General features: G+C 43.8%; 2 protein-coding genes and 1 pseudogene across 5 annotated transcripts in view; all 3 read left to right on the top strand.

Moving 5' to 3' along the window:
- TMEM222 (transmembrane protein 222) overlaps positions 1-546 on the top strand; it is a 23,265-nt gene extending 22,719 nt beyond the window's left edge. For both annotated transcript variants that reach the window (XM_068269252.1, XM_068269253.1), the window contains one exon: positions 11-546. In XM_068269252.1, the coding sequence (XP_068125353.1) occupies positions 11-98 (88 nt within the window). In that variant the 3' untranslated portion in view covers positions 99-546. The remainder of the gene's footprint in view (positions 1-10) is intronic.
- A 26,046-nt stretch (positions 547-26,592) lies between these two features.
- SYTL1 (synaptotagmin like 1) lies at positions 26,593-137,441 on the top strand. 3 transcript variants are annotated; one of them, XM_068269249.1, is made up of 15 exons: positions 26,593-26,751; positions 55,813-56,026; positions 98,006-98,154; positions 98,231-98,330; positions 104,636-104,687; positions 106,234-106,276; positions 107,923-108,011; positions 109,743-109,847; positions 112,081-112,247; positions 114,192-114,294; positions 120,601-120,762; positions 122,501-122,579; positions 122,675-122,774; positions 126,755-126,960; positions 137,198-137,441. In XM_068269249.1, exons 2-15 carry the CDS (start codon positions 55,902-55,904, stop codon positions 137,332-137,334), a joined length of 1,617 nt encoding a protein of 538 aa, XP_068125350.1. In that variant the 5' UTR covers positions 26,593-26,751; positions 55,813-55,901; the 3' UTR covers positions 137,335-137,441. The 3 variants fall into 3 exon arrangements, with proteins under 3 accessions (XP_068125350.1, XP_068125351.1, XP_068125349.1); XM_068269250.1 differs by having other exon boundaries at positions 26,606-26,670; XM_068269248.1 differs by lacking the exons at positions 26,593-26,751; positions 55,813-56,026 and adding an exon at positions 80,785-81,706.
- On the top strand, positions 50,456-50,584 carry LOC137554739 (5.8S ribosomal RNA; annotated as a pseudogene).
- Positions 137,442-144,179: the final 6,738 nt, after the last annotated feature.

The raw sequence follows: 144,179 nt of genomic DNA, 5'->3' as shown, positions 1-144,179 counted from the left end.
TTACTTTTAGTGTTGGAGCTTTCCTAAAGACTTGGGTTCCTTTCCTGTTGTTGGTTGGGGCAATTGTCACAATTGTTCTTACTTTACATCTGCGGTGAAATTTTCTGTGGACTCATCAGTAATAGTTTGCCAGCCTGACTCTATGCCTCCATGGAGTTCTGAGTGAGATTGATCAGAGGACAGTAACCATGTTTCAGGAATTCTGTACAGTAACTTTCCTATAGGCTTGCATGTCTCCTGTGCCATGTTTTCTTGGAAAAAGAACAAGCGCCTCAAGAAATGTTCATGTAAACCTTTGAGGTATGGCTCGGACCAGCAGCCATCCCACTAAACTTCTTATTGGCTCAGACTTTCATATATTGTCGCCAGGCAAACCTAGTGGGAAGAAACCATTCACATGCACATTACCAGGTACATAGTACAGTTGTAAATATTGTGTGGAATAAAATTCCATGTCATGGCTTTTTTATTGATATCTTTAATTGATAATATTGTTGTTGGTGTTTAGAACCATCTATATTAATAAAACTATGTGTTATGGTTCTGCTTTGGGGTCAAATCATTACGTCTAGATTTTATGGTTTGTACATGGCTTTACATCTGATAGTTATACAGACTGGGCCAGACTTACCATGGAGAAGAGCAAAGGAAGCTAGAACAAAGGTAAAACAGGTAGCACATAGCAACCAATCTAAACCTCAGTTCATTTTAATAGTTAAAACCAGTCTTTAAAGGACAAAAGTAATGAGGGATATGGAGGCTGCCATATTTATTTCCTTTTAAACAATACCAGTTCCCTGGCTATCCTGCTGATCCTCAGCCTCTGAGACTTTTAGCCATAGACCCTGAACAAGCATGCAACAGATCAGGTGTTTCTAGCATTGACAGATCTGACAAGATTAGCTGTATTTATTTTTATTTATTTAAGTATTTATATAGCGCCGACATCATACGCATCGCTGTACAGAGTATATAGTGTCTTGTCACTAACTGTCCCTCAGAGGGGCTCACAATCTAATCCCTACCATAGTCATATGTCTATGTATTTATCGGGTAGTGCATGTATCATAGACTAGGGCCAGTTAAGAGAGAAGCCAATTAACTTATCTGGATGTGGGAGGAAACTGCAAAGTGCCCGGAGGAAACCCACGCAGACACAGGGAGAACATACAAACTCCTTGCAGTTGTTGACCTGGCTGGGATTCGAACCGGGGACCCAGCACTGCAAGGCGAGAGCACTAACCAACTATTACGCCAATGTGCCACCCAACAAGATGTATGCTTATTAATGCTGTTATTCAGACACTACTGCAGCTAAATAGACCACCGGTGCTGCCAGGCATCTGGATTTGTTTAAAAGGAAATGCATATGGCCACCTCCATATTCTGCTCACCACAGTTGTCCTTTAAGGCATCTGCTACTTTGAACCAGTCTTTTTTGTAAATTAGCCCATCTGTTTCACTACATTGTTTTGAATATGGAGACCCAATAGCATGGTGAGTAATTTTCAACCAAATCCCAGTAGGCATCAGTAAAAAGGGGTGGCACAGTTAGCAAGGGGTAGAGTTTGAACAGTCTACTCATAGTCTGCAAAGGAAAGCTGTCCTATCATGGGGAAACCACACTGTTCAAAGTGGCAGTCATGTGATCCTAGTGTTTCTGAGAGATCAGTGGTTGTGTGATAAGGGTCTTTCCACACTGTATCATCACAACAGACAATATTGTACGTTCACATCATTGGTGCGGTGCAGCACTTTCCATCAGAATAACGCCAGGCATGTTGTGCATTTACCAGACGTCGTGTGTTTTCAGTTGCAGTGAAGCACGCGTTGTGACTTTTCATCTATGTTGCGATGCGATAGCAACATGCATATTTTGATAGACCCTTACAATTGCACAGAGCGTCCACACACACAGCAAATAAAAATGGTGCCAAGAATCCATTCACATACACATTTCCATATCAGCAACCTGGGCTTTGTTGCATTTTGGTCCAGAGGAGAGCGGCAGTCTTTTTCTGCATAATATCAGACACCTGTTATAAAACCAGTTCAGGTTTGCTGGGTCACTTGTATCTCCACTGAGGATGCTTGGAGACCCTGCACTGACTGTTGCGTGCAGCAAGGTGAAAAGTTCTTACGTGGCCAGCATTTTTCTGAAATTTGTATTCTAGTATATCTGCTATTGGAGTGAACCTCACTAGTTGACTTTCGTTTCCCAATGTGCATCAATGGGTCTTGGGTGCCCTTGAACCTGTCATTTGTTTTCCCTGGATTACTTTTGGTAGGTACCAACCATTACACACCAGAACACTCCACAAGACCTGTCATTTTGGAAAAGCTGGAGTCACCTAGCCATGATAGTTTGTTGTTTGTCACAGACTCTTCCAGATTTTTTTCTACTTCTAGTACATTACCTTTAGGGCCAGTTTCCACATGATAAATTTCATTGCCTAGTGTGCCTGAGTAGATTTAGATCAGCAAAAACAGATAAGATGAAGTCTTTTTTTTATTATTGAATTTCTGTAATGTATTCAATACAAAACAATATTGTAAATTTAACAAACAAAATAAAATGTCTGCTACGTTGCATTTGTTTTTAGAGCATTGTATTCCCTGTTTTTATAGAAAGGGTACAAAGTTGTAAAAAAAAAAAAATCAATTGTATGTGCATATACAACAGATAAGTTAACACACTAGTATTCTGAAAAAGAGAACTCCCTGAGAAAACCAAAGCATACAAATTGTAGAACATTGATTGTATAGTACATTGAATTTCCAGCCATATTTATAATATAAATATTAGAATTATGCTGCAATGCAACTGAGCACTGTGAAGTAACCCTAACAGAGTTGCCTTCATAAAACTGGTGGAGTTGGGAGACCAATAGGCAGGGCAGTTTCTAGGCTAAACTGCTCTCAGGGCGAGGAGGTCTTGTGCTCTTCCCCCCCCAACCCCCCCCCCCCCCCCCCCCCCCCCAAGATCACTCTACTTCAACAAATTTTAATACCTACAAAGACTGTTTTTGGCCACAAAAGATGGAAAAATTGTTTTAAGAGGCCTAACACCTGGACTGTGGCATGCCGCAGGGCGATCCATGCCAAAAGTACTACCAAAAGTTGATGCAAAGTTGTGTGTTCATCGCTAAAGGGCAGAAATCAGAGTACATTTCTAAATTGCTGGAATAAAGTGCTAACATCCGACGTGTGTACATGTCGGTCAGGTAGTGTAAGTTTTATTCCCGCTTGACACCAACAGACCAAACTCACAGTTTAACGCACCGCAAACAACCACAAAAAGTTGTCAATAGTTGATATTCTCAGGACATACATTTTTAGTCCTCTCAGTGGCAATCTTTGTGTAGTGGTCGCCGTGCTCATGCGCACGTTCGCAAGAGTGCAGGTGATGGCTGTTTTCCAGCCCCTATGGTCAGTCTGAGGTAGTTCGATGACAGTAAAGTGAAACACTGATTCTGCCATGTAGGCCCAGTGTTGGCTTAGTAGGCTTTATTGATCACCTCAGATGACCATAAAAAAATTGTTTTTGCCATAACTTATGCAGCCGATCAAATTTGATATTGCATCATTGTGATATGCAAGCCCCTTCACCACGACAAGGTAAAGATCAGAAAGGGGAATTGACACCTGTATATGCCTGTTTGTTTGTTTTTTTTTGTTTTTTTACCTGGAGAAAATGTCACAAAAACGTGGCGTGGAGAGAGTAAAAACAGCAGTGTGGTGTAGTCCGGATACGAAGTTCCAATTCTTCTGGCAGGCAGTAACCTTCCGGCATCCATGCCTCATTCTTCTTAATAAAGGTCAGGTAGTCCAACACTTTTGTGACCTAGGCGACTTCTCTTTGTCAGTGACAATCCTTCCTGCTGCGCTGAAGGTTCTTTCTGACAGGACGCTTGAGGCAGGGCAAGCCAGAAGTTCGACGACAAATTGTGACAACTCTGGCCACAGGTCAAGCCTGCGCATCCAGTAGTCCAGAGGTTCATCGCTCCTCAGAGTGTTGATATCTGCACTGAGGCCAGGTAGTCTACTACCTGGCGGTCGAGGCAGTCTCTGAGGGTAGATTCTGAAGGGTTGTGACGATGCGCCGGACTAAAGAAACTGTGCGTGTTTGACATCACCATCAGAAGGAGGAGAATTACTGACACCTCTTTCTCGTCGGGCTGTGACAGCACTCTTCAACGCAGTGTAAAGCATAATTGCCATCTTGTCGTGCAACTGCTGCATCCTTTCTGCCTTGTGGTAATTTGGTAACATTTCCTCTACTTTGTGCTTATACCAAGAGTCTAGCAGCATTGCCACCCAGTACAGGTCGTGGTCCTTAAGCCTTTTTATATGGGGGTCCCTCAACAGGCAGGACAGCATGAAAGACCCCATTTGCACAAGGATGGATGCCGAGCTTACCATCTCCCTTTCCTCGTCCTCACTGCCTTAAATGACGGTCTGTTGCTCGGGTCACTTCGCAGAGGTCTGTGATATATACCACAATCAAAATGCAAAAAGGAAAATAGCACTTATGATCTTGAGGTGTATTCTGTACACAGAGTCTCGAGGAGTGTGCGCCCATCTGGCCTGACTGTGGTACGCACCTCCAAAATACACAAGACAATGACTGGATGCAGAGGTCTGCAATATATCACAATCAAAATGTAAAAAGCAGAATAGCATTTATAATCTTGGGGTGTACTCTGTACACAGACTCAGTGACTAGGAGTGTGTGATGTGCAGCTCTATAGACACTGCACACTGGATGCAGTGGGTGCTCAGTAAGGAGGACACTGTACAAACACAACCTAGGCCCCTTGAAGCTCAGGAGTCAGAGGTCTGTATAAATACAACCTATAGCAGCCCTGAGAAGGATCCTTTAATGCTCACTCAGGAGGACCATATACAAACACAACCAGTACCAGTCCTGAAAAGAACTTTTTTTTTTTTTTTAATACCCTGCTCATGACACTATAAACAGCTAGCAAGGCAGTGGTGACACATAATAGATTCCTAGCGAACGCTTTCCCTATGTGCAGCACTGCAGCTCAGTCTCTCCCTGCTCTCACTATCACTTCAGCAAGAGAATGGAGTCAACATTGCCGCTGCAACTGCATTATTAAAGGGGGGGGGGAGGTCCAGGAGGGGGTGCTAGCTGATTGGCTGCCATGTGTCTGCTGACTCTGATGTAAGGGGTCAAAGTTTAGCCCAATGATGATGTATAGGGGGCAGATTGAATCCCCCAGGTATTCGCCTGAGCAGGCAAATGCAAATACCCCATCTTCGCTGCGAAGTATTTGCCTGGCAAATACTCCGCATCTTCGCTGCGAAGTATTTGCCTGGCAAATACTCTGGCCCATCTCTAATCAGGAAGTATAGCGCATGAATCTGTGAGGTTTCAGTGTAACCTGCGCCTGCCACTGTTGAGGCTCTGCAATGAAGGGGGTAGCACAGAAGAAGAGGCCTGAGGAGAAGTAGGGAGGAGGTGGGCCTCACTGCCCACAGTTGTTAGTGTGCCCACTGTTCCTTGCTTCTACACTGCACCCGGGCGGACACTTGCCTTGTCCACCCTTAGAAATGGGGCTCCCCATAGGTACTTTATACTTGATAAGAATTTTTTAAAACTGTAATGAATTTATTATACAAAGCAGGGCTGGAATCTGCCCATGATATAAAGGAGTTTTCATCCCTATAATTATGCAACCACATGTGTATACATGATAGTTGTGCTAGTAAAAAACGAAAAAGTGAAGCATTGTTGTCACCTCCCATCTAAATCGGGCTTTCTCAACCAGGGTTCCTTGAGTACTCTGTAGGGGTTCCTTGGCTTTTTCCCCCATCGTGGGGGAAATATAGAGCACATTATAATAGGGGGTACTGGAAAAATAAACACTAGATTGGCGGTTAGAATAATAATGAGCACATTAACAAAAAGCAATACAATAAGGAAACTGTACAATTAGGGGCAGTGTAATAGGAGGTAGTTAAAAAAAAAACACTTGCATACTTTTAAAGACCATGCCTCCTGCAAAATAAATGCAGGGGTTCCTTCCAGATCAAAAAAATTGTTTGGAGGGGTTCCTTGGAATCCAAAAGTTATTTGCAGGGTTCCTCCAGGGTAAATAGGTTGACAAAAGCTGATCTAAATGAAGCTGAGGCGGGATTTGATTGATCCAATTTCGACTTGCATGAACTCAATTCTTTGCAGCCAATTGTCCTTCTCTACATGTTACTAATAAAGGTGTAGAATATCAGCTAGATAGTCATTTTAAAGCAGTAGGATCAGCCATACTATGCCAGGGAAAAAAACACATATATAAGTAGATAAATACTTGATCTACTTATATAACACATGTATTATACTGTCCACGTTTTGATTTCAGTGAATGTTATATAGTAAATTACGAGAAGTCTGTTCCTGGTGGGGGCCATGTCTTTTGCCCACAGTTAAGGCTAACTCATGATGTCATTTCTGCCCTTTACTTTTTTTCTTGTCTCCTCCAATCGCTGAGTCGCCTCAGCCTTGCTTGTAAACACAAGTGAGTAGGGGATTAGGTTTCAGATAAGCAGCTGGCAGGGAAATAAAGGGAAGAGGAGGAATAGATTATAGATAAGAACCCCCAGCATGCAATTATTTGGCACGACTACTAAAGGGCCAGTGTTCCTTAAGTATGTGATAACTCCAAATCATAACAGCAGAAAAAGTTTTGAATGCAGGATTAGCATCTTTATCACTTAATACACTCAGACCAGTTGCTGTTGAAATTTGATTTTTTATGGTGACTATACCGCTTTAAAGGTGTTTTCCTTCAAGACCTTATTTTTGGAAGTTGTGGGAAAAAATTGTTTCAGGGGCAACTGGAAGAGTTCTCAATTCTGTCTCTCATTTTTCTGCATTGTGAGGTTTCCTCTGGCATCCAATTTTTAGTATCCTTTTGTGTATTAGGGAGCTTTTATCGTAGGAGAGTAAATCCAGAATTAGAGATGTTAACACACTGTTTGCAGTTCTGCAGCATTAGTCAATCAGAGGCTGGAGCATGTGCTTGTGAATACACGTTGCAGAGTCCACCTGGAAGAATTTTGCCTTGGGACAATATTAAACACATGGGTGGGGATTTCTCTGAGAGAAGCCACGTTTAGATTTATCTCTACCCTACAATATAAATCCTAGTTATCTTTGTTTGTTTTCAGGGTAATCTGCAAGAAGAGATATATAAAGGCAGCTCATTATCTATGAAAATACATTTACTGTCTCTGTTATCTAGGAAGTTCTCAAATGTGTCAACATAAGTGCAAGAAAGAAGAACTCGATAAAGCATTGTTGGTATTTGATCAAAGTATTATGCGCCACATACAATTCACGAATAAGCACTTGAGGTAATATCAGGGGTTGCCATACAAATGGCTCCAAAATTCCTCAGCGCTAGCAAGCAAGGTACTCCTCTTTAGTAGAGGCTATGTGAAGCCAGTAAAGGTGCGTACACACGCACTACAGACACAAACGACAGGTCCGTCTGACCCTCCCGCTGGGCGGACTTTCAGCAGACTGGGCGGATGGTTCAGGAACAGCCTTATCAGTCCCCCGACAGTGCGTACACACGCACTACAGTCTGCTGAAAATCCGCCCAGCGGGAGTTGCCGACCGACCCATCGTTGGCTGCTGTAGTGCGTGTGTAACGAAAAATCCGCAACGCCGGATGGATTGCGGAAATACGGTCGCATCTGTTCCGGGAGACGGACTTTCCAACGCGGGATGCGGAAATTTGTCCGCATCCGTTGCGCAAAACCTTCCGAGCGCACAGTGCCAAACTCACCAGCGTGCTGCTCACCAGGGCTCTGTTATTGTGCCTCTAGGGGGTGCGCGCGCACGCTGGACACACCTTTTATGCTCCCAGAAAGCGGGTCAGCTGACTTTTTTAGCCTGCTCTGATTGGTTGCTGCTTGGGGTGGAGACTCCTTTCCCAGGCAGTATATAAGGAAGTGCTTTTCAGTAGCACTTCGTCTGTGTTTGCGATACCCTGTGTCAGCACTGAGACCTAGTCAGTTCCCGTGTGATAATCCGGCAGGACCCCGGCTCTTGTCACACCTAGTCAGCCTTGTATTTGATATTGTGTTATATATTGGTTTATCGCCAATATATACACATATTATACTGTCTTCATTTATCGTGTATGATTCTGTGCCTGTCTTGACTATTCTTCTGTTTCCTGATTCTGTACTTCGCCAGCCCGTACCGTTATCGACTATTGGCTTGGTTTCCGACTATTCTCTTATCTCACGTTTCTGTACTGTTGCCGCCTGATCTGTTGCCGAACCTCATTTTGTCTGACCTTTCTCCCTTCATTGGAACGTCTCCCACTGTAGGGTTCTGTCAGAGGCTTGCCTCTTTGAGACGACCTCCACTAGCAAACCATTTCTGCTAGAGGCCGAGTCCTCCACTGCGTCCTTTGGAGGATCTCACACACGGGGTTCCCATTCAGAGGTAACCACACCTCTGAGGAATTACTGTGTGGTGGACTTTTCCACAGACTTGTGAATTTACACTGTATATCATTGTTGTCTGCTGTTCCAGCTTGCTGGAGGTTGTATTTCTGTGCCCTATAGAGATACTCTATTGCACCAAGCACCTTCCTGCATCCGATTGTTCTGTGTCTCGCTATACTTGCATTATTGGTGATTCTGCAGATCACCATATAATCAGGTATAGCATCTGTATTATTGGCAATATTGCAGATCACCAATAATCAGAAAATCCGTGCTTGCTGACACCAATCGTTACAGCGTGTGTACGCACCTTAACATTTCTGCAGACACTAGTACTCAGAGATTGAGGTAATATTCACCAAATATGATTAAAGCACTTTAGTGGCTAGGGGTATAGGCAAAAATTGTCTTTAAAGTGAACCTAAACTGAGTAAAATTATTTAAAATAACCACATGATGTACTTGCAAATAAATATTGCACACTTACCTTCCTCTCAGAAGCTCACTATTTCCTTATTTCTTTTTCTAACAAGTATTCCTTACAGTTCTGACAAGTTTTCGTCAGGACTACAATATATCAGTTGCTGTCATTTCCAAGGATTGGACAAAATAATGGAAACACCTTGAAAATCAACAAAATATATTTTAATATGGTGTAGGTCCACCTTTTGCGGCAATTACTGCCTCAATTCTCCGAGGTATTGATTCATACAAATTGTGAATTGTTTCCAAAGGAATTTTAGCCCATTCTTCAGTTAAAACACCCTCCAGTTCTTTTAGAGACGATGGCGGCGGAAATCGACTTCTTACTTGAATCTCTAATAATGACCATAAATGCTCAATAATGTTGAGGTCTGGGGATTGTGGTGGCCTGATGAGATGCTCAACTTCATTAGAATGTTCCTCGTGCCATTCTTTAACAATTCTAGCTGTATGGATTGGGGCATTATCATCTTGAAAGATGGCATTCCCCTCCGGAAACAGTTCTTGAACCATAGGATGAACTTGGTCACCCAAAATTCTTAAATAGTCTCCGCTGTTAATTCTTCCGTGAAGGGAAATAATTGGCCAGGCGGATTTCCAAGAAATAGCACCCCAGATCACAGCACCCCTGCCATGGTTTACAGTTGGGAGAAGGCAGTCTGGATGAAATGCTTCTTTCGGCTGTCTCCAAACATACACCCGGCCGGAGGTCGGAAATAAGGTAAACGATTTGTCAGAGAAAATCTCATTTCTCCACTGCTCTAGGGACCAATTCTGGTGGTTTCTACACCACTCTAAACGCTTTGAAACATTTGTCTTTGAGAGCAGAGGTTTGCTAATTGCAGTTCTTCCGTGGAATCCAGATTTGTGCAGCTCCCAACAAACAGTTTTTGTAGAAACTGGGTTCTGTAGGTGTTAATTCAGCTCTGCAATGATTTTAGGAGCCGTGGTCTTGTGAGCTTTTCTTAAAATTCGATTTAGGATCCGACGGTCTCTCTCAGACAACTTCGACTTTCGGCCACAACTGTGGTTTGCTGAGGACGTTTTTCCTTCTCTTTCAAAGGCAGTCATTACTTTTGAGACAGTACCTCTTGAAATGCGAAGCATTCGGGCAGTTTCTGTTACAGTAGTGCCTGCCATACGAGCACCAACAATTTGGAAGTCTGAGAGATCTGCCATTTTTATAAATTATAAATAACTTTTGTTTAAATATCTGTAAAAAACAATTGTTTTAATTAAACATATCAAAATAACAAAGATAATAAACAAAAAAAAGTCAAATTTTGATTTCTTAAAACATGTTCAAAGATTATGATGCCAAAATGTTAGGTGTTTCCATTATTTTGCATTATATAAATGCTTTCTGTTATAACTGAAAGGGCAACTGATGAACAAGGTAATGTCCATGTTTCCCTATGGCATAAGTGGGAGATATTACAGTTGACCAGTTTGTTGACCCAGATTTTTAACCACTTCCCGACCGCCGTATTGACAAATGGCGGCCGGGAAGTGGACCCCGCAAGGACCGCCGTATAGACAAATGGCGGCGGTCCTTGTAGGGGCATGGGCGGAGCGATCGCGTCATCCGTGACGCGATCCGCCGCTCGACTCCGCTCACCCGCCGCAACATACCGCCGGCCATACGGAAGCGCCGGCGGGATGTTAACCCGACGATCGTCGGATACAAAGTGTATAATACACTTTGTAATGTTTACAAAGTGGATTATACAGGCTGCCTCCTGCCCTGGTGGTCCCAGTGTCCGAGGGACCACCAGGGCAGGCTGCAGCCACCCTAGTCTGCACCAAGCACACTGATTCCCCCCCCCCTGTCCCAGATCGCCCACAGCACCCATCAGACCCCCCCCCCCTCCCACCCCCCAGACCCCTGTTTGCACCCAATCACCCCCCTAATCACCCATCAATCACTCTCTGTCAACGCTATTTTTTTTATGCCGCCCCCCTGCACCCTCCTGATCACCCCCCCACCCCTCAGATTCTCCCCAGAACTCCCCCCCCCCCCCCATGTACTGTATGCATCTATCCCCCCTGATCACCTGTCAATCACCCATCAATCACCCCCTGTCACTGCCACCCATCAATCAGCCCCTAACCTGCCCCTTGCGGGCAATCTGATCACCCACCCACACCAATAGATCGCCCGCAGATCCGACATCAGATCACCACCCAAGCGCAGTGTTTACATCTATTCTCTCCTCTAAACACCCACTAATTACCCATCAATCACCCCCTGTCACTGCTACCTATCAGATTAGACCCCTATCTGCCCCTAGGGCACTCAATCACCCGCCCACACCCTCAGAATGCCCTCAGACCCCAGCCCTGATCACCTCGCCAGTGCATTGCTTGCATCTATTCCCCCCTCTAATCACACCTTGAGACACCCATCAATTCACCTCCTGTCACCCCAATGCCAGGGCAGTATAGGAACCCCACAAATGACCCAATTCTAGAAAGAAGACACCCAAAAGTATTCCGTTAGGAGTATGGTGAGTTCATAGAAGTTTTTATTTTTTTGTCACAAGTTAGCGGAAATTGATTTTAATTGTTTTTTTCACAAAGTGTCATTTTCCGCTAACTTGTGACAAAAAAATAAAAACTTCTATGAACTCACCATACTCCTAACGGAATACTTTTGGGTGTCTTCTTATATTCATTTAGGTGGTAGGTTGTATGAGCGAGCAATAAACCGTGAAAGCTGCAGTGGTCTGAATGGAAAAAAAGTGGCCGGTCCTTAAGCGGTGTAAAGCCCACGGTCCTCAAGTGGTTAAAATGGAGGCTGGAGAATTCCACGGGTCACAGTGAGTGAACAGGATGCAGGAGAGAAGAAAGATATAGATAAGTATACTACGCAGGAGGTAAGCATTATATGTGTATGTTTATTTTAAATTTTAAAATAAACATACACCTATAGTGCTAAAAATATTAGATACGTAAAACTAAAAAAAATGCCCACTCACTAATACCGACTGGTTCTGGTTCACTGCTTACCTTAGCAGTAGTGACCCACACATTTATCTTTGACATTTGGGAAGCCCTTTTGGGGACATTTCTAATGTACAGATATCTCATTTTACTTACAAATCACAATGAAATACCCACCAAAACTCCAAGCACTCCCCTATTTAGATTATACATTTTAATTACAGTTTTCTAGAGATCCGTGCAGTATCTTAACCCTTTTTGCCAACAACCCCAAACTATTCAGTCCCTTGTGGGTCCTTCCACAGTGGGAGTACCTGCAACTACGCTTCTAAATTAAATACATGTATCCCAGTCTCTTAAAGGGATAGTGTTAAGAAAATTTTAAAACTGTTTTTTCTTAGAATCTCCCTACTATTTCAGTTTTGTAAAGATCTGACTGAGGTATGCTCGACCACAAATAGATCAACCGTTTATTTAGATCTCCTACACGGTGGCAGCAGTGTATATGATCTATATTGGAGGTGACACAGAGAGCTTAGTGCTAAAATGTTACATGGATCTCTAGAAATCTGTAAAAAATTAGGAAGCCCTTGGAGTATTATACCTACATCATTACAAGTATTTGTTTTACTGTAATGATTATGAGTATTATGCAATATCTGCATGTGTGATATACATTTAAAAGCAATACAATGCAAATTGAAAGATATAAAAGGAATATGAAAAACAAAATGGTTTACTCTGTTGCGAAAAGATAGCTAAAAAAAGTCTGTTAAAGTGGACATTTGCTGCGAGTGAAATGCACAGCTTGGCAAACTTTTCCGCTGCTGCTTTGGGGTAGGGCCTGCGCAAGAAAAAAGGGTACTTATCCTTTAGCCAGGCGCATCCGGCAGGTGGCGCTGTTGTTGCTAATTCCAATCACAAAACTGTGAATGTAAACGCTGGATGCGCCCGGCCAACTGTGAATGTAAACGCTGTAGGTGGTAACAATATGTATATTAAAGAAGAGAGTTAATTAAATGACAAATAAGCCGTCGGCAATGTAACATATCAAGCCGCCGGCTTGCTTCGTGTCTCGCTCTCCTCCCCCCTTGCCCTCGCTCGTATAGAGCCCTGGGCGGGGGGATCATGCGTGTCCCCCCCAGAGTCGTTCGTCGCGGCAGGGAATCCTGCTTATTTTATTGCGACGAACGACTCTGGGGGGACACGCATGTCCCCCCCCCCCCTCCAGAATACGCTGATACTGAGTGATATCCATGCGTCCCTCAACTTTGACAAGATTCCCAATCCCTGCACTGGTCACACAGCCCCACAGCATGATGGAACCACCACCATATTTTACTGTAGGTAACAGGTGTTTTCCTAGGAATGCTGTGTTGTTTTTCCTCCATGCATAACGCCCTTATTCCAAAATGAAGATGGCTTGTCCAAATGTGCTTTAGCATACCTCAAGCGGATCTGTTTGTGCTGTGGGTGGAGAGAAGGCTTCCTCTGCATTACTCTCACTTACAGCATCTCCTTGTGTAAAGTGTTCCCGAATGGTTGAATGATGCACAGTGACTCCAACTGCAGCAAGATGATGTTGTAGGTCTTTGGTGCTGATCTGTGGGTTCACTTTTACTGTTCTCACCATTCGTCGCTTCTGTTTATCCGAAATGTTTCTTGGTCTGCCGCTTACATTGAACTGAGCATGTGGTCTTCCATTTCCTCAATATGTTCCTAACTGTGGAAACAGACAGCTGAAATCTCTAAGACAGTTTTCTGTATCCTGCCCCTAACCATGATGGTGAACAGTCTTTGTCTTCAGGTCATTGAGCGTTGTTTTGAGCCCCCCATGTTGCTACTCTTCAGAGAAAATTAAAAGAAGAGGGAAACTTACAATTGACCCCCTTAAATAATCTTTCTCATAACTGGATTCACCTGTGTATGTAGGTCAGGGGTCACTGAGCTTACCAAGCTAATTTGAGTTCTAATAATTAAGTTCTAAAGGTTTTGTAATCAATAAAATGACAACACTGCCCAAATGTTTGCACCTGTCTAATTTTATTTAAACAATTATTATGCACTTTCTGTAAATCCAATAAACGTTATTTCACTTCTCAAATATCACTGTGTGTGTGACTCTCTATATATTTAACTGACATTTTTTATCGTCACAACCAACTATTTATACAGGAAAATCATGACGATTAACAAGGTTGCCCAAACTTTCGCATCCCACTGTAGGTGGTATTGAAAACCAAATGAGTTAAGTTACCAAGGTTGTGCATGTAATTGGAAACGAGGAGATGGCTGAGGACAGAGCCTTGAGTTACCTCCACAGATAAAAGATGTGGAGAGGAGGTCTGATCTGAGTAGGAGACGGTGAAAGACGAGCATGGCGAGCATAGTGGGATCTAGAGATTTGTATTTTAAAGAGACACGGAAGCCAGCTTACAAACTAGTTTTTACCCTTTATTTAACTTAATCATGGTCCCTGCTAAAACGCTGCTATTCTGTGGCAAAACAAAGGTTTTTTACCCCCCAAATCCTAGGGCAAAAAATCCATGACTTTTGTGGATTTTGCTGCCCAGGGAGGCAGAGCTTAGGGCTGTAGCTCATCCTCTGTTCTCGTCAATCTGCCTGCGGATCTCCGCCTCTCCCCACCCCTCTCAGTGAAAGAAGACTGAGAGGGGTGTGGAGAGGCGGGGATTGATGCGACGAGAAGCAGAGCTACAGCCCTAAGCTCTGCCTCAATCAGAAAATGCTCCCCGGTATTTCCCCGAGATTTGGGGGGTCGTTCGGCCGTGGGAATGCGGTGGTTTAGCAGGGACCATGATCCTTTAGCCGAATAAAAGGTAAAAACGAATTTTTAAACTGGCTTCAGACTCTTTAAATAGTGGTGTTACAACTACCTTTTTGCGTGAGGAAGGAAATATACCAGTGGAGAGGGCTAGGTTAAACAGGGATGTTAGGACAGGAATGGGGGATTTCATATTTATCCTGCTTATCCCTATTGAATTTTAAAGCTCACTCTGCAATACACAGACTTTGCAATGGTAGAAAAGGCATTATTGAGTGATCTGTCAAAGCAGCTTGTAATAAAAAATGGAAAATGTATTAAAGGACCACTATCGTGAAAAATTGTAAAATTTAAAATCCAAGTGTATGCATGCATATGAAATATTCCTTTGTTCCAAAGTAAAATGCACTATAAATTTCCTTTTTCCTATGTTGCTGTAACTTACAATAGATTGTAAAAAGGATTTCGACTAGCCCATCTTCTCAATGTTTCTTCAGGGATTCTCAAGGTTTTCTTTCTTTTTTTAAATGGCAGTTGCCCAGTATAACTGCCAAAATAGTTTGCATACGAGAAGGGAGACTGGCCAGAATCTTTATATAGATCCTTTCCATGGAGCGCTTTTGTAAAAAATAAAGGAAATGCTGAGAATTCCCAGTGAGGAGATGGACTAGTACCAGGGCCGGTTCTACACTTTTTGCTGCCTGAGGAAAGCTTGTGAGGATGATCCCCCCCCCCCCCCCCCAATTTGGATTATTGCACAGCACCGGAAAATTTTCACTACAGTATAGGTAGGTAGCCAGGTATAGGTGCCCTCAGTATGGCTGCCACAGTATAGGTAGTATAGCTGCCCCAGGCATAGATAGTATAGTTGCTGCAGTGTGGGTAGTATAGTTTCCCACAGTATAGGTAGTATAGTTGCCCCCAATATAAATAGTATAGTTGCTGCCAGTATAGGTAATATAGTTCCCCCAGTATAGTTAACTAGTATAGTTGCCTCCAGTATAGCTAGTATAAATGCCCCCAGTATAGTTAGTATAGTTGCCCCCGTAGCAGCCAGGTAGGGGGGCAGCAGGCACAGCAGTGGTTAGGTGGGTTGGACACCCTCCCTCACCTGTTTCCCCCCCATCTGTGCCCCCCCCCCTCCAGCTATTAGCGCAGCGTGAAAGTAATTGCGGTGGCAGTGTGCGGGGAGTAATCTACTCACCTCTTCCTTGCGTTCCCTGATGTCGTTACGCAACGTGCCATGTCACGTTACCACAAGTATCCTCTTTCTTCAATACCGCCCACGCTGCGCTCCGACGCCTGGAACACAAGAAAGAGATGAGTAGATTACTGCCGCCGCAATTACTTTCACTCTGCGCTAATAGCTGGAGGGGGAGCGCGGGGGGGGGGAGGGGGAGACAGGTGTCCCTGTGCCCACTTCCCCCCTTTCTGGCTGCTTCTCCCTCCGCTCTCCTCACGGTGGGCGGCAGGCAGGCCAGGTACACTTCCTAGTCCTGCCTGTTGCCACCCCCCTGAGGAAGACTCCTCAATTCATCAGTAGGACAGGCCTGACTAGTACAAAATGTATCAGATCTGTCTGATTTTAAATGCTTACTGTAAGCAACAGCAACATAGCAGAAAAGTAATTTGTAGTGCACATTTTTTTTTTTTAAATGTGTGTGCCAGAACTTAGAAGCATGTATACAAAGCTCATCAAATGTTTAAAATGTTATACGGCAAGAAAAGTAAACAGTGATGTAGTCTGCATGCCTGGTGGGGTGGTGAAGATAGTCTCTAGTCAAACTTAAGCTGGCCACTAATGGACCAATTTCTAGCGGAAAAATCGTTCGATCGATCCGAAATTCTAGGTCGGCAGTGATCAAATTGCCACTAAATAATCTCCATTAATGGTTATGATCGATTATGAACGAGTGAAAAAAAAGTCGTCCGACTGAATTTTCGTGGAACGAAATTTTGAATTTTAAAGACTATTGTGATTGATAGATAGCAAAGATTGGTTCGTTGATGGTGTAGTGAACGATTTTTCTTCCGATCAGAATTTCTTATCGCTCGAATGATTTTTCGCTAGAAAATTGGACCATTAGTGGCCACCTTCACATCTGCTGACTGCATAATAGACCAGTAACTTCTGGCACTCATTTCCAGAGAAACCTGCAGGAAATCCACTGTTTATTCTGCAGCTGTTACTGTTGAAATAACTGCCAAGCATACACTTACAGTAGGTAACATAGTCATACACTGTGCACATGTAATAAAGTATTAGATGTTAAATTTAGAAAAAAACATCTAAAGCTATGTCCTTTGAGATCAATGTTTGATCATTTTTCAATGAAGCATTTCTTTAGAAAAGTAATTTTTATCACTGTAGATCCCAGAGGGAGTGGTAGGTCTCTCTGGGATGCATTTGATGACCGCATGGCTTTGTGCAAAAGTAAAATGTAATGCAAACTCCCTACCTGCAAACATTTTCTAGAGAGCAGATGCATTTCCCACTAAAGCTTGTGATGGAAACACATCCAGCCGGACACAAAACACCATTGTCCGTTCCTAACCGGCCATTTGTGATCTGGCATAACGTGAACCAAGCCTTAAAGTGAGTAAACAAGGCAGTGCAGCCTTTTTAAAGGGGAATTAAACACTGACATAACATTCAATAAAAATGTGTTTTCCTTCTTTACTTTACCCATGCAGTTATCAATTTAGCTTTTGTGCACAAGTATTATTGTCCATTTACAAATGACAAGCTCCAAAAGTACAATTTAACAGCTCTAAAAGCTGCCATTGTAATTTACTGCATAGCTATTGTGTTTGTTTATTATAATGTATTCAGTGAGAATGTGTCTTCTGTGTACACCTTCTGCTTGTGGTCAGCGGAAACACTGCTAGGAATGTTTACTAATAGTGGCAGATAAAGAAGCATAAACAAGATAATGTAATTACTTCCTCAACTTTGGATTCGGATCTAAAGGTGCCCATACACTTACACGATTTCCCGCCGATAGACAGCAGATTCGATCACTGTGATCGAATCTGCTGTGAAATTGATGCGCAAACGCTGACCGAACAGATTTCCGTTCAAAATCGATTGATCCCGTCGATCTGTCCCCGCGGAAGATTTCGCTTGATCGCCCGCGGGTCAGGAGTGTGTCAATAGCGGCGTTCAAATGTCCAACGACCGACGCTAGTGGCAATACATCACCTGTTCTGCCGGTGCGTGCCCCTGCTGACCCACTGTCCCTTCTCTGCGCTGGGCTCTAGCTGGCTTCACTTACTTCCTGTTGGAGGAAGTTTAAACAGTAGAGCGCCCTCAGTGTAGGCAGCCAATAGATCCCTCTTTGATCAGATTCGATCACAGAGGGATCTATCTGCTGGTCGATCTGGTGGCAATCGACCAGTGTATGGCAGCCTTAAGCTTCCTAATGAAGAAGAAAGTGCTGTGCTTAAATGTTTGAATGCTGTATGAAATATTTGAATTCGGGTAATAAATGTTATGCTGTAAATAAACTTTTTTATAGAGCAAAGAAAGAATGCTGGGTTTCATACCACTTTAATGTGACAGGCTTAAAAACTAGTAGCCTATTATGATATGCAATTTGTTTTATTGCCTCCTGCAACAGTTATCTAACACTGCTCTATACAAGTTGTGTCTTATAGGCCTCGTTTACATCATTTAGCGCAGATGGCTGTGCGATCGGAACGCAACGCGTCCAATCGCACGCCATCTGCGCTCCTATGCGCTGCGCTGCAGATCCGATTCATTACAATGAATGGGATCTGCGCTGCGATTCACAAAAATGCGTGCAGTACGCGATAGCGCAATCGCGCTTCCACGCAGCGCATATGATGGGAACGGCAGAAGGGCTGTCTATGCCCTTCTACCGTTCTTGCGTGTCGCACACTATACGCGCTGCGAAAATGCGCACGGCAGCGCGTATAGTCTGAACGAGGCCATACTGTATGACCTTAACTACTGTACACCTAGCTTTTAAAAGCAGAAAGATGGAATGCCAATTGCAATCTACCTCTACTTTAATGGAATAAAAAAATCCACAATTATTGCATTGCATTGTAAACATTTATTATTATTATTATTTATTTATAAAGCGCCAACATATCCCGTGGCGCTGTACAAAGTCGGAAAACAAACAAGGGGTTACATAATGATACAGACAATGATATACATCAAATATGGACACTGGTACAAGAAACAGAACTGGTGATTACCATAAAAGATGTAACATGATGAATAAAATATACAACAGAGTGCAAGCTATGAAATCAATACATTCCAAGACACAAAAAGGTGAGAGAGTCCTGCCCTTGCGATCTTACAATCTAAAGGAATTGGGGGGGGGGGGGCAAGAGGTGGGGAAGTATGCGGTATACCACAGGCAGTATGTGGTATGCACAGTGCCTGTTAAGGTTATCTAGTAAGGTTTAAAACTTGAGAGGTTGAAGGGGAATGGCCTAAGTTAGAGCGTATGCTTGTTGGATAAAGTGAGTTTTGAGGGATCGTTTAAAGATTTCAAAGGTGGGAGAGTGATGGGTGTGCTGTGGAAGGGCATTCTAGAGGAGGGGTAAGGCACGTGAGAAGTGTTGTATCTGTGAATGCGATGAGGTAATTCTAGAGGAGGATAAAAGAAGCTCATGTGCAGATCTGAGATTGTGGTTGGGTTGGTATCTGGAAACTAGTGAGTAGAGATGATCAATGAGATACAAATACTTCTGAAATTAAGCAATTTTTTTCATGCAAATATATGCAACTTGAAAAAGGACCAATCAATTTAAACCTGGGTTTAAATTGATTGGTCTATTTTCAAACTGCATACATTTGCATAAAAAATTGCATCAACTCAGAATAATTTGCATATCTTTGATAGTTGTGAGGAGATGTACGGGGGACAGAGATTGTGCAGAGCTTTGTAGGTTAGTGTTAAGAGTTTGAACTGTATCCTCTGGTTAATTGGTATCCAATGAAGAGTTTGACAGAGAGGAGCCTCAGAGGAAGACCAAGAAGAGAGATGAATGAGACAAGCAGCCGAGTTCAGTACAGATTGTAGGGGTGCCAGTCGGTTAGTTGGTAGTTCAGCAAGCAATATATTACAATAGTCCCAGCGAGATATAGTACTGTACTAACATTTTAGTTGTGTCCTGAGTGAGAAAAGGTCGGATGCATGCTATGTTTTTGAGTTGTAGATGACAAGAGCTGGTTAGGGAGTTAATGTGAGGGGGAAAAAAAATCACTAAGATCGCTTGTCTCTTTCCCTTGTACGGTCTTGCCTGCCTGGTAACACAGGCTTACTGGAAGAGAACCAACTTGCATTGCATGTGTCACTACATGGGTTGCAGAAAGACACATAGAATTCTGATATACCTAAAGATGTGCTTGGTCTTAGCTCAGTGGATAAAACACTCGCGTCAAAGGGAAGTGAGGATGTGAAAACTAATGTGTAACTATTTCCTTCACTAAACAGTGGACTGTTACCACAACTGCAAGGTGGTATAATTCAACAAGTCTAGAACATCATAGGCAGGGCCGGCCTTAGGTTTCACAGCGCCAGATGACCAGAAAACCAGATTTTTGTGCCCCCCCGCCCCCCCCCCCCCCTTTTCATCCTCTTCACGCATGCGCACACATGCATGCACACACACACACAGGCCTATATGCAATTGACCTTTTATCCAGAGATATCACCTAGTACAGTGGTTCCCAACCTTTTTGACGTCATGACACATCACACCAAATGCTTAGATCTCCGTGATACATCATATATGTATAATTGAAAAAATACTATTAATAACCATGAATGGATGGAAAGAGTGCATTATCCTGAATATACTTAAAAATGAAGGCTAGAACCTTTCAGGAATATTAATAAAAACAGTGGGACAGTTGCCCCCCCCCCCATTTAGAATACTAATACAGCACCGACAATTTGCACTATGCGTTATAGCCGCAGTGCACCCACCCAAAAAAAATGCCCTCAGACTCTGTATAGGTAGGTAGCCAGGTATAGGTGCCCCCAGTATAGGATCTCATGTGTTAGTGCCCTCAATATAGTTTGCCAAGCATAGGTGCCCTCAGTATAGGAAGTCAGATGAAGGTCTCCTTCACCCCATAGGTAGCCAGGCGTAGGTTCTAGGTTCCTCCAGTATAGGTAGGCAAGTGTTGGTGCCCTCAGTAAAGGTAGCCAGCTATAGGTGCCCCCAGTATAGGAAATCAGGTGTGGGTGCCCTCAGTATAGGTAGCCAGCTATAGGCGCCCCCCTGGAAGCCGGCGCCCTGAGCGACCGCTCTGGTCGCTCAGGTCAAAGGCCGGCTATGATCATAGCCGCCACAGACTGCATTAAAAAGGTATTTAATTTACATTAAATAACATACAGGTTTTTTTTGTAGCAATAATGTATGCAATGTCATTTTTAAATCAAAGTGTAATTACACTTAAAGGGAGCCAGAGACAGGACTTAGAGACAAATATCATAATAGATTTATACATACCTGGCCCCATTCGCATGGATCACTCCCATGCCGTTGCCCCCAGCCTTCTCAATCACCGGTACCGGGTCCCGTCACTTACGCCGGACGCGACCAGTTTTCCGCATGTGCAGGGACTCACTCCGTCTCACCAGCCCCTGCTTTATGTATGCACCTGCACAGTATGGAGGGAGCGCACTGCACCTGCGCAGTACGGAGGAAGCACACTGCGCCTGCATCGACTGGTCCTGACTGGCCGAAGTGACGGGACCCAGTACCTGCGATTGAGAATGCTGAGGACGGCTGCGTGGGAGCGATCCATGCGGATGGGGCTGGAGGAAGCCCCAGGTATGTATAAATCTATTATGATGTTCATCTCTGAGTCTCTTTAATCTAATGTCTGTTTATATAAATCCCTTGTAAAGATGATGGAGCCTAACCTGCCTGTGAATACCCACATAAGTAGATTTACATTGTATCACACGAGACATATGCATACCTCCCAACATTTTGAAATCAGAAAGAGGGACACTTAGGCCAAACCCCTGTCACAACCCTAACCACGCCCCCGATACACCCCTAATCACGCATACCATAAGGATTTTATAGGAAAAATATGTTGTTTTATAATTCAAACCACACTGGTCCTTTTTATCCTGGTTCATTTTCCTTCATATTAACATCTGAAAATAAGAAATATATCAATTTTATGGATATAAATAACATTAAGAGTATATTGAAGAAATTTTTTCAGTAGAAAAATACATATATTTATATAGATCTGTACAGGAGCCCTGAAAGAGGGACACATGAGGAAGAAACAAGGACAGATGGACTGTGTTCCCAAAGAGGGACAGCTGGGAGCTAGGCATATGCAGGTGAGGGAAACAGTAAAATACAAATAAGCGGAGTCATTATAATGTACTGCGCTGTAAACGTATGTATATATAAGAAACACACAAATGTTACAAATTCATTGATTGATCATGATCAGTTTATTACATTGAAGGTAGGTTGTACAGTAGTTTAACCTAACATATGCAATCCTGTGTGAAAAAAATGTGCACATTGGTAAATGCATTGTGTGTTGGAAAAATGCAGCATTCGATTTTAATCTTCTAAGAACTTTTTGAAATTCCTTTATGAAGACAAGAGAAAACTTTAGACATTTCGATTTTTAGTATTTATACTAGTTTAAGAACAGGGACGAGTTAAAATTTATCTTAGGTTCTAATTCATGTTTGTGGTCCATTTGGATGATATTGCCTGTTTTGGTCACTATGACTGGAAGTTAGGAGAATCTTCAGTAATACATATATCAATGATGTTTTAGCTCTTTTCTGACTAATAGCTCCCTTTTTAGGCCTTTTTCACCCAGTGTCCATTTTTGTGTTTTTGTTTTTTTTCCGCAATGCAAAAATGAACAGATAGCCCATGTCAGTCAATGGCTTACTTTACATCTTATGCGGTTTTTCATCTACAGAAATAAAAAAAAACTTTGAGCAGTGCATTTTTTTCTGCACTCCAATCTGCTTTTTAAAATAAAAATGCATTATTAGTGGATGTACACATTATACGTGGTGCAAACATGCATGGTATGTTTTGCTAAATGTATGTGAAAAAATGCATACTTGAACAGCGTGAAGGAGGTCTTTCTGTCTATATACTCAATGGGAAGTTTTCTGCCTTCTGAATGTTTTCTGCCTTCCTGTTACCAGTAAAGGGAATGAAGGAAATGCCTCCTTAGCAAGAACCTAGAAAGAAAATAAAAATGTTTCTTAAATATTTTTCTGTTGTATTCAGTCACCATGGCAAATGATAATGGAAGAGTATGACCTCCTATCTCAGATTTCCGATGCTTGGGTGAAATGACAAAGCCCTAATAATGTAGTCACTGTGGATGACGCAACCCAACTGTGCCTTCCTAGGTCATGTGAATTTAAAGGACCATGATCATGAAAAATGTAAAATAAATGTGTGCATGTACATATGAGAAGTACATTTCTCCCAGAGTAAAATGCACTATGCACTATGCACTATGAATTACTTTTCTCCTATGTTCCCGTCACTCACAGTACTTAGTGAAAATCAGACAGGTTTTGGACTAGTCCATTTCCTCATGGAAGATTCTAAGTATTTCCTTTGTTCTTTACAAAAGCACTCCCTGTAAAATATTAGTACGAAGATGTTCATCATTCTGACTATTCGTTTGCACACTGTTTTGCCAGTTGGACATGGCAACTGCCATGATACAGCGTTTGAAAATAAAGAAAATCCTGATGATCCCCCATGAGATGAACTAGTCCAATTATGTCAGATTATTACTGCCTACTGTTGGGGACAGCAATTTAGGAGAAAACTCATTCATAGTTTTCATTTTGAATTTATCAATTATTTCCCGATTGTGGTTCTTTATGCAGAACTTTCAGCAGAATACATTCCAAACACTGGGTTCCATCCAGGCCCGCCATCAGGAGGGGACAACAAGGAGTCCCGTGATGGGCCCGGGGCCTGCAGGGGGGCCCCGCCTGCCTAAACACCCACCCCCCTGCCTGCATCAGACCTCGATCAGCGGGCGACCACTGTGCGGGCGCCAGGACCTAGCGGATAAAGTACTTATATGCGGAAGTGACATCGCTTCCGCATATATAGAGCGTGGTGCGTCCGTGCACCCGCTCTAACTGGTCGGGTCGCCCGCTGGTCGAGGTCTGATGCTGGGCTGCTGCTAAGAGGTGAGGGGGGAGCCCATCACTCACTATCTAACCTGGGGGGTCCCTGTCACTCACTATATTACCTGGGGGGCGCTTGTCACTCACGATCTAACCTAGGGGCCCCTGTCACTATCTAACCTGGGGGGCGCCTGTCACTCACTATCTAACCTGGGGTGCCCCTGTCCCTCACAATCTAACCTGAGGGTGCCTGTCACTCACATATCAAGCCTGGGGGGGTGCCTGTCACTCACTATCTAACCTGGGGGCTCCTGTCACTCACTATCTAACCGGGGGGGCCCTGTCACTCACTATCTAACCTGGGGGGTGCCTGTCACTCACTATCTAACCTGGGGGGCCCCTGTCACTATCTAACCTGGCAGCCCCTGTCACTCACTATCTAACTTGAAGGGCGCCTGTCACTTACATATCAAACCTGGGGGGGTGCCTGTCACTCACTATCTAACCTAAGGGCGCCTGTCACTCACTATATTACCTGGGGGACGCTTGTCACTCACTATCTAACCTAGGGGCCCCTGTCACTATCTAACCTGGGGGACGCCTGTCACTCACTATCTAACCTGGGGGGCCCCTGTCACTCACTATCTAACCTGGGGGGTGCCTGTCACTCACTATCTAACCTGGGGGGTGCCTGTCACTCACTATCTAACCTGGGGGGCCCCTGTCACTATCTAACCTGGGGGCCCCTGTCACTCACTATCTAACTTGAAGGGCGCCTGTCACTCACATATCAAACCTGGGGGGTGCCTGTCACTCACTATCTAACCTAAGGGCGCCTGTCACTCACTATATTACCTGGGGGGCACTTGTCACTCACTATCTAACCTAGGGGCCCCTGTCACTATCTAACCTGGGGGGCGCCTGTCACTCACTATCTAACCTGGGGGCTCCTGTCACTATCTAACCGGGGGGCCCCTGTCACTCACTATCTAACCTGGGGGCCCCTGTCACTCACTATCTAACCTGGGGGCTCCTGTCACTCACTATCTAACCTGGGGGGTGCCTGTCACTCACTATCTAACCTGGGGGGGCCCTGTCACTATCTAACCTGGGGGCCCCTGTCACTCACTATCTAACTTGAAGGGCGCCTGTCACTCACATATCAAACCTGGGGGGTGCCTGTCACTCACTATCTAACCTAAGGGCGCCTGTCACTCACTATATTACCTGGGGGGCGCTTGTCACTCACTATCTATCCTAGGGGCCCCTGTCACTATCTAACCTGGGGGGCGCCTGTCACTCACTATCTAACCTGGGGGCTCCTGTCACTCACTATCTAACCGGGGGGCCCCTGTCACTCACTATCTAACCTGGGGGGTGCCTGTCACTCACTATCTAACCTGGGGGCTCCTGTCACTCACTATCTAACCGGGGGGCCCCTGTCATTCACTATCTAACCTGGGGGGCCCCTGTCACTCACTATCTAACCTGGGGGCCCCTGTCACTCCCTATCTAACTTGGGGGGCGCCTGTCACTCACATATCAAACCTGGGGGGTGCCTGTCACTCACTATCTAACCTGGGGGCTCCTGTCATTCACTATCTAACCGGGGGGCAACTGTCACTCACTATCTAACCTGGGGGGAGCCTGTCACTCACTATCTAACCTGGGGGGCCCCTGTCACTCACTATCTAACCTGGGGGTCCCTGTCACTCACTATCTAACCTGGGGTTCCCTGTCACTCACTACCTAATCTGGGAGTCCCTGTCACTCACTACCTAACCTGGGGGTCCCTGTCAGAATCCAGGTGAGAGGTGTCTACCATATTAAGCCTATTTATGTGAAAATGCTGTCTATTTATGTGCCTCATGACTGCTGAATTTGTCTTGTTGGGGGCCTAATGATTGCTGAATTTTTACTGGTTGGGGGCCTCATGATTTGTTAGGAGCCTCAAGATTGCTGAATTTGTCTTGTTGGGGGTCACACGATTGCTGACTGTGAGACTATGGGAAAAGCTGAATCATCATCATATGAGACAATAGCATTAAATCTACCTTTTTAGCTTTTTAAAACAGAAAATAAAACTGGGAGGTTCTAAAAAAATGATGGAGCACTTCCTCCTTCCGGCTTGAAGGAGGAAGTGCTCCATAGCGAGGCTTGCAACGCGTCCATTCGGACGCTTGCACCTCGTTGAAACGCTGGACGGAGAGCGGCGTTCTGGGTAATTAATTCCGCCATATCTAGCCGCTCAGCTGCCGCAATTAGAGCTAATTTGAATCACGAGTATCCACCGTGGTTATTCGTGATCAATCTGTGGAGAGCAAACCTACAACTAGCTCTGCCAACATGAAATGGCTACGCACATTTCTCAGTTTGTGGTGGGGGAGGGGGGGCCCAGGACTGATGATTTGTGAGGGGCCCCAAAATTTCTGATGGCGGCCCTCGTTCCATCCATACCATATCAGAGCAATACATTGTGCAGTACAATAACACTGCAAAAGTACAGTTAAATTATAACTGCCATAGCTCATAGAAATGATCATATGCTCAAAATGTATTGCTAAAGTCAGTTTCCTGTATCAGCAACTTCCTAGAACTTTAAGCCTTTTCTTTTTTTTAGTGTCCCTGGGGCTGAGGAATCCTCGAGAAGTCTGCTGGTACATAGAAAGTTAATAGAATTTTATATTTGTAAGAGGTGTGCCTGTCAGTGGGTGGAGTGTTCTGCAATGACTCAGAGCTACGCATTCTGCATGCACACATTCTCATACCTCAGCTCACACACAGACCAGTGACACCTGTACACCTGGCTAGGATTGGTACGGTCTCACGCAGGTAAGGGACAGCAGTGCGTACTGGGGCTTAGAAATGGACCAGCTACAATGAAGACGTACAGAGGAGGAGGAGGAAAAAGAGGTGAACTTAGGAGTAGTTTTGCCATCATCATATGTTGCATTGTGCCACTTATATACCTGACTAGAAGTGGGTGGACATAATTCAATAGTGTAGGCTAATTGTTTTCAGGTAGAATGACATTATTAACCATCTGTCTTTGTAATTGTATTCCTTTGTGTGTCTGAGCATTGTTCCTTCTGAGAGCCTAATGCTGACATACGGAAAGGGAGAGTCAGTGTTACCTGCAGTTTAACTCTCACCTGGCTATGTGTGTACTGTACAGTTTAGGATAACATCTCACTTATGTGTGCTTTGTGGTCTGGCTAAGGGATCTCTTTTCCTGTTTATGTGACACGCTGACAGGTGGAGGGCGTTCCTTTACTGTGCTCAAGAAAATTACAAAATAAGGGGCCTTGTTCTTCTAAAGTTAGTGCTACAGCAACATATTGTAAGTGCTTTAGCTCTGTGTGACATAAGCAACATCTTTTGTGTGACAGAAAAAAATCGTTTTAACCTTCAGTCCATTGTCAACTTATGTAAGGAATCCTTTGAACATTGTCTTTCATGTGTTTCAAGCCTGAGGTTGATATGACCTGGTAATTCTCATGGGCAGCCCAGTAGCAGGGCTATGTAATGGGGTGCAGAAGGCCTTCATAGAGCCTGTTAGTAACTTGGAAACTGGATTCACAAGCCTAACCACTGCCGCAGGCGCCAGTTATGACTTTACATAGTGAATTTCATGCTCCATTGGACCATGTTCAAGTTTTGCAAAATGGAGATGAAAGAGTTAAAACAAATGTAATAGAATAAATAAAAAACTGAGCAGGCTATACATGGGCTGAGAGTGGCCTGATCAGACACTAGACACTTAATACTCAACTGCTGAAATCTCAATAAAGGCATCGCGACTGTTGGACACCTCAGCACCTTCTAATTTTGTCCAAGCTTTGCAAAATTTGATTGAAAATCCCCACTCCACTAGTTTTGTACTATGTCAAGCTCTAATAAACTGTGTGTCCACCATCTGAGGCTGTTTCACTGCCAGTCTTGACCATGCTACCAATCAATAACCTGGCCAAAAGTTTATCAATCAGTAGCATGACACACAAGAGATTTCAGGCAGATTAAACTGATGCTGTAGTGAGAAGGGTATGAAGGCTGTCTTATTTATTTTGTTTTACACATGTAGCTGCCCTGCTGATCTTTGTGGCGTTACTAGTGTCTGGATCGCTCATCTGAAACAAGCATGCAGGTAGTGTGGTCATATTTTAGTCAGAACACCTGATCTGTCTTCTTATTCTGGGTAACTGGCTTAAATATTAGAGTCACATGATCAAGAGGACAGCCAGGTTGGAGAATAGCTACAATTCCATGACTTCCATATTAGCCTCTTACCAGGGCCGGATTTCTGGCAAGGCCACATAGGCCATGGCCTAGGGCACCAGAAGTTTAGGGGCGGCTCAGTGAGTGGCAATATTGCTGTTCTATGCAGCCATCTCTATCTACAAGGACAGCTTTAACCTTTGAACTCTCTGTCCTGTACTTGTGCTGTCCCTGCAAGATATGTAAGCTCTATCCTGCAGGTACACATCAGCCGAACTCTCATGGTGACACATTGGGTCCATCATCAACGAGATGGTAAGCATACCATAAAAGTTCAAAACATAACATAATCTATACGCATATTACTAAAATAGCTATTGTCTGTGACACCAATGATGGAAAGTAAGTTGAATTCTCATTGGGGCACACAGAGCTAACAACCATACAGACGATATAGTTGGCCTTGGGCGGTAAAAAGTACAAATCCGGCCCTGCCTCTTACACCGTAATGAGCAGGGTCAGCTTGTCATTTTGTTCTACATTGTGTGTTAGATGTGACCTTCCATTGTTATGACTGGCTGTTCTCTTGCTGTCTGAACTGCTCTGTTGAATATGTTCCTAATTGCATAAATATCAAATAACATTTCATAATACTGCTAAAATAAGTAGTGTACATCCTCCTCCTCACAAATCCAGTTCTGCTGCCCATCTTCATAGGGACCACTGTGTAACCATTATGGAAGAGTGCTGATAAACGTTGGGCGTAGGCCAAAAATTCTCATGTTTTTAGCAGACATAACATTTTAATTGCTCAAAATAACTGTTCATAATAATTTTCAGTGACAGATAGCTTTAAAAGCATCCCCAGTCCCTTGCAGCTGCTTCTTCTGTAGTTATATGCATTGGCTTTCTTGTTCATTGATTGCTGTTATTCCATGCTGCGGGAGGCCGCTTGCTTTCTATTTAGTACAAAACATGCAACTGTAACCCAAAATAGTAACAAATAATTGTTTTGAACACAAGTTTAATCTCTACACCTAGCGTAGGGTACTTTTTGAGCTACCCATCAACTTTAATAAAATGTGACTAGTCATACAAAAAAAAGACAATTACCGTAACTATTCATAAAATCAGTCAAAGGTGACAATATCAGTCCAGTCAACCACCAAATAGAAAAGTAAACAGAATGACTTTACGGCTTAAAGTGGTATGAAACTCAGTATTTCTTCTTTGCTCTAAAAGATTATTTACAGCATAAAATATACTACTAGCACAAAATAAGTTAGCTGAACAGCATTCAAACAGTTAAACACAGCACCTTCTCCTTCAGCGGAAAGCTTCCTGCTGCATCCGAACAGGTGATACTTTTGTTTACATTCCTTTGTCAGCTACAATTAGTATACAGCCAGTAGGTGCTGAAATTGATCTGCACACATTGTCGAACCTGAAACACCTGAGAATGAGAAGTGCTTACTGAATACAATATAATATATAAATAGAGCTGCTATGCAGTAAAATGCAATGGCAGCTTCCAGAGCAGATAAACTGTACTTTGGGAACATGTAATTTGTAAATGGGCAATAATAGGTGAGCACAAAATCCAAATATGATAACTGTATGGGTAATAAAAAGTAGAAAAACATGTTTTTATTGAACATGATGTCAGAGTTGAATCCCTCTTTAAATGGACAACACCTCTCTGGGCCATATGCAATTCACTTTTTCACCTGAGTTTTCTCCTAGGAGATAATTTTTCATCTTCAATTTAAAATAATTTTCCAGCGCTTTTCAACTAAAAAAGTAGGTGAAAAAGTACTCTCAAAATTATTTAAAATATTTTCTTGTATTCTGGTGGCTTAAAATGCATTTTATTGACAAGTTTAAAATTATCACCTAGGAGAAAACTCAGGAGAAAAAGTTAATTGCATATGGGCCTCTGTCTTATGCAATGTGGTAAATGAACGTAAGGCAGTGCAGTTTGGACAGTGAAAATCGCCAATACCAGAAGTCTTTCACACCCCACCATTTAATGCATTCACTATCTTTAGTTTGACCACAGATTATAATGATAAAGATAACAAGCACTGAGGAGGTAGCTGAAAACATGGAATGGGAACCCCTAATTTGTCAGCTAAGTCCAATAATGTTTGCATTGATAGAAATCATGGGGTTTTCCAGGGGTGCAGAATCAAAGGATTCCTTTAAGGGGTAATAGGACACTACTCCTAGTAAGCAGCAAGCTTTTTTGCTGCATAGCGAACAGATAGAAACCCCAGGGGATACAGGACCAGAAGGGTGCACCCTAAAGTGTGGAGAATAAGGATAACAGGTGTAGCATGGACTGGCATGCTGGAAGGACAGCATAACAGGGCTGACAGGACAGACAGTGTAAATAAGCTGAGGGGCAAGACAGTATGACTGAACTCACTGACAATATAGCATGACTGGACTGACTAATGGGATAGCATGGCTGGACTGACTGACAGGACAGAATAATTAAATTGACTGACAGGATAGCATGACTGGGCTGACAGGAAAGCATGACTGATTGACTGACAGGAAAGCATGACTGGGTTGACTGAAAGGACAGCATGACTGGACTGACAGGACAGCATGAATAGACTGACTGACAGGAAAGCATGACTGGACTTACTGACAGGACACAATGGGCTTGAATCACTAAGCTGTGCTGCTACAGCAGTGCAGCTTAATGACTACAGGGAGTTTTATTATTCCTTGTGCATGCTAAGCAGCCATAGTGTTCACAGTCCAATTACGCTGGGCTCAATTAGTTTAAAAAAGCGGTTCATTATATTTAATGATCACTCCACTGAACCCACCCGGAGCCCGGCAGGTCTTGTCATTTCCAAAAAACGATATAGCTGCACCTTGATTGGCCCAGTAGCCTGACTGTCCCTTGACAGTCAGGCTACTGGGCCAATCAATGCGCAGAAATATCGCAGCTTAGTGAATCAAGCCCCATGACTGGACTGACAGGACAGCATGAATGGACTGACTGACAGAAAAGCATGACTGGGCTGACGGACAGGAAAGCATGACTGGACTGACGGACAGGAAAGCATGACTGGACTGACTGAATGACAGGACAGCATGCCATAACAGGACAGCATGACTGGACTGACAGAAAAGCATGCCATGACTGGATTGACTGACAGGACAGCATGAGTGGACTGCAAAAGCTGTATACATGTACAAACGTTTGCATTTATTAAGTGGCTACTTCTAGACACATATATTACTTACGTCCCTCCCCGCCAGAAAAAAAAAATTCAAATTCCTTACGAGATGTAAGAAAAAAAACATGTTCACAGTTGTGCATGTACAGCATGTCAGTATCTAAATAGTTAACGTGATATATGCTACGGTAACAAAATAACAAAGGGATTTTATGCATTTTATGTACAAACATTATGCCTTAGTAGTTACTGGTAGCAAAGTATATAATGTTTTTAATTGTACCAGTTTATTTTATAATTTATTAAACTGTGGCAATTTTTCTTATTCTTATTTATGCTCTTCAGCAAGAGCGTTGTGTTTTCTTAGAGTACTTCTGTACAGACATTGTACTATGTCAAAGGTTAATTTATTGTTTAAACATTGTCAGTGTGAGGTTTATCAGAATACTTTATATGTATGAGGTGGGGCTTGTTTAAAACCTCAGATATTTCTCGGTCTAAAAATGGCCTAGGAATAATGGTCAGTGCTAAGCTATGTTATGTGAGCAATGTAGGAGTGTAGTGTACTCTTACAAAGAGGTCTGCCAACTTTATTTACATGTAACAGATGATTGAGCTGTCTGTGCGATAAGACTTCTCATGTCCTTGGGAGGTGTGTGAAGGTGGCTACTGGCTAGTGTCAGCGGTGTACTCTTCTATGTCTCAGTTATTATTTTCTTTTTGGGTGGGGTGATCTAAGACTTCAAAGACAGAACAAAGCTGCAGAACAAGCCTTAAAGCCTTAAGACCTTAAAGCACAAATACTATACCGCTCAATGCTGCGATTCACCGATTTTTACAGATTTGTTTCCTTTGGTTAAATCTGACTGCAATCTTTTTGCAGTGGTTAACTAGTTACAACTCCGGCCTTGCAGTGCTAGAATCCTGCATTCAATTCCTGTGCAGAACACTATATTCAGGGAGTCTGTATGTTCTCCCCAGGTTTGTGATGATTTTCACCATGCCCCACAGTTTCCTCCCACATCACAAAAATATAATTCCAAGATCACTGGCTTCCCTCCAAGATTGGTAAGGACATTAGACTGACTAGAGTAGTAATTAGATTGTGAGCACCTCTGAGTAACAGCGACACAAATTGTCCAGAATATACTAAATCAACAGCATAATTTGTAAAACACATGACTCCTGCAGGGGTGAAAGCGCATTAAATGGTTCTGGAATCTGCATGCAATTGAAATCTATGCCCTGTTTGGAGGCTCTTGTCTCTGCCAAGGCATAGATTTCAATAACCTGGTTCTATAAGCTCCTGTTGTGATTGCACTTCCACTGCCGCTACTCTCAGCTGTCCGATGACAGACAATTTTATTGGCTCCTGACCCTGTGATTAGTGTTGGGCGAACACCTGGATGTTCGGGTTCGGGAAAGTTCGCCGAACATGGCCGCAATGTTCGGCATGTTCGGGCCGAACCCCGAACTCCCCGAACATCCCGCTTTTGGGGGCCCTATGGGGTCGCAGGCATAAGGGGGGAGCATGCCCCGATCGCGGGGGGGGGGGGTCGGAAATTCCCCCCACCCCCTCCGCTAGCGCTCCCCCCTCTGCCCGCTTCCCCATACAAAAGTTTCAGGAAGTACCGGTCCGGTGGTAGTGGGTGGCTGGCACTGGGCGGCACTGTGAAGTGAGTGACTGAGGAGGAGGAGTCCGGAGAGTGACGCGTTGAGGGAGGCCGGGCAGCGGGCGGTTCAGCAGTAGTACGGTACTACTGCTGAACCGCCCGCTGCCCGGCCTCCCTCAACGCGTCACTCTCCGGACTCCTCCTCCTCAGTCACTCACTTCACAGTGCCGCCCAGTGCCAGCCACCCACTACCACCGGACCGGTACTTCCTGAAACTTTTGTATGGGGAAGCGGGCAGAGGGGGGAGCGCTAGCGGAGGGGGTGGGGGGAATTTCCGCCCCCCCCCCCCCCCCGCGATCGGGGCATGCTCCCCCCTTATGCCTGCGACCCCATAGGGGGGCAGTATTCGGCTGAACAGGGCCCTGTTCGGCCGAACAGGGGCCCTGTTCGGCCCTGTTCGGCGGCCAATTAGTAGTTCGGGGCGAAAACGAACTTAAAAGGCCGAACACCATCAGGTGTTCGGCCGAACTCGAACATCACCCGAACAGGGTGATGTTCTGCAGAACCCGAACAGTGGCGAACACTGTTCGCCCAACACTACCTGTGATCACTGTGAGCCAATCACATTGATCACTGAGGAAGGATTTTAAAAAAGGCTCTGGTCCTTATGAAGTCAAAGCCAGAAGGTCCATACGCCGTTAAATGGGAACTGAAGTAAGAGGTATACAGAGGCTGCCATATTTATTTTCTTTTAATCAATACCAGTTGCCTGGCAGCCCTGCTGGTCTATTTTTCTGCAGTAGTATCTGAATAACACCAGAAACAAGCATGCAGCTAGTCTTGTCAGATCTGACTTTAAAGTCTGAAACACCTGATCTGCTGCATGCTTGTTCAGGGGCTATGGCTAATAGTATTAGAAGCAGAGGATCAGCAGGGCTGCCAGGCAACTGGTATTGATTAAAAGGAAATAAATATGGCAGCCTCTGTATACCTCTTACTTCAGTTCCCCTTTAAGATCAGAGAGGGATTGATCTGTTTGCCACAACAGGCAAAAATCTATGCATGCATGGCCACCTTAATCCTTTCCCTTAAAATTGTATCCCTATTATCCTAATCCCTATCCTAACCCTAAATTTTAATTCCTGATTAAAAGGAAATAAATATGGCAGCCTCCGTATACCTCTTACTTCAGTTCCCCTTTAACCACATAATAATAATACCTTCTGATCCATAGAAAATATCAGATTTGAATGCTGCTGCCCTGTAAAGCTATGTACAGACTTTGAATCACTCCAGGTATCCTATATTATACTTTGCAAGTGTCCCTGTCTCCTGTCCATGTGTCAGTGCTTTTGCGCTACTGCGCATGTCAAACTGCCACCCATTGGGACAGGACGCAGGACAGGGCCAGGTGGCGGGCCGGCCGGGCGTGTGAGCATGCGCGCTGTGATGCTGCAGCGAGGACTGACCTAGAGCCCGTTTTTAAACGGGCTTAGGTCACCTAGTCAATTATAAAATGACTGCAGTACAGATATTCTGTTGGCTTGTGGCAGAGCACTTTTACTGTTCTGTGGTAAGGGGAAGGGAAAACATATGAGCAGCACTACCCTGGAGGAATGAAAAGAAAATGCGAGACAGCCATCCAACCAGACATATCACTAAGGGCTCATTTCCACTAGAGCAAATCTGTATGCGTTTCCTGCATGCAGATTTGCATAGACAGCACAAATGGATGGGACTGTTTCCACTTGTGCGGGATTCTGTGTGGTTTGTCGTGCAGAAAGAATCTGCACGGCAGACCCATCAGAATTCGCACGCTGCACACCTGCACACGATTCGTCGGTAATGTAACTAAATAGGAAAACCACAAGCATTTTAGTCTTGCGGTTTTCCCGGCGCTTCCACTTAAAAACCCATGTCAATGCTTGCCGGCATTGCATTCCAATGAGTCAGCACCGACCTTGTAAAATAGCTCTTTTATTTGTAAAGGATTAAAAGATCATGATGAGGAAGACAGCGACAGCTCCGCTGTTTCGGGCAATCTGCCCTTTCTCAAGCCGTATAGCATAACATCAATCTCCAACACAAGTAACATCTATCACTTATATAGCAAAAGAGATAATCAGGTGACCAGAGGACTAGCCAATCAGCAGCATGCAGCCCTGACGGACCTGATGGAAAACCATAGGCTTAACATTTAAATTACCTGCTGGATCCACGCCCCTCGAGGCTTTATCATATATCCCACCGCCCATCAAAGCGTAACAACGCCATCAAAATCCGGAAATCACTCACCGCCGCCAGCGCTGCTCCGTATGGGTGGGGAGGTCCTCCGTGCTCATACGGAGCAGCGCTGGCAGCGGTGAGTGATTTCCGCATTTTGATGGCATTGTTACGCTTTGATGGGCGGTGGGATATATGCTAAAGCCTCGAAGGGCGTGGATCCAGCAGGTAATTTAAATGTTAAGCCTATGGTTTTCCATCAGGTCCGTCAGGGCTGCATGCTGCTGATTGGCTAGTCCTCTGGTCACCTGATTATCTCTTTTGCTATATAAGTGATAGATGTTACTTGTGTTGGAGATTGATGTTATGCTATACGGCTTGAGAAAGGGCAGATTGCCCGAAACAGCGGAGCTGTCGCTGTCTTCTTCATCATGATCTTTTAATCCTTTACAAATAAAAGAGCTATTTTACAAGGTCGGTGCTGACTCATTGGAATGCATCTTGGAAGATACCTGTAGTGCACAGGTATATTGGAGTCTGGAGCACGACCGTTCACTATTTTTACTTCCCCCATCGGTGCTTGCCATACACAGCAATGCTTGCCGGCATTGACATGGTTAAAATCGCGTTGCACAAACCGCGAGCGATTCCGCTTGAAAATTCGCATAGAAACAGCAACGAAACCGCAACCGCATGCGGATTCGTTGCTGCGATTTTCCCGTCGAAATCGCGCCGCACAAGTGGAAACGGGCCCTAACAGGGAGGTCAACATTGGAGGACGCATGTACACACTTTTGATTTGCAGCCAAAAGGGTCACCAACAATTGTTTCAGTTGAGGCAAATGTAAAGTATGTGTAGATAGCTCTACTGCTCTGTTTCTCAAGCCTATTCCCAATCATTTCCTTAACTGTAATCAGCATCAAAGGTACTGTAATTATCTGGCTACCTGTATTCCAGGAGCCTGAAAGCTGTTTTCCTCTTTTATCCTTGTTGGAGCAGCAGCGGCGAAGGAACAGCCAGGAGAACTAAGCACATTCTATGCAAAATGTATAACATTTTTGTTTCAAATTATTTACCTCTGTTTCAATAAATTTCTGCAAGGAGGGACATACCCAGTCGCAGCTATTCTTTGTTTATTATTACTATAATTATTATAATATAATAAATATATCTGTGTCAGGAACCGGCCTGCGGCACGCCTGCGTATACGGTTCCCCGACTGCGGGTTTGACCAGATCGAGAAGGGAAGCAGCCTTAGTCGAGCTACCGCAAGGCTGTGACCCCTCAAACACTTCTCACTGCCACCACTAGCTTTTGCTAGACACGTCCATTCGGCTGTCGAGTGCTCAGCGAGCAATCCGCGTTTTCGTATTCGGGTCAGCTTTGCGCTTTAGGCCGAATATGGGAACACCAACCCACAGTACAGTTGTACAGTAACACGGCACAATCAGGCACTGACTTGTAATGCAGGTTACACTGTAGTGCAGCAAAAACACTAACAGTCGTTCCGAACGATACTGTTAGCCACTCTGCTGTCGAGCGTAACAGTGCCCATACACACAATGCAATTACAATCTCATACGGTAGGGTTGCTCAAACGTACAATCAGGCATGGACTTATACACAGTTACATTTCAGTCTCTTCTAGGCTATGAGTGTTAGTTTAGTACAGCAGAGGTCAAACTTATTAAATAACGATTTAATATTCCAGGAAAAAAGTGGAACAATGCAGAAAATAATATATACAAAAGATTTACAAAAGCAAAGTAAAAATTACAATGATAAAAGTTACAAACATACACTCAAGGCTATTTGCTTACCCAAAATAAACAGGGATCAAGATAGAAGAACCTTGGACTTGGTTTTTGTGGACGGACACAGTTCTGGTTGGACCAAGAGCCACTTAGTTTGGACCGGGAGTCCAGCTTCAGTTCCGTCAGGAGTGGACTGATTTTAGGTATCTGCCCCTGCCTTTTATGCTGGAATATTTGCCTTGAGGCTGCAAGCCCGTTTGGACGGGGGAACTAGTTTAATTAAATCTCAGACATAATTCAATTTCCAGTAGGCTGTCATGTAAGTTTCAAACATTCCTGTCCACTTTGAACTTGGCAGACTCACTTAGTCAGATAGTGTTTTGACCCAAAGGCAGCTGTCTACATTAATACAAAAGATCAAGCAATGTACCACATTTGCAGGATGCCAGAAAAAAGGGAACCTAATTACCTGTTTCCTGGCTGTCCAGAGGAACTTTATGCTAATGTCGGTCTATTGACACACACACACACAATCACATTAACAGTCCATGAAGCTAGCTGCCAATACCTTCAAAGCCAGACTGGCTGACGTCCCCATGTGATACAGCCAGAAAAATGAAAAATACGCTTCTGTGCGATACCATACGGTGGTGATATTCTGCATATTACCGTACATATCATCCTCACCCCAATATATCATCACACCTCCCCTTTTGAGAATGGTGCTGGAAGGTGACTCCCATGAATCACCTTGCCAGCGCCTACATTGCCGACCGGGCCTGGGGGGGGCCTAAATGTGTCATTACACATTTAGGTGTTCAATCTTATGCTGACCTAAATGTGTCATTACACATTTAGGTGTTCAATCTTATTACTCACATGGCTGTGAGATTTTGTCTTATCCGTTTATTTTTTATTTTTTGGTTGTGATTCTTGTCAGTTTAATTTATTTTTTCTGGATATTCTGGATGCCGTGACCTGCCCCCCTCTGCCGGGTCTTCCCCTCACGTCTTCGCTATTGCGTGCTGGGTCACATGCCGCACCCCCGGCTGGCGCAGGATGCGTATCCGGGGGCCGCTCTAATGGAGCGCATTTGCGCTCTAGTGACGCACTGCGCACCCGCCCGTCTATGGCTTTGGACGGGCGTGCGCGATGACGTGGTGGGCGGACGCCGTCGACAGGGGGGCGTGCCTTGGGGCATTCAAAAGACGCGCGAATGGCGTCTATAAGGTTTATTCTACGGCTGCCTAGCCTTTGAAAAGGCAGCTAGTGCGGCGAAACATGTCAGGCATCGACTGACAGCCGTCTATCCTTCTGGGCATATCACGAGGGTTTTCACCGGATCCTTCCCACTTCCATATCAAACAGGACTGGTAACTATGCGACCTTTCATTGTTATCCACCATCATCCTTATGCATGGACCTGTGTGGCATAAAGCTATATGAACAGTAACTCTTACCATCTCATATGGACCTGCTTGACATGCTCTGCTGCATTTAACATGGACCTGCTCCACATGCTGTGTAGCATCTAACTTCACCATCATTAAGTGTGGCCGTGCTGGTTACCATTTATTCCCTGCGATTGGGGGACTTTCAGCTTGCTCTGCTTTATACTACAGCATGCACTGCCTCGCTCTGCTTTCATCAGACGGCATTACTACTTACCAGACATAGCACACAGCGCTTGGAAGTATCACATGTGTTTGCAACAAGTTCCATTTTTTCATCTGTGCAGTATGAACTCATGATCACTGATCAGTTAACCCTGTGATGGGGGGAGTTTGTTTCTAATGGATCTATGACCCCAATGTTGCAGGAATTCATCAATGGTCTTATGATTGCCACAGGTCTTTTTGCTACATGCTGCATGTTGGTTTTGCCATCAGGATTATATCAATATTTGTCGCATTATATTGCCATGATGTTATTCACCTTTTGAACTACCTATGAACAGGTTGGAAGTTTTTTGGGGGGCTGCAGCCCCCTAATGATCCGGTGTAACTATTATGCCCAGTTGGGGTAGTTTTTAATTTTAGTGTTGTATGGGGGGATTTGTCGATACATATAACTTCTGGTATTTTTTGTATTTATAGATTCTGCGATATGTAATGATTTTGTAATAAAGCTATATATATATATATTTTCATGCACCCAAGAGCCAATTCTCATCCTTGTTGCTATTTCATGAACTGTTGTTGGCAAGGCGCATGAAGGGATTTTTCATTTGAATGGTTTGATAATCAATATAATTTACAATTTGGTTCACTTGTCCACTGATCTCTTATCCAGAGATATTTATTCATAGTACTCAGAATAGCGAGCTAAACTGCATACTAATGTACTAAACGTTCCCACCACTGCCAGCCAATTATGTCAAGAACCGGCCCGCGGCACGCCTGCGTATATGGTTCCCGACTTCGGGTTTGACCAGATCGAGAGGGGAAGCAGCCTTAGTCGAGCTACCACAAAGCTGTGACCCCTCAAACACTTCTCAATGTCACCACTAGCTTTTGCTAGACATGTCCACTCGGCTGTCGAGTGCTCAGCGCGCAATCCGCGTTTTCGTATTTGGGTCAGCTTTGCGCTTTAGGCCGAATACGGGAACGCCATGCACACCCACCCACAGTACAGTTGTACAGTAACACGGCACAATCAGGCACTGACTTGTAATGCAGGTTACACTGTAGTGCAGCAAAAACACTAACAGTCGTTCCGAACAATACTGTTAGCCACTCTGCTGTCGAGCGCAATAGTGCCCATACACACAATGCAATTACAATCTCATACGGTAGGGTTGCTCAAACATACAATCAGGCATGGACTTATACACAGTTACATTTCAGTCTCTTCTAGGCTATGAGTGTTAGTTTAGTACAGCAGAGGTCAAACTTATTAAATAACGATTTAATATTCCAGGAAAAAAGTGGAACAATGCAGAAAATAATATATACAAAAGATTTACAAAAGCAAAGTAAAAATTACAATGATAAAAGTTACAAAGATACACACAAGGCTATTTGCTTACCCAAAATAAACAGGGATCAAGATAGAAGAACCTTGGACTTGGTTTTTGTGGATTGACACAGTTCTGGTTGGACCAGGAGCCACTTAGCTTGGACCGGGAGTCCAGCTTCAGTTCCGTCAGGAGTGGACTGATTTTAGGTATCTGCCTCTGCCTTTTATGCTGGAATATTTGCCTTGAGGCTGCAAGCCCGTTTGGACGCGGGAACTAGTTTAATTAAATCTCAGACATAATTCAATTTCCAGTAGGCTGTCATGTAAATTTCAAACATTCCTGTCCACTTTGAACTTGGCAGACTCACTTAGTTGGATAGTGTTTTGACCCACAGGCAGCTGTCTACATTAATACAAAAGATCAAGCAATGTACCACATTTGCAGGATGCCAGACAAAAGGGAACCTAATTACCTGTTTCCTGGCTGTCCAGAGGAACTTTATGCTAATGTCGGTCTATTGACACACACACACAATCACATTAACAGTCCATGAAGCTAGCTGCCAATACCTTCAAAGCCAGACTGGCTGACGTCCCCATGTGATACAGCCAGAAAAATGAAAAATACGCTTCTGTGCAATACCATATGGTGGCGATATTCTGCATATTACCGTACATATCATCCTCATCCCAATATATCATCACAATCTGTAGTTTAGAATATGTTTCATGTTGTGTTTTATCCCTTAAAATGGCTCGTTATAATGCCCCTATTAGTTGTAGTTAATATTAAGCTATTTGATATACATGTATCAGAATTTGTAGCAGATCAGGTAACTTTACTAATGGTGTCCATCTGTGGTGTTTTTGGTGGTGTGCACCACTCTGTGAGCATATTAGTATTTTTTCCTGATTGGCTTGCTTGCATTCTTTCCACACCACAACATGGCACCCATGTCAGCAGGGATGAGCTTTGTGGTACACCTCTGTAGCGTTGTAGTGCTGTAGGTACTCATTTTGCCGTTAGCAGGATTTTTTTTTATTTTTTTTCCGAAAACTAGAATATTTTTTGGGGTACATTTAGGCCTCTTTCACAGAGCGACGTTAAAGTCGTACGTTAAAACAACATTTAACGCAGAATAACGCATTGCAATGAAAAATCAATGCCCTTTTCACAGTGCACACGTTGCGTTGGTGTCTAACGCTGCACGTTAAGTGAAAGTACTGCATGCTGTGCGTTATACACGACTGTTTGCACATGCTCAGTAAGGACTTGGAAGCAGTTTTCATTGCCTGTATGCTCTACTGTATGCAACGATAATGGGGCAGTGCGATTTTTTGGGGGGATTGCGTTGTAACTTGCGTTGCGACTTTAACGTTGCATCAAACCGCAACGTCCTACTGTAAAAGAGGCCTTAAAATTAAAATTGTGTTTGACCTCCCTGTATTTTGATTCATAAATGAATTTGAGGATGGGAGCTGTACTGATCTGTCTATTAGAGCTGAATACATTTTACAGAATATTAAAGTGACACTGAAGTAAAATAAAAAAATAAAAAAACTTGTGATGTAATGATTTGTATGTGTAGTACGGATAATTAATAGAACATAAGTAGCAAAGAAAATTGTTTAATATTTGAATTTTTAGATATATAGTTTTTTTTTAGTTTTTTTTTACATTGCATAATTTTGTCATATTTGCAATTACAAGCCACACTCTGTATTTTAACTACCTAAAGACCGCCCCACGCCAATGGGCGTGGACGCGGCGGCAGCCCCAGGACCACCTAACGCCTATTGGCGTCAAGTCCTGGGGCTCTAATCTGCATGAGATCGCGTGCACACTGCGCGCGCATCTCCTGCTCGGGGGGCGGAGCTCTGCCCCCTCTTCAGCCGCTCGGGAAATAAGTATTTATATGAAAAAAATAAACAAATGTGGAGCGATCAGACCCCACCAACAGAGAGCTCTGTTGGTGGGGGAAAAAGGGGGGGGGGATCACTCGTGTGCTGTGTTGTGCGGTCCTGCAGCTTGGCCTATTGCTGCAGTGGCCAATTAGAGAAAAAACAGGCTGGTCTTTAGGGGGGGTTTGCGGTCCTCAAGTGTTTAAACTATAAAACAAGCAGAGCTAACGACCCTTTCAACTTTCCTGCAGTAAAAATCTTATCTAAATCTGTCTCTGACTCAGAAAACAGAGCTCATAGAGGTTCTTTTGCATAGATAACAACTAAAGTTTCTTAACCCTTCCTGTACTGGAAACAATATTACACTCATATCTGTGCTACTAATCTATTTCTTAACTGTACTACATATACAAATCGTTATCTCATAAGTTTATTCCCACTTCATATTCCCTTTAAATCTCTGGAAAAGTGCCATGGAACTGGAAGCAGGTAATTTTGTCAACACGCGGTGGCTGATAATTTGGGTGCTGCCACAGACCACAATGTATACCAGCACCCGGTGTGTCATTTGGGCACTGGCAATATTTGGAGCCCAAATTATGGCAAGAAGGGACAGGTAGTGTTAGGTGTTAGGTTTACTGTAGGGGCTAGATTAGGAAGAAGCTAGGGGTAGAATTGGTGTTGGTAAAGGCTTTAGTAGAATATATCAGTAGTATTGCCAATATCCTGCTAGTGGCTTCACCCAGTGCCCACATTTCCCTTTAAGGTCTCCTTCATAATGGGAAGCAGAACTTCACCCTTGACATTAGTCCAACTTCTATTCTGATGGCCACTGAGCACCTTCCTACTGCAATTAATGTAGCCTTATGGCAACATTTGTAACCCCATGCATGTCAGTGCTTAATACGCGACGCAGGTGCAGACAGCAAAAAAACATTTCCTGTTATGTATGAGTTCAGCTGCACTCATGTGTAACATCATGTGAGGGATGCCTTTCCATTGCCAATATTGAGCGCTATCAAAGTGCCTGACTGGTGCACATGAGCCACTGACAGGCAGTTAATGCACTGCGTTCATCTGCTCATGTAAAAGAGGCCTAGAGCAGCCTTTCTCAACCTTTTTACACTGGAGGATCCCTTCAAATAATGTTTGCATCTAAAGAAACCCCAGCATTAGGGGGAAGTGGGGATTTACAGTATTTGGCTAGATGCATAGTCTTTCAAAGTGGGTGTGGTTATTTATCCTTGCTCCCATATGCTCTCTTTTTGTTGAATTTTGTTGACGCGATATGTTCTTTGTGTGCTATACTAAACGCTAAATGTTACTATTGTTTTTACTTTTCAAGCGTAAATTTCAAAACTGTGTGTTGTCATCATTTGCAAAATGTATTCAATAAAAAGTTTATTGATGGTAAAAAAAAAGTGGGTGTGAATGTTCTTTATAACCGCCCTACTGCTTATCTCCATTCTATGTTTCTTCTTTACATTGCTTACTATTATAGTAGCATGTTAGTGATTCTTGCTATAGAACCCACAGTTGTAGTGCTCCCCCATAGCAGCACTCTTTATTACAGCCCTTGCATACTGTAACACCGATACTGGAAGATATTTTCAATGAGGTAGTTAATGAACGTCCACACAACATTTTGAAATAAGTGCTCAAAGACTATTGTGGTTATTTTTTTCTTTAGTACCTTATCGTTTGCAGATTATTTTTTAAGGATTCAGTACAGTAAAAAACGAACAGTGTAAAACTTTACATACATGTAAAAAGGGCACCGCGGTAATTTGGGCGTCGGGAAAATTACTGATATTCCACTACAGTCAGTGGCTGATTTTGATAGTACTAAGACCTAACTTAACCACTTGCCGACCGCACACTCATACCGTGCGGCGGCAAAGTGGTAGCTGGAGGGTGCCTCCCTAATTAATCAGGAAAGGCCGCTCGCGCGCGGCCGTTTCCTGTCAGATCACGGAGCGGGTCTCCGTGAATAGCCTGCGAGCCGCTGATTGCGGCTCACAGACTAAATGTAAACGTAGGAGACACATGTCTCCTTTGTTTACATTGTACGGCGCTGCTGCGCAGCAGCGCCGTAAGGCAGATCGGCGATGCCCGGCCAATCAGCGGCCGGGGATCGCCGCCATGTGACAGGGGACAGCCTGTCACTGGCTGCACAGGAGGGATAGCGTCCTGTGCAGCCCCGATCACCGGGGGGGAGCAGGTAGGAGAGGGAGAGGGGAATTTCGCCGCGGAGGGGGGCTTTGAGGTGCCCCTCCGCAACACCCAGGCAGGCAGAAGAGATCAGACCCCCCCTGCACATCATCCCCATAGGGGGGAAAAGGGGGGGCAATCTGATCTCTCTGCCTGCTACCTGAACTGTGCTGGGGGCTGCAGAGCCCACCCAGCACAGATCACTAAAAACAGCGCTGGTCCTTAAGGGGAGGTAAAGGGTGGGTCATCAAGTGGTTAAAGGATACCAGAGACGAAAAAGATTAGGAGAAACCCCCCCCCCCCTCCTTTGGCAACTAAATGATCCTGGCAGCCTCTTCTGGTTCGCCAGAGTCGGGCATCAGTGCGCACGTGCTGGTCCGGCTGCGCATCCTACAGCGCGAGACCGCGGTCGGGAGCTCTCTGCACATTACATAATCATGACATCATGCACAGAGTTCTCCTGGCCGCAATCGTTCGCTGTGGGATGTGCCCAGCCGGGCCAGCGCCTGAGCACTGATGCCTGACTCCAGCAACCCGCAAGAGGCTGCCAGCCCGCATTTAACTGCCAAAGGAGGGGGATGGAGGAGAACGGGGAGCGGTGGTTATCAGGACAGGATCCCATACATACAGTTGTGTTCAAAATTATTCAACCCCCACTGAAATTGAGTGTTTAGGCCAGTTTGACATTGATTTTGATCATTTCAGTCATCTTGTTTTCAATTAAATCAAAGAGGCACTTGTAAGTCAGACAAATATAACATTTATAATGAAATAACCACAAATTTATTTTCTGTGCTCACATCATTATCAGTTTTATTCAACCCCAAAGTGACATTCATTCTTAGTACTTAGTACAACATCCTTTTCCAGTTATAACAGCTTTTAAACGTGAAGCATAGCTTGACACAAGTGTCTTGCAGCGATCTACGGGTATCTTAGCCCATTCTTCATGGGCCAAAGCCTCCAGTTCAGTCACATTCTTAGGCTTGCGCGCTGCAACTGCTTTCTTTAAGTCCCACCAGAGGTTCTCAATCGGATTTAAGTGTGGTGACTGCAATGGCCACTCCAAAATGTTCCAGCCTTTAATCTGCAACCATGCTCTAGTGGAGGTATGCTTGGGATCATTGTCCTGTTGAAAGGTCCAACGTCTCCCAAGCCTCAGGTTTGTGACGGACTGCATCACATTTTCATCCAATATCTCCTGATACTGAAGAGAATTCATGGTACCTTGCACACACTGAAGCTTCCCTGTACCTGCAGAAGCAAAACATCCCCAAAGCATGATTGACCCCCCGCCATGCTTCACAGTAGGCAAGGTGTTATTTTCTTCATAGGCCTTGTTCTTCCTCCTCGAAACATAGCGTTGATCCATGGGCCCAAACAGTTCTAATTTTGTTTCATCAGTCCACAGAACACTATCCCAAAACTTTTGTGATTTGTCCACATGACTTTTGGCATACTGCAGTCGACTCTTCTTATTCTTCTATTCTAGACAGCAAGGGGGTGCGCCTGGGAGTTCTGGCATGGAGGCTTTCATTATGCAGTGTGCGCCTTATTCTATGAGCTCGAACTTCAGTACCCGCATCTGGCAAATCTTTTTTCAGTTCCTCAGCAGTCACACGGGGACTTTTCTCCACTTTGCGCCTCAGGTAGCGCACAGCAGTCGAAGTCAGCATCTTCTTTCTGCCACGGCCAGGTAGCGTTTCAACAGTGCCCTTTGCCTTGAATTTGCGAATGATGCTTCCTATGGTGTCTCTTGGTATGTTTAACATCTTTGCAATCTGATGTCTAACTTTAAACATCTCCCGGTAATTAACATTAAGCTTAACATCCTCACACGAGCTCTCCCGCCAATGAGCCACAAATTACACATACCAGGAAAGGTACAAAATCTTAAAAAAAAAAAAATCAACAAAACTGAATGGGAGCCAATAACCTATATGCATTATAGCAAATAATAACTATGATAGCAGCACCAATGGGCAAAAGAGGCCCAGAAATAGGTACAATATTTCAGAGGAGTAACATCCTTTTTTCAAGAATAAGCAATGATAACGTAAGGAGAGCATGATTCATGCAGATGGTAGGAGGTAGCTCCATTCTCTTCTCGGAATAAGCCAATGATGTAATGCAATATGTGTATGTGTGCAAAAAAAAGCAAATACGGTGGACCAGTATTTAGTATGTAAAGAAGCATGATAAGCCCTTTCTAACTATAGCATGCATGTGTATAACAGGAAAATAAGGGGCAGACATGATTGAGAACTAATAACTTGGCAACAATATTCAAGTTAAACCACATGCTACAAAAATAGACCAATGGCATGTATTCTGGAAGAGTGGTAACTTACTTCATCAGTATGGTCTGTGGTATCTCTACTTTCTTCCTGCTTTCGCTAAAACCTCATACTGGCATCCACAGACTACATATACAGAGACATCGCATAAGTAAACAGACACTCTGATTTCATGCATATGTCTGTTTTTAATTTTAACGAATGTATGCATCAGTCTTACTGCATACAGTTTGTGTGCTTCTCCAAACGTATGCCTCGAACCCCTGATGTCAAAGAACTGAGTGACTTCCAATAAAGGCATATAGTAGGGCAAAATCAAGGTGGTAAAAGCTAGAGGCACATTGCCATAAAACTGACGATTCCATGAAAATAATAAAAAAGGAAACTGTTGAGTTATGTTCAGATTGACCGGAACCAGCAGTGCAATAACTGAGGAATGCAAAATGGTGAAACCATTGCACAGGTGCAGAGTGGCAGAACACATGCAAGTGAATCTGTGGTGTCAGGTGTGAATACATTTGGCCTGTATATGGCACTAGGCTACTTGTAAAACTGATAAGATTATGTGCACTGTTGTGCGTTGTTGGGCCCTATTTTCAGCTGGATATGAGACATGGAGGAAAATGCTGCTTCATGTAGAGAGCTGTTGAGGCCTGTAAATAAACCTAGTTTCAATTATACCCCCTCCATGCCTACTAAACACAACAGAATCATACCACAGCGGTTGGGTATCTTCACCAGTACATGCGGCATGTATCAAATTGATATTGTGAAATAAAAAAAACAATGACTGTTTACTTACGTGATGTCTCTGCACATGCAATATACAACCTCCAAAGATGTCAGACTTGAATAAAAATAGAATGACGTGAATTAAAAACCATTCAAACCTTAATTTTAATTGTAAGTAGTGCAAAAGTTTTATGGTTATGTGAAAATGACATGCAGTGACAGTTTGCAAAAAATTTGGACTTGGTAGAACATTGCACAATTAATTAGGTGAGCTAGCAACAGGTTATTAACATGACTGGGTTTAAAAACAGCATTGCCAACTAAGTAGCTGCTGTGTCTCTTAGAAGTAAAGATGGAGAGAGACACAGTAAAATACTGCTTTAGGACCCGGCTTGTTCACATCTAGGGAAGTGAAAAAAACGATTGGCTCAGCAAAAGCGCTTAGAAAAGCACTAAAAATCACTAACGCGCAGGTAAGTGCCGGGAGGTGCTAAGAAAAATCGCCCACAAAATCGCAAAACGCTGGCATTAGCTATTGCGATTTATGATGTGAACAAGGCCTAAAAAAGTACACAAATTTAGAATAACATACTTCCTCAGTGTGAAGACAGAACAAAAATGTTGGAGATTTCATCATCTTCCAGTCTTCCTCAACATTATTACACTGTGTACCTCTTTATGAAAGATGATGTTTGCTGAGCACCCTCATCGCCTCAATACTCGACAGATGTATACAGTATTTGTTATGAGTGCTCAACGTTTGTGTATTAATTATTTTTAAACAGGCGGGATAGTGTAATGGTTAAGGGCTCTGCCTCTGACACAGGAGACCTGGGTTCAAATCTCGGCTCTGCCTGTTTAGTAAGCCAGCGCCTATTTCAGTAAGGAGTTTCTTGGGCAAGTCTCCTTAACACTGCTACTGCCTACTGAGTGCGCTCTAGTGGCTGCTTCGCAAGCGCTTTGAGTCTGACAGGAGAAAGGCGCTATACAAATACTGCCATTATTACTATTATTTTTTCTTATAATCAACTAAAATGCTTATTGTTTATCTATACATAAATAATTATTCTTTTAAATCCTCAAACTCACTATGATAGACTGACTATGACAAGTTCAAGTAACCCTAAAAACCAAACTAGATAACCCTAAGGACCCGAAGCGGCTAACCCCAAGGACCACCTACATGGTGAGGACAAAAGTCCTACAGCATACTAATTTGTTTACATGCATATGCATAGCTCGCTGACTTAAGGTGCGTACACACGCCGGACTGGAGGCAACGACGGGTCCGTCGTTACCTCCCGCTGGGTGGGCGTGCCAACGACAGTCCGGCGTGTGTACGCACTGTCGGCGGACTGATACGGCTGCTTCTGAGCGATCCGCCGAAGCGGCTAACCCCAAGGACCACCTACATGGTGAGGACAAAAGTCCTACAGCATACTAATTTGTTTACATGCATATGCATAGCTTGCTGACTTAAGCATAGTCGGCGGACTGATACGGCTGCTTCTGAGCGATCCGCCGGGCGGATCGCTCAGAAGCAGCCGTATCAGTCCGCCGACAGTGCGTACACACGCCGGACTGTCGTTGGCACGCCCACCCAGCGGGAGGTAACGACGGACCCGTCGTTGCCTCCAGTCCGGCGTGTGTACGCACCTTACGTAACACTGAAGAGAGTGGACTTTGGAAGTTAATTGACCTCCTAGTCCATGGAAGATATATCCCAATTGACTGCTACCCCCAGACTGTAACTCAAAATGACTGGTTACATGATATGCAACCCCTCACAGAAAAATATGAAATCACTACTGTTGGAGAGTGTTTAGTGAGGTGTTTTACTTTGTGGTAAAAAAACAAAAAGAATTACAGATATGACATAAAACTATTTTATCTAACAGCTGAACATTCTTGCTTTGTAAAACATACCTAAAAAAATAAAATAAAATAAATGACATTGTTGCAATTAATGGCAGATCTTTTTTTTTTAATGGCACATCTCTTAGTGGTATTAGGGAACCTTAACTGAGAGGGATATGGATGCTTCCTTTTAAACAATACCAGTTGCTTGGTAGTCCTGCTGATCTCTTTGGCTGCAGTAGTGGCTGAATCACACACCTGAAACAAGCATGCAGCTAATCCAATCTGACTTCAGTCAGAGCACCTGATCTACATTCTTGTTGAGGGGTTGTGGCTAAAAGTATTAAATACACAGGATCAGCAGGAGAGACAGGTAACTGGTTTTATTTTGAAAGGAAAAATCCATATCCTTCTCAGTTTAGGTTCCCTTTAAGCACCAAAGCTTAAAGGGGAACTGAAGAAAGAGGTATATGGAGGCTGCCATGTTTATTTCCTTTTAAAGAGAAACTCCGACCAAGAATTTAACTTTATCCCAATCAGTAGCTGATACCCCCTTTTACATGACAAATCTATTGCATTTCACAAACAGACCATCAGGGGGCACTGTATGACTGAAATTGTGGTGAAACCCCTCCCACAAGAAGCTCTGGGACCGCGGTACTCTGGGCAAACTGCCACAATGTAAGAATGTTCACAGACAAGAAATAGCTGCTTACAGCTGTCTGTAACGGCCAGAACAGCTAGAAGCAGCTACATAACCTGCCCACAGTAACAATGTCACCATGTAATACATGTCAGAATGTGAATTTGGGAGAGGAAAGATTTTACAATGAGCAAACACTGACTAAATCATTTATACATAATTATTGTAAAAATGAAGCACTTTTTTTATTACATTATTTTCACTGGAGTTCCTCTTTAAGCAATACCAGTTGCCTGGCAGCCCTGCTGATCCTCTTCTTCTAAGTCCGCAGTCACGTGGTCCCCGCAGAGTATCAGAAAAAAAGGCGCACCAACAGCCGCACAACGCGCCCTGCTGGTCTATTTCTCTGCAGTAGTATCTGAATAACACCAGAAACACCAGAAACAAGTGGCGCTTTGAGTCCGCAAGGAGAAAAGCGCAATATAAATGTTATTTGTCTTGTCTTGTCTTCTAATACTATTAGCCATAGCCCCTGAACAAGCATGCAGTGATCAGGTGTTTCAGACTTTAAAGTCAGATCTGACAAGACTAGCTGCATGCTTGTTTCTGGTGTTATTCAGATACTACTGCAGAGAAATAGACCAGCAGGGCTGCCAGGCAACTGGTATTGATTAAAAGGAAATAAATATAGCAGCCTCCGTATACCTCTTACTTCAGTTTCCCTTTAATGATCATGTTGCTCTTCTCATGGATTCTGAAAACATGGCCCACCTACTCTGAAAGAAGAAAAACATAGAGAAATGCACCCTGTATGTATTTAGAAAGTTTAGCCTGACTAATTCCCCCTCATCTGTGGCCTCTTTCTCACCAAGACGTTGCGTTTTATCAGATGTTAAGGACGCATAACGTACCCCTAACGCAACGCCTGGTGGTGTTGGAGGTGGACGCCAGAGTGAGCCGCGTTGTGCGGCTGTTGGTGCGCCTTTTTTTTCTGATACTCTGCGGGGACCACGTGACTCTTAGCGGTGGATCACTCGTCTCGCGCGTCGATGAAGAACGTAGCTAGCTGCGAGAATTAGTGTGAATTGCAGGACACATTGATCATCAACACTTCGAACGCACCTTACGCTTGTCTGAGGGTCGCTCGTTTTTTCATGGCAATACTGAATAAATAAGAAGATTTGCATCAAAAAAGACGGTGCCGGCCTCTTCACTATATACTCTGCGGGGACCACGTGATCTAAACACTCCGCATCACGTGGTCCCGCCAGCCAATCAGCGGCCGCTCCAGGAAGTAAACACTGCAGTTGTGATGGGAAGTCCGGCTCTTTTCAATGAAACGATTCATTGAAAAGAGCCGGACTTCCTATCTCTACTGTTCCGAATAGATTCCGAGGCAGAGCAGCAGGACTGAGCCTAGTAATGGGAAGTCCGGCTCTTTTCAATGAATCGATTCTGAACAGTAGCGATAGGAAGTCCGGCTCTTTTCAATGAATCGATTAAATGAATCGAGCCGAACTTCCCATCACTATACTGCAGTGCAGTGAATATTAGCCATGTGGTTAACAATAGCGGACTCTCCCCTCCTCCTCTCCTGCTCAAAATAAAAAAAAACACAATACTGAGCATGTGCAAACAGTCTAACGAACGCACAGCATGCTGCACTTTCAAATAACGTGCAGCATTACACTGTAACGCAACATGGGCACTGTGAAAAGCCCATTGATTTTTCATTACTGTGAGTTGGGCTGCGTTGCAGGCTGCTCTAACGTGCGCCTATAACGTCCCAATGTGAAAGCAGCCTTAAAGAGAACCCGAGGTGGGAATTACTTTTACTATTGGGGCACAGAGGCTGGTTGTGCGCACTAAGACCAGCCTCTGTTGCCCCATCGTGTGCCTCCATGTCCCCCCTGCTCGCCGCTATACCCCCCGCATTGCTGGCTGTGTCGCCAGCTCAATGTTTACCTTGCGCTGTCAGTCAGCGCCGCTCCCCCGCCTCCTCCGCATCGGCGCCACCCGCCGCGTCACTTCCCTCCTATCAGCGGGAGGGAAGGGACACGGGCGGGTGCGCCGATGCGGAGGAGGCAGGGGAGCAGCGCTGACTGACAGCGCAAGGTAAACATTGAGCTGGCGACACGCTGCGTGTCGCCAGCAATGCGGGGGGTATAGCGGCGAGCAGGGGGGACATGGAGGCACACGATGGGGCAACAGAGGCTGGTCTTAGTGCGCACAACCAGCCTCTGTGCCCCAATAGTAAAAGTAATTCCCACCTCGGGTTCTCTTTAAAGGGATTCTCCCGCGAATTAAGAAAAAAATAAAAAGTGGTTTATGCATAAACTATTAAACATCCTTCTAAAATAGTGTAAAAAGTTTTTTTAAAAAATGAATGGTTTCACCAATACAACATGTAATGTAATCAGTGACGGATGATGGCTGGGAGGCTAATCCATTTGTTAGGGGTGGGGTTTTTTTTACTTTCTTTTCACAAACATAACTCCTGCCTAAGTAGTTTTCAGTGGTATAACCCACTTCTAGCAGGAATCGCCATTATAGCCCTAACTGCTAAGCTCTGCTAAGCTGCTGAATATGTGCTTACATTGTTGTTAGGCAACCAGAGAGTGCAGAGACTTGTTTGTGAAAAAAGAGTCATAAGCTGCTGGGAGAATGAATCAATCCCATCTACACCATATGATTCTTTGTCAGATTGATTCAATTTGATTTGATTCATTGATTTGATTCAAACTGACATGTCCGATTCATGATTCGATTTGATTCAAATTGAATCGAATCATGAATCGGACATGTCAGATTGAATCAAATCAAATCAATGAATCAAATCAAATTAAATCGAATCTGACAAAGAATCATATGGTGTAGATGGGACTAATTCATTCTCCCAGCAGCTTATGACTCTTTTTTCACAAACGAGTCTCTGCACTCTCTGGTTGCCTAGCAACAATGTAAACACATATTCATCAGCTTAGCAGAGCTTAGCAGTTAGGGCTATAATGGCGATTCCTGCTAGAAGTGGGTTATACCACTGAAAACTACTTAGGCAGGAGTTATGTTTGTGAAAAGAAAGCAAAAAAAAAAAACACCCCTAACAAATGGATTAGCCTCCCAGCCATCATCCATCACTGATTACATTACATGTTGTATTGATGAAACCATTCATTTTAAAAAAAAAAACTTTTTACACTATTTTAGAAGGATGTTTAATAGTTTATGCATAAACCACTTTTTATTTTTTTCCTCATTCGCGGAAGAACCCCTTTAAGGCTCGTACACCCGTCTGATGGAAGGCAACGACGGGTCCGTCGGCACATCCCGCTGGGCGGGTTTTCAGCAGACAGTACAGCGTGTGTACAGTCTGTCGGTGGACTGATAAGGCTGTTTCTGAGCGATCCGCCCGGCGGAAACCTTCTGCTGACTGCTCTACGCGAATTGGCATGAACGTGGCAGCATCCCCAGGACTGCTCAACGCCAGTTGGCGTGAAGTCCTGGGGGCGTGTTTTGCAGGAGATCGCGCACGCCAATGAGCGCGCATTTCCGCTTGAATGATGGAGCTCCGCTCCATCATCAGTCTCCCAGTGGTGATCACCGCTAGGACCCTGTTAGACGGTGAAACTGCAGTCTGTTTACAATGTACAGCGCTGCGATCTAAGGCAGTGCTGTACTGGGGACAGCCGTGTCACTCGGCTGTCCCCCTGGGGAGGTACAGGAGCGATCGGCTGGTGGGAGGAGGGAGGGAGAGAGTAAAAAAAAAAATATTAAAAAAAATAACAAATTTATATAAAATAAATAGACAAATAAATAAATAAACAAACATGGCGGCAGGGATCATAGCCCACCAACAGAAATCTCTGTTGGTGGGAAGAAAAGAGGGGAGGGATTACTTGTGTGCTGAGTTGTACGGCCCTGCAGCGAGCCCTTAAAGCTGCAGTGGCCTAGTTTGTAAAAAAATTGCCTGGCTCAGGTAGTGCAGCTCATCCAGGATGGCACATCAATGCGAACTGTGGCAAGAACGTTTTCTGTGTCTGACAGTGTAGTGTCCAGAGCATGGAGGCGCTACCAGGAGACAGGCCGGTACATCAGGAGATGTGGAGGAGGCCGTAGGAGGGCAGCAACTCAGCAGCAGGGTTGCTACCTCCGTCTTTATGCAAGGAGGAACCAGAGGAGCAGTGCCAGAGCCCTGCAAAATGACCTCCAGCCGGCCACAAATGTACTTGTGTCTGCTCAAACGGTCAGAAACAGACTCCATGAGGCTGGTATGAAGGCCCGATGTCCACAGGCGAGAGTTGTGCTTACAGCCCAACACAACGCACCACGTTTGGCTTTTGCCAGAGAGCACCAAGATTGCCAAATTTGCTACTGGCGCCTTGTGCTCTTCACAGATGAAAGCAGGTTCACACTGAGCAGGTGACAGAGTCTAAGGGGCAAGACAAGACTAATAACATTTATATCTCCCTTTCGCCTGGCGGACTCAAAGCGCCAGAGCTACAGCCACTATGACACGCTCTATAGGCAGTAGCAGTGGTAGGGGGACTTACCTAAGGTCTCCTACTGAATTGGTGCTGGGCTGGCTTACCGAACAGGCAGAGCCGAGATTTGAACCCTGGTCTCCTGTGTCAGAGGCAGAGCTCTGGAGAATGTTCTGCAACATCTTCCAGCATGACCGGTTTGGCAGTAGGTCAGTAACGGTGTGGGGTGGCATTTCTTTGGGAGGCACACAGCCCTCCATGTGCTCTCCAGAGGTAGCCTGGCTGCCATTAGGTACTGAGATGAGATCCTCAGACCCCTTGTGAGACCATATGCTGGTGCGATTGGCCCTAGGTTCCTAATAATGGAAGACAATGCTAGACCTCATGTGGCTGGAGTGTGTCAGCACTGCAGTTCCTGCAAGACAAAGGCATTGATGCTATGGACTGGCCCGTCCGTTCCTCAGCACATCCTCCTGAGCACATCTGGGAAATCATGTCTCGCTCCATCCACCAATACCATGTTGCATCACAGACTGTCCAGGAGTTGGTGGATGCTTTAGTCCAGGTCTGGGAGGAGATCCCTCAGGAGCCCATCTGCCACCTCATCAAGAGCATGCAGAAAACTACAAAAACTCCACGTCTTGGGAAAAAACAGCACTGAACTGGCCAGCCCAGTGTCCTGCAGACCAACCACTTCTGCACGTACAGGACCAAAATCGTAAAGAAGGACATGGTACTTAAAAGCTGTGCAGCAACAAGCTGTATTGGAGTCACAAGATACACGACATGTTTTGGGCGGAGGTGAGGAAGGGCTCCGCCTCCGAAACATGTTGTGTATCTTGTGACTCCAATACAGCTTGTGGCTGCAAAGCTTTTGAGTGCCGTGTCCTTCTTTACTATTTTTATCAGGAGCATGCCCAGGCATTGTAGGGAGGTCAAACAGGCACGTGGAGGCCACACACACTACTGAGCCTTATTTTATCTTGCTTTAAGGACATCACATCAAACTTGGATCACCCTGAAGTGACTTTTCCACTATAATTCTGAGTGTGACTCCAAATCCAGACCTCCATGGGTTGATAAGTTTGATTTCCATTGATATTGATATTTTTGTGTGATTTTGTTATCAGCACATTCAACTATGTAAACAAAGTATTTAATAAGAATATTTCATTCATTCAGATCTAGGATGTCTTACTTGTGTGTTCCTTTTATTTTTTTGAGCAGTGTATACATATATATATATATATATATATATATATATATATATATATATATATATATATATATATATACTATATATATATATATATATATATATATACATACAAACAGTGTATCAGAATTTTTTTGCCATTTTATTATATTGCCTGTTTTGTTAGAAGCACGTAATGCATTGTTCATTTCCTTACTCATCACTTGTGGTCTCAGTATTAGACATACATCCTGTCAATACACTACCAAGCAAAGCAACCACTATACTCCCACTCCCAGGGTAAAGCTCTCATTTGTGTCATTGTGCATGTATGTTTGTATACTGACTTACTACATGTGCTTGACTTTGTTTATATATACCAGTTTTGTTTCTGTCTTCATGACAAAATTATTTATTTCTATTTCATGTAAATTGCACAATTGTTGAGGTATGCATGCTGTGTTTACTTGTCTATACACCTTTCTGTTTACAGATCAATAACTTGTCCAGTAGATATACTGACTACTAACTACTGATTATTATACTGATCAATGTGCACATGTTTAAGAAAAGTTGACTGATAGTTGTTGGAATGGTTGGCTTCTGATGTTTGATGAATAATTATGAAGAGTATAATTTTTATCAGGTTGTTCTTTGGTTATTTTTGTATTCATTACTGCATTGTGTTTCTCCAGGTAAATAAGCATCTTCTCCCCATTGTCGTTTGGCTGGTATTACTGACCGGTGATCCCTTGCAGGCTGAGAAGACCAATGAGCCCAAAACATGGATGTGGGAGAGAATGGGGACCTTCTGGATCTCAGTTTTCTAACTGGAGAGGAGCAGAAAGTGATAACTCAGGTTCTTGAGCGAGATACAGAACTTAGGCAAAAGGATGAGCAACGTGTACGGTGAGTAATGGACACTACTTGAAGTTTTTTTTTAAACCAACATGGCTATGTAACCACTTTCTAGATTTACACGATAATATTTATGTTTGATAATCCTGGGTTCTCAACAAATGTTATGTGTTCTCCGGGTGTATTTTAATAGGCTACAGGAAGTACTTGGACATAGTTAGGAGATTGTCAAAGATAATCACAGATAAAACACTCTAGTGTAGTTCCACCCCGATAATATGTGCAAATATACATAACAGTCTCAAGACTATAGGGGTGTTTAGTTGGAACAGCAAACAGTTTTTATTCTTCAGTGATATCTAAAATCTTCTCGATTGCAGTCATGAAATGTAGACAATCATACAAAGCTTCATATTACAGAACCAAGTTGCCTGACACATGTTTCACGGCCAAAAGCCACTTCCTCATAGACACAGAATCGTATAAATATCAGGTAGAAACCAGGGATAGGTGACCACAATCTAAGGTTAGGAGTGCTTTTAAGCCAACTCCTAGATGTGCTGTCCGCCGTCACAGGTTAAAACGAACACAATAGTCCTTAAAGTTCGTTTTATCCTGTGACGGCGGACAGCTCATCTAGGTGTTGGCTTAAAGAGAATCTGTATTGTTAAAATAGCACAAAAGTAAACATACCAGTGTGTTAGGGGACATCTCCTATTACCCTCTGTCACAATTTTGCCGCTCCCCGCCGCATTAAAAGTAGTCAAAAACAGTTTTAAAAAGTTTGTTTATAAACAAACAAAATGGCCACCAAAACAGGAAGTAGGTTGATGTACAGTATGTCCACACATAGAAAATACATCCATACACAAGCAGGCTGTATACAGCCTTCCTTTTGAATCTCAAGAGATCATTTGTGTGTTTACCTTCTTCCCCCTACAGCTCTCACCCACTGAATACTAGTGACAGGCTGTGAGGCTGATCGTTTCTTCCTGTCTGTAATTCCTCAGTATGTGTCAGCCAGCTCCTTTCACAGCCTAACAGAGGAGGATTTTTATCCAGCTCTCTTATCTCACTGATAAGATAGCAGAGACACTGCTGGCTTATGTAAATAACACACACACTGGAGTGTGCATAGAGTGGCCTGGAAAGTGGTGTGCATAAACAGACCAGCACGGAAGAGTTGGCAGCCTTCCAGACACAGGGCGACAAGTCTGACAGGGGGAAAGATACATTGATTTATTACAGAGACAGTGATAGTAGAGTGCTGCAGTGAGCCAGAGCACATTAGAATAGGTTTAAGAACTTGTAGGATGGTAGAAAAAACTTTGTAATTTTTGTTAAAGAGTCTCTTTAAAACTACTAAAAACCCTAATAGTCTTGAGACTGTTTTTGAGATTTTTATCTCATTATTAAATGTAATAAATCAAAATTAACTCTTATTTGGTTGCTCAATCATTGTCATTTATGGGCCATGTGGGCCCTATACACTGAAAGTGGTGATGGCAAACTGACATTGGGTCTTTGATCCAGTGGAGGGGATATAGCTGTGTACTATAAATACAGTATTTGTAAGTGTGACAGGCAGGGATGGTCGTAGTCAGCCAACTTCGCTACCCTGGAACTACGCGTAGTTTTACGCAATTACGCTTTGCCAAACTACGGCTTCGAAATCAAATATTCGCTTCGTATGCATTTCGTAGAATACGCGTTAAAATACGCAATTACGCATAGTGCGAAGCGTAGTTTATGCGGATGCTTATGCCTGTATGCAGAAAATGTTACGCATTGATTCCTCTTTAGATGCTTATCCCGGGAAGTCTTCTATGCGTACATTCCCCTTTCCAATGCGTAAATTTGTAAGCATACAATCGTACGCGGAAAAATAGACGCGAGTAATGCATACGTAGTTCACTACGCAATACACATGTTAACTACGCATAGTAAGCGTAAGCTACGCGTAGCGGTACTTCGATACGCGTAAATTCGTAAGCGTAGTTCTGCAACGTAACCTACAAACTAGGATGCGTAGATGCAAACTACGATGCATAATTTCGCACTGGCGTAGTTTCTGCTCATCCCTGGTGACAGGACTTAAAATCTCGGTTGTAATGAGATTTGTCTCCAGTACTGTTTATTGTAACATATTCTACATGATAGGTGCTCCATCAAAAGGAAACGTCATAGATTGGGGGGTGGGTTAAGGTGTCACTGGGGGTAACGTTTTTCAGGAATATGCCCATTGTTGATATAATTGTGACTTTTGCTTTTGAGTTTAAAGAGAATCTGTATTGTTAAAATCACACAAAAGTAAACATACCAGTGCGTTAGGGGACATCTCCTATTACCCTCTGACACAATTTCGCCGCTCCTCGCCGCATTAAAAGTGGTTAAAAACAGTTTTAAAAAGTTTGTTTATAAACAAACAAAATGGCCACCAAAACAGGAAGTAGGTTGATGTACAGAATGTCCACACATAGAAAATACATCCATACACAAGCAGGCTGTATACAGCCTTCCTTTTGAATCTCAAGAGATCATTTGTGTGTTTCTTTCCCCCTGTTCTCATGCACTGAAGTTTCAGGCTGCTTGTTTCTTCCTGCAAACAGCTTTGCCCTTGTCTGTAATTCTTCAGTATGTGAAAGCCCAGCCAGCTCAGAGGACGATTTATCCAGCTTGTAAAAGATAAGAGAGAAGAGAGAAGCTGCTCTAATACTAAATAACACACAGGCAGTGTGCATAGAGGGGCCTGGAACAGGGAGTTCATAGCAGAACCACAACACTGAAGAACTTGGCAGCCTTCCAGACACAGGCCGACAAGTCTGACAGGGGAAAGATACATTGATTTATTACAGTGATAGTACAAAGTGCTGCAGTAAGCCAGAACACATTAGAATAGCTTTTTGAACTTGTAGGATGATAAAAAACAGGATGCAATTTTTGTTACAGAGTCTCTTTAACCACTTCCCGGCCGCCCCTTTGCGTTAGGCAAAAAGTGGAGCCCGCAAGGACCAGCTCATGCCCAAAGGCGGCGGTCCTTGTAAGGGCATGGGTGGAGCGATCGCGTCATCCGTGACGCGATCCTCCGCCGCCGCCTCGCTCCGCTCACCCGCCGCAACATCCCGCCGGCCATACGGAAGCGCCGGCGGGATGTTAACCCGACGATCGCCGCATACAAAGTGTATAATACACTTTGTAATGTTTACAAAGTGTATTATACAGGCTGCCTCCTGCCCTGGTGGTCCCAGTGTCCGAGGGACCACCATGGCAGGCTGCAGCCACCCTAGTCTGCACCGGCACTGCATGACACGCTGAGGGGATTTCTCCACGGGTGAGACCCATCCATACTCATATCATATTATATCACATTATGTCTAATGGAATCATGTGACAAGATATCCGGAAGCCGTTGGCTGTTTTCACTGGAACTTGTAACCTGTATATGGACAATCCTATCCTTAGACAAAGGGAGGAAGAGAGAGGGGGGCCCCCGAAGACAATCTTTGAGATATGATGGCAGAATGAAAGGTGTATGTATGCGCGGGCGACTGTGTTGGTGTGTATAGTCTTATAGGCCTAGGCCAATGATTAACATGCTGATTTAGTTGCGGGCACTGCATCACTCATGCATAACCTTTGCTCCGCATGGTCCTTTGGTTTTAAATTTAATTTGGGGAGTGATTATTACTTAATTATGGGTTACATCTAGGGGATTGTGCTTTGTATAAAATATTTTGCAATAAATCTTTTTGTATATTGGTATAATTATGGTGGCCTGAGGACCTTTCTTTTTGCTCTAATTAATTTGATTTCAGTATTCAGGTGGGCCCCACCCTATATTGTTCAGGGATATTAACCAATTTATGAAGCACCATTGCTTTCTCATTTATTAGTGTGCATAGAGGGGCCTGGAAGGGGGAGTTCATAGCAGAACCACAACACTGAAGAACTTGGCAGCCTTCCAGACACAGGCCGACAAGTCTGACAGGGGAAAGATACATTGATTTATTACAGTGATAGTACAAAGTGCTGCAGTAAGCCAGAACACATTAGAATAACTTTTTGAACTTGTAGGATGATAAAAAACAGGATGCAATTTTTGTTACAGAGTCTCTTTAACCACTTCCCGGCCGCCCCTTTGCGTTAGGCAAAAAGTAGAGCCCGCAAGGACCAGCTCATGCCCAAAGGCGGCGGTCCTTGTAAGGGCATGGGTGGAGCGATCGCGTCATCCGTGACGCGATCCTCCGCCGCCGCCTCGCTCCGCTCACCCGCCGCAACATCCCGCCGGCCATACGGAAGCGCCGGCGGGATGTTAACCCGACGATCGCCGCATACAAAGTGTATAATACACTTTGTAATGTTTACAAAGTGTATTATACAGGCTGCCTCCTGCCCTGGTGGTCCCAGTGTCCGAGGGACCACCATGGCAGGCTGCAGCCACCCTAGTCTGCACCAAGCACACTGATTCCCCCCCCCTGCCCCCTGATCGCCCACAGCACCCCTCAGACCCCCCCCACTGCCCACCCCCCAGACCCATGTTTACACCCAATCACCCCCCTAATCACCCATCAATCACTCCCTGTCACTATCTGTCAATGCAATTTTTTTTATCCCCCCCTGCCCCCTGCTCCCTCCTGATCACCCCCCCACCCCTCAGATTCTCCGCAGACCCCCCCCCCAGACCCCCCCCCCATGTACTGTATGCATCTATCCCCCCTGATCACCTGTCAATCACCCCCTGTCACTGCCACCCATCAATCAGCCCCTAATCTGCCCCTTTCGGGCAATCTGATCACCCACCCACACCAATAGATCGCCCGCAGATCCGACATCAGATCACCTCCCAAGCGCAGTGTTTACATCTATTCTCTCCTCTAAACACCCACTAATTACCCATCAATCACCCATCAATCACCCCCTATCACCACCTGTCACTGTTACCCATCAGATCAGACCCTAATCTGCCCCTTGCGGGCACCCAATCACCCGCCTACACGCTCAGATTGCCCTCAGACCCCCCCTTATCAATTCGCCAGGGCATTATTTACATCTGTCCTTCCCTGTAATAACCCACTGATCACCTGTCAATCACCTGTCAATCACCCATCAATCACCCCCTGTCACTGCCACCCATCAATCACCCCCTGTCACTGCCACCCATCAATCAGCCCCTAACCTGCCCCTTGCGGGCAATCTGATCACCCACCCACACCAATAGATCGCCCGCAGATCCGACATCAGATCAACTCCCAAGCGCAGTGTTTACATCTATTCTCTCCTCTAAACACCCACTAATTACCCAGCAATCACCCCCTATCACCACCTGTCACTGTTACCCATCAGATCAGACCCTAATCTGCCCCTTGCGGGCACCCAATCACCCGCCTACACGCTCAGATTGCCCTCAGACCCCCCCTTATCAATTCGCCAGGGCATTATTTACATCTGTCCTTCCCTGTAATAACCAACTGATCACCTGTCAATCACCTGTCAATCACCCATCAATCACCCCCTGTCACTGCCACCCATCAATCACCCCCCGTCACTGCCACCCATCAATCAGCCCCTAACCTGCCCCTTGCGGGCAATCTGATCACCCACCCACACCAATAGATCGCCCGCAGATCCGACATCAGATCACCTCCCAAGTGCAGTGTTTACATCTGTTCTCTCCTCCAAACACCCACTAATTACCCATCAATCACCCCGTGTCACTGCTACCCATCAGATTAGACCCCTATCTGCCCCTAGGGCACTCAATCACCCGCCCATACCCTCAGAACGCCCTCAGACCCCAGCCCTGATCACCTCGCCAGTGCATTGCTTGCATCTATTCCCCCTCTAATCACCCCTCAATCACCTCCTGTCACCCCCTAGCACACCTACCCATCAGATCAGGCCCTAATTTGCCCTGTGTGGGCTCCTGATCACTCGGACAAACCCTCAGATCCCCCTCAGACCCCCTTCCGATCACCTCCCCAGTGCATTGATTGCATCTATTTTCCCCTCTAACCACCCCCTGAGACACCCATCAATCACCTTCTGTCACCCCCTAGCACTCCTATCCATCAGATCAGGCCCAATACAACCTGTCATCTAAAAGGCCACCCTGCTTATGACCAGTTCCACAAAATTCGCCCCCTCATAGACCACCTGTCATCAAAATTTTCAGATGCTTATACCCCTGAACAGTCATTTTGAGACATTTGGTTTCCAGACTACTCACGGTTTTGGGCCCGTAAAATGCCAGGGCGGTATAGGAACCCCACAAGTGACCCCATTTTAGAAAAAAAGACACCCCAAGGTATTCTGTTAGGTGTATGACGAGTTCATAGAAGATTTTATTTTTTGTCAAAAGTTAGCGGAAATTGATTTTTATTGTTTTTTTTTCACAAAGTGTCATTTTTCACTAACTTGTGACAAAAAATAAAATCTTCTATGAACTCACCATACTCCTAACGGAATACCTTGGGGTGTCTTCTTTCTAAAATGGGGTCACTTGTGGGGTTCCTATACTGCCCTGGCATTTTAGGGGCCCTAAACCGTGAGGAGAAGTCTAGAAAACAAATGCCTCAAAATGACCTGTGAATAGGACGTTGGGCCCCTTAGCGCACCTAGGCTGCAAAAATGTGTCACACATGTGGTATCGCCATACTCAGGAGAAGTAGTATAATGTGTTTTGGGGTGTATTTTTACACATACCCATGCTGGGTGGGAGAAATCTCTCTGTAAATAGACAATTGTGTGTAAAAAAAATCAAAAGATTGTCATTTACAGAGATATTCTCCCACCCAGCATGGGTATGTGTAAAAATACACCACAAAATACATTATACTACTTCTCCTGAGTACGGCGGTACCACATGTGTGGCACTTTTTTACACCCTAAGTGCGCTAAGGGGCCCAAAGTCCAATGAGTACCTTTAGGATTTCACAGGTCATTTTGCGACATTGTTGGTTTCAAGACTACTCCTCACGGTTTAGGGCCCCTAAAATGCCAGGGCAGTATAGGAACCCCACAAATGACCCCATTCTAGAAAGAAGACACCCAAAGGTATTCCGTTAGGAGTATGGTGAGTTCATAGAAGATTTTATTTCTTGTCACAAGTTAGCGGAAAATGACACTTTGTGAAAAAAAAACAATACAAATCAATTTCCGCTAACTTGTGACAGAAAATAAAATCTTCTATGAACTCACCATACTCCTAACGGAATACCTTGGGGTGTCTTCTTTCTAAAATGGGGTCATTAGTGGGGTTCCTATACTGCCCTGGCATTTTAGGGGCCCTAAACCGTGAGGAGTAGTCTTGAAACAAAAATGACCTGTGAAATCCTAAAGGTACTCATTGGACTTTGGGCCCCTTAGCGCAGTTAGGGTGCAAAAAAGTGCCACACATGTGGTATCGCCGTACTTGGGAGAAGTAGTACAATGTGTTTTGGGGTGTATTTTCACACATACCCATGCTGGGTGGGAGAAATATCTCTGTAAATAGACAATTGTGTGTAAAAAAAATCAAAAGATTGTCATTTAAAGAGATATTTCTCCCACCCAGCATGGGTATGTGTAAAAATACACCCCAAAACACATTATACTACTTCTCCCGAGTACGGCGATACCACATGTGTGCCTTTTTTTTTTCACCCTAACTGTGCTAAGGGGCCCAAAGTCCAATGAGTACCTTTAGGATTTCACAGGTCATTTTGCGGCATTTGATTTCCAGACTACTCCTCATGGTTTAGGGCCTCTAAAATGCCAGGGCAGTATAGGAACCCCACAAATGACCCCATTTTAGAAAGAAGACACCCCAAGGTATTCTGTTAGGACTATGGTGAGTTCATAGAAGATTTTATTTTTTGTCACAAGTTAGCGGAAAGTGACACTTTGTGAAAAAAAAACAATACAAATCAATTTCCGCTAACTTGTGACAGAAAATAAAATCTTCTATGAACTCACCATACTCCTAACGGAATACCTTGGGGTGTCTTCTTTCTAAAATGGGGTCATTTGCAGGGTTCCTATACTGCCCTGGCATTTTAGGGGCCCTAAACCGTGAGGAGTAGTCTGGAAATAAAATTCCGCAAAATGACCTGTGAAATCCTAAAGGTACTCATTGGACTTTGGGCCCCTTAGCACAGTTAGGGTGCAAAAAAGTGCCACACATGTGGTATCGCCGTACTCGAGAGAAGTAGTACAATGTGTTTTGGGGTGTATTTTTACACATACCCATGCTGGGTGGGAGAAATCTCTCTGTAAATGGACAATTGTGTGTAAAAAAAATCAAAAGATTGTCATTTACAGAGATATTTCTCCTACCCAGCATGGGTATGTGTAAAAATACACCTCAAAACACATTGTACTACTTCTCCTGAGTACGGCAATACCACATGTGTGGCACTTTTTTGCAGCCTAACTGCGCTAAGGGGTCCAAAGTCCAATGAGCACCTTTAGGCTTTACAGGGGTGCTTACAATTAGGCACCCCCCAAAATGCCAGGACAGTAAACACACCCCACAAATGACCCCATTTTGGAAAGTAGACACTTCAAGGTATTCAGAGAGGGGCATGGTGAGTCCGTGGCAGATTTCATTTTTTTTTTCGCAAGTTAGAAGAAATGGAAACTTTTTTTTTTTGTCACAAAGTGTCATTTTCCGCTTACTTGTTACAAAAAATAATATCTTCTATGAACTCACTATGCCTCTCAGTGAATACTTTGGGATGTCTTCTTTCCAAAATGGGGTCATTTGGGGGGTATTTATACTATCCTGGAAATCTAGCCCCTCATGAAACATGACAGGGGGTCAGAAAAGTCATAGATGCTTGAAAATGGGAAAATTCACTTTTTGCACCATAGTTTGTAAATGCTATAACTTTTACCCAAACCAATAAATATAGGCTGAATGGGTTTTTTTTCATCAAAAACATGTTTGTCCACATTTTTTGCGCTGCATGTATACAAAAATTTTACTTTATTTGAAAAATGTCAGCACAGAAAGTTAAAAAAATCATTTTTTTTGCCAAAATTCATGTCTTTTTTGATGAATATAATAAAAAGTAAAAATCGCAGGAGCAATCAAATAGCACCAAAAGAAAGCTTTATTAGTGACAAGAAAAGGAGCCAAAATTCATTTAGGTGGTAGGTTGTATGAGCGAGCAATAAACCGTGAAAGCTGCAGTGGTCTGAATGGAAAAAAAGTGTCTGGTCCTTAAGGGGGTTAAAGCCCACGGTCCTCAAGTGGTTAATATATCCTCTACAGTGGCTTGAAAAAGTATTCGACCCCCTTGAAGTTTTCCACATTTTGTCACATTATTGCCACAAACATTAATCAATTTTATTGGAATTCCACGTGAAAGACCAATACAAAGTGCTGTACATGTGAGAAGTGGAACGAAAAGAGTCAATACTTTGTAGATAGAGTTGGGCCGAACGGTTCGCCGGCGAACGTGGTTCGCGCGAACGTAGGTGGTTCGCGTGCGGGTACCGCACGCGAACCTTTTGCGGAAGAAGTTCGGTTCGCCCCATAATGCACTGAGGGTCAACTTTGACCCTCTACATCACAGTCAGCAGGCCCAGTGTAGCCAATTAGGCTACACTAGCCCCTGGAGCCCCACCCCCCCTTATATAAGGCAGGCAGCGGCGGCCATTACGGCCACTCGTGTGCCTGCATTAGTGAGAGTAGGGCAAGCTCATATAGGGAAAGATTAGTTAGGCTTAACTTCTTCCTGGCTGCATACCTGTTCTGTTCAGTGAGCCCTCAGCCCACTGCATACCTGTACTGTGATCCTGCCACTGCATACCTGTTCAGTGATTCTGCCACTGCATACCTGTTCAGTGATCCTGCCACTGCATACCTGTTCTGTTCAGTGAGCCCTCAGCCCACTGCATACCTGTACTGTGATCCTGCCACTCCATACCTGTTCAGTGATCCTGCCACTGCATACCTGTTCTGTTCAGTGAGCCCTCAGCCCACTGCATACCTGTACTGTGATCCTGCCACTGCATACCTGTTCAGTGATCCTGCCACTGCATACCTGTTCAGTGATCCTGCCACTGCATACCTGTTCTGTTCAGTGAGCCCTCAGCCCACTGCATACCTGTACTGTGATCCTGCCACTCCATACCTGTTCAGTGATCCTGCCACTGCATACCTGTTCTGTTCAGTGAGCCCTCAGCCCACTGCATACCTGTACTGTGATCCTGCCACTCCATACCTGTTCAGTGATCCTGCCACTGCATACCTGTTCAGTGATCCTGCCACTGCATACCTGTTCTGTGAACCCGCCACTGTATACCTGTTCTGTTCAGTGGACCCGCCACTGTATACCTGTTCTGTGAACCCGCCACTGTATACCTGTTCTGTTCAGTGGACCCGCCACTGTATACCTGTTCTGTTCAGTGGACCCGCCACTGTATACCTGTTCTGTTCAGTGGACCCGCCACTGTATACCTGTTCAGTGAACCCGCCACTGCATACCTGTTGTGTTCAGTGAACCTGCCACTGCATACCTGTTGTGTTCAGTGAACCTGCCACTGCATACCTGTTCTGTGAACCCGCCACTGTATACCTGTTCTGTTCAGTGGACCCGCCACTGTATACCTGTACAGTGAACCCGCCACAGTATACCTGTTCTGTTCAGTGGACCCGCCACTGTATACCTGTTTAGTGAACACGCCACTGCATACCTATTGTGTTCAGTGATCCTGCCACTGCATACCTGTTCTGTGAACCCGCCACTGTATACCTGTTCTGTTCAGTGGACCCGCCACTGTATACCTGTTCAGTGAACCCGCCACTGTATACCTGTTCTGTTCAGTGGACCCGCCACTGTATACCTGTTCTGTGAACCCGCCACTGTATACCTGTTCTGTTCAGTGGACCCGCCACTGTATACCTGTTCAGTGAACCCGCCACTGTATACCTGTTCTGTTCAGTGGACCCGCCACTGTATACCTGTTTAGTGAACACGCCACTGCATACCTATTGTGTTCAGTGATCCTGCCACTGCATACCTGTTCTGTGAACCCGCCACTGTATACCTGTTCTGTTCAGTGGACCCGCCACTGTATACCTGTTCTGTGAACCCGCCACTGTATACCTGTTCTGTTCAGTGGACCCGCCACTGTATACCTGTTCTGTTCAGTGGACCCGCCACTGTATACCTGTTCTGTTCAGTGGACCCGCCACTGTATACCTGTTCTGTTCAGTGGACCCGCCACTGTATACCTGTTCTGTGAACCCGCCACTGTATACCTGTTCTGTTCAGTGGACCCGCCACTGTATACCTGTTTAGTGAACACGCCACTGCATACCTATTGTGTTCAGTGATCCTGCCACTGCATACCTGTTCTGTGAACCCGCCACTGTATACCTGTTCTGTTCAGTGGACCCGCCACTGTATACCTGTTCTGTTCAGTGGACCCGCCACTGTATACCTGTTCTGTTCAGTGGACCCGCCACTGTATACCTGTTCTGTTCAGTGGACCCGCCACTGTATACCTGTTCTGTTCAGTGGACCCGCCACTGTATACCTGTTCTGTGAACCCGCCACTGTATACCTGTTCTGTTCAGTGGACCCGCCACTGTATACCTGTTTAGTGAACACGCCACTGCATACCTATTGTGTTCAGTGATCCTGCCACTGCATACCTGTTCTGTGAACCCGCCACTGTATACCTGTTCTGTTCAGTGGACCCGCCACTGTATACCTGTTCTGTTCAGTGGACCCGCCACTGTATACCTGTTCTGTTCAGTGGACCCGCCACTGTATACCTGTTCTGTTCAGTGAACCCGCCACTGTATACCTGTTCTGTTCAGTGGACCCGCCACTGTATACCTGTTTAGTGAACACGCCACTGCATACCTATTGTGTTCAGTGATCCTGCCACTGCATACCTGTTCTGTGAACCCGCCACTGTATACCTGTTCTGTTCAGTGGACCCGCCACTGTATACCTGTTCTGTGAACCCGCCACTGTATACCTGTTCTGTTCAGTGGACCCGCCACTGTATACCTGTTCTGTTCAGTGGACCCGCCACTGTATACCTGTTCTGTTCAGTGGACCCGCCACTGTATACCTGTTCTGTTCAGTGGACCCGCCACTGTATACCTGTTCTGTGAACCCGCCACTGTATACCTGTTCTGTTCAGTGGACCCGCCACTGTATACCTGTTTAGTGAACACGCCACTGCATACCTATTGTGTTCAGTGATCCTGCCACTGCATACCTGTTCTGTGAACCCGCCACTGTATACCTGTTCTGTTCAGTGAACCCACCGCATCAGTGCGCATACCTGTGCAGTTAAGTGAACCCACCTACCTACGTGAGTGCACGCAGTGTGATATACCACTCCGTGCATACCCAATATGGACAAAACAGGTAGAGGAAGAGGAAGAGGTAGTGGCAGAGGCAGAGGAAGGCCACCCGGCAGGTCTGCGCGAGGTCGTGTAAATGTAATTTCGTGTGGACCTGGCCCACAGTACAGTGCTCGGAAGAAGGCACGTCCCATCACCTCCCAAGATTGTCAGGACGTGGTTGAGTATTTAGCGACACAGAACACCTCATCTTGCTCATCCACCAGCGCTACTACTAGCACCACTTCCGCTGCATTTGACACTTCGCAAGAATTATTTAGTGTTGAAATCACTGATGCACAGCCATTGTTGTTACAGCCAGATGAATTTTCACCAGCTAATATGTCTGAGTTACGCGGCAACACTATGGATGTAACGTGTCAGGAGGATGAAGGACCTACTGATGGTGCAAGTTTGGATTTGTCTGAGGCAAGCGAAGCTGGGCAGGATGACTACGATGATGACGGTAATAGGGATCCTCTGTATGTTCCCAATAGAGGAGATGAAGAGGGGGACAGTTCAGAGGGGGAGTCAGAGAGTAGTAGGAGGAGAGAAGTTGCTGAAAGAAGCTGGGGCAGCTCTTCGTCAGAAACAGCTGGTGGCAGAGTCCGGCACCATGTATCGCCACCTATGTACAGCCAGCCAACTTGCCCTTCAGCATCAGCTGCTGAGGTCCCCATAGTGCCCACATCCCAGGGTGGCTCAGCGGTGTGGAAATTTTTTAATGTGTGTGCCTCAGATCGGACCAAAGCCATCTGTTCGCTCTGCCAACAAAAATTGAGCCGTGGAAAGGCCAACACTCACGTAGGGACAAGTGCCTTACGAAGGCACCTGGAGAAAAGGCACAAACAGCAATGGGATGGCCACCTGAGCAAAAGCAGCAGCAGCACACAAAAGAAAAGTCACCCTCCTTCTCCTCTTCCTCCTTCAGGTGCATCATCTGCTTCTGCCGCTTTCTCCCTTGCACCTTCACAGGCACCCTCCTCCACTCCGCCTCTGCCCTTGAGCGGTTCCTGCTCCTCTGCCCACAGCAGCAGTCAGGTGTCCGTGAAGGAAATGTTTGAGCGGAAGAAGCCACTTTTGGCCAGTCACCCCCTTGCCCGGCGTCTGACAGCTGGCGTGGCGGAACTGTTAGCTCGCCAGCTGTTACCATACCGGCTGGTGGACTCTGAGGCCTTCCGTAAATTTGTGGCCATCGGAACACCGCAGTGGAAGATGCCAGGCCGCACTTATTTTTCGAGAAAGGCCATACCCCAACTGCACCGTGAAGTTGAGAGGCAAGTGGTGTCATCTCTTGCGAAGAGCGTTGGGTCAAGGGTACACCTGACCACGGATGGCTGGTCTGCCAAGCACGGGCAGGGCCGCTACATTACCTACACAGCCCATTGGGTGAACCTGGTGGTGAACGATGGCAAGCAGAAAGCGGCGGACCAAATTGTGACACCTCCACGGCTTGCAGGCAGGCCTCCTGCCACCTCCTCTCCTCCTGCTACATGCTCTTCGCTGTCCTCCTCCTCCTCCTTGGCTGAGTGGCAGTTCTCCTCTCCAGCTACACAGCCCCAGCTCCGCAGGGCCTATGCTGCATGCCAGGTACGACGGTGTCACGCCATCTTAGACATGGCTTGTCTCAAAGCGGAGAGTCACACTGGAGCAGCTCTCCTGGCTGCTCTTAAGAAACAGGTGGATGAGTGGCTGACCCCGCACCACCTGGAGATAGGCAACGTGGTGTGCGACAATGACAGCAATCTGCTTGCCGCTTTGCATATGGGGAAGCTGACACACATACCCTGCATGGCACATGTCATGAATCTAGTGGTTCAAAGATTTGTGGCAAAGTACCCTGGCTTAACGGATGTCCTGAAGCAGGCCAGGAAGTTCTGTGGGCATTTGAGGCGCTCTTACACAGCCATGGCACGATTTGCAGAAATTCAGCGTAAAAACAACATGCCGGTGAGACGCCTCATTTGCGATAGCCCCACTCGCTGGAACTCGACCCTGCTCATGTTCTCCCGCCTGCTAGAACAGAAGAAAGCCGTCACCCAGTACCTCTACAACTGGAGTAGAACGAAACAGTCTGGGAAGATGGGGATGTTCTGGCCCGACAACTGGACACTGATGAAAAATGCATGCAGGCTCATGCGGCCGTTTGAGGAGGTGACCAACCTGGTGAGCCGCAGTGAGGGCACCATCAGCGACTTAATTCCCTACGCGTACTTCTTGGAGCGTGCTGTGCGTAGAGTGGCGGATGAAGCTGCGAATGAGCGTGACCAGGAACCGTTACGGCAGGAACAGGCATGGGACCAATTTTCATCAGACCCAGCTGTTTCCTCAACACCTGCGGCAGCACAGAGGGGGGAGGAGGAGGAAGAAGAGAGGTCGTGTGCAGAAGACGAGTCAGACTCAGAGGATGATGAGCAAGGTGTTTCTTTGGGGGAGGAGGAGGAGGAGGGGACAGCGGCAGGAGAACAACCGCAGCAGGCGTCGCAGGGGGCTTGTGCTGCTCAACCTTCCCGTGGTATTGTTCGCGGCTGGGGGGAGGAGGTTGACTTACCTGACGTCACTGAGGAAGAGCAAGAGGAGATGGAGGGTACTGGATCCGACTTTGTGCAGATGTCGTCTTTTATGCTGTCCTGCCTGTTGAGGGACCCCCGTATAAAAAACCTCAAGGGGAATGAGCTGTACTGGGTGGCCACACTACTAGACCCTCGGTACAGGCACAAAGTGGCGGACCTGTTACCAACTCACCGGAAGGTGGAAAGGATGCAGCACATGCAGAACCAGCTGTCAACTATGCTTTACAATGCCTTTAAGGGTGATGTGACAGCACAACGCCAGCAAGGTAACACTGCCACTAATCCTCCTCCCGTGTCCACGCAGTCAAAGACAGGACGCTTCAGCGATCTCATGGTGATGTCGGACATGCGGACGTTCTTTAGTCCAACGCCTCGCCGTAGCCCTTCCGGATCCACCCTCCACCAACGCCTCGACCGGCAGGTAGCCGACTACCTGGCCTTAAGTGTGGATGTAGACACTGCTGTGAACAGCGATGAGGAACCCTTGAACTACTGGGTGCGCAGGCTTGACCTGTGGCCAGAGCTGTCCCAATTTGCCATCCAACTTCTCTCCTGCCCTGCCGCAAGCGTCCTCTCAGAAAGGACCTTCAGCGCAGCTGGAGGCATTGTCACAGAGAAGAGAAGTCGCCTAAGTCACAAAAGTGTTAAGTACCTCACCTTTATCAAAATGAATGAGGCATGGATCCCGGAGGGCTGCTGCCCGCCCCAAGACTAAGTCAGTCCCCGCACACACAGCATCTCTGCCTGCACGCCGTGTGACTGGCTGCCTGGCCTGCCCCAAAAAGACTAAGTCGCTCCCAGTCCCTCCACACAGCATGTCTGCCTGCAGGCCGCTTCACTACCTTCTCCGCCACCACCAACAGGGTCCGGGACTCCAGGCGGATTGCTGAATTTTTTAGGCCGCTGCTAGCAGCGGCCGCTGTAATAATTTTTATGGTGCGTGTACATGACTGCCTAATTTTTCTGGCTGCACTGAGGGCAGCTGCAACAACAAAAGAAAAGGCATGTACATGCGCCCATTCCCCTTCGTGATCATTACCATGCCGTGGTGAAGGGGCTTGCGTATCACAATGAAGCAATGACCGGCGCCTAGATGAGTGTCTCGGGGGGCACACAAAAGATAATAAGGTCGTTGCTTCATTGTGGTCAGACCAAATTTGATCAGCTGGACAGTCACTGTTCTGTCATTCAGCTACATCAGCCAGGCCGACCATATGGGCTGTAAAGCCACCAAAACCTGCACTCTCGCCATGGTGCGCACCAGTCCAGCACGGCCGTCACTAGTACAAACAGCTGTTTGCGGTGCGTTACACGGTGAGTTTGGTGTGTCAGTGTGAAGCAGTACCTTAATTACACTACCTGATTGATGTATACACATGCAAGATGTTTTAAAGCACTTTAGGCCTGTCATTTAGCATTCAATGTGATTTCTGCCCTTAAAACGCTGCTTTGCGTCAAATCCAGATTTTTCTCGGGGACTTTTGGCGTGTATCCCACTCCGCCATGCCCCCCTCCAGGTGTTAGACCCCTTGAAACATCTTTTCCATCACTTTTGTGGCCAGCATAATTATTTTTTTTTTTCAAAGTTTGCATCCCCATTGAAGTCTATTGCGGTTCGCGAACTTTAACGCGAACCGAACGTTCCGCGAAAGTTCGCGAACCCGGTTCGCGAACCTAAAATCGGAGGTTCGGCCCAACTCTATTTGTAGAACCACCTTTTGCTGCAATTACAGCTGCCAGTCTATTAGGGTATGTCTCTACCAGCTTTGCACATTCTAAAGACTGAAATCTTTGCCCATTCTTCTTGCAAAACAGCTCCAGCTCAGTTAGATTAGATGGACAGCGTTTGTGAACAGCAGTTTTCAGATCTTGCCACAGATTTTCGATTGGATTTAGATCTGGACTTTGACTGGGCCATTCTAACACATTGATATGTTTTGTTTTAAACCATTCCATTGTTGCCCTGTTTTTATGTTTAGGATCGTTGTCCAGCTGGAAGGTGAACCTCTGCCCCAGTCTCAAGTCTTTTGCAGACTCCAAGAGGTTTTCTTCCAAGATTGCCCTGTATTTGGCTCCATCCATCTTCCCATCAACTCTGACCAGCTTCCCTGTTCCTGCTGAAGAGAAGCACCCCCAGAGCATGATACTCCCACCACCATATTTGACAGTGGGGATGGTGTGTTCAGAGTGATGTGCAGTGTTAGTTTTCCGCCACACATAGCGTTTTGCATTTTGTCCAAATAGTTCCGTTTTGGTCTCATCTGACCAGAGCACCTTCTTCCACATGTTTGCTGTGTCCCCAACATGGCTTGTGGCAAACTGCAAACGGGACTTTTTATGCTTTTCTGTTAACAATGGCTTTCTTCTTGCCACTCTTCCATAAAGGCCAATTTTGTGCAGTGCACGTCTAATAGTTGTCCTATGGACAAATTCCCCCACCTGAGCTGTAGATCTCTGCAGATCGTCCAGAGTCACCATGGGCCTCTTGACTGCATTTCTGATCAGCGCTCTCCTTGTTCGGCCTTTGAGTTTAGGTGGATGGCCTTGTCTTGGTAGGTGTACAGTTGTGCCATACTCCTTCCATTTCTGAATGATCGCTTGAACAGTGCTCCGTGGGATGTCCAAGGCTTTGGAAATCTTTTTGTAGCCTAAGCCTGCTTTAAATTTCTCAAGAACTTTATCCCTGACTTGTCTGGTGTGTTCTTTGGACTTCATGGTGTTGCTGCTCCCAATATTCTCTTAGACAACCTCTGAGGCCGTCACAGAGCAGCTGTATTTGTACTGACATTAGATTACACACAGGTGCACTCTATTCAGTCATTAGCACTCATCAGGCAATGTCTATGGGCAACTGACTGCACTCAGACCAAAGGGGGCCGAATAATTACGCACACCCCACTTTGCAGTTATTGATTTGTAAAAAATGTTTGGAATCATGTATGATTTTTGTTTCACTTCTCACGTGTACACCACTTTGTGTTGGTCTTTCATGTGGAATTCCCAAAAAAATTGATTCACATTTGTGGCATTAATGTGACAAAATGTGGAAAACTTCAAGGGGGCCGAATACTTTTGCAAGCCACTGTATATAATGACGAGACACTTAATATATACTGTACAATGATGTAATATTCATTATAATGTGACTTAGCATCAACGTTGTGTAAGGATGTCTTCATGTCAGTATAATGGACTCATATAGTGAAAAAGGAATAAAAAAAATCATGCCAATGTGTGAAAATGGAATCAGTTGTGTTGTATGTGTGATAGTACGTTAACCTACAATGAGAAAACTTTGCATATGAGGCATCCAGTTTATTTGACAAATAACACAAATAGTTGACCTAGGTACCCCATCTATAACTTGAACATGTAATAGAGACACATTGGGCCTGATTCACAAAGCGGTGCAAACTGTTTGCATGCCAGTGAAAAGCCCTTTATCACGCCTAAACTCTGTTTAGGCGTGATAAGAAGAAACTCGCGCGAAATTCCCGCGCGCAAAGTTTTGCATGCGCAGTCGCGATGCACTTAAACCCTAAGGGCGCTAAGCGCGGAATTGCGCGATTGCATGCGCAAAACTTTGCGCGCAGGACTTTGCGTGCGATAAACAGCACAAAGCGGTGCTAACTGAGCGGTACAAAGGTTATCACGCCTAAAGTCTTTTAGGCGTGATAACTGAGTTATCACCGCTTTGTGAATCAGGCCCATTATGTCTAAACTGGGTAAAATGTTCTGACACAGCCTGGTCAAGAATTTTCCTCCTAATCTTAATCCCCTATGGCGTCTACCCTTAACCCCCCCCCCCCCCCCATGGTGTTGCCTAACCCTAACCCCCCATGGTGGTGCCTAATCTTAATTCCCCCCAGCTTCTAACCTTGGTGCTAACCCTGACCCACCTTAAACACCTATGGTGGTGTCTAACCTTAACCCCTATAGTGATGCCTGTCCTTAACCCTCCATAGTGGTGCCTAACCTTAACCACTTGCCGACCGCGCACTCATAACGCGCGTCGGCAAAGTGGTAGCTGCAGGACCAGCGACGCACATCTGCGTCGCCGGCTGCAGGCTAATTAATCAGGAAACAGCCGCTTGCGTGAGCGGCTGCATCCTGTCAATTCACGACGGGGGGCTCTGTGAATACCCTGCGGGCCGCCGATCGCGGCTCGCAGGCTAAATGTAAACATAAGCGGAAATAATCCGCTTTGTTTACATTTGTACAACGCTGCTAACAGTAGCAGTGTTGTACTAGATCAGCGATCCCCGGCCAATCAGCGGCCGGGGATCGCTGTCACATGACAGGCAGGAGCCTGTTAGGGGCTGCACAGGACAGATTCGTTCCTGTGCAGCCTCCGATCTTCAGGGCAGGGAGGGAGGAGAGGGAGAGGGGGAAACCTGCAGTGGAGGGGGCCTTGAGGTGCCCCCCCCCCCCGCCAGCCACACGCAGGCAGGAGCGATCAGATCCCCCTAGTGGGGAAAAAAGGGGGGTGATCTGGTCGCTCTGCCTAATGTTTGATCTGTGCTGGGGGCTGTAGAGCCCACCCAGCACAGATCTCAGTAATCAGCGCTGGTCCTTAAGGGGGAGTAAAGGCTGGGTCCTCAAGTGGTTAAATGACAACTGGAGTGAAAGGTATATGGAGGCTGCCCTATTTATTTTCTTTTAAGCAATACTAGTTGCCTGGCTATCCTGCTGATCTTCTGCCTCTAATACTTTCAGCCACAGACCCCGTACAAGCATGCAGCAGATTAGGTGAAATAATTGTTAGACCTGACAAGATAAGCTGCATGCATGTTTCTTCTGTTATTCAGATACTACTGCAGCCAAATAGACCATCAGTACTGCCATAAATCTGGTAATGTTTAATAGGTAATAAATATGGCAGCCTCCATATTCTTCTCACTTCAGTTGTCCTTTAACCTCCCCCGGCGCCTAACCTTAACCCCCATGGTGGAGCCTAACCTTAACACCCCTCCCCCCTGCCCCTAACTTTAACCCCCCATGGTGGAGCCTAACCTTAACACCCCTCCCCCCTGCCCCTAACCTTAACCCCCATGGTGGAGCCTAACCTTAACACCCCTCCCCCCTGCCCCTAACCTTAAGCCCCCATGGTTGTGCCTAACCTTAACACCCCTCCCCCTGCCCCTAACCTTAACCCCCCATGGTTGTGCCTAACCTTAACCCCCCTCCCCCTGCCCCTAACCTTAACCCCCCATGGTTGTGCCTAACCTTAACCATGGTATTCAGTGAAATTGTTGTATCCAAAATTTTTAAATGATATAACCGGTACTTGACATGATATCACCGAAATGTGTGGGGAAATTATAACCACATAATTCTGCTGAGAACATATATACAAAATGGTAATAGAAAATACAAATGAAAAATTGATGGGAAAATATAGCCCAAAATTATAGCAATGCAGATGAAATGTTAACAGAAAATAAAGACAAGAAATTGATAGGAAAATATAGCCTAAAATGATAGCAGCAAAATATAGCCGAAATATGTGTGGGGAAAATATAGCCGCATAATTTTGTTAAGAACATGCAAACAAAATGTTAATAGAAAATACAGACAAAAAAGTTTATGGGAAAATATAGTCGAAAATTTTGGTTGAAAATATATAGTTGCCTAAGTATATTGCTTCCCCCCCCCCCCCAAAATAGCAGGTCGATAGCAGGTCGCTTATGGTCGATAATCGCAACAAAAACAATCAAAAACAATTGAAGTCCTTTTTACACAGACGGCTCTGGCACCCTTTTCAACTGATACCCTTTAGAAGGATCAGTACAATAAGGAGCACAGTAATAAATAGCAGCGGAATAGGGGGACAGTATAATATAATAAAGAACAGTATTATGACAGAGTGCTACAATAATGAACACGATAATAGGGAGCTCTTAAATTGTGAAAACTATTATAAGAAACACAGTAATGCTGGCTACTATAATAAGTAGCAATGTGAAAGAGAAATCAGGAAAAGGTGCTAAACAAGGAGGCTTTTTTTTTATAAAAAAAAAAATGTCTTTAACCACTTGAGGACATAGGGCTTTCTACCCCTTAAGGACCAGTCACTTTTTTTCCATTCAGACCACTGCAGCTTTCACGGTTTATTGCTCGCTCATACAACCTACCACCTAAATGAATTTTGGCTCCTTTTCTTGTCACTAATAAAGCTTTCTTTTGGTGCTATTTGATTGCTCCTGCGATTTATACTTTTTATTATATTCATCAAAAAAGACATGAATTTTGGCAAAAAAATGATTTTTTTAACTTTCTGTGCTGACATTTTTCAAATAAAGTAAAATTTCTGTATACATGCAGCGCGAAAAATGTGGACAAACATGTTTTTGATGAAAAAAAACCCATTCAGTGTATATTTATTGGTTTGGGTAAAAGTTATAGCGTTTACAAACTATGGTGCAAAAAGTGAATTTTCCCATTTTCAAGCATCTCTGACTTTTCTGACCCCCTGTCATGTTTCATGAGGGGCTAGAATTCCAGGATAGTATAAATACCCCCCAAATGACCCCATTTTGGAAAGAAGACATCCCAAAGTATTCACTGAGAGGCATAGTGAGTTCATAGAAGATATTATTTTTTTGTCACAAGTAAGCGGAAAATGACACTTTGTGAGAAAAAAAAAAAAAAAAAAAAAAAAAGTTTCCATTTCTTCTAACTTGCGACAAAAAAAAATGAAATCTGCCACGGACTCACCATGCCCCTCTCTGAATACCTTGAACGGTCTACTTTCCAAAATGGGGTCATTTGTGGGGTGTGTTTACTGTCCTGACATTTTGGGGGGTGCCTAATTGTAAGCACCCCTGTAAAGCCTAAAGGTGCTCATTGGACTTTGGACCCCTTAGCGCAGTTAGGCTGCAAAAAAGTGCCACACATGTGGTATTGCCGTACTCAGGAGAAGTAGTATCATGTGTTTTGGGGTGTATTTTTACACATACCCATGCTGGGTGGGAGAAATATCTCTGTAAATGACAATTTGTTAATTTTTTTTACACACAATTGTCCATTTACAGAGATATTTCTCCCACTCAGCATGGGTATGTGTAAAAATACACCACAAAACACATTATACTACTTCTCCTGAGTACGGCGATACCACATGTGTGGCACTTTTTTGCACCCTAACTGCGCTAAAGGGCCCAAAGTCCAATGAGTACCTTTAGGATTTCACAGGTCATTTTGAGAAATTTCGTTTCAAGACTACTCCTCACGGTTTAGGGCCCCTAAAATGCCAGGGCAGTATAGGAACCCCACAAATTACCCCATTTTAGAAAGAAGACACCCCAAGGTATTTCGTTAGGAGTATGGTGAGTTCATAGAAGATTTTATTTTTTGTCAAAAGTTAGCGGAAAATGACACTTTGTGAAAAAACACAATTAAAATCAATTTCCGCTAACTTTTGACAAAAAATAAAATCTTCTATGAACTCACCATACTCCTAACGTAATACCTTGGGGTGTCTTCTTTCTAAAATGGGGTCATTTGTGGGGTTCCTATACTGCCCTGGCATTTTAGGGGCCCTAAACCGTGAGGAGTAGTCTTGAAACGAAATTTCTCAAAATGACCTGTGAAATCCTAAAGGTACTCATTGGACTTTGGGCCCTTTAGCGCAGTTAGGGTGCAAAAAAGTGCCACACATGTGGTATCGCCATACTCGGGAGAAGTAGTACAATGTGTTTTGGGGTGTATTTTTACACATACCCATGCTGGGTGGGAGAAATACCTCTGTAAATGGACAATTGTGTGTAAAAAAATCAAAAGATTGTCATTTACAGAGAGATTTCTCCCACCCAGCATGGGTATGTGTAAAAATACACCCCAAAACACATTGTACTACTTCTCCCGAGTACGGCGATACCACATGTGTGGCACTTTTTTGCACCCTAACTGCACTAAGGGGCCCAAAGTCCAATGAGTACCTTTAGGATTTCACAGGTCATTTTTGTTTCAAGACTACTCCTCACGGTTTAGGGCCCCTAAATTGCCAGGGCAGTATAGGAACCCCACTAATGACCCCATTTTAGAAAGAAGACACCCCAAGGTATTCCGTTAGGAGTATGGTGAGTTCATAGAAGTTTTTATTTTTTTGTCACAAGTTAGCGGAAATTGATTTTAATAGTTTTTTTTTCACAAAGTGTCATTTTCCGCTAACTTGTGACAAAAAATAAAATCTTCTATGAACTCACCATACTCCGTACGGAATACCTTTGGGTGTCTTCTTTCTAGAATAAGGTCATTTGTGGGGTTCCTATACTGCCCTGGCATTTTAGGGGCCCTAAACCGTGAGGAGTAGTCTTGAAACCAAATGTCGCAAAATGACCTGTGAAATCCTAAAGGTACTCATTGGACTTTGGGCCCCTTAGCGTACTTAGGGTGTAAAAAAGTGCCACACATGTGGTACCGCCGTACTCAGGAGAAGTAGTATAATGCGTTTTGGGGTGTATTTTTACACATACCCATGCTAAGTGGGAGAAATATCTCTGTAAATGACAATTGTTTGATTTTTTTACACACAATTGTCCATTTACATAGAAATTTCTCCCACCCAGCATGGGTATGTGTAAAAATACACCCCAAAACACATTATACTACTTTTCCTGAGTAATTTCCGCTAACTTTTGACAAAAAATAAAATCTTCTATGAACTCGTCATACACCTAACAGAATACCTTGGGGTGTCTTTTTTTCTAAAATGGGGTCACTTGTGGGGTTCCTATACCGCCCTGGCATTTTACAGGCCCAAAACCGTGAGTAGTCTGGAAACCAAATGTCTCAAAATGACTGTTCAGGGGTATAAGCATCTGCAAATTTTGATGACAGGTGGTCTATGAGGGGGCGAATTTTGTGGAACCGGTCATAAGCAGGGTGGCCTTTTAGATGACAGGTTGTATTGGGCCTGATCTGATGGATAGGAGTGCTAGGGGGGGTGACAGGAGGTGATTGATGGGTGTCTCAGGGGGTGGTTAGAGGGGAAAATAGATGCAATCAATGCACTGTGGAGTAGGGTTGCAACGGTATGAAAATTCACGGTATGATAACCGTCAAAAAAAATACCACGGTATGACGGTATTACGGTATACGGTATTACTCAATTATTCTCATTACAATTACCCTTATAAAAATGAGAAAATGTCAAAGTTGAACAAACTCTTCTTTATTAAACTCTTAATGGTTAGGGTCCTCCTGTCATGCTTGAAATATTTACTCTTCTACATGTCAAAAAAACAATACCAAAAGTAAATCTCAATCTCTCGTGTCACATGACTGCCTATGGCAGACAGGGCAGATAATAAGGCCATTTGAAAGCACAGTAGGTTAATATGTCGGCTTCCATAAACCAGGAAGTAGAAACTGTGCAGATTTATTTTAGGATTTGTATCAGCTGTAACAAAGAAAGAAATTGCTGTTGCATATCTTTTGAGCAGAGAGGACGTTTTGAATTCAGGTCCACTTCAAAAATGTTGGTGAAGCATAGTGAAAGTTTTATACATAACTGCGGCTTCCTCCAACCCATTATGCACATGGATCCTTCCCACGCTGCCATCCTCAGCCTTTTCTATCGCTGGTATTGAGTCCGGTAACTTGAGCCAGTCGCGGCCAGTCTGAGCATGCGCAGTGCGTTCTCTTCAGCGGAGAATAATACTACGCAGGCGTAGTACTATTTTCTGCCAGAGATGGAGGGAGTGCACTGCGCATGCGTAAAACTGGCCGCAACTGGCCAAAGTTACGGGACTCAGTAACAGCGATAGAAGAGGCTGAGGATGGCAGCGAGGGAGGGATCTGTGCGCATAATGGGTTGGAGGAAGCCGCAGTTATGTATAAAACTTTCACTATGCTGCATCTCTGGTTTCCTTTAAAGGATACCAGAGCTGAAAAATAAAATGCAAATGGGTGGAGCGGACATGAATTAGGTGAAGTCCTGTGCTAAGCCACTGCGGGCGATTTCATTAAAAAGTAGGGGGACAGAGTAGAACAGGGGGGAGCGTTGGGCATGAGCACACACACACACACACACACACACACACACACACACACACACACACACACACACACACACACACACACACACACACACACACACACACACACACACACACACACACACACCAGACATAGCTCAGACATCACATACACATACACATACACACACACACACACACAGCAGACATCACACACACATACATCAGGCAGACACTTCACACCCACATGCCATAGTACGTATACACACTGGCTGCATTCATACAAACACAGCACCTCTCACACAGTAGCACTGCTTATCTGGTGTCGCAAGCTTCAGCTCCCCACGTGCAGTGTGTCTCTCGCTCCTTCTCCCAGGCGGGCGGCATACTCATCATTTTCATGGGGGAGGAGCGCTGGACATTCCTTTGAACACTGATCTGTATCAGTGTTTATGTCAGCTCTGCAGTCGGGGGAGGCAGGGGGCTGCATGCATCTAGCAGAAGGGAGAACGGGCTGTAGCCTTTTCTCATTTGCCTATTTATTTTGCAGGAATGACCTGGTGACTCCCCCTCTGCCTTTGTGGTACAGTCCACAATACAAAAAAAAAACACAAGCAGATACATTGCCGGGGAAAATCATTCGCCGTGTGCGCTCCAGCCGTGGCCGCGTCATTACAGGACGCGCATCACCGCCCAGCTCCTGCACTCATATCGGCAAGCCTCCCGCAATCAAGAACAAGCTTTGGGAGCTTGTCTTTGTTAGGAAGGGAGACACAGAGCAGGGCAATGCCGGAGCAGTGGCGGGGATGCGGAAATACAGCAAAAACCGGTATTTCATAAAAGTGCTTACCGTGATTACCGTGCATTGTAAAACCGTGATATACCGTAATACCGGTAAATCGCGGCAACCCTACTGTGGAGGTGATCGGAAGGGGGTCTGAGGGGGATCTGAGGGTTTGGCCGAGTGATCAGGAGCCCACACGGGGCAAATTGGGGCCTGATCTGATGGGTAGGTGTGCTAGGGGGTGACAGGAGGTGATTGATGGGTGTCTCAAGGTGTGATTAGAGGGGGGAATAGATGCAAGCAATGCACTGGCGAGGTGATCAGGGCTGGGGTCTGAGGGCATTCTGAGGGTGTGGGCGGGTGATTGAGTGCCCTAGGGGCAAATAGGGGTCTAATCTGATAGGTAGCAGTGACAGGGGGTGATTGATGGGTAATTAGTGGGTGTTTAGGGTAGAGAATAGATGGAAACACTGCGCTTGGGTGGTGATCTGATGTCGGATCTGCGGGCGATCTATTGGTGTGGGTGGGTGATCAGTTTGCCCGCAAGGGGCAGGTTAGGGGCTGATTGATGGGTGGCAGTGACAGCGGGTGATTGATGGGTGGCAGTGACAGGGGGTGATTGATGGGTGGCAGTGACAGGGGGTGATTGATGGGTGATTGATAGGTGATTGACAGGTAATCAGTGGGTTATTACAGGGGAGAAAAGATGTAAATATTGCACTGGCGAATTGATAAGGGGGGGGGGGTCTGAGGGCAATCTGAGCGTGTAGGCGGGCGATTGGGTGCCCGCAAGGGGCAGATTAGGGTCTGATCTGATGGGTAACAGTGACAGGTGGTGATAGGGGGTGATTGATGGGTGATTGATGGGTAATTAGTGGGTGTTTAGAGGAGAGAATAGATGTAAACGCTGCGCTTGGGTGGTGATCTGATGTCGGATCTGCGGGCGATCTATTGGTGTGGGTGGGTGATCAGATTGCCCGCAAGGGGCAGGTTAGGGGCTGATTGTTGGGTGGCAGTGACAGGGGGTGATTGATGGGTGATAGGTGATTGGCAGGTGATTGACAGGTGATCAGTGGGTTATTACAGGGAAGGACAGATGTAATTAATGCACTGGCGAATTGATAAGGGGGGGGGGGGTCTGAGGGCAATCTGAGCGTGTGGGCGGGTGATTGGGTGCCCGCAAGGGGCAGATTAGGGTCTGATCTGATAGGTAACAGTGACAGGTGGTGATAGGGGGTGATTGATGGGTGATTGATGGGTAATAAGTGGGTGTTTAGAGAAGATAACAGATGTAAACGATACATTTGGGAGGTAATCTGACGGCGGGTTTGCGGGCGATCTAATGGTGTGGGTGGGTGATCAGATTGCCCGCAAGGGGCAGGTTAGGGGCTGATTGATGGGTGGCAGTGACAGGGGGTGATAGGTGATTGGCAGGTGATTGACAGGTGATCAGTGGGTTATTACAGGGAAGAACAGATGTAATTAATGCACTGGTGAATTGATAAGGGGGGGTCAGAGGGCAATCTGAGCGTGTGGGCGGGTGATTGGGTGCCCGCAAGGGGCAGATTAGGGTCTGATCTGATAGGTAAAAGTGACAGGTGGTGATAGGGGGTGATTGATGGGTGATTGATGGGTAATTAGTGGGTGTTTAGAGGAGAGAATAGATGTAAACAATGGATTTGGGAGGTGATCTGATGTCGGATCTGCGGGCGATCTATTGGTGTGGGGGGGTGATCAGATTGCCCGCAAGGGGCAGGTTAGGGGCTGATTGATGGGTGGCAGTGACAGGGGGTGATTGACGGGTGATTGACAGGTGATTGACAGGTGATCAGGGGGATAGATGCATACAGTAAACAGGGGGGGGGGGGGTCTGGGGGGGGGGGTCTGGGGAGAATCTGAGGGGTGGGGGGTGATCAGGAGGGGGCAGGGAGCAGGGGGGGGATAAGAAAAAAAATAGCGTTGACAGATAGTGACAGGGAGTGATTGATGGGTGATTAGGGGGGTGATTGGGTGCAAACAGGGGTCTGGGGGGTGGGCAGGGGGGGGGGTCTGATGGGTGCTGTGGGCGATCTGGGGCAGGGGGGGGGGAAAAATCAGTGTGCTTGGGTGCAGACTAGGGTGGCTGCAGCCTGCCCTGGTGGTCCCTCGGACACTGGGACCACCAGGGCAGGAGGCAGCCTGTATAATACACTTTGTAAACATTACAAAGTGTATTATACACTTTGTATGCGGCGATCGCGGGGTTAACATCCCGCCGGCGCTTCCGTATGGCCGGCGGGATGTTGCGGCGGGGGAGCGGCGCCAGGCGGAGGCGGAGGATCGCGTCACGGATGACGCGATCGCCCCGCCCATGCCCTTAGAAGGACCGCCGCCTCTGTGGGTGAGCCGGTCCTTCAGGGCTCCACTTCCCGGCCGCCTCTGTGCGTTAGGCGGTCGGGAAGTGGTTAAAGGGACTCCGAGCACCTCTCATGGGCATGCCTTTAAGCCAGATGACTTCCAACAAAGTCGTGCTGTGACCCCTCTAGAGGAGCCTCTTGCAATGGCCATGCATGTCACTTCCTCTTCCTGCTTCATTTAGTGATGCACTTCTCTAACAGAGAAGACAGGGGTGACCCGGAAGTTATAACATAGCCAAGATGGCAGCCGCTATTTTTAAATTGGAATTGAACGAAAACTAAATGAAAGAGGAGAGCACAAGCTACAGAAAGGTACAAACTACTTAGCAGTACTGGTCCGAGTCTTAAAGGCATACCCATGAGAGGTGCTCGGAGTCCCTTTAAGCATGTTAGGATGGTAAATACACTTCTAAACACCATCGCCCCTGTAAAATAAATCCGCACTCATCCAATGTATAACTGCAAAAATTATTTAAAGGGTTCCTTCAGGGCAAAAAAGTTGATAAATGGTATAGTGGCTTAAAAATAAATGAACATAGCTCTGTGAGTGTATGATGTCTAGTTCTGGTACTTACTGTATTTACATTTAGTTTAGCTAAGGGTGTGTGAATAAGCTGCTATGAACCATGCATTCACAATTTGACCATAACATGGACAGTTTGTAGACAGTGTTAGTTTACAAAGCTAAAGAATGTATGTAATAACTTTGCCCTCCCAGCAAGCATCTCAACTTTGTTATTGATACTGAACCTTTATGTTCAGACTTTGACCTTTCACTGTTGATATATTTTTTCCGCCCTGATTTATTTTTTACAACCTTTGTTGCATTCTTTATAGGTTCGATATAATGACTTGATATATTTACATTTATATTTTCAAAATAGTTTTTTGTTATTTTTTTGCTTTTTTTTTTTTATGTGACCGTTTTACTCTTTTGCACTTTTTTGGCTGTAAAAGTATACTGACTAATATGTTTATGTCAAGAGGATTGAAACTTACAGCTGATATAAAGTTGATTTAAGATCCTCCCATTAATGTTCTGCTGCTGTGGGCAAAATTAGTTCTTCAAAAGAATGTTTTCCTCCACCTCGCCAATTGCCATAATTTAGGTTGCGCTGTGTATTTTTCCTAACATGAACATGCTCTATATTGGAGGTCATTAACAGATCCGGTTGATTGTTATGTGTAGCTTTGGCTTTTATAAACTGTTAAGTAAAGTTGTTACATAATGTGTATTTTTGATTTGTTTAGTTGGCTTCAGTCAAAACTGTCTGTAGTGTGGTAAGAACATGAGGTAGCGAGTCTTGCTGTGAGTGTTGCATTTCATGTAGCCTGCAGAGTACTGCTGAAAATCTGTCTGCACTACATAAACATATGGTAATCATTGAGGATTTCAATATGGCTCCCTCATGTTCACACGAGAGAAAGAATCTGTATGTGAAAGAATTGCTTTCTGGTTAGCAGAAATCATACAATCAAGGACTACACTGAAACAGGTCTACTCACAAATTGGAATAAACCATAGGGTTTATCAACTCAGAACTAGGTTGCAGTTATTTGAATTTGTAACATTCACGTTGATAAACATAACACTCATGTTTCAGAAGCACCAAAATGAAGTATGATACTTTAAAACGGTTTAAAAAGAGAAGGTAAATGTTGACTTGCCTCTTCTCAGGGACCAAACCAAACACTTAAGGATGAGATACATGGCCGTAACGTTTAATAGTCCGATAGTCAAGTTAGTCACTGGGCTTGCTTATGGGTCGGTATCCTATAGCCTTTACAGTTATTTATCTCATCCTTGAGTTTTTTTCCCTGAGAGAAGGTAAGTCCATATTTACTTCCCCAACCTCTCTCTGGTCTCTGAGGAAGCGGGAATTCCTGTGAAACGGCTGATAGGCCATCTATCTCTCTTATTCCTGTAACCTTGTTTGCAACTGTGTGAATAAATCCTGGAGGCATTTGTTTCAGTGCCCAGCGCTATTCTTCTACACTAATTAATTTCCATATTTACTTGCTCTTTTTAAACTGGTTTTAAATATCTCATTTCATTGTGGCACCTCTAAAACATGCATGTTAGTTTGTTACTACCTTGAATAGAGGGTTTCCCCTGTATTCTGCCCTATCCTGCAGAGAGCAATTTTTTTAACCCGAGTGAGGTCAAGTTTGTTCTCCCACCTGCCTACTATGTGGCCACTGCTGTGGCACACTCCTTTTCACATCTACATCCCTCCTGTGGTTAAATAATGTACTACACCATATTGGCTCACTGTCCCACACTCCCCTTCACTTTAACCATAGTACGGTAAGTGTTTGAATCAATGTTTATCAAATTCACATTACACAAGAAAATTCACTATAGAAAGCAGTGACTAAGCCAGGTGCGGCTCAGCTCATTATTTGCTGTATGGTTAGCAGGCTGAATACAGGGACACAAAGGGACACGTCTTGCAAAAATTAAAAATGATTATGAACTTTGGTTATAAGGTTAAAAGGTAAAATAGTCACTAGATGGAAAATAATATACCTGACACCAACTCAGCAATGACTCTCCATGACTTGTGTAGTGAAATGAAGCTGGGCAAGGGGCGTGGCTTGCGCGCAACGGAGATGGCCGCTTGAATCACGAGCTCCGATAGAGACTCCTCTCCTACTAAGGTGCGCTCCTTCCCTACGACATGGCGACCAAAGGAAACAAGACTGGGCAGCCCCAGGGACCTCAGGGAGACTCCGGGTCACATGGGAGTCGCAGCATACCCTCTATGTTCAAATCTCGGACAGATGAGCACGGACGAGAGTCTGCCAAGATGGCGCCGGCTTCCTCCCATGCACAGGCCGCAGAGAGCGGTACGGGAACTGGAACTTCACAAGAGTCCACGGTGAGTGTAATGGACATGTTTACCTATATGAAGCAGCTACCCACGATGTCAGACATGACTTCCCTGGCAACTGATATAAAGAACAATATGTCAGGGGCGTTGTTGGATCTCAAAGAGGACCTGCAGGGACTAGTATCTCGCATTGAGGAGGTTGAAAAGGCAGGAGATAACAGAGATGCAGCAATTGAAGAGCTGCAGCAAGCCTCGGTGGCACATAACCTCCATCTGATAGAAACGAATAGGCACTTGGAAGATCTAGACAACAGGGGAAGAAGACATAATATTAGGGTGAAGGGGATCCCTGAATCTGTGCAGCAAGAGGATATCCCTTCTGCCTTATTATCCATTTTTAACAGCTTACTGGAGCGCCCCAAGGACCCCCCTATAGAACTAGATCGAGCCCACAGAGCATTAAAACCTCCCAGGTCTGATACAGACTCTCCTAGAGATGTTATATGTTGCGTCACTAACTATTCCCTCAAAGAAGAAATAATGGGTAAAGCCAGAGAACAAGATGGCATCATGTTTAATGACACTGAAATAAAACTTTTCCAGGATTTGTCACATATCACCCTCAAGAATAGACGCTCACTTAAACCGCTGCTGGCGGAACTCCGCCGTGCCGGGATTACTTATAAGTGGAAATTTCCCTTTGGCCTCGTGGCTACACGTGACAGTCGTACTGCGGTAGTGCAGTATCCGGAAGACGTCCGGCGTTTCTGTGACATTTTGAACATTTCAGTGGTGGAGGTACCTGACTTTTACGGAGAATTTCGTCTCCCTGTGGTCTTGGACCGTATGTACTCTGCTGGAGCACTAGTACCAGCAGGAGGCCCCTGGCCGAGGGTCCCTCCGAGAAGATCTCGTAATCTTCCTAAAAACTCTGGAATATCATCAAGGGTTAAAATGCCACGTCGTAGAGACTACTCCCCCAGCCAAGATAGCAGGGATAGATCCTCAGAGGATCCTGGAGAATAATTTCCATATTTAACTTTTATTCTTTCCTATTTTGGCTATCCTCATCAGAAATTTGGTAATAGAAACCTACGCATGTTGATAATCTGCTAGCCACTGTAGTATGATCATTGGCTTATTATGTTATTACGATTTGACGATGATTATGATGTTTACTTTCGTGGTCTTAAAGAGATAGCTCATCTTCTCTAACATAAAGTTCACAATGGATAGACAGATCACGATCTCGATACATAAAGTTCTAAAGCTTACCGCCCTATCTAATAGAGTGTGTTCATATTGTTGATAACTATGTTTTGGGCAGGCCTTTGCTTAAATATGAGCCTTCTCTATTGTTTATAAGAGATAAGTGCATTAAGAAGGAAGAGGAGATGGACCAGTTGTCAGAATTAAAAAGGTGTAAAAGAGACTTAGAACATATACAGACTAATGCCTAGGTAACTACAGTTTGTGATAATTAGCAAATAGAATTAGTTACTTTACTATAGACTCATAGGCAGTTACCCGGTTAGCGGATTAGCGCTCCACACACCTTAGGATAATGTAAAATGGGGGAGACCCAATTGGAAATTATTATGAGATAGGAGAGGAGTACTATTGTTATGACTCGGTTTAATTTGCTTGACTTGTATCCTTTATTTGAAATAATATTCTTAGTCTTTAAGATAAGCGTGTTACAAGCTAGGATTGTTCTCTCTCCGCTGTATGCGACCCACTGCGCCCATAAGGGGATAACCATCTGCTTATTTACCTATTTTGATATCAGCTAACGTTTTCTACTACATAGACTAATTTTAACATATTTAATATCCCCAATTTTGTCCTATTTAATTAAGGGTGATCCTTAGTTTTTAGGTCACCCTAGGGTAGTTATTCTATCGGGTGCCATATCGTTGGCACACTAGTTTTGGTCAGGAGCTTCATTGGCTGTTGTCAACATGAGTGGAAGAGCAGATGCACGCAGGTCAGCGACCACACTATTACTGACCTCTTACAATGTAAAAGGTTTAAACTTACCCAAAAAAAGAAGCTCTTTGCTTAGAGAACTACATAAATTTGGCTCGGAAATAGCCATGATTCAAGAAACACACTTTTGCAGAGATAAAATTCCTTTGTTAAGACATAGATCGTATCCCCAGGTCTACCATGCCACGAACTTAGAAGGGAAATCTAAGGGCGTTACAACGTTGATCCATAGACGCTTGGGTTTTGAGCTTGTTGACTCCATGAGAGATGATGGGGGAAGGTTCTTGTTCTTGAAGGGGAAAATTCGTGGAGACTTGGTTACCATAGCAAATCTTTACGCTCCCAATGCACGCCAATCGCAGTTTTTAGAAGCGATTCTCCACACGCTTAGGGGTTTTACTGAAGGTCTCCTAATTTTGGGAGGCGATCTAAATGTTCCGTTGGAACCAAAACTTGACTCATCCAATGGCACATCATCCTTACCCTTTCATTCATTGAAAAAAATCCGAAATAGTCTCAACTCTCTGCAGTTACTGGACTCCTGGAGGATATCAAACCCCTCGGGCAGAGACTTTACCTTTTATTCAAACATGCACAAAAAATACACCAGGATTGATTATATTATGATTATGCAGAGAGATTTACATAGATTAATCGATTCTGAGATAGGGACAATTACGATCTCAGATCACGCTCCAGTGCACTCCAAGATCTTCTGGGGGCTAACATCCCCAACTCAATGGCTATGGAGATTAAACCCTACCCTATTGTCAGATAAGCCTAAAATAGAATCGATTAAAAAGGTTATCCTACAGTATTTTGAAACCAATAAAAATCCTGAGACAAACCCGATGACACTCTGGGAGGCCCATAAGCCTGTGGTAAGGGGCGTCTTGGTGAAACTGGGGGCGAAGCTTAAAAGAGATAGGGATGCAGGAATAGATGCCCAAACGCAGAGAGTTCGGAATCTACAGAAATTGCATAAAAAGTCCTTATCACCCACAGAACTAGAAGAATTGAGAAAAGAAAGAGAGCAGCTCTTAAAACTGCTTTATCATAGGGCCCAATGTACCTTTCTTAAAGGGAAAAAAACATTATATGAAGAGGGCAATAAACCAGGGAAAATGCTAGCAAGATTACTTAGAAATAGACGTATTGAACTCCAGGTAGCATGTATTCGTAAAAAAGACCAAACTAAGACATATAAGCTCCAAGAAATTGCTCAGCAGTTTGCTCAATTCTATTCCAATCTCTATAATCTTCCTGAACCTTTGGACCACTCTTTGAAGCAGGATAGAATGACAGAATTTCTGAGCAAATTTGGACTTCAAAAGCTTAAACAAGCAGACATTGAGACTTTAGAAAATGACATAAGTGAGGATGAATTCCTCATGGCGTTAAAGCAAAGTGCCACTGGGAAAAGCCCAGGCCCAGATGGCTTCACCACACAGTACTATAAACTATACCGAGACACCCTAGCCTCACACTTTGTTAATGCCTTTAACAACGTCTCTAAGGACAGCAGACACTCCTCTGAACTTTTATCAGCGCACATAACTGTAATTCATAAGGAAGGAAAGGACCCCCTGATGTGTGGAAACTATAGACCTATATCCTTGCTAAATGTGGATATTAAGCTGTTCGCGAAAATTCTCGCGAACAGATTACTGCCACACATCCCAGGGTGGATTGCTACAGACCAGGCTGGCTTTGTCCCTGGGCGTGAAGCCAGGGACAACACCATCAAAACAATAAACATTCATCACTGGCTTTCTCGGCAGTCGGTGGAGGGGTGCTTTCTCTCCACTGATGCCGAGAAGGCCTTTGATAGGGTGGCATGGGACTATCTGACCTTTCTTTTGAGGGATGTGGGATTGGGTCCAAACATGATGTCCTGGATCGGCCTACTGTATAGTGACCCCTCAGCTCAAGTTAAAGTAAATTGTACCTTGTCAGAAAAATTTAAACTTAAAAATGGCACAAGACAGGGCTGTCCACTATCCCCCCTTATTTTTATCTTATCCATGGAACCTCTCCTTAATGCAGTCCGTGCAAATACTAGTATTCATGGTGTCCAAATCGGTGATAAAGATTATAAAATAGCGGCCTATGCCGACGACCTGATGTTCTTTTTGACACAGCCACTCATTTCGATCCCCAATTTGATGCTGGAGTTTTCACACTTTGCTGATATCTCAAATTTGAAGATAAATTTCACTAAATCATTTGGGCTTAATATCTCTATGCAACCACATATCTTAGCACTATGTAAAGACAACTTCCCTTTTAAGTGGGCCTCTGAGAGCATTACTTATTTAGGAGTACAAATCCCTTCCAAACTTAAAGATATCTCCAGACTAAATTTTGATCCCCTTTTGCAAAAGACAAAGCAAACTCTTGAAAACTGGACAGGGAAACCTATATCTTGGTTTGGACGAATTGCATGTGTCAAGATGACAATTCTCCCGCGTATATTATACTATTTATCCACACTACCGATTTTTATACCCAAAAAATGGTTTATTACTCTCCAAAGCCTTATCTCTAAATTTATATGGGGGAAAAAACCACCTCGACTCAGCAGAACACTGTTGGCTTTCTCTAAAGAAAATGGGGGAGCTGGACTTCCCGATTTCTGGAGATATCACCAAGCTGTTTAATTGGGCAGAATTGTGGATTGGCACTGCAATGGTCAGGACAAGGACTGGGTTCGTCTAGAACGACAATTTTTTGGAGCAGATATAGCATGGCTTCCATGGAATTCAGAAATAGACTGTTTTACGTCTCCTTTTAGGGAATTAAACAAACATCCACTTGTCTGGGCCACGCTAACCGGTTTTAGAAGGTGTTGTACAGAAACAAAACTGTCTACAATTTTAGGACCTTTGTCATCTGTGAGATTCCGAACTACATTTCCAGCAGGATGTGCGATAAACTTTTTGGGGGACCTTCGGGAACTGGAGCCTCTCCTACTGAAAGACCTCTTAGTCAATGCCAAAATAATCCATATGGAGTCCATAGCTCAAAACTCAATACGAAACCCACCTTTCTGGCAGCTTTTGCAGCTTAGAAGTTTTCTTTCTTCTATTAAGTCATGTAGTGAGATCAATAGGAAATTGTCAGATTTTGAACAAACAGTTCTGCTCAAGTCGCCCCAAAAACACATGGTCGCTTCGATGTATCAGCTACTTCTTTCTTTAATTCAAGGACCCGAAGCCCTCTTTAAGGGGGCATGGGAGCAGCGTTTGCAAACTACAATAAGTGAAGAAGATTGGGAGAAAGTGTGTATTTTAACACACAAAAGCTCCCGTAGTGTACTCATACAAGAAACAAATTACAAATTGCTCTCCCACTGGTATAGAACCCCATCTAGGCTCCATAAGATTTTCCCTGCGGTTACAGACACATGCTGGAGGTGCGAGAATGCAAGGGGAAATCTGATCCACATCTGGTGGAGTTGTCATAAAATTGTCCCCTTCTGGAGACAGGTGCAATCCCTGATTGCTGAAATCGCAAGTGAAAAACTTGAGTGGAAACCGGAAGTTTTCCTATTACATTTAACCAGAGACACGGTACGATCTTATAAAAAGTCGTTAGTTAAACATCTGCTGAACGCGGCGAAAGCATGTGTCCCACTAAAGTGGAAATTGTTGGAACCACCCTCCATCTCGCTCTGGTTTCAAAAAATTGACCAAATAGCCAAGATGGAAGAGCTGATACATACAAGTGAGGAAATGTCAGAAAAATTTATCATCATGTGGTCACAGTGGTACGTGTTTCAAGATTCCGACACTTACCGTTTAGCGATAGATCCCACTCCACGACCATCCTTCTCTTCCTTATTTAGTTAAAGGATTATAGAGATATAACATCCTGAGGTTGGTAGAACTTAGATTTGTTATGATGATGAGATAAATAGGACGAAGAAGATTGTACGTGAAAGGGAAAGAGCTTATTAAGATGAAAACTACTACTAAGATATCTGATGGCTGACCGGCGATTGAGAGCCCATACTTACCCTCTCCCCTCTTTGTGACACAACAATGAATATTATGCGACCAAAACTAAAAGCTAATAGCTAAAAACCAAAAACTTAAGCCTAAAATTGATTACGCTTAACCTCATCTACACCTGTTGTATTGTATTTGTGTTTGTAAGATGTTATCAGTGCTAATTAAGTCATCAGACTAAACATGCTGTGTAATTGCATTGATATACAGTTTGCTTGTTAATAGTGACCTTTTCTATGGCCGCTCTATTTTTGTATTTGCTGTTTTCTACTTTGAAATAAAGATTGTTTGAAAAAGAAATGAAGCTGGGCAATCAGAGAGGTCCACACAGCATATATGGGGAGGGGAACACTAATGTGATCCCCTTCTCTCCCAGAATTACTGTGTGTCTTCCACTCTTTCAATTAGTGTCCACCACTCCTGTAATATTGTCTCCTGCATGTTTCTCCTGCAATAACACTAAGGCCACAATGTGTTATGTGTTTCTTTTTCCCCCAAAATCATCTTGCTTGCATGCTCCCAGCTTACAGCCTGCATGACTTTGCATGCCCGAGTATATAGTTGGAATTGAGCTGCTCCGTCTCCCAGCAGCAAGAAAGAATGCCCTTGCAGCATTTATTTTCGGCAGTAGACATGCAGTGTGGGAAGCTCGGTATTCTCTGGCTGGAAGGTACTTGGTTTCTATACACAATGCATATCTGCCACCAGGAAGTGGAGCTGCTTCATTTGAACCATATACTCAGGTACACACAGGCAAGTTGATTTTAGGGGATAAAAGGTGACTGTGAAGCTGACAGGGGAAGGGACCCACATGATGCCAGAAACAAAAGGGGCAACCAGAGCCCCCCAGCCCCCCCCCCCTCCTGTTCACGTGCCTACTATTTAGATCTGATCTTCTTACATTTCATTGATGCTGATTGAGACTAGCGATGCTTTGCTGACAAACGCTGACCTCTGATGACAAAAACCTCAGTTTTGTCAACATTTGTTTTTTGTCAGTAAGCATTCATTCACTCTTGAAGCCATTATGTATTTTTGGAGAAGGGTCTATCAATTCGGGTTTGAATGACAGCCTCGGAGGAAGAACTACCTGGTGCAAAACAGCCATCAGGCTCTCCAGTGGCCACTGTCCATCCACTCTCCCCGGCTCCACGGTATGCATTTTCTTGCACCTTATATTTGACTGATGTCTGCATCTGATCACAGTCTGTGTACCATTGCTAAATAAATTGCAAGAAAGTTTTTGCAGCAGTTCTAGGTTTGCTTTTGTCTTACGTTACAACTGAAGGATCTGAACCTCTGATGATTTAAACCAATGATGACATACTGTTGTACTTCTGCAGTCTGTCAGTGAACATGAACATTTGCCTCTGTTTCTTGCTATAAGCAGATTATTGCTGATCTAGATGGGGGGATGTTTTGCAGCTGTGGTGTTTCTTGAAGCCACATTGCAGAGGGTATAAGTTTTTGTTTCCTGCGAATCTTGCATAAAAGTTGAAGATAGACAGCTTTTTCAATAACTTTCACCAGGAATCAGAATCAAATTTATTTCGCCAAGTGAGGCGGTTGCCACATTAGGAATTGTTTGTGGTACACATCGGCATAGTGCAAGTACAGCATTAAACAAGGTGGTGCATTACACATACATACATTGAGGCATTGAAACAGAGTAGTGCAATACACATACATACATTGACATAGGCATTGAAACATAGTAGTGCAGGTGCATGTGCAATGAAGAACATACATAGAGTAGGTACGTAGCAGCTGAACCAGCTAAATAGCTCAAAAGTTAATTAGTCCTAGGAGCGAATGAAGAACAGCCACAGAGTAAGTGCATATAGGCTATCTAGTCCAGGGTGGCAAGCCTGCTGTGTGCAGGGCTCGAGTTCAGAAGGTGCACTGCTTGGGGGAAGAAGGAGTTCCTGTGTCTAGAGGTCTTGGTGGAAATAGCTCTGTAGCGGTGGTCGGAGTGCATGTGGTTGAAGAAGCTACTGCCAGGATGGTGGGGGTCATGCGTGATCCTGTTAGCCCTTTTCCTCAGCCTGGATGCGTGCAGAAGGTCCAGTGGTGGCAGGGGTTAACCGATGATTCTTTCTGCGGCATTGATTATTTTTTGTAGTCTGTACTTGTCACTTGTGGTGGTGCCTCCATACTAGACGATGATAGAGGAGCACAGGATAGACTCGATGGTGGCAGTATAGAAGCTTGACAATAGGTCCTGTGGCATGCCAAACTTTCTTAGTTGTCTTAGGAAGAACAGCCATTGCTGTGCCTTCTTCTGGCATTTGGTGGTGTTTTCACTCCATCTCAAGTCATTGGTGATGGTAGTGCCCAAGAACCGAACACTTGATACTCTGCTGACCAAGGTGCCATCGATAAAGACTGGGTTGAGTGGAGGAGGGCGCTTTCTGAAGTCTATGACCAACTCTACAGTCTTTGCAGCATTTAGGACGAGCATGTTGTCCTTACACCAGTTGCAGATTCGCTCAATCTCACTGTGGTATGTGCGTTCATCCCCTCCCCTGATGAGGCTAAGTATGGTGGTGTCATCTGCAAATTTAATGACCTTAACACAGTCGGCGGTTGAAGTACATCGGTTAGTATATAGGGAGAAAGGTATCGGAGACAGTACACACCCTTGCGGGGCGCCAGTGTTTGTGGTCCTCAATCGGGAAAGGCAGCTGCCAAGTTTGACTTGTTGCGTCCGATTCGTGAGGAAGTCCTTGATCCAAGCGCAGAGAGTTTGATCGAGCCCGAGTTGCCCTAAGTTGTAGTGCAGTATGTCCGGGCAGATTGTATTAAAAGCAGAGCTGAAGTCTAGGAAGAGGATCCTAGCGTAGGTGTTGGGTCTGTGCAGATGTTCCATGATGAATGCCAGACTGATGTTGATGGCATCATCAATGGTCCTGTTTGCTTTGTAAGTGAATTGAAGTGGATCTAGGAGGGCATTGGTGGAGTCTGCAGTCAGGAAGGAGGGGAGTCTGCAGTCAGGTGTGTAGCTGCTCATACTTTTTGGGTCTAAGGATGGTTTCTTGAGTAGCTTCCCTCAGAGTGGTGTTAAACCTCCTGCTTCCGAGGAACTGTTGGCTGTTAGTACACCTGAACTGAGAGGGATATGATGGCTGCCATATTTATTCCCTTTTAAAGAATACAAGTTACCTGGCAGCCCTGCTGATCTATTTGGATACAGTGTCTGAATCACACACCTGAAACAAATATGTGGCTATTCCAGTCAAACTTCAGTCAGGAACATCTGATCATGCTTGTTCAGGGCCTATGGGTTAGATCAGGGGTGCCCATTTAATAGATTGCGATCTACCGGTTGATCACAAAGGACTTCATGGTAGATCCCAACCCCACTACATTTTCCATTCTGTATATACAATTGTGCTCCTAAAATTGTACATACAGTAGGTAGATCATTTTGACTTGCTAATTTTTAAAGTAGCTCACAAGCCGAAAAAGTGTGGGCACCTCTGGCTTAGAGTATTAGAGACAGATGCTCACTGCTCAAGAGGACAGCCAAATAAACAAAAGGAAATAATTATACCGTATCAGCCCACCATATCCCTCTCACTTCATGTGTGCTTTAAAGCATTAAGGGATCCATGAAGGAAACGAAATAAGTTGCATGGAAGTTCTAAGCATATTTGATACGATACAGGTATTCCGTCCAGTGGAGCTTTCAGGAACAGGCAAGGTAGGCTGGACGAATGTCAGTTCACAGAAGTCCACATCAGTTTGCTTAAGCACTTAAAGCTGAACTAAACCCCAACCTGATAAAGGCAAATTTGAAAACAAATCAGGATGATGAGTAAATATAAACAGTGTAAGCAAAGGGCTGTGTGGAGTACCTGGTCTGAGAGGGTCAACAATTATATCTGGATCTTCAGCTGCAGCTGGCGACGATCATTTGTGAGGATTTGAAACAAGCTCTGATTTCTGGTCTACTATGGTCAGCCACGTAATCTGGTGAGAGGCTATAAATTTATTTCTGCATGCAGCAACACGGTGGTGGAATAGTGTGATCCAGGAGGGCAGGTGCTGTGGAGGTTGAATTGTGTGGGTTTAAAACAGTATCACACTATTGCTATTTTTTCTGATTTATTTGAGGACTTGTGGACACCGAGATTACCCATTAAGGATTGCTGGCTGGGCCAAAAGCGAGATTGCTGATCTGTTGTGGCCAGGCCAGCCACAGCTTCTGGTGAGCGCAATCTTATCTATTGACTGTGTATGCAGCAGAACGTTACATTGTTTTTGGGACTGTGACCACATTATAATCCTTAATCCGGGACTGTTAACCCCCTTTTGATGTTTATGCAATTATTTATCCTGATTGTTGAGCGCCATACTTTGTTAAACCATTGAATATTTAAAGGGACATACACATCCCAAGAATTGGCAATCCAATTAGCTCTAATTCATTGATAACAGACATTGAAGGTTATATGCACATTGGTGGAAGTGTGGTAGAAACGCACGTCTTTTTTTATTTGTAATTGTTTTATACCAGAAGGAAGTAAACTTCCCTACTAAAAATAGGGAAAATATAGTCAAGCAAAAGGAGTGCAGACAATTACCCCCTACAGTTTAGTTTAGTTGGTTTGTGCACAGAAAATACAAGTCACGTAAATGGTTTGTTGTCCTGTCGGTCATGTTGTGGTGTTGGTCGTGCTGTTTGTTGGACATGTGTACGACCCTTAACATTATTTCATTTATAAATAGATATGTTTATATGTCAGAAGTGCGAAACATATAATTTAATAAGGGGTTTTGGGGTCATTGTGTATTACTTTACTGATTAGTAATAAAACATAGTTGTTATCTGATCTTTTCACAAGCTCTTGTTTTTATTAGGTGCTTCTGTGAAAAATTGGTATCCAGCAGGAGGGGATGAGGCAACCATGCAGCTACTTGAGGGTCAAAATTTCAGGATAAAATGAAAATTATTTCTAGTAGTAATAGGTTATTGGATTTCAGCTTGTGCACATGGCAAGGAATACTGTCCTGCTTCCTTGAAATACACGTTTAAAGCGTATTCTTACATTTTCTTTCACAAGTGCCGAGTAAATATGAAACAAATGGTTTGTCTAATCTCTCGATTTCCAGGAAACTGCGATTATCTTTATCAGATACATCTGCACTGAAAAGATTTTCTGGAGACTGGTTCAGTGATGTGAGGGCCTCACGCCCCTGGGGTCAGGTTGGTGGTGTAGATATTGTGAGAGCTTCAATCAGGAGGAAGAAGAAGACTAGAGGTGCGTTAATGTTTCCTTTTGAAGTAGTATATCTTACAAAGGGCTATTCACTAATAACAACCAATGTTATCTGCAGCTGAATGGGACCAGAACTGGGGACACAATGGCTCTGCAGTGAATGGAGGTTATGACAGTGATACCACAGATGAGGATGAACCCGAAATAAAGGCGATAAGGTAAATCCTGAACAGCACTATAAGACAAGACATGTCAATAAGCACCAACTCACAGGAATACATATAAACATAATCTCTATTTAAACAGGTGCGTTTTTGTTAAACACTTCATGGATTTTTGTTGAGCTCCAGCATACAGAACAGATTATATTTCACTATACAACAGTGAGTTCTAAGCTGACTGCACATAGAATGTGCAAGAACGGTGTTCCATTCCAAGTCATCCAATCTGATCAGAGAGAGATCTGTTGGCTGCCTATTCACCGCAGATTAGTTCCCGATCGATCTCCGCCTGAAATCTTTCAGGAATCGGCCTTGCGATGCTGCCTCACAGCCCCTGGTTGTGTCCCCCCAAATGTTGTATGTACCTCAAGTGCCCCTGCATTTATACTTTACCTGTCACATTGTCCCAAAGTGTCCACCGTACTTCTACATTGGCTCCTCACGTGGCTGCCAGTGTTAAAGCATGTGGGGCGCTAAATGCTAGTAGTCACATGAGACCCAAATGCGGAAGTATGGTGGACACAGTGGCGCACTCTCAGCAGATGGCATGACAGGGAAAGTATAAATGCACAGGCACTGGGGGTACATACAACATTTTGAAGGGACAGCAGATGGGTATTTCCATCACGTTCATCATTCACGATTATTGCATGCTGTTACCCAATCAACCACATAGGCCCGAGATTTCCCAGTATGTATGATCGATACATTTGACCAATTATGACCTGAAATTAGTCAAATTTATGATCGAGCATGCTTTTGGCAGCACTGATTTTCATCCCATTTGATAATAATTATCGAATAGGATGGTTGATCGGCTGCCAAGTCCATAGGTGTATGGCCACCTTTATACCCATCAACATTTTTAGATCTTGTGTTAGTGGGTTTTTAGAAAGACAAGGAATAAGTTATTTGGTATTTCCTGAGATGGTATATAGTGATGGTCCTGTCTGGGAGAACTCATGGAGAAGCACGTGATCAGTTTGGTCAGGTGAAAAATATGAAAGTCTTTGATTTGCTAGTCATGATCATGTGCTAAAGCAGAATGTGATCGCAGCAAATCAGAGCTTTGCAAATATATCAGCTGACTAAACAAATCACATTCTTCTCCATGAGTTCTCCTAGACATGACCATCACTACTGGTGAATCTCTATGGGGGGTGTGAGGCAGTGGTAACATGGCTGTAAAGGAAAAATCAGAGGCACAGAGGTTACAGACCTACATTACTTGGGCCCATAAATATAATCTTTAATTATATTTTAAATATCAAATTTACACACTGGCACAGTTTCTGACCCCCATTATCTATCAAATCTTGCAAAAATCCTGCCTAGTGCCAATTTCACATTAATTCTGCACTGACGTTACATCCCATAATGACACATACAGTATGTAGATGCATATGGCTAATGTGAAGTAATGTGAGCGTTTAAAGAACATGTCAGGAATAAGTCCTGTCCACCACCCCATCCAGGATGCACAATATTTCCCTGAACATTTTTACAAAATTAGAATTTAGACAAAATCAGTAGTTAACTATGAAGTAAAAGGTGTTGCAGAAATTGTAATAAATATGTGTAAGCAAACAAACACAGTTTAACTGCAGAACTTTTACTTCCTCAACTTCCATAATCTGCCATTGTTTGACTTACCATTTCAGTTCTAATTTTAGATGCTACGTGCTCACAGGGTTTGTATAGTTATTGTTACATTACAATTACCTGTAACAGGTACATAACAAAGCCAGCTCCTGAAAGCCTCCAGGCAAAACATATTTTTTACTGTCACTTACTGAACTTGACTGAAAATTCTCAAACAGAAACAAAACAGCCATAAAGCCTTCCCTGTCTGGTCATAACCTTACCTTATTGCTGTCTGTGGTCTGTTGTGGATATCAGGGATGCTCGGATACCCCCAATCAAGTATCGAGTAATCACAAATTCGACTCCGCCCACTTACAAATTGACTCATGATCACGATCACGAATAGAAACAGATATCCGACTTGAGTGAGATTTTGAGTCAAATAACTGCATGTAATCACGAGTCGTGATTCGTGATTAAAAAACCAGCCGATTTTAACGGTTAATAGCAAAGCCACCTTACATGCTAGACACTTTGCCAGCTATGTTAAGAAGAACAGTGGGAACAAAAGGTAAACCTTTTTTTCAAAAAGAACTTATATTTTTTAAGAAAATCGATTTTAAGTTTCAAAGGAAAAAAGTATTCATGATTAAAAACCACCAAAACCCGCCGACTTTAGCGGTTAATAGCAAAGCCCCCTTATATGCTAGAAACCCCAAATTTGCCAGATATGTTAAAAAGTACGGTGGGAACCAGAGGATTTTTTTTTTTCAAAAAGACCTTATAGTTTTTGAGAAAATCGATTTTAAAGTTTTCAAAGGAAAAAAGTATACATTTAAATGCTGTTCAATACACACACGGACCCTACATGTAATCAGGTCAGAATCCCTTGACCTCAGAATCAGAATCAATTTTATTTCGCCAAGCATGACTGGGTCAGGCCCGGAATTGGGTTTGGCACAATGGAGCAGTACATAGAAAGAAAGGCAGGAAAAGGGTTAGAATGATACAATCATACTAAAATGTAAGCATACACGAATATACAATTCAACAATTAGATATACACAGCCGAAGTCTGCCGCTCCTATGCGGGTGGTAGGTCGCTGATAGGGGATGGTAGCATGTTAAGGGAGTTCAGGAGGCTAACGGCCATCGGGAAGAAAGAGTTCTTGTGTCTGGTGGTCTTGGTGGGGATGGCCCGAAGTCTCCGACCCAGTGGAAGTGGGGTGAAAAAACAATGGCCTGGGTGAGAGAGGTCACTTGCAATCCTCAGTGCCCTGGCTCGCAGTCTAGTGTTATACAGGTGGTCTAGTGGGGGCAGAGGTCTCCCAATGATCCTCTCCGCCGACCTAATGATCCTCTGTAACTTGTGCCTGTCACTGGCGGTGGCTCCCGCATGCCAGACCAAGATGGCGGAGCAGAGGATCGATTCAATGGTGGCAGTGTAAAAGCATGTTAGAATCTCCTGAGCCATGCCGAACTTTCGCAATTGGCGGAGGAAGAAGAGTCGCTGCTGGGCTCTCCGTTGGGTTGACGTGATATTGACTCTCCAGCTGAGATCGCTGGAGATGGTGGTGCCCAGCAGGCGAGCGCAGGGCACTCTGGTCACCTCGGTGCCATCGATGTAGATGGGAGGTGGGGTAGGTGCCGACTTCCTAAAGTCAATTATAAGTTCGACGGTTTTGGCCGTGTTGAGCACCAGGCTGTTCTCCTTACACCAGTGGCATAGTCTTTCCACCTGCTGCTGGTACTCCCGGATGTTGTCCTTGGTGACGAGGCCAACAATGGTGGTGTCATCCGCAAATTTAATGACTTTGACGGAGTCTGCCGTGGATCTGCACTCATTTGTGTAAAGGGAGAAGAGCAGCGGGGACAGGACGCAGCCCTGGAGTGCCCCTGTGTTTGTTAACGCTTCTCGTGAGTAGATGTCCCCCAGCCTGACAACTTGGGATCTGTTAGAGAGAAAGTCAGTGATCCATAGCCGTAGGGTGGAGTGGACCCCTAGTGTGGTCAGGACATTCTGGAGGGTGCGTGGGCATATAGTGTTAAATGCAGAGCTGAAGTCTAGTAGCAGTACTGTGGCATATGCATCCCTCCTGTCTAGATGGTTGTAGATGTATTCCAAACAGATGTTTAGAGCGTCGTCAGTGGACCTATTTGCCCTATAGGCGAACTGGAGTAGGTCTAGTAGGGACAAGGTGGATAGCTTTAGCGTGGATAAGACCACTTTCTCTAGGGACTTCATGACGACGGACGTCAGGGCTACAGGCCTGTAGTTGTTGAGGTCAGAGATGACTTGTTTCTTAGGAACAGGAATGATGGTGGACCTCTTGAAGCACGCAGGGACTCTGCCCTCTGTCAGTGACCTACTGAAGATGGCAGAGAGGATGGGGGCAAGTTGCTCCGAACAGGTTTTGAGGCAGGCTGGGGACACGCCGTCAGGTCCCGAGGCTTTCCTGGCATTTAGCGTGGACAGGAGGTGCCGACCTGAGTGCCGATGCAGGTCCCCTGCAGGTACACCACTCCTGCACTTTACCAGACTGAAGAACAAAACTAGAGACCGCACTCAGAAGGCTTATTCAAAACTGTATTGTCAGTGATCAGAGCACGACAGAGGCACACGACATGTTTCGGGCGTAGCCCTGTCATTTACCGCATTTAAATGTATACTTTCTTCCTTTGACATTTTAAAATCGATTTTTTTCTCAAAAAATATAAAGTCTTTTTGAAAAAAAAATGTCCTCTTGTTCCCACTGTTCTTCTTAACATATCTGGCAAATTTGGTGTTTCTTGCATGTAAGGGGGCTTTGCTATTACATGTTAAAGTCGGCAGGTTTTTAAAGGGGCACTACAGCGAAAAACTGAAATATGTAAAATATGTGCGAACACATACAAATAAGAGTAAAATGATCCATAAATTACTTTTTGTCCTATGTTGCTGTCACTTACAGTAGGTAGTAGAAATCTGACAGAAGTGACAGGTTTTGGTCCATCTCTTTATAGGGGATTGTCATGGATATATTTATTTTCAAAAGCACTTAGTGAATGGCAGTTGCTCTGTCCAACTGACAAAAAACTGTGTAGCAAGCAGGGAAGCTGGCCAGCATCATTGTTTAAAACACTTTTTCAGGAATATTATTATAAAGAATAGAAGCCTTGCTGAGAATCGAGAAATGAAGAGATGGACTAGTCAAAAACCTGTCACTTCTGTCAGATTTTTTACTCTGGAAAAAATGTACTTATTTGTATATGTTTCAGTTTTACAGTTTTTCGCTGTAGTGCCCCTTAATCACGAATACCGACTAGTGAACATGAGTAACTTGTGATCACAAGTCGGGTAACAAATGCAATCACGAGTGCATTCGTGATCGCGAGCCGATCACTAATGCCGATTACGACCTCGTGATCGTAAAAAATGGCTCATAATCACAAGTTATTCGTGATCGCGAGCTGGTGATGCGCACCACTGGTGGATATGTTCTCTTTACCCTCCTCTTCATGGCATCCCTGCATTCCACAGGAAGGAAAGGAAATAATTTTCTATTTGAATTAAGGGAGATATAAAACTGGGAGTGGTTCTTAATCCTGCTTATTTAGTACAGATCCCAAACACAGAAAATTTCCAGTTATGCCTATAAACAGTGCTGAGGGAGACACCTACCGTACTTTAAAATAATACCAAAATACCAGATGCATAAAAAGGAACCACAGCACATTTGGGTACTTAACTGTATTGATTGGTACTTATTGATTAAACATTTTCCCCGCGTTTATCACAGTAAAACAAAGAAAACTGCTTTTTTGGGCAAATAGATGTGGAGAAAACATTTAGTTTTCATCCATGTATGTCTGGGTTTATCTATGTATTCCTTTTCTAGACAATGATATAGTGTTTTAACATGGAAATAGTCAAGCTAAGGAAAAAATTTTTTTTTTCATAATATACGGTAAGTTCACTGTTTTATATATGAAAATGTTAGAGGGCCATTTTAAATATATGACATATGTTCTGGTTCTCTAAGGGCCTATTTCCACTACACGCTTATTCTGGATGCAGAACACTGACTCCAATGAATGCCTATGGGAAATCTGCATCAGAAAATCGCATTTAGTGGAAACAGGCCCATAGGCATTCATTGGAGTCAGTTTTTCTGCATCCAGAATCCACATGTAGTGGAAACAGGCCCTTAACTTTCAGAACAGCACCATTCTAACGGAGTTATCCATAACTCCGTTAACCAGAGGAGTAACCAGAATAATACCCTGGCCTTGCAGGATGCACAAAGCTATTTTTACAGTACATTATACACTAAAAAGCTGTGTTACATTATTAAGTTTGTCTTTATCTTCATTTTTTTCATTACTGTATTTGGACACTAATACAGAGTGTATGGTGTGGTTATAGCAGGAAGTATAATAGAGTATTAGTTAGGCCTATTTTTAATAGTACATTTAAAACAACCAGAAACTGCATTCATCTGGCATTTACTAGTCCCGGTTGCTGCTGGATAATTGTGTTTCTATTGTACGTACACATCTATTTTACATAAAAATATCTGCAAAAAGCTACAGCTGCCTAAATGTTTAATTAAATCACTAAACAGTCAGCCTGTACAGAACCTCATCATGATAGATGATAGTATACCACTGCTAGAGTTATTATTCTTGATATGAATGCTGACCCTGGTAAATCAATGACTTATTTTTTCAACTTTTAGTGACAGGTTGTCCAGTACGCCACCAACTAAAGAATTATGTGAGGATGTCCAGGTATGTGTAGAGTAGGTATGTTGTGATGGGTGAATGTTACTGTCTATCAAAGTGTGGAAAGTGAACACCTTTTAGTCCCCTGTGTGTATTTTCATAGCTTCTAGCACAAAGAATGATTTGAACACTTCTAAGTTAAACTCAGGGTTATGGCTGCATATGTTTCATTGCCCTATTACATGCAAGAAACTGCAGGCATTTGCTACGATTTAACCCCCTGCATGGACTTCAAGGGAAATTCCACTTTCAATTCTCAAAAATACTGTAAACCTGGAAAGGTGCTGCACAAGTCTGACTGCAGTTCAATGTAATTAAAAATTATTTTTCCATTTCAATCTGCATTCAGCCAGTGGTGTAGCAATAGGGAATGCAGAGATTGTGAATGTACTGGGGCCCATTAGAGGCCCTCCCTTAACCGCTGTGTTAACTCTTTATTGGTGCTATCCCAGTACTGATCATTTTAATAGATGCTTAGAATAGTAGTAATCATTAACAACTTGGCCCTCTCCCGCTGGTTACACCTCTGGGACAATGCAGATGCACTTGGCAGAATTTGGTGTTCCATATCAATTATGTATACTAGAGTGCAAGAGGGGGCCCAATGTAAAACTTGCACTGGGGCCCAAAGTTCCCTATTCACCACTGCATCCAACTAAGAATTTCCAAATTGTTCTTCTTTGCAGTCTTAGCAGCTGTACTTGGTGTACTCTGTCAGGCATACTATTGCTGTGAGACCAATTCCAACACGTGGACTAATCCATTTACTGGCCATAAACTATGGCACTCCAGTCTACCAGTTTCTGTTAAGCTGGCCATACACTATTTTTTTCTATAGATTACACATTTAAAAGCCCTGTGCAATGCCTAAATTATATGCACATAAAAATAGAGTATTCAAGCTGATAGAATATTTGCTACTAATCAATATCATTTATAGAGCCAGACTGAGATCAAACTTAAAACCTAGAATATTTTGCATGCCATCACCCGTCTCTGGTGTTTGACTAGGGTCATTTATTGTTTGCACGTTAACACAACCAAAACTTTTATATAAAGCCTTAATAAAGACATTAGCTGTTGGCTTATCTATGCACATTGCATAAACACACAGACACCATTTTTGCCCTACGTTCATTGGAGCAGAAGTCATTTTTCTTTGGTTAAAAGCTAGGAGTTGTAGCCCTAAAGGCTAAGTTCAAGGGGAAGAGTCACACCCCACGTTATGCACGTATTGTGTTGCATGCAGTCAATAAACAATATGCTTCACTGCTGCTAACATGCACATTATGCAGTAACACACTGCATGCTCCATGTTCGGGTACCGGAGTTAATTAGATTGCATCACACCTGATGCACTCTAAACGTTGCATAGACATAGACTTACAATTACAGTATGTTACGGCACATTAAGTAAGCTCTGTTACACTGCACTCCAGTCCACACTCCACTGTGAAGGTGGCTTAACTGCAGTGTTTGAATAACAAGAAGTAAGTTACATTTATGACATGTTCCTGTCCCAGGTAATACCAGGTTTTTCTTTTTTATGCAGGATGGGAACACTTCCCTAGAAGAGGAGCGAATCAGTACTCCAGGTTAGTATGATTAGGTGATCAGCTGTCTTGCCTATCTAGAGAGAAAGTGCTGGTAAGTGTCATGGAGTAAAAGATAAGGACTTGAACTGGAACAAATTACTTTTCATGGGTAGTTGTGTGGTCTGATGCTTCTCAACTGAACTGCCTACCCAACTTCTCATTAAAACTCTTAACTGAAGCGTCAACGGATCAATTCAAAGTTCTATATTACTATATTCTAAACAACTGTGTTTTATGATAGTTTTTTTTGTCTATTTTACATTATGGAAAATGGAGGTGGAACGATCATTTACTTTACTAAATAAATACTACAGGAAGGGCAGATGGCAGGATATCAGAATGGGGGAATCTTGCCTTTGACATTTATTTAAATACTTATGATGTAGAAGCCTATTTACAATTTGTTTACTAACTTTGGCAATCGAAAAAGTAATGCTGTTTTAAAGAAATAATTATTATTATTAATAGACTGGGTACTGGATGATGCACAGATGTCACTTTTCTGACAAACTTTAATCAACAGTTTATTTGCAGTGCCCATTTTAAGCATTTACCCAGAATTCTTGCTGTTTATAAATTGGCGGTTTCATTGCCCAGAGCCAGCCATTCAGGATCACTGCAAGGGCTCTGTGTCCAACCGATTTCTACATACTTCCTGGCATATCTCAAAACTATGTGCATAATTGGAGCAAGCACAGCCCAACACAAAACTCCAGTGTCACCATTCTGGTCAGCTGGATCCAATTAACAGACAGCGGGGGATGTGTATGTCAACTAATGAGTTCTGTGTGCGTGCAGCATTCTGTACAAAGTGTCAAAAAAGCTATTCATGTTGTGCATAGTTCATTAACAGAAATACCTTCATAATTATATCCTGACAATTTACTTGACTATGGTTATAAGAAATGATACAAAAGAGTGGATGCCTGTTATTAATTAGGATGACAAGAATCTGCTCAAGGAAAAAACTGTAATTTTATGTACATCCAATGTTGACAAAAAATAGATACAATAAGGAACTTCTGAGTGGATAGTTAGTGGCATATTGTCTTTATAATATTAGCTACAGGACCACCATCAAAGGAGCGCTGGTAGTACTCCAGTATTGGGTTCAAGGTGATGAGATTCAGCATTTTACCTTATAGTGGGTCCCAGGAGAGACCCTGGATTGTACCTTGCATATAAATGATCTCTCCCTGATATTGTTTACCTGGATTACTGCATTCTACCACTAGATATTCAATTAGATTTTAGTAGACATCTGATAATTGTTGGTTGAATTTCCACCACCGCTATCTTTGCACTAATTGCACCTGAAAGTCATGCGCCTGTTGCTCTCATTCTGCTTCTGCAGCTGCATGGTTGACAGAACAGCCTTTTGCAATTAATCTTTGCTCAACAAAATTATTGAAAATCAAAATGGCCTTAGATTTTTTTAGCTTACCATTACATTTGATAGTGTTCTTGAATCTAACTTCTGAGCTATTGAATAAATATGATAGTCTGTGGGTGCCCTAACCCTTACACTCTCATATCATATGCCACCAAGAGAAAAGCAATTCTTTGAACTTATCACTGAGCTTATCACCCAGTTAATGATTCCATATATCTAAAAACTTTTTTTATGTTGATGTTTATGCTTCCAGATCACATCCCTTTACGACATCGCATCCCTAGCGTGGGAGAACTTGATATGGAAGAGATAAATTTATCTCCAGTGGCTTTACCAGGAGATGTGAGTATTGTTTCATGCATTACAATCCTTACAGAACACATGTGTACAAAGACATACACCATGTCACTATATTGCAACTCACACATGACACATGAAGTCTCTGGTAAATACACTGGCACAGAGCATAAGAACTCAGAATCCAGATTCATAGATTAGGAACTATGCCAAACTACGGTGAGCCAAACAGAGCACATGATGAAACATAAGCACAGAATACCTGTGAAACCACATTGACAAAATGATTAGTAGCTCCAGAGACATTGGATACTTACATAACATGCAAATATCTACTTGTCTTGTAAAAGCTAACGTAGAAACTTTGGAGCTCAACTAACTTAATATTCATTTTCATCATCTCACTTTGAAGCATAATCACAAAAGAACATATCAGAATCAGCACTGTGGTTGGTCCCCCTATAATCGTGTTTCCCAATCTTGTATTCAAAATCCTCCAGCAGTGCATGTTTTGCTGTTACCCTCCTCTATCCTCATCTATCCTCATCTATATCGATTAACACCAGGATAGTGCATGTTTTGCTGTTACCCTCCTCTATCCTCATCTATATGGATTAGCCCCAGGAAAGTGCATGTTTTGCTGTTACCCTCCTCTATCCTCATCTATATGGATTAACCCCAGGATAGGTTTAGGAAACTATGCCATATAATAAAGTCTTGTCCCTAAGAACTAAAAAAAACACAATAATAAATATACAAAAACCCAGCAGCAGCTAAACTGCATGTTGTTTAAAAAATCTTTAGTAATCTTAAGGCTCATTTACCCTGGAAAAAAAACGTACCTCTTATTTTTATATGTTTGCACATATTTAAAATTTTACAATTGCCTTTCACTAAGTGCTTTTGAAAATAAATAAATCCCTGATAATCCCCAATGAAGAGATGTCGCTTCTGTCAGATTTCTACTACCTACTGTAAGTGACAGCAACATAGGAGAAAAGTAATTTATGGCTCATTTTGCTCTGGAAAAAGCGTACTTCTTATTTGCATATGTTTGCACATATTTAAAATTGTAAAATTTTTCGCCATAGTGCCCCTTTTTAACCTCTTGACGACCAGCTAACGCCGATTGGTGTAAACTGGTCGTCTGCGGGTTACCATGGAAATGGCCGATCGAGCGGCCTTTCCATGTCAGTTCACGGAGGGTGTCTCCGTGAACAGCCGGAGAGCCGCCGATGGCGGCTCGCCGGCAAAATGTAAACAGGCGGGGAAGAAATCCCCGCTGTTTACATCATACGGCGCTGCTGCGCAGCAGCGCCGTAAGGCAGATCGGCGATCCCCGGCCTCTGATTGGCCGGGGATCGCCGGCATATGATAGGCTGAAGCCTATCCTTCAATGCGCAGGACGGAAATCCGTCCTGCGCAGCACACAGGGGAAGGGAGAGGGAGGGAGCGGGCGAGAGGGCGGAAAGTGCTGCGGAGGGGGGCTTTGAAGAGCCCCCCGCTAAGCAACTGCAGCCGGCGGCGATCAGACCCCCCCAGCAGGACATCCCCCTAGTGGGGAAAAAAGGGGGGTAGTCTGATCGCCCTGCTGCACTCCTGATCAGTGTAAAATCCCCTGGTCGGCAAGTGGTTAAGTAGAAATATCTACTTTATAATAGCAATTTATAGCGAAATTCCACAATATGTTAATTAGTCACTGTTATCATATCATACACTACATATGTATATATAAAATTTTGTTACTGTAGTAGCATATGATCTACTTGTTTTTAGGACTACCATAGTAGGAGTGACATGTCCCAGGCAAAAGGTCCAGGAGGGGATGGACATCGGATCCTTAGTTACAGTCCATCAGTGCCAACTCTGGGAGATAAATCTGTAAGGAATTGATTTACATATTTTATCAGTATTTTGAAAGTGCAAGCATGTATTGCAATTATATATATTTTTGCATGAGGAGGTCTTGGGCCTGATTTACTAAGGCATCAACAGAATGACAATCATCTAGGATCCTTCAAAACTGGCCAACACCAGATATGCAGAAAAAAAATGTATGAATGCAACAATAAGTGCACACCCAATAATTCACTACCTTTTCTGCACCCATTGCTATAGACTAATTTTACCCGGCCTAGGGCTATAAACACCTAGTATAGATCAATACATGTATTAATAATGTTTTAGAAATCTTATGGTAGACTTTAATCATTTTATTAATCATGTTTCCAGTTTTAAGGTTGAAAGATAGATACATTCTTAAAATAATTTTATTGTGTCTGCTTGAATTTTTTTTACAGTTTTAATAATTAAAATTAAAAGGGACCTTGAGCAGTGGCTAAAAAATGAAATCGGGACTTACCTGGGGCTTCCTCCAGCCCCCCGTAGCCCACGGGGTCCCCCATCATCCTCTTCTCCCCTTCCGTGGTCCCGCTGCCAGCTCTGGTAATCCAGTGACTTTGGCTCAAGTCACGCATGCCCCTGGCGCACACCCTGCAAGTCATCACGCCGGTCACCATAAGAGTCCAGCGCATGCGCAGTTTTCTAAAGACTAAAGTGCACATGCTCAGGACTCTTAGAGCGACCAACGTGATGATACGCAGGGGGCGCACCGAGGGCATGCACACGCCGGATTACCTCATTACCACTGTGCGATTTGTATATACCATCCTGATATGTAAATGTATATATATATGTTATGCCAATATACCAAAATACACTTGATGGAAAGAGGAAAAAAAAAGAATTATAAATATCACAGAAAAAAAAAGAATTATAAACATCGCAGAAAAAAAAAAGAATTATAAATATCACAATGTATCACTTTTTAAAAGCCTGAAAATGTTAAGGTGTTTTTAAGCACCTTTTAAATAAATGTGTTGGCATTTGCAGACTGTTGTGGTGTGTGTTGTTGCCCCATTTACTGTACAGAAATGTGCATAAAACTTGCTGCCAAAGACAGCATTGTTGTATAATAGTTATATAACCGAAACCTACAATAATGCCAGTCTTAGCTGCACCGCATCTAAACATTTGCACAACGATCTCTAGATTAGTCTCTGATTATTGTTTTATAAGTTAGAGAGGCTTAGTACTAGTTTGCGTTTCTTATTGTAGTCAATAATGATAAACAACCCAATATATTTTCTCTGGAGCAGTTAGATTTTATTCTGATTCATGCTGAATTTTGTATACGCCATTAGTCTTTTACATGCATTATACTGTAATTTACCATTATGATACAAAACTGATGATCATTTCCATAGCTTAAAGCCCAACTAAACCTAGCATGGGACAAGGTCAGTTCGAATAGCAATCACGTTAATAAGTAAATACAAACAGTGTATAAAAGGAAAGTAATATACAAATACATTTTTCATGAGTCAGGTAGGCTTGCCAGTGCTCCATGTAAATACAGACTGTGAATGGGTTAATCAGGAGTGACCATGTAACTCTCAAAGTAGGAAGTAGAACAAATGCCAGACTGGATTTCCCAGCATTACAGCAGAAAACATGAAGCTGAAGGCGGTGGCCAAGGGCTGTGGCAGAAGTAGTGACAAGGGTGGAACATGTTTGCATACTCAATTTATGGGACTTATATGTTATGATTTCTCTGTATGTGTAGATTACTTGGATTTTTACCAACATCTGGGCCATATGCAATTCACTTTTTCTCCTGAGTTTTCTCCTAGGTGATATTTCAGTTTGTAAATAAAATGCCCTTTTTAAACCAACAGCAAGCAAGAAAATACTCAAAATAATTTTGATAGCACCTTTTCACCTATGTTTGGTACTTTTTCAATTGCAAAGTAAAAATTTAAATACAAGATGAAAAATAATCTCCTAGGAGAAAACTCAAGTGAAAAAGCTGTATATGGGCCCTGGTGTAAATCTCATGTCAGTAGTCCAATTACAAATATATTTACTGAAAAAACATTAATGTTTTTATTTCGTATTTATTTAACCCACTGTAAATTACACTAAACATCATGTGTGCCTCTAGACTTTAATAACTTTACTTTTGGGTTTTGTTGGTCTTTTAGCAGAGAATTGCTTTTCCTGTCTCTCGCTTAGTATTGCCTGTTTGTTACAAAACCAGTTCTTTCTCCTATAGCTCTCTGGCAGCATGATGAGCCTGTTCAGTGCGGGAGAAATCCATTCTCTGGAGGTCCAAGGTTGGATCCAATTCTCTCTTCAGTACGACTCACCCAAAAAGGAGCTGAGAATCCTGATTATACAGTGCAGGGACCTGACGCCGGCACACAGCCAGATCTCTAATCCGTAAGTTGGGTTAAGCTAAAGCTAGTACTTTGTTATTGAGATTTACAGGAAGTTCTGAGAGAAGATGGATAGTTCTGGAAGACATTTATTTATTCATTTTATTTATTTATTGTATTTATAAAGTGCCAACATATTACACAGCGCTGGACATTAGTTAAAAGGAACCTTAACTCTAAAAAAAACAAAAAAACAGTTTCACTTACCTGGGGCATCTACCAGCCCCTGTAGCCATCCTGTGCGCTCAGAGTCACACATGGCTCCTCCGGTCCCCTGCTGCCAGCTAGTTTCGTTTTCAGAGTCAGCGGGCCACCATGCATACCTTTGCACGCATTTCCGCTGACGCAGGAAGCTATAGCAGACATTAACACATATATTATAAAAATATACGCGTAAAAATGTACGTGTTAATGTCCGCGACAATGTTTCATCTCGAAACATTTCGAAAATGAAACTAGCTGGCAGCGGGGGACTGGAGGAGCCATGAGTGACTGCGAGGGCACAGAATGGCTGCAGGGGGCTGGTAGATGCCCCAGGTTAGTGAAACTAATTTTTTGTTTAGAGCTAAGGTTCCTTTTAAGGTTGCAGACAATATTTAGGGGTGACATACAGCAATAAGACAATAAGGGAATACATGCAAGCCAGATCATGCAGCACAGTATGAGTACAAGGTAATGCTTAGTCAGTCACTGGATGGGAGCATGGAGATTAGGCAAGTCAAGTTCACTCAAGAGTTCACTCAGATCCATAGGATGGGTGTACATTAATGGAGGTGCATGAACAGGTATGCATTTGAGTGAACTCAACTTGCCTAATCTCCATGCTCCCATCCAGTGACTGACTAAGCATTACCTTGTACTCATACTGTGCTGCGTGATCTGGTTTTTCTTGTATTCCTGTATTGTCTTATTGTTGTATGTCACCCCTAAATATTGTCTGTAACCTTAAAGTGGACCCAAATTAAACATTTTCAGAAAAAGATTTCAGAAATAAAATCTATTTTCTAAATTATAATAATAAATAGCAGCCTTTTTTCAGCTGCATGATGACAAATATAAAATATTTTACACTTATTGGAGGAACCCCTCCCTTCCTTTCATATTGCCAAGACATAATCCAGCAGACTGGTGGAGTAGGTGGTGTCCAGCAAAGGAGGAATTGCTAATGGCTGCCACCTGTATAACCCTAGTTATGAAAAGAGAAGGGTGAAAAGCATGCACTGATATGCTCATAGGCTTGAAGGAGTGTTTATTTATCTTTGTATGTATCAGAGTGGTGCAACTAAATATTTTGAATTTAAAAAAATGTTTGGTTTGGGTCCGCTTTAACTAATGTCCAGCGCTGAGTAATATGTTGGAGCTTTCTAAATACAATAAATAATTAAATAAATAATTAAACAGGTAGGAGACATAAGGAAAAGGACCCTGCCCGAAGGCTTACAATCTAGAGGGGACAATAAAGTAAATGTGGGTGAAAAAACCCTCTGGGCCAGTGGTGACTACTAGCTTAGCATAAACCTATTATCATCAATCAATAAATAGCATCCAGTGATGTGGAAAAGAAGGCTACTCAAACTGCTACCTACGGAGAACAGTACCAGGGGTGTACTAGTGCAGAAGCATGTATTTTGGTACAGGCTTTGTCACAATCCTGGTGTGGGATGTAATTTAAAGATATATTAGTCAAGGTACACTTTTGGTCATGGATTTCAGCTTAATATTTTATTTGAGAATTAGAGGAAACAGATGTGGAAGATTAGAGTTGTCAGGAATTGGTAGTAGGTTAGGATTAAACACATGTAAGGGTTTGAGGACTATAAGGACAGCTGGAGTTAGTCTTGGAAACAAAGGCTAGGGGATAGGATTTGGGAAGGTTAGGCTTATTATCTTGAATCTTCTATGCTGTTCTGTCTTTGCCAGTTTACCACAGTACCATGTCTTTCCTAAGGTATGTGAAAAGTTATTTACTCCCTGATAAATCTGTGCAAGGGAAGAGGAAAACAAAGGTGAAAAAGAAGACTGTGGATCCACTCTTCAATGAGACCCTTAAGGTTAGTTTTATCAATTGTGAATCCATTTTCAAGCAAGGACAGAAGATTTGTGATTCAGACTATTAAACAGTATCTAGGTGCATATACAGTGGAGGAAATAATTATTTGACCCCTCACTGATTTTGTAAGTTTGTCCAATGACAAAGAAATGAAAAGTCTCAGAACAGTATCATTTCAATGGTAGGTTTATTTTAACAGTGGCAGATAGCACATCAAAAGGAAAATCGAAAAAATAACCTTAAATAAAAGATAGCAACTGATTTGCATTTCATTGAGTGAAATAAGTTTTTGAACCCTCTAACAATAAAAGACATAATACTTAGTGGAAAAACCCTTGTTTGCAAGCACAGAGGTCAAACGTTTCTTGTAATTGATGACCAAGTTTGCACACATTTTAGGAGGAATGTTGGTCCACTCCTCTTTGCAGATCATCTCTAAATCCCTAAGGTTTCGAGGCTGTCTCTGTGCAACTCTGAGCTTGAGCTCCCTCCATAGGTTTTCTATTGGATTAAGGTCCGGAGACTGACTAGGCCACTTCATGACCTTAATGTGCTTCTTCTTGAGCCACTCCTTTGTTGCCTTTGCTGTATGTTTTGGGTCATTGTCGTGCTGGAACACCCATCCACGACCCATTTTCAGTTTCCTGGCAGAGGGAAGGAGGTTGTCGTTCAGGATTTCACGATACATGGCTCCGTCCATTTTCCTGTTAATGCGATTAAGTTGTCCTGTGCCTTTAGCAGAAAAACACCCCCAAAGCAAAATGTTTCCACCCCCATGCTTGACGGTGGGGACGGTGTTTTGGGTGTCATAGGCAGCATTTTTCTTCCTCCAAACACAGCGAGTTGAGTTAATGCCAAAGAGCTCTATTTTGGTCTCATCAGACCACAGCACCTTCTCCCTATCACTCACAGAATCATTCAGGTGTTCATTGGCAAACTTCAGACGGGCCTGCACATGTGCCTTCTTGAGCAGGGGGACCTTGCGAGCCCTGCAGGATTTTAATCCATTGCGGTGTAATGTGTTTCCAATGGTTTTCTTGGTGACTGTGATCCCTGCTAATTTGAGGTCATTCACTAACTCCTCCCGTGTAGTTCTAGGATGCTTCTTCACCTTTCTCAGAACCATTGACACCCCACAAGGTGAGATCTTGCGTGGAGCCCCAGAGCGAGGTCGATTGATGGTCATTTTGTGCTCCTTCCATTTTCGAACAATCGCACCAACAGTTGTCACCTTCTCTCCCAGCTTCTTGCTAATGGTTTTATAGCCCATTCCAGCCTTGTGCAGGTCTACAATTTTGTCTCTGACATCCTTGGACAGCTCTTTGGTCTTTCCCATGTTGGAGAGTTTGGAGTCTGCTTGATTGATTGATTCTGTGGACAGGTGTCTTTTATACAGGTGACTAGTTAAGACAGGTGTCCTTAATAAGGGTGACTAATTGAGTAGAAGTGTCTAACCACTCTGTGGGAGCCAGAACTCTTAATGGTTGGTAGGGGTTCAAAAACTTATTTCACTCAATGAAATGCAAATCAGTTGCTATCTTTTATTTAAGGTTATTTTTTCGATTTTCCTTTTGATGTGCTATCTGCCACTGTTAAAATAAACCTACCATTGAAATGATACTGTTCTGAGACTTTTCATTTCTTTGTCATTGGACAAACTTACAAAATCAGTGAGGGGTCAAATAATTATTTCCTCCACTGTAAGTACAGTTAAGTGAATTTGTAAAAGTGTGTATTGTCTTTACAAAGCGGGTCTTCAACACCATTTATCATCAATATATGATCAGGGCCGGATTTGTACTCTTTACCGCCCTAGGCCACTGTCACCAGCCACCCCCCTTCAGTATAGGCAGCTAGATGACCCCTCCCCCTTCCCTCTAATACGTAACCAGTTGACTCCTCCTCCCCCCTTTTCAGTATAGGTAGCCAGCTTGCCTTCACACTGCAGCAGTTATCTGTGTCACTCATTTCTCCGCTCATCTCCAGTGCAAAGCCTCCTCTTCCTTTCCATCTCCAATGCTACCCAAGTCCATAGCCACCGGCCAAACGTGCACAGAGAGCAAGGTGGCTGCTGCAGAGACAGCTAGCAGTAGAGTACCGCAGTCAGGCGCTCGCCTGATCTCCCTGCATTGCAGCATTTGCAGGCTTGCAAATGCTGCACCAGTTTAGCCTGCTGCTTTGGTGCCCTACTTCCTGTGGTGCCATGGCCTAGGCGGCCTTGCCCTAAATCCGGCCCTGTATATGATTCAGTTTTATCATGCTTACCTAGTATTTTTGAAGAACAATACACACTTTCATCTAGGCACTCAAAGCAAACCTGAAGTAAGGAAACTCACATTAAATGTAATACTTACCTTGTTGTTATTATTGATTTATAAAGCGCAAACATATTCCATGGCATTGACAAATCCTTCCTGTTCCTCCGTCCGGCCTGTCATTCCAACAACGTTCCTGGTTGTAGCTATTACACCAAATAACTCTTTGGAACTCCTTGCACAATCTACAGAACTAGTAGTAGTTCTGAAGAGTGCCTGAGAGTTCTGAAAAATTACTTAACCAAGCAGGTCAAATAGTTACACCTGGTGGACGGCATTGGAATGACAGGCCGGATAGAGGAACGGGAAGACCCTATGCTATTCAGAGCCTTCCCTCTACTCAGGTAAGTATGAAGTTATTTTTCTCACTTTTTCAGGTTTACTTTAAACAATGAACACCTGTACAATGAGTGTCAGTTATGTAGACTGTTGGCTGGAGTATCTGAATTTTCTGTACTTATACCTGCCTAGGCATCTACTTCACTCATGTGAATTTGCCTAGTAAGGAGTGGCAAAGCATTTTCTAGAACACAAAAGGTGTCGGTCGAGGTGGAGCTAACTTATTTTTTTATTTGGCTTTACTAAGACTTCGATATATATGGACTTTCACATAAGTATACTGACAGTGTTCGGCATTCACAACCTGTTTCCTTTGAGAAGAGAACAGAGAAGCACATTGAAGTTCATACTTTGTGGGAGTGATTGACAAAAATGAGTGTGAAGGAGATTTAAAAAATTTACCGCACATGATTTGATGCCTACAGTATATGCAGCTTCATATCACAGCTTATTTAGTTACCAGCAATAATGCTTCTGTCAACATACTTTATCTTAAACCTTTTTAATACCATATGCATTAAACAATAAAAGAAAAAGATACAATTTTATGGTGATATTTGGATAAGCTTAATTAAATATGATGTGAATTAATTATTATGCTAATAAGTTTCACTAGTAGGAAGGAATATAGAAATACGGTTTCATAGGAATACTATCAAACTTCATCAATTTCTGGCAGTAGCATAAATCAAAATTCAATCAACAGTCTGATGGAACACAGCATATCTTTTTGCTGTGCAGTGTCTTATTTTATTTATTTTACCTTATAGATTGCGTCCCCTGAGAAACTGACGGCGACGGGGAATGGGGCAGCTCATTATATGAGAGGGGATTCCTCTATAACAGTGTAGCAGTGCCTATCCTACTTTCCCCACATCATAGCGCATTATTCAGCGCATGACCCGCCTAAGTAGCTTGCTATGAGGAGCGAGAGACAAGACAACCTCTCTCACTCCTACTCTGCCCAGCCAATCTGCCCCAGGAAGCTTCTGTGTGTCGGGCTCGGGCTGCCGCCGCCGCATCGTCATTGCTGTTTGCTACAGAACGGCAAACACATTAGCTGGAGGAGGGCGTGTCATTGCTCCTGAAAGCATTGGAAGCAGGAGCGGAAGGGGAGGAAGGTTCAGGGGTGCAGCTAAGGTTTTTGTGGCCCCAAGCGGGCTGTAGCAAGTGGCCTTATCCTGCGAAAAATGGGTGTGGCTATCCCGCATAAGTGGGCGTGGCCATGACATGTGGGTGGAACGTGAGGGCAGATTGGGGCGGGGCTGTTTGCGGGGAAAAATGGATGTGGGAGGAAGATGGGCGTGGCCATGCCATTGTATGGGCGGAGCTTAACCGTAGCACAGCAAATATAGCCAACTATGACCATTAAATAGTAAATGCAGCAACAGTTACCCCAGACACCAGAAAATAAAAACGCTATTTGGGCCACATTTCAGCAGAAATCAAACGCAATTTGGGCCACATTTCAGCAGAAATCAAACGCAATTTGGGCCACATTTCAGCAGAAATCAAACGCAATTTGGGCCACATTTCAGCAGAAATCAAACGCAATTTGGGCCACATTTCAGCAGAAATCAAACGCAATTTGGGCCACATTTCAGCAGAAATCAAACGCAATTTGGGCCACATTTCAGCAGAAATCAAACGCAATTTGGGCACATTTTCAGCAGAAATCAAACGCAATTTGGGCACATTTTCAGAAGAAATCAAACGCAATTTGGGCCACATTTCAGCAGAAATCAAACGCAATTTGGGCACATTTTCAGCAAAAATCAAACGCAATTAGGGCACATTTTCAGCAGAAATCAAACGCAATTAGGGCACAGTTCAGCAGAAATCAAACGCAATTAGGGCCACATTTCAGCAGAAATCAAATGCAATTAGGGCACATTTCAGCAGAAATCAAACGCAATTTGGGCCACATTTCAGCAGAAATCAAACGCAATTAGGGCACAGTTCAGCAGAAATCAAATGCAATTAGGGCACAGTTCAGCAGAAATCAAACGCAATTAGGGCACAGTTCAGCAGAAATCAAATGCAATTAGGGCCACATTTTCAGCAGATATCAAATGCAATTAGGGCACATTTTTAGCAAATAAACGCAATTAGGGCTGCAAAAAGAAAATAATTTACTCACCTGGCAGGCTGGCACTGGCAGAAGTCTTCTCTCCCTGTTTCCCGGCCGGCTCCTCAGGCGCGCAGTTCCCACGGAGCTCCCTCCCTCCTCCAATCTCCCGCGCTGATTGAATGCACTGCAGGGCTATGGGAAGATGGCCACCCGAAGCCCTGTACTATAGACAAATAGTCTCCAGAGCAGGGCTTCGGCGGCGGCCATCTTCCCGTAGCCCTGCTCTGCTCTGCCAGCCCCGCGAGGCTGCGGGAAAACAGTGACGTCACGCCGACGTCACGAAGCCGCCGAGGCCCCTAAGATCTTGAGGCCCCAAGCGGCCGCGTGGTCTGCTTGATGCCTCGCGGCGCCCCTGGGAAGGCTCATGACACGCCCTCCTCCAGCTAATATGTTTGCCGTTCCGTAGCAAACAGCAATGACGATGCGGCGGGGGCAGCCCGAGCCCGACACACAGAAGCCTCCTGGGGCAGATTGGCTGGGCAGAGTAGGAGCGAGAGAGGTTGTCTTGTCTCTCGCTCCTCATAGCAGGCTACTTAGGCGGGTCATGCGCTGAATAATGCGCTATGATGTGGGGAAAGTAGGATAGGCACTGTTACACTGTCATAGAGGAATCCCCTCTCATATAATGAGCTGCCCCATTCCCCGTCGCCGTCAGTTTCTCAGGGGACGCAATCTATAAGGTAAAATAAATAAAATAAGACACTGCACAGCAAAAAGATATGCTGTGTTCCATCAGACTGTTGATTGAATTTTGATTTATGTTACTGCCAGAAATTGATGAAGTTTGATACTATTCCTTTAAGGTAAAGTTCACATATAGAGCAATCAATATCTGTGCTGTGCTTTAGAGTTGGGCGAACAGTTCGGCTGTGTTAGCCAACCTGCAGCCGAACTGTTCGGCTGCCCAACCTGTCATTTTGATGTGGCTCTTACTACTTCCGGGTCGCAATGACCCGGAGTAGTACGTCTGCGCTGGCCCGCCGGAGCGCGTCCTAGATCGCGCTCCCGTTGCCGGGCACTCTCTGCGCATGTGTGTGACATCACTCATGACGTCACACACATGCGCAGAGAGTGCCCGGCAACGGGAGCGCGATCTAGGACGCGCTCCGGCGGGCCAGCGCAGCCGCAGACGTACTACTCCGGGTCATTGCGACCCGGAAGTAGTAAGAGCCACATCAAAATGACAGGTTGGGCAGCCGAACAGTTCGGCTGCAGTTCGGCTAACACAGCCGAACTGTTCGCCCAACTCTACTGTGCTTTACAGCTGCTCAATAATCTGTGGTCACAACCTAGTGCACAGAGTAACACAATAACACAAGGAGGGGATACAATGCCACATCTTGAGGTAACTGATGCTCATTCTGGATGTTTTTGGATTGGTCACTCAACAGTATTCATATTCCTGTAGTTTTACTTCAGACAATGCCAACTAAGAAATTAAACCAGCTAGAAGTATCTATATGACACATTAAAATGTACAATATCTTAGGTGTTAACCATTGTATCTCTCCTCATATTACAGTATAAGCTTGAAATATCAGAATTACAAAGCCGATTTTTAAATCTGTCTGTATGGCATAGAGGATCACTAGCAAGAAACGTTTTCCTAGGGGAGGTAGAAGTGGATCTTGCAACCTGGGACTGGACCCAGACTCAGCCAGCCTGGCACAACCTTCAGCCTCGGGTGAGTTTTCATCATTGCTCAAAATGTATAAGGATGAAAACAGTACACTAGTCTCAGGGTATGTTGTCTTCAGAACGGGAACACCCAGCATCCAGATATTTTAACCCAGCTTTGTCTCTGTCTCTGAGTAATCATTTGTCCCAACAAACTATGAATAAAAACAGTGATTCCCATTCCTAATGAGGATACTAACTACATGGAGCTTGTATGTTCTCCCCATGGAGGTGTAGTTTCCTCTACAGTAGGTGCTCCATTTGGAATGATTTTTATATTCACTAGCTCTCCTGAAAGGATGCATTATGGGGGTTACTTCTGACTTATGTGAAGCTGAATACTTACAAATACCTTCTTTTTTACAGAGGCAAGGTTTTTACTCCTAGATATCTCGAAAACCTACTGCAAGGTTAATTGGCTTGCCCCCCAAACAGGACTTAGACTGCGGTAGTGACATTGCAGTTGTGAATTGTTCACTGTACTCTGTATAGTGCAGGGGATATGCCAGCACTATCAAAATGCATAATACAGCAAAACATTTTGTTGAAAAAATAAATAATTTATATGAAATCAAATATTTACTAAGTTTAGTTCAATGTGAGTAGCTGATTCATTTTACAGGGAAGTGGATCTAGTTTGTTTTTGGCATCTTTGACATGGTTTTGCATGGTCCATGGACATCAAACTTTGATATCCACAATTATGTGAACTATCATATAAAGAGACTGATGTTTAAAATATATATCAGATATTGGTTACAAAAGGACAAGTGAAAAGGGTTTTATTTGGGGTATTTCAGTATATAGAATGTCATGTATATGTAAAATGTAATATTGTATATTACATTTAATATTGTATAAATGATCAATTTTAAATGTATATATATATCAACCCCACACCCACCTGTACACAGTCATATAGACATAATAAATGTCCTTTAATTTCAGGTGTGAGAGATGTCATGTTAAAAGTGGAATGGAAAATGCCAATATATCAGTCATTATATTTAATTGATTGTGGACAAGCTTAATCTCATTATCACAAAATTACAAAAGATCTTTAAATTTGCACATTTTTTATTCAATTCTCTCTGTGCTTATACAACAGGTAAATAACAATAGGTAAGGGCAGACAGATCAGCATATACAGGGTAGGACTTTAAATGTATAAGCCATACTGTTTTGCTTGCTATTTCAACATCCTCTCTCCTATTCTGTCTTTTTACGAAGGATTTATTTCCCAAAACATTTGGCCTATTTAGAAAAACAAGTAATCTAGGTCAGAGTTTCTTACCTCTTTGAAATCTTGTTCATTTTTTTAAACTCCAAAATTATAAAAGAGAGAAAATTAATCTTTCACTGGTCAACTAGGTTTGGAAAGTAGTGAAAAGAAATACCATATTATGTATACCCTATAATTCAGAGGGTCCAGCTCCAATGAAATGCATTTGAGGTGTGAAAGTGGTGAATAAGCGGTGTAATTGTAGTAAAGCCTCATTGACCAAAAAATGAAGATTATTGCCAATGGCAAAAAGAGATTCCATGCAGAGTAATTGAGAAATAGTAAAGCACACATCAAAAGGTGATTGTGATTCCCCCTGTCAAATAGTTACAACATTACCTGTCTGACCCTCAGTAACTTTTTATTATAAGTCCTATGTGAATTCCAGTAAGACCTTTATGTTGTGATGACCTGTTTTAGTCTACTATACAGTTATGGTGATGATGTGTCATGTCTCCTGCAGACCCCACTCTCTCCAGATTTCTTGTATAGCCGGGGAAGGCTTAATTTAGCAGCAAAATTTACCCCACAGGGATCTGATGGTGAGTTTTCAGCATTATATAATGATTTTATAACCAGTTATTCCTTCCCCAAATCACACACCACAATTGTGTTATGTATCCCTGTTTCCTTACAGGTTTGGGACTTCCACCTTCTGGAGAACTTCACATATGGGTAAAAGAAGCTCAACAGCTTGTCCCTCATAAAGCTGGGAATATCAGCTCTTATGTAAAATGGTAAAGTCTCTGGGATCTTTAGCCTCATCATTATTTACCTAATTTTCAATGGTTTCCTTATTTATTTGTTTGTTTGTTTCATTTGTCATGTTCTTTGAACTACTTCTCTCTCCCAAGTTCATTTTTTACCATAAAGATGTCCTGGATTTATGACTGAATAAATTAAATTATGCATTTCAGTATGATTGCTTATTTGGCCTTAATTATCTAATTCAATAGCTTATAGAGCGGAAAGTATGACCCATGCCTGCAGAATTACATATCAATTAATCACTTATTTCCAACCTTTTTGATCAACATGCAACTCCCAGCATCAAGCTCGCTGAGAACCTCAGTGATTCTTCTGCAGGTTTGAAACAGGGTTGCCAACCTAATTTTTAATTTTAGACGGACAAAATGCCCAAAAAAGCAGGACACCTATAATTTTGGTCGGGCAGGGGGTGGAGTCAGGGGCGGAGTCAAAAGCGCACTTTTATGTTGAGTTGTCAGTGGGGCTAAGCGCTAGACATTTTTTTTGTATTTATATGGCACTGACATCTTCCGCACCACTTTACAGAGTACAGTCATGTCACTAGTCATAATATAATGTCCTACCATATTATTATTATTTGTTTATATAGCGCTGACATCTTCTGCAGCACTTTACTGTCCTCAGAGGAGCTCACAATCTAGAAATGTGCCACATAAATGCAGTTCAAAGCAGCTGCAGCGATGTCGTGTGTCCCCAGCCATCGTAATTCCTGCCTTGAGATGTAGTCCATTAATCTACCAGACGAGACATATAGTCATACTTATGGACTATATCTTCCAGCATGCATTATTACGGCATCCAGTCAGGGGTGCATAATAACACCGCAGCTGCTTTGTTTATATTGCGTTTCTGCTGTATACAAATAAGTAAGATGGAGGTACCTGTGTAGACCTGGGGGGTTAAAGATCATAATATGTACATAAAGGCTCACAGCTGCCCCCCACAAACACATCATATACAAACCTCCCTTATGCTGGGTACACACGTTACTTTTTTTCCTGCGATTTAGCCACCTGATCGTTTCACACTCGATTTTCTTATCTTTATTCGTTTTTCTTATCTTTTCCATTCACTGCTATGAGAAATCGAGAGCGGAATCTATCGGGAGCAATATCGGACATGACGGATTTTATCTATCTGATCCATCTATCGCACGAAAAACGTAACCTGTGTACCCAGCATTAGAGAGAGGTTTGTGTCAGATTGTGATCCTCATATACAGCAGTGTCAATGTCAAAAAGGGGGACAGATAAGGGGGACAGATAAGAAGCTCATTGAGATTCAGTCAAGCTACAACAGGAAGTGAACCTAGATCAAATAAACAAACAGAACTTCTGCTGCTGCTAGACTATATCTGAGCAGCTCACAACAGTTTATTACTATCCAAAGAAATACAGCAATACTGTTGCTTTGATTACTGCTTTGCCCTTCCAGACCTGACAGTTACACAAAGCTGAGCTGGTGTCTTGATGTTTAGGGAGTAGTCACTCTTGCCCCCTTTCACCTGCTTTACTACCCAAATAACACAGTAATCATTAGCAGCCTCACTCATGATCTGTCTGATCTGGAGAAAGGCTTCCCTCAGCCCCATACCTCCTGCGGGACACATCATTGAGCAGCAGTGCCGTTTCTTCGCTTTCACCAGCTCTCTCATAGCTGACAGAGCAGATCACATTCACGGCATGTTTGGCTGCAGCCTGCAGGAGAGGAAACTTACAACAATTGAGTAGCTAGAAGAGCGCTCTCCTCTCTGTAATGGCCAGGACTCGCTGGAAGCTGAGCTGTGGGGGCGTGGCACACTCGGCTGGCTGCCTCTCTCACTTCTATTTGCTGAAGAGAGACACTGCCAAAAAACGAAGCTTCTGATTGGCTGGAGAGGGAGAAGGGGGCAGTAGCCTAAGGCTTCTGCTACGGCCACCCGGAATGCTTTTAGCGATGATCCCAGTGTCTGCCACATGTTCACAAGACGTGGCAGGCAAGTAAACAATATTTTGACGGACACAAATTTCTATATACGGACAAGTACGGACAGGGGAAATATTGAGGCATATGAACCGACTGTCCATATTTTCACGGACGGTTGGCAACACTGGTTTGAAAACCAGGTAGTGCCTGCAGGACACTCAGTACCATCTATTCCATCCTCTGCCTCAGCTGTATCATGCCCAAGCTCTCCCCTCCTAGCTGTGAATGATGGCGAAGTTCTGTGGCACCTGTCAAGGCTAAACACTAGAAAGGCCCCAGGCCCAGACCGACTGTCACCAGCATGCCTGAAAACTTGTGCACAACAGCTCGCTTCTATTCTCTCCAGCAAAGCAAAGTCCCTGCATGCTTCAAAAGGTCGACCATCATCCCTGTCCCAAAAAAAAGGGTGTCTCTGACCTTAATAACTTCAGACCCGTAGCTCTCACATCTGTCATTATGAAAACTTTTGAAAGCTTGGTTCTGCCACTCCTAAAATGCACCAGAGTGCCCCTGCTGGACACGCGCTAGTTTGCATACAGATCAAACAGGTCCACTGACGACGCATTAATATCTATTTGGAGCTTGTCAATGAGCACCTGGATAGACTGAACTCATACACAGGATCCTCCTCCTTGACTTTAGCTCGGCATTCAACACCATCAGCCCTCAAATACTTCAAGAAAACCTTGCTGCACTCAAAGTTTACCCGACTCTGCACCTGTGGATCATTGACTTCCTAATAAACAGATCTCAGGTTGTCAAGATAGGCACTATCCTATCACAACCAAGGACCACCAACACAGGGGCCCCACAATGATGTGTCCTGTCACCGATACTCTTCTCTCTGGATACAAACGATGGCAGATCCACGGAAAACTCTATCAATCTTTTCAAATTCGCTGATGACACCACCATAGTTGGTCTCATCACCATTAATAATGAGCAAGCATTCCGCCACCAGGTTGACATAATCTGCCATTGCTGTAGGGAGAATGGGCTGACCCTCAACACCGCAAAAAACTTTTACATTTTTAGAAAGGGTGCCCAAACCCCACCTCCAAAACATAGGGTACGGAAGTCGCTAGAGTTCCCTGTGCCCGCCTCCTGAGCACAAGCATCTCAAACAACTTGAAGTGAAAGACCAACACCACCTCTACCCAGCGGAATGCTCAGCAGAGGCTATTCTTCCTCTGCAAACTGAAGAAGTTCGGCATGGACCAGAAACTTCTGACGAGCTTCTACTCTGTAACTATTGAATCCGTTCTCTGTTCTTCCATCCTAGTCTGGTACACTGGTTTCTCCGCCAGTGACAGACATAAACTGGTCATCAGATCAGCCGAGAGAATCATTTGGAAACCACTTCCCCCTCTGGACCTCCTATACGACATCAGACTGTGCTCCAGAGCTCTGCAGTTCACCAATGATCCCTCACACCCAGGACACCGTTTTTTCAGTCAGCTTCTGTGAGGACGTAGGTTTAGGTCCATCTCCACCGACATCTCGAGGCACAGGAATGGCTTCTTTCCCTCAGTGATCAACTCACTAAATTCTCTTCACACACTCCCCCCACCTTAGCTGTTTTTAAAGCATGTTTTTCCACTGCTGAACTTTTATACATTATCAAGGACAATTCTCATATCTAACTGCTGTAGTTGTTACTGGATTATTATGCTACATTGTTAACTCTGTAAGTGTATTGGTGTCTCCTTCTTTTACTGTAAGTCCGATCCTATACTCGAGCCGTGTACGTGCCACAGCCCAATTCCAGGCATGACCTAGTCGTGCTTGGCGAAAATAAAAATGATTCTGATTCAGATTAGATTTAACTTTAATTTGACTACAACAAATGCCTAAATGTTATTGTACATGGTTTTGTTTTCTATTTGATTGTTCCTTCAAATTAGTGTGTTACGCATTCACATTATATCCATGTATGGTTAATCTACCACCACCAGTTTCTCACACAAGTTTATTTGTTGTCTAGTTGTGTACTCCCAGATGACAGCCCATCCAGTATTCAACGTACCAGAGTAATTCCGCGTAGCTTACGTCCAATGTACAATCACACTATGGTTTATGATGGCTTCCGTATAGAGGACCTGCCTGAAGCCTGTGTGGAGTTCACTGTCTGGGATCAAGGGACCTTGTCCAGTAAACCACTGGGAGGTGTTCGTCTAAGCACAGGAAAAGGTAGATTTTGCTATTTGAACTTCACAAATTCATCCGTCTTGTGTAACACATGGAAATGCTGGTTAAATAAACAGTTAAATAAGCTTTTTATGCATGCAATAAATAGTAAAGTCTAGTAAAGTTGTCTTATGGACCTTTACGTTTTCTCTTGAGTTTTCTCCTACAAGATCATTTTTTATCTGATCTAAAAAAAAAAAAAAAAAAAAAAAAAAAAAAAAGCTGCCGCCAGAGAGCTACATAGCGCACTTCTCTTGCACAAACTGGCCGTAACTGGCAGAACTTACTGGACCCGTTACCAGAGCTGGAGAAGACTGAGGACGGTGGCGTGGGGCTGGAGGAAGTCCCAGGTATGTATAAAACTTTTATTAAATCTCATCTCTGGTTTCCTTGAAGTGTTAGATGCCACTAATTAGTATTTTAAAGCTCATCGGGCCTGATTCCAAAAGCTTTTCAGTTAAATTATCTCACCTTATTTATTAACCTTCCTGGCGGTGAGCCCGAGCTGAGCTCGGGCTATGCCGCCGGAAGGCACCGCTCAGGCCCCGCTGGGCCGATTTGCATAATTTTTTTTTTTTGCAACACGCAGCTAGCACTTTTCTAGCTGCGCGTGCAATCCGATCGCCACCGCTCCCCGCCGATCCGCCGCTATCCGTCGCGCCGCAGCCACCACCCCCCCCCAGACCCCGTGCGCTGCCTTGCCAATCAGTGCCAGGCAGCACTGAGGGGTGGATCGGAGTCCCCTTTGACGTCATGACGTCGAGGACGTTGGTGACGTCATCCTGCCCGTTGCCATGGCAACGGGGGAAGCCCTCCAGGAGATTCCGTTCTTTGAACGGGATCTCCTGATCTCTGATCACCGGGGGCGATCGGAGGGGCTGGGGGAGGACCGGAGGCGATCGGAGGACCTTGTCTCGCTACATGATATAAACATTTTTTTTTTTTAAACGGCTGTGCTGCCCCCTGGCGGATTTTAATAAACCGCCAGGAGGGTTAACTCACAATTTATCTCTCCTTAAATGACTTAACTCATGATTTACCTCTCCATCTCTAACTTAACTAATTGTTTAGCTCTCCTTATCTAACTTAGCTCATGGTTTAGCTCTCCTTATTTGACATCATGGTCTAGCTCTCTTTATCTATTTATCTCATGAATTATCTCTCCTTATTTGTTTATCTCATGCATTAGCACTCCTTACGGTTAAGGTGAAAAATAAGCAACCTTTGTGAATCAACCCCATCACCTGTCAGTAAGGCTAATGGCAAGGATTCTGATCCTATTGATTTCTTGTTTTTTCTTATGTGACCAGGCTTTTAATAGGCAGCCATGAATTCTCTACTCACAGCTGCTGACCTGGCAGTTACTCCATTTTTGAGTCTTAAAGGGAACCTAAAGTGACACTAAGGTGCCCAGTTTAACTTACCTAAGGCTTCCTACAGCCCCAGGTAAATTAAACTGGGGACCTTACCATTACTTTAAGTTATCTTTAAAGCATCCTGACCAGGATTGAACTCCATTCTCCGGGTTACACTGTGTGACCCCAGTGCAGTAAAGGCATGTCACTAGGCAACAGCCAAGCAACACGTTCTGTATCTATAAATAAGGCAAGAGGGATGATGGTGCTGGGAATAGAAAGTGGAGGAGCAGTCATACATTGAAAAGTGTCATCTCTGAGCTTTTTTTAAGCACAAAATATGTGAAGAAAAATATTCTCCTGCCATTACACAAACAATTATATTTTAAAATATTTCACTTGAGTGGTCCTTCAAGTAATCCAGCAAACTTGGCATGGATTTTTTTTTAATTTACTATGGAGTGGAAAATGCTTGAAACCCTTGACAGAGTCATATCAGATCACACTGAGGATTACAAAAGACCAGTGAAATAGTGGTCATGAAATTATGAAATTACAGTGTATACACTTGCTTGCAGTGAGAACTTTTTTATTGTAAATTTAGGACAGCATGGAAAAGATCTTCATGTAGATGTGCAGGTGCTGCAGTTGCCTGGCTGATATTTCGCCAGCCTTTCAGTAACCCTTGTTATGATCTGATGTAACCCAAGTGAGAGTTGCAAACATATGCTGCCTAATAGCAGACAATTATCTTTAACAGTCCAATGATGGTTTGCTGGACAACTTTAGTTTTCTTGTGTTCTCCAGTGTTATCCAGCCTTGGAGAGTCTCGGTGAATCATGCCCAATGATTTAATTTTAGGCTTGTTCCTTAAATTGTAAGATAACTTCATCCTCTCATAACTAGAGTAGGGTCGAACCTCCGATTTTCGGTTCGCGAACCGGGTTCGCGAACTTCCGCAGAAGGTTCGGTTCGCGTAAAAGTTCGCAAACCGCAATAGACTTCAATGGGGATGCGAACTTTGAAAAAAAAAATTATGCTGGCCACAAAAGTGATGGAAAAGATGTTTCAAGGGGTCTAACACCTGGACCCCCAGGTGGAGGAGTGGGATACATGCCAAAAGTCCCCGGGAAAAATCTGGATTTGACGCAAAGCAGCGTTTTAAGGGCAGAAATCACATTGAATGCTAAATGACAGGCCTAAAGTGCTTTAAAACATCTTGCATGTGTACAGGGGCGTATCTGGGTGATATAGCACCTATGGCAAACACTGAAATTGCGCCCCCCCCCCCCACCCCTTACTCCATCAAACCACCTTGTCCCAAAATAACAGCTTATTTTCTTGCAATGATACAAGTCTCCACAGTATAGGTTGCTAGAGTTAACCCCAAAGTAAAAGTAACCAGAGGTAGCACCCTAGTATAGGTAGCCAGAGGTAGTTCACCCAGTATAAGTAGACCCATGTTTACATTGCCCTCCCAGTATATGTAGTTAAAGATGTCTCCCAGTATAAGTAGCCTTCTTTAGCATAAGTGGTAAGAGATATCCCCCCAGTATAAGTAGTCCCTCAGTATAGGTAACGAGGTTCCCCTCAGTATAAGTAACCCCCTCAGTATAGATTTGGTAGGTGCCCCCCAGTATAAGTAGACTCTCCCAGTATAAGTAATGAGAGACGTCCTCCAGTATAAGAGCAGGTACAAATGCCTGAGAGGCATCCTTCAGTATGGTGCTGAAGCATGAAAGAGGAGAAGGCAGCCATGGCGCCCATGGTGCTGTGGCGCCCATGGCACAAGCCATGCCTGCACCCCTCTAGATACGCCTCTGCATGTGTATACATCAATCAGGTAGTGTAATTAAGGTACTGCTTCACACACACACCAAACTCACCGTGTAACGCACCGCAAACAGCTGTTTGTGTAGTGACGGCCGTGCTGGACTGGTGTGCACCATGGCGAGAACAGGTATGCAGTGGCGGGTTCACTGAACAGAACAGGTATGCAGTGGCGGGTTCACTGAACAGAACAGGTATGCAGTGGCGGGTTCACTGAACAGAACAGGTATACAGTGGCGGGTTCACAGAACAGGTATGCAGTGGCAGGTTCACTGAACAGGTATACAGTGGCGGGTTCACTGAACACAACAGGTATGCAGTGGCAGGTTCACTGAACAGGAATACAGTGGCTGGTTCACTGAACAGAACAGGTATGCAGTGGCGGGTTCACTGAACAGTACAGGTATGCAGTGGCAGGTGCACTGAACAGGTATGCAGTGGTGGGTTCACTGAACAGGTATGCAGTGGTGGGTTCACTGAACAGGTATGCAGTGGTGGGTTCACAGAACAGGTATGCAGTGGTGGGTTCACAGAACAGGTATGCAGTGGCAGGTTCACTGAACAGGTATGCAGTGGTGGGTTCACTGAACAGGTATGCAGTGGTGGGTTCACTGAACAGGTATGCAGTGGTGGGTTCACAGTACAGGTATGCAGTGGTGGGTTTACTGAACAGGTATGCAGTGGTGGGTTCACAGTACAGGTATGCAGTGGTGGGTTCACAGAACAGGTATGCAGTGGCAGGTTCACTGAACAGGTATACAGTGGCGGGTTCACTGAACAGAACAGGTATACAGTGGCAGGTTCAGTGAACAGAACAGGTATGCAGTGGCGGGTTCACTGAACAGAACAGGTATACAGTGGCAGGTTCACTGAACAGGTATACAGTGGCGGGTTCACTGAACAGAACAGGTATGCAGTGGCAGGTTCACTGAACAGGTATGCAGTGGTGGGTTCACTGAACAGGTATGCATGCATGGGTGGGTTCACTGAACAGGTATGCAGTGGTGGGTTCACAGTACAGGTATGCAGTGGTGGGTTCACAGAACAGGTATGCAGGGGTGGGTTCACTGAACAGGTATGCAGTGGTGGGTTCACAGAACAGGTATGCAGTGGTGGGTTCACAGAACAGGTATGCAGCCAGGAACAAGCTAAGCCTAACTAATCTTTCCCTATGAGAGACAGTCTGCAGCAGCTCGCCCTACTCTCACTAACGCAGGCACACGAGTGAGCGTAATGGCCGCCGCTGCCTGCCTTTTATTAGGGGGGGAGTGGCTCCAGGGGCTAGTGTAGCCTAATTGGCTACACTGGGCCTGCTGACTGTGATGTAGAGGGTCAAAGTTGACCCTCATGGTGCATTATGGGGCGAACCGAACTTCCGCAAAACTTCGCCTGCGGGACGCGAACGCGATTCACTGAAGTTCGCATGGAACCGTTCGCAGGCGAACCGTTCGGCCCAACTCTGCTCATAACATCCTATTACAGCAGGATCGAGGGAAGAGAAGCTGAGATATCCATGTAAGGGCCTGTACACACTGCTGCATTTGCGTGGCGTTTTTAAAATCACATGCGTTTTTTTAATCGCACGGTCTTTTGAAAAATCATGAAAATTGTGATGGCCTGTACACACTGGAGCGATGCGTTTTTATAAAACCGCAATCGCAGTGACTACTGTGCTTTTTAAAGCACTGCATTTGAAAAAAACGCATAAAAAAATCTAATTTCATTGCGTTTTTTTAGGTACAAAATCAGGAAACTATAGCCTCACAAAATCGGAAGTACATTACATGCACAAAATTGCAAGTACAATTTTGATGAAAAACGCAATTGCATCACACTACGTTTGCGATTTTAAGTGTGTACAGGCCCTAAGGAACACAAACCAAATTCTCCATGTCAGCGTCAAGGAGCTGCAGATCAGTTGCAACACATTCATTGCTTCTCTCATCTTACCTTGTTAAATAAAGTAGGCAGAGTTGTAAGAATAGCATCCATGACACCGGCCATTGCGAGGGGGCCCGGGGGCTAAGGAGGCTTGCTCCTGCTGTGATTTGCAGAGTTGTGGCAGAAGAGCAGAAGCCTCAAAGAGATGCAGAGAGGAGTTTCGCCACTGGAATAAGGTAAAGTATGATACTCCGCTGCCACTACTTTGGGAATCATAGCAGGAGTGCTCCTCCTTAGCGTGTGTGTGTGTGTGGGGGGGGGGGGGGGGGAGGGTTGGGGGGGGGGAGCGCTGTTTAATGTGCATACAGGCTACTACTGGGGATGGGGATGTGGATATACTAGTTCTACAATCATGTTGGGGGGGCGTAAAGGATTTTAGGGGCTTGGGAAGTTCAAGTTACATATCTGAAAGTGGATATTCCCACAGGGAACCATGTTTTACACGTTTTACTGCTTGTGCTTGCAGTTTTGTTGTTTTGTCATTACATACAGCCATGACTATTTCTGGCCTTTTTGGTGTCCCAGACAAAATGCAACATTCACTGTTACCCCCTCCCTGTTGCTACTGAGTATTACACAATCTTAATTTAATGTGAGTTCTAACATATGCTATATGCTAGGATTCAAAGGTGCTAAGACAAGACAACAAATTAAATAACAAAAATAATTATTGAGTTAATATTGTTATGGTATTTAGGGACTGGATAGATGATAAGACATAACTTATTTGAAGTGTTTTACACAATGCTTTGATAATAGTCTTTTGTTGTGTATTCAACAGCTATATATATGACAGTTTCATACAACACAGTGTGATTGATATGGGTCTTAGAAGCACACTCCAGCTCTTGCTCACTCCAGATTTTCCCTGTCCCCAGGCCATTAGATCTTAGATTGGGGAATGGGAACATATGCTCCCAAACCCAATCAAAGCGTTGATAACTCATTTATGACCAGTGCTGTAATGAACAGCTCTGATCATTCAATGAAAGTGGTGTAAAAAAAAATAAAAATCTTTCACTTTTGTTTTGCTTGGAATGCTTCTGCATTCCAAGTCTGTTGGGCTCTGTTATACAATAATTTCAAAAGCTGTTCCCTCTTTTTTCTAAGTTCCTCCAAATCTCCCTGCTGCATTGACAGTTTGTGAGCAGTTTCCATATTCCTAATTTTCTCTGCTTGAGAATTAATCACCTCATCCCTCTCCTTTTATAATTTTGAGCCCTCTGACCACTGGCTTCTATGCCTTCCAAACCATCATCGGGTTTGCCTCTCGATCACTATTCTTGGCAAAGTATTTCAGGACAATGTCCTTAATCAATTGGATCCTCAGCTTCTCCACCAATAACCCTGAAATAAGTTTTCTGAACCACTGCTTATTGTTTTTTTTTTTTTTTTAAACTCTCAGCTGCGATAATACGCCATATCCCAACCAGAAATTGGCTTCATCAGCACCTTCCCTTGTTGGGTAAATAGTTGCATCATGGTTTGCCATATCTTTTATTTAGTAATCTTATTTTAATTAGAAAAATATTAGAAATATAGTAAAACAATAAAAAGTAATGACAGATTACTGTTCACTCAGACATCCACACCCCATACATACCTCATACATCCTCCATATACTTTCCCCCCAAAAAACTCGGACACTTCTAGGTCCTCTCCTCCTCGTTACAAAAACAAAGAGGTATACGGAAGTCAGACAACACTCTTCTCCCAAATCCGTTTCATAACAACCCAACAAGTAGCGTTAGACCTTTCAGTCACATCATCTTCGCCTATCCAAACTCTATTATTTAGAAATACTATAATATCCTTTTTCCATTCTCCAAGGGAGAGTGGTTCCAGATTTTTCCATTTTTTAATAATAAGCTTCCTAGCTAAGCTTACCCCCAAATCTACCAATAGTTTTTGCTCAGGACCGCCTTCTGCTTCTTTTGTATCTTTAATCCCAAAAATTGCCCAGTTTACATCTAATGTAACCCCAGGGATTAAGTACCCGGAGCAAAATTCCTCCACCCCTTTCCAGAAGCCTTCCACCACAGGGCAGCTCCACATCATATGCAAGAAGGTACCTGAATCCCGTCCGCAGTTCCAGCAGATTTCATCGACAGCTAAGCCGTATATCTGAACATACGAACTGGCGACAGGTACCATCTGGCTATTAATTTATATTGGGCAAGCTGAATATAGGTGTCCGATATACTCCAGATTTTTTTAAAAACTCTAGCCCATAATTCTCCATTCATTTTAATTCCTTCACATTTTTCCCAACTGTCACAGAATCGTGGGAGGGTGGCACCCAGCACTTTATAAATGTTTGAGAGTGTCCTCGGTGGCCTTTGTTTTAATAGGAACCATCTTTCAAAATTGTTTACTTTGTTGCTAATAACACCCTCCTTTCTCTCCAAATTCTTCCAATAACTCTTTAGTTGTACAGCAACGAAAGAATTAATTTTATAGGAATCAAGTAAGGGAGAGATGGCTAGTTCACTATTACCTACCAAGTCTATAAGTCTCATATCCATAGGAAGATGATTAGTCTTACACCAAGCCTTGTCTTTAGTTGGTCCAAAATCTGGATTATTTACAATTGATATCAGTGGGGATATTCCATCAAAATGTCGCCATCTCTCAATTACTTTCGGTAAAATTGATACCGTAGGTTAGATAAGGGGATGGAAGGGAACCAACAAAGCAGCTCGTATCTGAGCTGGAATCCAGGAAAGGAGAAGGTCTCGGCGGAGGCAGCTTCCCTCTATTCTTACCCATAATCTATTGTCCTCATTTATTCTCCAATCCAGCACACGAGCTAGATGAATACTAGTATAATATCTGTAGATGTCTGGAACTGCCATACCCCCGAGATCCTTATCCCTTGAAGTAATAGAGAATGCTATCCTACGCCGTGACCTTGCCCATATAAAATTTTGGAACATCTTGTTCCATTCTTGAAACCATTTGCTGGGTAGGGACAGGGGCAGACACTGTAACAGGAACAGTAATCTAGGCAATATCTTCATCTTTACAATTGCTATTCTACCAATAACATTAAAAGAAGGGAGATCCCAGGTTCTCAATGCTTCCCTACATACTGCTACTATGTCCCCATAATTGGCTCTATATAAATCTCTTGATTCAGCGCAAATTCTTACACCCAAATATTTGATTGAGTGACTGTCCCAACAAAAATGTATACTGTTCTGAATAGCTTTCTTGGTTCCAGGGGAGCAGCCCAAATCAAGAATTATAGATTTTTGTTCATTAATTTTAAAATTAGTAGCCATCCCGAACTGAGTGAACCATTTCATACAGTGTTTCATAGAGACCCCTGGATTGGTCAAAGTGAGGAGTATATCATCAGCGTAAGCTATCAATTTTATTTCCTCCCCTTCATTCACTATCCCCTCTATAAAGGGATCCCCTTGGATAGCTCTGATTAGGGGCTCTAGACTCAAATTGAACAGCACTGGAGAGAGAGGGCATCCTTGCCGAACTCCATTAGTTAAACTAAAGCTCTCCGATAGACAGCCATTTATCTTGACTCTTGCTGATTGATTGGAGTACAAATTTATTATTCTGTCAACAAAACAGGGACCCAGGCCAATCCTCTTAAGAACATCAAATATAAAACCCCTAGATACCCTGTCAAAGGCTTTTTCTGCATCGATAGTGGCTAATATTGCTTCTTTATTACTCAATTTACAACCATTCACCACATTAATAGCTGTATAGATGTTGTCTTTAACATGTCTTTGTTTTCGAAAGCCAGCCTGTTGATTCCCCAGAACCAGGTCCGTTATTTCACCCAGTCTTGCAACTAAGATCCTGGAATATATTTTGACATCACAATTCATAATTGATATTGGACGAAAATCTTCACACGCCATAAGAGATTTACCTTCTTTTGGTATTAGGGAAATTGTAGCCTCATTAGCTCTATCTGAAAAAGTCCCACCACCCCCCTTATCATTCACCAATGTACAAAAATGCGGAGCTAAGGAGTTTGAAAAAAGCTTAAAAAATTCTACCGGAAAACCATCTGGTCCTGGGCATTTGCCATTTGTCAAGTTTCTTACTGCTTCAACAAACTCCTTCTCCTGTATAGGGGCCTCAAGAATCTCACTAGTTTTTTTATCTAGGACTTGCATGGCCACATGCTTCTCGAGTGCTTTACTCTTCGAGTCCCCTATGGTCTCTGACAGATTATATAGTTTCTGATAAAACTGTGCGAAAACAGACCCTATCTTATGTGTTGCGAATTGTATAGTCCCATTCTCGTTGCAGATTTTTTCAATAAAATTAGAACTGTGGTCCTTTTTGAGCAAATTTGCTAATACTTTCCCCGATCTATTCTTTTCAAGGTGATATTTTTTTCTTATTGTCCTATATTGTCTAAGACAACGGGAATCCAGTAGATTATTAAGCTCCCCCCCTGACACTGATCAGGTTATCCCATGTTGACCTATTTGGGTTTTTTTCATGTTGGTTTTCTACCTCATTTAAGTCATGTAGTAATTTATCAATCTTTTCTTTTCTTTCCTTTCTCCTCCTTCCACTAAACTTCATAAATATACCCCTAAGCACACATTTAAGGGTATCCCAAAGTAGTTTTTCCGACATACCAGGTGTGTGGTTAATTTTATAAAACTCCATAATAGTAGTGTGAATTTCTGCTTTAACATTCTCATCTGTTAATCATCTGAACCACTGCTTATTGGAGCGTTTCTCCAATGAGAGCCTAGCGTGTACAGGAGCATGGTCAGATATGGACATAATCCCAATCTCAAAACCAACTAATCTACTGTATTTAAATCTCAATGCATAATCAGCACATAGACAAAGGGAGTCTGAAGCGAAAACAAAAAACAAAAAAACCCAGATATTTACCTAAGGGGAGGGAAGGCTCTGGGTCCTATAGAGCTTTCCTCTTCTCCTTCCAATCTACGTGTTCCCCCGCAGGCTCCTCCGTTACTTTGGTAAAATATTTATTGATAGTTGTCCTTTAAGATTTTGCTCTGTTTTATGGAATAGTTTTAATAATGTCAACAAATAAACTATCTGTATCATTTAAAATGGAGTTTTGATAATTTTGTAAACCTGTTTGTTTGTTACAGGCAGTAGCTATGAAGTCCCTGTCAGCTGGATGGATTCTACAGAACAAGAGAAGAAATTCTGGGAGACAGTCATGAGCAGACCTGCAGAATGGACAGAGGTAACACTGCCACTTAGACAGAATCTGACCCCACGCTAATATCAAGATTATCATGCCACAACACAAGATCGGATTATTTTACATTCAGCAGAGTACATGGAAGGAATCTATTGGAAACTCTGAATTAAAAGGACCTTTGAAAAACATGATGTTCTCTATTGGATTTCGCTCTTCAGATAGCATGTCACTACATTTCATTTACATTAAGTGAATAGTTTATGACAATTAGATTACTGAATGATTTTGTTACCCTGCTATGCCAATCTTATCAAGGGTAGAATAATTTAACAATCACTGCAGAGGCACTGCCATTTTTTTAAAACTTGTTTTATTTAATAATTTGTTAAAGGATACCAGAGCCAAAATAACCTAGAAAAGCGGGTCCTTTCTACCACCGCATCCTACCTAAATGCCCCTCTAGCATTTTTTGGGTCATCGGAGTCGGGCACTACAGCGCAGGCGCTTTGTGGGCTGTGCGCTTTCTACAGTGGAAGTGCCCTGCGCATGCGTTTGATGTCATGCGCATGATGTAGTGAAGTCATACGCATGCGCAGAATGCTCCCAGCCACGGGTGTGCACTGTAGGTCGTGCCCGGCCAGCGCCTGCACAGTAGTGCCCGACTCTGGCGACCCGGAAGAGGCTGCCAGAGGGGCATTTAGGTAGGATGCAGGGGTAGAAAGGAAAACGGGGGGAGCGGTAGGCATCAGGACAGGTCACTGTATTTGCCTGCTCCCCACTTTTATCTAGGTTATTTTGCTCTGGTGTCCTTTAATGAATCAGGTTCAACAGAAATTACACCATAGTAGAAGCACTTGTTAAAAATATTATATACTTATATACTGTGCTTCCACTTGTCACAGTCACATTGGTCAAAAAAGCAGGTATATAACTAGACATAAACCAACTAACTGAATCATTGACTGTATGCTTGGGAACTTTGCTCATCTTCATTGAAAAGTTTATAAGTGATGTACATTATCAATAAACTACAAACTTCTAATGGTTGTTCGTTTTATGCTTGTAAAGCTACGTAACCTACATCTAGTAGGTTTATTGTTTTAATTTACTACAAATGTTTCTCATTCTTCCCATTCTTCCACCCACAGTCCCCATATTCTATCAAATTCATGTGGGATCCCTGTTTTTATAATTACTTTTTTATATGGGTAGCAGTAGAGTATTGAACTGTGTTAGCCATCAGTAAAAGCAGGAAGTTTTGAATCAGGATGATACCGTTTACGAAAAAGAGTAAGCTTTCAGTAAATAAGTATTATTATTATTATTATTATATATTATTATTATTATTGATTTATAAAGCTCCAAGATATTCTGTGGCATTGTACAAAATAATAAACAAACATGGAATACATAATAATACAGTCTATGGTGTACACCAAATATGGACACTGGTACAAAATACACAAAATACAGAATTGGTTATTACAGTGATAAGTGTATAAAAAAATTGCAAGACACAAAATTAATAATACATACCAAGACACAAAAGGTTGAGAGAGCCCTGCTCTTGCAAGCTTACAATCTAAAGGAATGGGGGGGGGGGGGGCAGCGGTAGGGTAGTATACAATATTCATACCTAGAGGCAGTGTGTTTTTACGTTATCTAGCAAGGAGTACAAAGGCCAGAGGTCGAGGGAGGTATGGCCTAAGTTAGAGTATATGCAGATTTTGAAGAAGGCTTGTTAGCTGAAAGCTTACTCTTTTTTTCTAAGTTGGCCAATCCTGATTCAAAATGTCCTGTTTTTCATATGGGATGATCTAATTTATAATAAAGTTTTACCTATGTACCAGGGCTTCTCTGCCCATTCACACAGTATTAATTCACATGTTGACTAGAGTTCAGAGCATTCATTCACTCTGCTGCTTTTGTCAGCAGTCACATCATCAATAAATACAAGAGAACCAGTTCCACATGCCCACACCATGACACTACCACTACCATGCTACACTGATGAGGTGGTATGCTCAGGATCATTCACGAGCAGTTCCTTTCCTTCTCCATGTTTCTTTCTTCCCATCACTGTGGTACAAGTTGATCTTGGTCTCATCTGTCCATAGGATGTTGTTCCAGAACTGTGAAGGCTTTTTAGATGTCGTTTGGTAAACTCTAATCTGGCCTTCCTGTTTTTGAGGCTCACCAATGGTTTACATCGTGTGGTGAACCCTCTGTATTTACTTCTCTTGATTGTTGACTTTGACAAAAAGCAGCAGGATGATTTCAGAATTGTTTCAGGCAATATTATCTGCTCATATTCAGACAAATGCTTCAGAACTCATTGGACGGTGTTTCACAGTGCAGATGGACAATGACCCAAAGCATACTGCAAAAGCAACCAAAGAGTTTTTGAAGGGAAATAAGTGGTATGCTATGCAATGGCCAAGCCAGTTACCTGACCTGAATTTGATTGAGCATGCATTTCACTTGCTGAAGACAAAACTGAAGGGAAGATGCCCCAAGAACAATCAGAAACTGAAGACGGTTGCAGTAGAAACCTCGCAGAGCAACACACGGGATGAAACCCAGCGTCTGGTGATGTCTATGCTTTCCAGTCTTAAAGCAGTAGGATCAGCCATACTGTGCCAGGACTGATTTCAGTGAATTTTATATAGTAAATGAATAGAATTCTGTTCCTGGTGGGGGCCATGTCTTTTGCCCACAGCTGAGGCTAAATATTGATGTCATTCTTCCCCTTAACTTTTTTTTCTTTTCTCCTCCAATCACTGAGTCACCTCTGCTTTACTTGTAAACACAAGTGAGCAGGGGATCAGGTTTCAGCTAGTCAGCTAGCAGGGAAATAAAGGGAAGAGGAGGAATATATTATAGATAAAAAGAACCCCCAGCATGCAACTGTTTGGCAACGACTACTAAAGGACCATTGCTTTTAAAATATGTGATAACTCCAAATCATAACAGCAGAAAAAGTTTTGAATGCAGGATTAGCATCTATCACTTAATACACTCAGGCCTGTTGCTGTTGAAATTTCGTTTTTATGGCGACAATCTCGCTTTAAGGCTGTAATTGACTGAAAAGGATTTGCAACCAAGTATTAAAAAGTTAAAGTTTTTTATTTATGATTTTTATTCTGTCAAAAATGTTAGAATTGTCTCGATGTCCCAATATCTATGGACCTGACTGTAGATAGATAGATAGATGAAATAACTTGTGGAGAACCGATATGTGTTTTAGCAATTGTTTCTCAAAGTTGTCACTTTAAAGCAAACTGAGCACCAGGGGAAAAAAATATTAAAATTAACCTACCCATAAGGGAGGTTTTGAATGGAGTGTCCCATTGGGGGTTGGGTTGAGCTGCATTACATACCTATGGGGGGAAGGGGCTAGGCATCTCCTTGTCCATATGGAGTGTGCCATGTTCCCCACAGAGAGCCCGCACAGTGCCGCATTTGCATTTTCCCAGCAGTGTCATGCACACACACCCACCTCCATGCATTCCGGGAGATACAGTCCGTGGATGTGAGTACATGTCCACAGTTGAAGCCATTACTTTTTTTTTTTTTTTTTTTTTTTTTTTTAATATTTAGATTTTTATTTATGTCTACAGAATTTTCATACATACAAATGACCACAATTCAAGTTATATATAGACTCCATCCGACTTACATATACAGTGGTTTACAATGACCATTATATACTATAAATTGCACTATACAAAACAGTCTATTTTCTATTCGCAATAATTCCTTCCTTCTCCATTATTTTGATTCTAATACTTTATCTCTCGAATTGCATTTTGAACACAAAGAAAAAGAAACTTTTTCTGAACATAACTGAAAATTATAAAGTTTGGCCGAAATTTTGTCCAGTCAGTACATAATCTCAGTTGCCTCACTCCTAAAAATAACATTGTTACAAAAAGTAAGCCAGAACAATTTAAAGCACTGAAATGTAAAGGGGTGGGACCATGTTGTTGGCCTCTGGGGCTGTACTATATTTTTCTGCATTATTATGTATAGTTATAGGGCAGGGGTCTCAAACTCGCGGCCCGCGGGCCATTTGCGGCCCTCGGTACAATATTTTGTGGCCCGCGCCGGCAAAAGCAAATGAGACACGGAAGCGAACTATTTTACCTTATAGTTCGCTTCAGTGCTCCCAAGTAATCCGCCGCATCCCCGCCACTAAACGAGGGCTGCAGAGCCCCCAAATCCCCCGGGCAAACATCCACGACTGCGCTGAGGGGCAGAGCTTCCAGCTGTAGCTCTGCCCCTCCTGACGTCAATCGCCGCACGGATCGCCGCCTCTCCCCGCCCTTCTCTGTGAAGGAAGAGTGAGAGGGGCGTGCAGAGGCGGCGATCCGCCGCGATTGGCGTCAGGAGGGGCAGAGCTGAAGCTGAAAGCTCTGCCCCTTCCAGGAAATGCTGGCGGATTGCCCCCCGGGCGAATTGGGGGCTCTGCAGCCCTTGTTTTGCGGCGTGGACACGGCGGATTACTTGTAATGGAAGCACTGAAGCGAACTATAAGGCACTGTTCAGAAGAAGTAATTAAAACTGTTAATAATGACATTTGAGGACTTTTTTTGTGAAATCCCTTATACGGCCCAGCTTCATCCTGACTTTGCCTCCCGCGGCCCGCAGGTAAACTGAGTTTGAGACCCCTGTTATAGGGTCTGTGAGAACACACACATTTTTTCCAACAAAAAAATACTTTATTGAAGAACAATAAAGTCATAATAAACATCTCCATGCATATTCCAAAAGTTCTGAACATATAACGTAGTACCATGGAGAATAATAATAAATCAGTAGAGAGAAAGTACATCATAGCATTTTAACAGGCAATCAGTGGTATTCAGATACAGTAGTTATGGGGCAACATCAGGCCTAGCACAGTCAAAGGCAGGGTTCATGAACATCTCGTAGGCAGTTAATGTGAATTATCTGATTGCACTTCAGTTAGATAGAACAATATCTAATAGCACACCATAACACCTTATCAACACCCATCAGGTATAGTGTATATACTCAGGGGCATAACTAGAAATCACTGGGCCCCCCTGCAAAAGTTTCAATGGGGCCCCTCTCCCTGCACACTGAATAGGGACTGTCTACAAATATTTGTCTACAAAGCTTTGTATGATTCATTATCAGTGGCTGAGCAGATGCAGTCATTAGAACAATTGTGCAGAGGGCAGAAAGTTTTTTTTTCGCTCATTGTCCTTAGCTGTCACTCTCTCATTACTGGTCCTCTTGTGGCTTCTGGGCCCCCCTGCGGCTGCATCCCTTGCAGGGTCTATTGTTACGCCCCTGTATACAGTAGCATCTTGCCACACTTTGTTCTGATTAGTTTTACTGCTCCCGCCACTTATCCCAAACTTTGTGGATCTTAGAGGGCAAGTTTCTATGAGCGTATTTTATAGGATATACCTTTATCAATTCTTTTTTTGGGCTTTCATGGTCGCATTTGGGCTTAGCTATCGTAATGCAATTCCCTGTCTTGCTGCAAATAAAGTTTCGGACATGAACTTTTTGGTATCTACTGGAATGCTCTCATCGGAGAACACTCCCAAGACACATTGGGCTTTATGCAGTTAACATTTTCACCTGAGTTTTCTCCTAGAAGATAATTTTTCATTTTCTATTTAAAATAAATTTCCAGCACTTTTGAATAAGTACTGAAAACTAGTTAGAGAGTACTATCAAAATTATTCTGAGTATTCCCTTGCTTTCTGGTGGTTTAAAAGGGATTTTGTTCACAGTTAGTTAGTTATTAAAATATCACCTGGGAGAAAAAGTGAATTGCATATGGGCCTTTGGGCCATATACAATTAACTTTTTCTCCTAAGTTTTCTCCTGGGTGATATTTTCAAACTTGTCAATAAAATGCCTCTTAAACCACCAACAAGCAAGAAAAAAACTCAAAATAATTTTGATAGTACTGTTTTAACTACTTACAATTTTTTTAACTAATTATAAAGTGCTGAAAAGTTGTTTTAAATAAAAGATGAAAATTATCTCCTTGGAGAAAACTCAAGGGAAAAATGTAATTGCATATGGGCTACTGTACTGGGTCCTTAGTCACAGGGCAATCCATCTTATCATGAAGAAACTTGACAGAACTCCTCAACTGGCAGACTCCCATATTAAATGGAAAAAAGGGGGAGGGGGTGGTGCCTGACATTTAGGAAAAATGTCAAGGACTTCTCTATTGATTTTATGTATCCTAGAGCATTTTGGAAAAATGCAAAATGTACATCCCAGTCCTCTTCATCAAGATTAGCTATCAGTGCTGTCCATCGTGACTTTGATTGGTGTTTTCTAAGGCAATGTGTTTAACCAGCACTTTATTAACGTCTCCAATTAGATGCTTAGTGGGGCTATCTTTTATAAGATCCAGTACACATGAATTATGGAGGGCAATGGGGAGGCTACCAAACTGGGCATGCATAGCATGATGAAGCTGTAAGAGCCTACATTTTTGTGTAGGCAGGATCTTAAAGAAAACCTGTACTGAAAAAAAGTTCCCCTGGGGGTACTCAACTCAGTAGGGGGAAGCCTCTGGACCCTATTGAGGCTTCCCCCGTCCTCCTGTGTCCTACAGCGGTCTCGCTGCAGCCCCCGGAACGCACAGGCGACAAATCCGACAGCCTGTGCAATATTTACCTTTCTAGGCTCCAGCTGGGGCGCTGTCGCGGCTCTTCTGACGGAGATAGGTAAAAATAGCCGATCTCCGTCGGGTCCGCTCTACTGTGCAGGCGCAGAAGGCTTGCACCTGCGCAGTAGAGCGGCCCGACGGAGATCAGCTATTTTTGCCTATCTCCGTGGGAATAGCAGATACTGCGCCTGCGCTGGAGCCAAAAGGTAAATATTTACATCGCCGCTGCTCCAGGAGGATTTTCTCCGCCGTCGTGGGA

Source organism: Hyperolius riggenbachi, chromosome 2 (assembly GCF_040937935.1).
Source record: "Hyperolius riggenbachi isolate aHypRig1 chromosome 2, aHypRig1.pri, whole genome shotgun sequence".
Lineage (NCBI taxonomy): Eukaryota > Metazoa > Chordata > Amphibia > Anura > Hyperoliidae > Hyperolius > Hyperolius riggenbachi.
This window is presented reverse-complemented; position numbering and strand designations above follow the sequence as displayed.

Excerpts from the sequence above, each read along its gene's own strand:
- SYTL1 (XM_068269248.1), top strand. The coding sequence starts at position 81,330 with ATGTCAGCTCTGCAGTCGGGGGAGGCAGGGGGCTGCATGCATCTAGCA. Across the intron at positions 109,848-112,080 it reads CAACTCTGGGAGATAAATCT|CTCTCTGGCAGCATGATGAG; the intron begins GTAAGGAATTGA and ends TTTCTCCTATAG. Across the intron at positions 114,295-120,600 it reads TCTTCAATGAGACCCTTAAG|TATAAGCTTGAAATATCAGA; the intron begins GTTAGTTTTATC and ends CTCATATTACAG.